This window comes from Passer domesticus, chromosome 3, assembly GCF_036417665.1.
Source record: "Passer domesticus isolate bPasDom1 chromosome 3, bPasDom1.hap1, whole genome shotgun sequence".
In the NCBI taxonomy this organism is placed as follows: Eukaryota; Metazoa; Chordata; class Aves; order Passeriformes; family Passeridae; genus Passer; species Passer domesticus.
Genome location: NC_087476.1, coordinates 74455837 through 74569577, shown reverse-complemented (window position 1 = coordinate 74569577; position 113741 = coordinate 74455837). Strand labels below are relative to the sequence as shown.

Here is a 113741-nt window from a genome sequence, read left to right as displayed (position 1 = left end):
AATAAACGTAGGGATGCTGATGTGTCCTATGGACCTCTAGCTGCAGAAAAGTGCATATATAGATAAAACTGCACAAGCACAAATTTGATCTAGTCTCAGGCGCAGAAAGGATTAAGGACAGTTGAGGATCTTCTGCCGTATATTTGGGGTTGGAACGGGCAGTGGTGAGGCAGTGTGCGACCAGTACTAAAGTCCTGGTGGAGCATGGTGCGGCACTCTCCAGCTCTGTAATGCAGAACATTCCTCACATCCAGATTTGCCTTGTGGTCGTGAAGCCTGTCAAACTGGGAACTGTGCCACTCTAAGCACAGCACAGGTAACCACAAGATGGTTACTTAAAAAATCCTGTGACTGATTGGGGTGTGAGGAGATGGCAACACTGTTGCTTGGAAGGAAACAAAACCTACTCTGGTGTTGATCTGAGCTGTTAGAGCAAGTCAGAGGGGAGAAAGAGACAACAGGCTCTCAATATGAATAAAGAAAATTCAACACAGTTCTGCATGTTGGGAGGGAGCCCCACTAATATATTTGCTGGTCTTCCAGGGACCTGGAAGAAAACTCCTGGATTGCCTTCAAATCAAGAAGATTTGGTGTTCCCCTTAGCAACACTGTATAGCTCCTGAACAGCTCGACAATGGAGGCTGCAATTTTGGTGGTGCATTAAAGCTGCTGTGTAGTGAGAAGAGATTCTGGAACCAGGCAGACTGAGAGGCTGAACTTTCAGGAGGGGCTGTGAGGCAGAATTGGGCATGCCAGAAATGTGCTTAAGTATCTTTGTGCAGGGGCTGTGCTTCAGTCTGATGTTCAGAGAATTGGTGTGGTATAGGGACAGAAGATCTCCTTCTTGGGAAAGCAGGCTGGCAATGGGCCCATGAAAAAGCTGCTGTTGAGAGAGACTTCAAAGTCTCGCTGTGAATTGGATGCTACTGTACTCTAACACAGACTGAAAACCACCTTGGGCCTTGCAGAATTGCAGAAAGAGAGAAGATGAAAGGCTTTTAGAGTAGGATGTTGTCACTTCAGATATAAGCAGATAAAGTTGTAAGCAATCAGAAATCTCTGTATGTATAACTATTAAAATACACAAGTCTAATATTTTCCAATTATTCTGGTATTTTCTAATTATTAGAATAATAAGATTTTAACTTCATTAAAAATTCTCTTAAGCCCTCTGCAAAAAAAAGCACCCTTAGGTCATAGGTTATAGAAAATGGAACTCTAGCAGTTTCTTTCTTCTTTATTCAAACAGCAGCTTTTTAATTAACTTCTTTTCTTTTAAAAAGAAAACCTTGTGCTACCTTCAGTAAGGAGGCATCTACCCCAGCAGAAGCTCAAAATTAACTTTTAACTGTGAAACTTCTGTTGCTTTTAAAAATGTTTCAGTCTAATATTGTCTTGCCTTTAACAGTCTTTGTTGCACTCAGCAGTGATGGAAAAGGAAAATTAATGTAAAGTTATTTCTAAATCATAAAAAAGCTTCAGGGAGAGCTACAAAGCACTGACTCTTTCCACCCACCTCTTGTCTCACACTGGACCAGTGTCACATTCACCCTCCATTCCACTTAACCAGACAAAGTGGCTGCATTTGAGAGCTTCATTTTGTGCTCAAGGCCTTCTCTCCAGCTACTGGCATGGCCTCTCTCTCACCCTCTTGCACTCTTACCAGCCTCTTACATAAGAAATGTCTACCTGAGTACTGAAACTTTGCAACTGGTTCAGATAATCAAGAAATTACAAATTACTGTTGCAATACCATCTCTTAACAAGAATTTGGGGTTTGAGTCATTAATCCTGCTATTGGTTCCACTTCTGTCGGGCTGAGGTAACTTCAGAATTCTGAGGTGTCACTCATGGTTATCAGGCAGTAGCATCTGAACCCCAGAGGACACAAATCTAGTAATTACAGGGTAGCTTCTTTCATAGTTTCTCTTCAGTAGTACAATTCAGTGAGGCATCACAGTGCAAGCATTTTTGTTGCATTTGTTTGTATCAGATTCTTTAAGACACCCCAAAATTATCACTCAAGGATATCCAGAAACCTTCTGACTGAGCTCAACAAGTAGGAATCCATTGTTTTCTCTGACACAGCTGAGGCATAAGGTGCTCATCTCATAAAATCACTGGGAAAAGTGTAGCAAAATTCCCATATTAGTAAAAGCTCCTTGCCTGTTTTAGCCCCACTGAAGTATTAACGGGAAGGATCCTTTGATAAGGACACAAGTCAGCCTAAACCAGAGGTGGTGTGGATCAGGTTGGTCAGACAGGCCTGGAAGCATTTGAAGTAGAAGAAACATCTCTGGTCCTGCTGTCTACATTTGCTGTGGCATGACATCTTTCTCTTTTCCAGCCATGAAGGCTGAAACCCTGATGACAGAGAAGCAGATTTTTTGTCCATCTTCACAAAAGACAGTAAGTAAAATTTGCATCATGTAACACTTGTATAAGCCAAAAAGGAAAAAGGAAAATAACCCCCTGGATGCACCCTGGCTGACAGTAGGCTGCTGTGTTAATTTGGAGGAACACACCCACTGTGGAGCTGGGTGATGAACATATCTTCAGATATGTTTATCATATTATGATGAACATATCATATAGTGAATATAATACTCACTGCTTGGTTTGGCAGTGAATGCCAGTCTTGATGCCAGAGTATTATTTTTCAGTTGGTCTTCCTGAAGGATGGGCTGTTCTGTGTCATCTACAGCAGGGTGACCTAGGCATGACTGGCACACCTGACACATCATATCCTGCCAGGAAGACATAATTTTCTCTCTCACACAATCTGTGTGAGAATTAGGGGACCCTTTCCAGACTTTATATGTCACTGTGGGTTAGTGTGGACAAACTTCACCCACATGGGTGAGACCTTGCCTCTTGGTTGCATACGGGAGTGACAATTCTCACCAGGAACTCTTGTTCCACAAGCACAGGGAGCAAGTTAAGCAAGACCCAACCATATTTAGGATCAAGGTCTGAGGTCCTCTTGTTGGTTTTTGGCTGATCCCAGAAAGAGTTGGTTTGCTAAACAGGGGGGAAATTCCTCACTTTAAAATCCCCAAACAACAAACCAACAAAACACAGTATAAAACAGCAAAGAAAGATAATGATCACTTTTCTTTTTCTGTTGTTTTGCCAAACTAAGACAGAAACCAGGAGTGAAAGGCAGGTGCCAGAGGCCAGGAGAAAGTGTCTGTGGTAGCTGATATGTTGGCCCATCTGCCATTTTAAACCAGACTGAAAAACACCTTTGAGATTAGCCATGCATTTAGAAGTAGGCAGTGATCTAAACACCTCACTAGTGTGAGGCCTTCCCTGGCTCAAGAGGGGCTGAAGAGTCAGTGCTGCAGTGTTAAATGCAGTGCAGTGGTTAGCGGTGGGTGTGTTGACCCTGTGCATTCACACTAATGCTGAGAAATCAAGGAACAGATCACAATCCTCATGTAACCAACACTGCTTTGAGGAGCCGATTACCTTTCTGGATTCCGGTTTTGTATATTTGATACTAAGGTTGTCTGGTAAATGGTTCTTGTGGTGTGTGCTTTGAGAGTCAAGACGCTTAGTCCTGGCACTCTGGATTGAACAGGGAGCAGGTATGCTTGAGACAAATGGACAAAAGGTGCAGAGGAGCAGCACCTTTGCCCCTACAGCTGGTAGCAGGTAGAAGGAAATCACTACCTGAGCCAGGTCTCACTTCAACACTTCAGATCGCAATGGTTAGAGGTGTTTTGGAAGAAACTGAGTTTGGAAATAGCAAAAGGAATATTGTGCTTGTGAAGTAATGAAAGAACAAGAATGATGTCCCAAATATTGCCAGCTGAGTTGTGATCCTCACTCCAAACACAGACTGGTGAGGTCAGTTGAAAATGGACAGAAAGAATATTTTGGGGGCAAGAGAAAGAAAGATATCTGTCAGATGGTTATCTTTGTAGGATGAAGCAGATAGAGCCAAGAGTTTGTGTAGGACCACAGGGAACATCAATGGGGATCCAGCATCAACAGATTCTCGTGAGGGTGTCCCAGTTAGCATTTAGGTGGTGCTTTCTGGAACAGGCACTAAAGCCTCAGAGTAGTGAGAGCCCACTGGGGATGAGTGGTATACCAGTGTAAATTTAGATGCCTGCCAAGCCTTTCTAACAAACTGGAAGATGAAGTGAAGCAGGACGTGGTTAATACCAATTCACTTTTCAAAATCTCAGCAGTAGAGGCAACCAAAACATCCAGGGAATAAAGGACTGTGGGTTGCCAGCTTTCTCCAGTGTGTCCTCACAAATGCATATACCTTTCCCCCTCAGTAAAGAACATGTTTGTGCCACACAGCACAATCACATAATCCTAAAATCATGGAACAATTTGGTTTGGAAGAGGCCTTCAAAGGTCGTCTAGTCCAATCCCCCTGCAACAAGCAGGGACAATGCCATGAAGAGATGAGCAAGGTGCCTGGGCAGTCATCAAAAATAATCTAACTTGGAGAAAGATGAATAGATCCTTTGAGGGCTATACTGCTTCTGCCGCCTGAAATATCTGGCATAGCTCTAGCTCTGCACCAGGTAAAGAAGATACACTGAGAGACCTGTTAAAAAGTTTTGCTGCAGATGAAGAAATTTCCTTGACAAGGCTAAGAGCCATAAATAAGATTCTAGTTTTCCAGGTTATATTGGGTTTGTGTGGAAATGTTTTGGTGGAGGTGGTGGGGGATGCTACAGCTTCCCATGTGCAACAGACCCAATGCCAGACACTCCAAGACAGATGCATTGCTGGTCAAGGTCAAATCTATCAGTGATGGTGGCAGAGCCTCTGGGATAACATATTTAAGAAGTAGAGGGGTGGGGGGAATACTTCACAAGAGCAATGGCAGATAAAGAAGAGAAGAGTAAGAATATAGGAGAGGATATAACAGCTCTAGAGATGCCCAGGTGAAGCAATCAGTGAGTGATCTCTCCCTGCCCTTATCTCATGAGCCTTTTATTACATTTTCACTCCCATGTCCATTTGAGGAGGGGAGTGATAGAAATGCTTTGATGGGCACCTGGCATCCAGCCAGGGTCAAGCCACCAACCAGCATGGAGGTTCAAATCAGTGCCAGAATGCCTACAGAACTGACCTGTCCCTTTGTGCTCCTGGTGTCACAAGGACAGTTCTACCTGAGTAACTGGGCTAACTGTTCTTCACTCTCCAGGCTGTTGCCCAATAGTATAATTTCAGTAGATTTAGCTGTGCTGCTTGATTCTCTAACATACCTGTCCCACAGCATTAGCAAGTTCCTGTCTTTGTGGAAGCTAGATTATATTATATTGTTTTATATATTGTTTTATTGTATATTGTATTTTTAATATAATAATATAGAATAGATTGTATTTATAATACATAATTATATAATACAGTATATAATTATTATATAGTGTATATTATATAATATAGTATAGTAACATAGTAGAATATATAATATAGTGTATTTATAATATATTGTATTTATTTTATATATTGTTATTATATTTATGATTATATTTATTATATTGTTGGGAAACAAACCCATCATCCCTCAGGAATGGATATAAGCACATGCTTGCATTCTCTCTGTGTAACACAAAATTAATCACCTGCAGTTGCCAATTTGTTGTTCCTGGGAAGAAACATTCAGTAATATGCCTCCCATTACTTCTTTGGTTTCTTTTTTTTTACTTTTTCTTTTACCACCTCTAAAATCAAAGTGGAAAAATCAATGTTATCAAAGCCCTAACCACCAGTGATTTCATGCATACTAGAGATCAAATGATAAGAGCAGCTTCCCACTCTTAGAAGGGAAGTGAAAGGTTATCTATCTGCTGCAATATGAATTTAGACAGATGGGTTAGCTGCGCACAACAGAGGATCCTGTGTCAGCAAGTATTTTCCCTGTCATCTGTCTGGCACAATACAGCTCTGTGCATTTCCTTTCCCTCCTAATTCACACAGAAATAAATAGTTATGTTCAATGCTCTAAAGGAATCACAGTGCAACTCTTCTGCTGTGAAAGTTAAGTGCTTGAAACATTTAAAACTTGTTAAAAGCAAAATTATTTAAACGTGTTTGATTGTCTCACTGATTAGTATCTGACCACAGAGAGGATAGTGATTAGGACACAACTTCCTTCCTATACCAGCCTGCACAAATGGCATCTCAGCAGTGACTGTATGGGAGCGGAAATTCCTCCTGTCCAGATGACCTGGAAGGAGATTTTCCTCCTTGCAGAGCAATTTCTTGTGGCAGTTTCTCTCTGGGTAGACTCAGATCATTGGTGTGGTTAGTGGAATAGATGTAAAATGAGGGAGTCATTGTCTCATTGAAGTGGCCAGGCAGTACTTCCAGTTTGTCTTTGCAATCAGCAAAATCACAGCTCACGTGCTGAAAGGCACGTGCTGTAACTTGGTCCACGCAGGAGGAAAGAAATCATCTCTGATCTATATCCAGCCAAGAGAGGGACTGCATATTGTGCAGACACAGATTCAAATTTCATTCTTCCATTTCATCATCTGTGGCTTTAGGTGTGAGCTGGGATCACAGATGCCTTTAAACTTCCATACCACACATGCAGTTGCAGCATTAGGTATATAAACAACTTTTAATCTATTTTTAGCTCTTACTCAGTCCGTGAAGCCCACTGCTGGAGAGATGGGATCGGGGCATTCCATGGTGTGGGTCTCTTGTAAAAAAGAGACATATGAAGAAAGTACAAGTCTAAAATGAAATCAGGTCACTGAATTCAATACATTCACGTTAAAATGTAACTGCTTGGGAGTACAGAGTGATGACAGGCTCTGAGATACTGCTTTGGTAATTATTTCAATGAGACATTAAACAGAGAGTGAATGACTGAGTGAAGCAATAAAAAAATGTTACCACAATGGGTATGATCTGACTAGAGGATCAAAAACACAGGAATTATGTCAGCAACTGCATACTTAGCTCTGCTTTTATCTTTGTGTGCAACATTTCTGACATGGAAATTCACTTGTCCTCTACAGCCTAATGTAAATACTGGCAGAACTTTGTAAACAATACAGCAGATTTTCTTTCAGTAGACCATTGAGTTCAGAAACCAGTTATTTGGAAATATTATGCAATATTCTGTCTTTTTTAAGGTGATATACTTAATTTTTAAAAAAATTACATCCACTTTATCAAGAATATAATCTTAAGCACTTAAATAAGGGACTGTGACTTGCATTGCACATTCTTTGTTGGGATTTCAGGAATAAACATATATTTTCTGGTCTATAAAATAATTTCTTTTGGGTTGAAAAGGTAAAAAAGTGAGATTACAAGTGCCTGGCAGCTTCACTCAATAGGCCCTTGGCAGTACAAGGGTTGTGTTATTGTGTTCATCACTGTTAGGGTTCATTACTTCTGCCATAACCTGGGGAGATTCTTCTACCAAAAATGGTTCTTAAACCTTTTTAAGATATGCAGTCAAAAGGGAATAGCAAAAAAGAGACCAAATACAGCATAATCTGGAAAAAACTTTTTCTTAAAGTAAAAACCTTATTATTTCAATAAACCAGATTTTTCCTTCAGAATGCCTTTAGCTATCCCAGAAATATTCTGATGAAAAACTGAAGTGTGTTAAAGGAAAAGCCTTGGAAAAGCTGGTCTTATCTCTCATGGGTGTTCGTGTTCCTCATGATTTCTATTCCTTTTTCTGTCTAAACTTCTGTGAGATCTTAGATCATGGAATGACATTACTCACTGCCTGCTTTCTCTGTCCAAAGTTGGGAAACCTAGCCTGACTGATAAGCTGAGACTACAAAAGAGGATAAAAACATAAACCAGCATATGATAAGTCAGATGTGCATCTTGGTGCATTTTACAAACTAGCATTTTTAAATTTTAAATTGAAAAGTTTTATTTTACAACTTTGATTTATCAACATTTTCTCCAATAGAATAAAATCTGTTTAACCAGCTTCTCTGAAGTCAGTGATTATCAACAGGAGGATGCATTTATTGCTCTTCATGATTTTCTTTCTGAAACTCAGGCTCGCTATGAGCTCAGCTGGTTCTAAGAAGTGATGCTGCAGTGAAGCAGAGGAGTGCTCTGAGTATGACTGTGCTCCTCCTTCAGAAATTCCATGTTTAGTCTGACAAGAAATCACATCTTACCATGACTAGTAAACTCTTTCCCATCAGATTTTTTTTTCAGCCTGACTTCATTTTCAAGATAAATATCGAGTGCATTGGTGGAAGAAAAGTGATGGATTGTGATACCTGACACATGCAGTCATACCGTGGGCTGGAGGTGAGCCCTAAGCGCTGACTGTGCAAGCTCCTTCCCAAGTGCTCTGTTTACAATGCTACCCATTTAATCCCTGAACCCTAGTTGCTCCAGTGAAAAAAAAAACAAACCCTGTAGAAGGCCGTTAGGATGGCTCTGTCTTCCCTGACTAGCTTGACAGAGGTGACCAAGTGATAAAAATATTGGTGGATGCTGGTCAGTGCAAGATGTATATCAGTCACTGATGCCTCATAGTGTGAGAGGAGGGCTGCATCTGGCAAGGGGGATAATGGGAGCAGATGGGAGTGAGGTAGAAGGGGAACAAAAATGATCAAAGGGGAAGGAAATGAGGGGAATTACAAAATGTAATGCTGAAGAGAAATTATAAAGACAACAAGAGATAGGAGTAAGAGAAATCTAGAAAAGCCGAACAAAGAAAGAGGAAGAAACAGGGAGAACAAAAAACTAAATGCAGAAATACCAAAACCAGCAAAAATGTTTGACAAGAAGTGAAAAACTAGATGAAAACAAAAGAAGGAAATTTGCATAGAATTAATGCTGAAAAAATATATATTGACAATGTAGGATGATCATTATTAAATTAGAAAAATTAAATAGGTAACATAAACAACTTGAATGCAAATACATAATTTACATTTTATAGTCCAAAAGAATAATGAAGAGACTAGAACTTCAGCTGATGGCTAGGTTTTTTAATTAGATTAGACTGATCTAAATTTAACTGAAAGAACATGATATCAGGTTGGAAGAGCATGGGTGTGCATGCTGCCTTTCTTTTAGAATTAAAAAAGATGACATACTGTGTCATTTCAGAAGAAACTTGTGGATTCTGGAACAACTCAGAAAATGGCTTAGCTTTCCCTATCTTTAAATATTTTCTCTCCTTAATTACTGGTGGCAGAAAACTAACATGTGGTGAGATTTGAAAAACCACAATTACCATATTAGCTAAGCAAGAGCAGATTTCCTTTCAGAGCTCTAACATATGAACCAAAAATAGCTAACACACAGATTAACAAATAGTTGTGTTGAAAAGAGCGAACTCTTTCCACTTGACACTGTGTGAAGGTAAAGCAAAAAGCACCTGTAAAGAAGGCTGACTGATTGAAAGAAGCTGTGTTGAAAAGGTAAGTTGGACTAGGTACCTTGTGGTAAATTTGGAATTCATTAAACAGTGAATTCTTCAGCTTCTGAAGTATTGTTATTTATGCTGGATATTGAAAACATTACAGACTAAAAGCACAAGATACATTTAAATTAGAAAACACCTGATAATGGAACAACGTGAGCAACAGTTTTTGTAAAGGATCAGCCTCTGATTTATCTTTAATTAAGCATTAAAAATCTGATGTATATTTTGATGACTCTCATTCCATGAAAATATGTTGGTAATATTCAGTTTCCTCACAGGCTAATCTTGGTATTCCAAAGGTAAGTTGTTGTCTGAGAGAGATGTTGGAAGCTGTTACTAGAAGTGCTTGTCTGAATATGTATTACAATCATGACAGACTTGGTGATTTGAAGTCATAGATGGTTTTCTAACGGAGAGGGATTTTCTACTTCTGTTAGTCATTATCATTATGAGTGCCATGTGTTACAATTGTCTTTGTGCAATGAAGACAATGCACAAAGGTTGTAGAGATCCATCTCTTCACTCCCCAATTTATGAGAAAGAAACACGAGAAATGTTTCAATGAAATATCCCACAATGACATGTCAGCAAATTACGCTACCAACAAAATGTGTTCCTACTCTGAATTTGCTACTTTTAACAGGGTTTGAGCCCTTGTTTCGAACTGTCAGAGACTGTGAACAGGAATCTGGTTTTCTTCACACAGGTCTTACAGAAAGTGAGTTTTCTGTAAACAGGATTGAGGCTGCTATATATAGCTATGTTACTACAAAGAGTATATGCACATCAGTTTAACAGGAGTAAATGTACTGTGCCTTGCAGCACTTGAGGGATAGGAGATTTCAAAATGAAGCTTGTGTTTTCTTTCTAAGAAGGTCCAGAAAGTACCTTCCAAACCTCAAGTTAATTCAAAGATTTCCATTATTACAATTTGACATGCAAATAACAAGTTAGCAAACCAGCACAAAAATGCAGTTAAAAGGAAAGTCAAAGCCCCTTTCAGGAAAAGTTCAAAGGATGGCCTGAAAACCTGGGAAGTTTTAATGATGGAAATTGTTATGAACTATAAAATTATAAGTAAAGAGTGGGGAGTACTTCTATATTGTGATTAAGGATGTCTTGTGAGATTCACAAGGACTGCTGTCTTGACCTCTTTGTCTCTGCACTGAAACTCCCACATCTTCTTTCCTCCATGTTACCAGACTTTATAAAACCATTTTCAAGTGCTTAGCTATGTTACGGATTTAATAACAACCTGCTCCTGATCTGTGATGGCAGGGAGTGGTTTAGTCCAAACAGTGATGAGGAGGCCAAATGAATCTTATAGTGACCCTGATGAAATTATTTGAGTCACAGATAGATTTCACACTTTTTTGCTTTGTATGCAACAAACAGTGAAGATTGCTGCTCAGCAATAACAATCAAAACATGCTTTCACCACATATGCGTGCACATTTTGGTAAAACAATACTCATTTCAGGGCTTTCAGGTATCTCTATGCTGCTCCATGCACATGTATTTGGTAATAGCTGAAGTCTTGGATCCTGTGAAAATGGGCCATTGAGAAAATGACATGTGCCTGCTTAGATATTATGAACCATTATAACATGGTGTTTTAAATGTACCAGCTCTCCTTTTGACAGCAGGCAGTATTTTGTTCCATTCACTGGGTGTGGTCAGGGGAAAGGCGCACCAAAATTAAGCTGGTAGGGAGCCACTGCTACTGTGATATGCTCTGTTTAGGAAAAAAGTGAGTGAGCAGAACATCTGTCATCCTGCATTTCTTTAGGTCCAGTGCTCTATTAATATAATCATATCTTAGAATCTTACAAGGCTGTCTGTATTTATGCCATTTTACCTTTTTATTTTCTTTTTTTTCCCCCTTCCTGCTAATGCAAACATCTAAGTTGTGTTCAAACCCAGGTCTGGAAAAGAAACATTTCTAGGTTTTAAAATTCAGGAACCATGAAATTAAATTAAAATTAGTTCCAACTAACTTAGCAACAGACTTGAACAGCATAAACATGAATGGTAAATGCTTGTGCCAAACAGGCAAATGCAACCACATTTTACTTATCTACCTGCATTTGCACATTTTGTGTTTGCAGATCTGGACAAACATTTGGGTTGTATGCACCTTGACATATAACAGATTTTACTTTTTTTTCTTCTAAAACAGCTGCTAATCAATTTGGTAATTATTACTCATCTCATTTCACAGTTTTAGTCTAAGCAGACTTGTTGATTTAAATGATTGATCTTGAAACTACTCATCTGCACGACATTAAGTGCACCCTTTGCAAAACCATCATAAGGACATTTCTGAGCAAAATGATAATTAACACCCTGCTTATTATGATTCTGATTCTAGCTTGATCATTTTAAGAATAATGTCATTACATAGGTAGACTAATAAGTAAATTAATAACATATTTGCCTCCAGCTTGAATATTTTCAGCACAACAACATTTTTCTTTACATGAAAAACCAGGTTATTGCTGTTGCTTGTGAGAAGGAAGTGGTGGTTATTTCAATCTATCTCTGTACCTTTAACTAATGCTGTTATTTCTTGTTTTCTAAATTAGAGTGTACTCTTGTTGAGGCTGATGGTAAATGTGCTTGAGGAAGCCAAAAGAATCACACATTCTCTTTCATCTGGCCTTCAGACTATTTTCAAATCGGGTAAGTACTAAAATAAAACAGGTAATCTATAATCTGTGTATATGTCTGGCAAATATGTTAAACTGAACATGTAAGTGGGATTCTACTTACAAGGATGGACTACTCTTAAAAGTAATTAATGACTGAATTCTTTTCTTCATAGAATTCTGTCCAGGTCTGTATTTATTCATTGTGTTTTGTTTGTATAATTCAAATAGTATATTTGCTCTTAAGATTGCAGTTTAGTTCTTATGTTTGAATACTTGCACACTGCTTTCATGGTGAAAAGAAATGTGATGATGTGGATGAAGTGGAAAAAATACTAAGCTCAAAAATTCAAGGCTTATATATTTAATATTCAGAACATAGGTGTTTTTGAGTGCACATGCACAGACATGTACTACCCATATGTAGGACATAACCAATGTTAGGACACACCACCTTATATATATATATATCTTAAAATTTATTTTTATATTTACCTAATACATTAATGCTAAATAAAGATGTAAATATTCAGATTATAAATTATAAAGGTGCCTACTGAAACACTGTTAGAAAGATTTAAGTTGAAAAGTACATTGTGTTTACAAGAGTTATGATTCAACTTCCTCAGCAGCCAGTGCATCTTTTTAAAAACTTCTGCGAATGCTGTTTCAGATTCAGAAAAGGAAGTCAGTTCAAGAGATTTAAATCGTTCTAAATCTGATCTCTGCAATTCTGATTTCATTTTGAGTCCTTTGCTACAACTCTCATATTGACCATCCTCAGGAAGCTTCTGCTGGACAGTAGAAGTATTTTTGTGAATAAATGTGTGGCTGGTGGTGCCTTTTTGAATTCCTGTAGGATCAGGGAGAATATGCATCTCTCCTGCGATGAGTAGTTGTTGTTCCCCATATGATCTCTGCTGAGCTCTTCTGCAAACTAGAGAGCCTTTTCTTAGTGATCATCTGAAGAGAGCTCCCTTCTTAGCCATTCTTGCAGGCTGTAGGAAATACCCATGGCTCCCTTTCTTCTAAATGCCCTCACCCAATCACCTTCCTTCTGTATGTTATGCTCATGTTTCAGGGTGACTTTGTCTGAGTGGAATGAAGAACGACTTTTAGATAGAAGATATGCTGTCAGACTCTCTTTGTATATTTTAACCATGTAGGTCTTAAAAAGACATGAATGGCAGACACCCAGAATGGCATTTTTCTCTCAATGATAAAATAACAGTTTCTAAAATAATAACCTAGACAAGTACCCCTTTAATTCTGTCCATCTGAAGAATTGCTGTAGCTGCCAAGTACAAAGGGTAACAGAAACAGCAAGCAAGGTCTCAAGTGTGTGGCTGGATGAGATCAGAAAGTGTAAAGCAGTGGACAGTGACTAAAATAGTGCAAAGATGGGCTAAGGGACCACAGCCCCTGGTTAATTGCATAACTTTCCCGCTTGCCCTATACATCTCTGCACTTCTGAGAGACACCTTTAAGTTGTTTGAGATTTGCTTCAGAAGGTGTTCAAGCACTTTCAGGCTGTCATATTTCTGCAGCTTCTAAAAATCAGCTTTGAAAACCCAGCAGACAAAGCCGGAGATATAGTTAAAGATTTCTTTAAAGGGCAGGAAATCCAGATAAACTGTGATGCCTTTGCTACATTGTATAGTTCAGGTCTTTACCCAGCTGCAGCCCTCTGTCATGAGCCAGCATCCCCACATGAGTCATCCTCATTATGCTTTTGGAGAGGGTTCTGTCCTTTCCCTCCCCCAATTTCCCCATTGTATCTGGACTTCATCTGCTCCATTTTTACAAATTCTCTCTCTCATTTTCAACATTAGGTAATTCCCAAACAAGAAGGTTTTGGTTTTGTAGACTTAAAGCTGACCCATGTGCTCTTCTCAATTTGTAACACAGCAAAAAGCAGAAAAACTCTAGACAAAACTGTCCTTCACAGCCTTGACAAATATGGGACCTCATGTCATCCTGTCCCTGAAATTACTGCCTTGCTGATAGGTGCGGTTCTCAGACAACAGTTAATGGAAAGAAGGGCTGAACTCTTGCAAGGGGAGTCTGAGGAATGAAATCTCCTGCCTATGAGCTCCTGTGTGAGGCTGAACAAATTATTTAAGCCCAGCTTCCTGTGTATGGTCACCAATGGTGTGTTCCCCATTTTATTTTTCTGTGACTTTAGAATCTGTGATCTGTTTTGCAGAAGTATGATCCTGGATGCCATCAGTCAATGAATTTAATCCTTTACCAGCTGAAGTCCTTCATAATTTTAAGTACTCTTAGAAGTGATGTTGAGAGGGATACATGTCTCAAACTGATCATCTTAAGTGGATACTTAGCTCTAATGACTCAGATTCTCCCTTTTAAATAAAGGTGGTAATACTTCTTCACCACAGGGTGTTGTGCAAATTAAGTAAACCCAATCTGTAAAACAGTTAGGTATCACAGTGATAAAGAAAAAAATTTTTTTCATAGGGTGCTGTCGGAACTGCACACTGAACACTGCACAGTAAGTCTGTGCACTGAACAAAGACAAAACATCAGTGCTCGGTCTGTTCATACATTGTGTACTATCCTTTGCACTATAAGAAGTTCTGTTCTGTTGCTCTTCTATTACTTCACTAGTGTAATAAAAAGGACAGATAATGTTACGTTGAAAGCGCTGAGATCCTGATAAAGTGTGAGAGTGGAAAAAAAGGGTAAATTGTTGCATCACTGTTATGAAGTATACTAAGGGAGTGCTGTTTATTTTTTCCATATTTTCCTCAATACACAGATTGCCATTGTCATACAGAAACTCCCAAAGTAAAATTTAATTTATTCTAATTTCTAGTGTGCAAATCAATGTGAAGTAGCGGTCACATATTCTCATATGTAATTTATTAGCCTATGAATAAACATTCAATATATAAGTCTGTGCTCTTAGTAATACTGATAAAAACTATTCATTTTCTACAACTACATTTTCTACTACATTTTGTAGAGATGTGTGATTTCTTAACATGCTCCAGTGATGAGGTTGTGTTTTGAACAGGTTTTATTTCCAGTTTTGTTTTTCTACTTGCTCACCCTTTTTGCACTGGTTTTCTGGTCCAATCTACTTTATTTTCTTTTCAGAAATACTTGGGAAAATATTTTAAGGTCCTTCTGAACATATTTTTCTGAGAAGTGTACTGCCAAAATGAATTTTGTAAGTACCTAATTTATAAACTATGTTAGCATATCAATAAAGCAATGACTCTGTAAGACCCAGTTTCTTGAGACTGTAGATCCAAACACTGTAATTTCAGGAGTGAAAATCTGAAGAGATGCTTCTGACAGCAGACTTTGCTGTCAAAGCACACTGTTTATTGGATTTTCACTACAGGTGTGGTGTTTGTGGTGCAGGTGAATGTGTCTCAGACTAGCTATCATAGATTGCCTCTCTAGTTGAGTAGAGAGAAGCAATCATTTTTGGGCTTGATTTAATCAAGCTACATTAGTATGAAATGCATAGTATCCTAGAAAGGCCTTTTTGCCTTGTGTGATGGTAAAGGAAGACTAGATCCCTAATTCAAATTCAGACTTTTACACTGTAGATTCTTCTGTGACAGCAGACTTGTCCTTTCTGCACAATGCATTTAAATATGGCCTTTGGGACATTCAAAAGGATTATTTCCACATTCACATTTTAAGTATGATTTTATGAAATTTCCTAGATAGTTCTTACAAGTCTTGTCTGTAGAGTTAAATGCATTTGTAATTGGAATGTGTGGTCAGTTATCTATCATGTTTCTACCATACAGGGATTAAAGATTAACATCTGTGTGTTAACTGGTGTTCTCCTTTTTGACAGACAGACCCTCGATCCACGGATTACCCCTATTATGCAGACTATGCTTCTCTGATCATGCCACCTTGTTCTAAGCTGGAAGTCAGGAACTTCACAAAAGCATTTCTGCCAGTTGCATATTCATTGATTTGTATCATCGGCCTCTTTGGTAACATTTTTGTGGTGATCACTTTCGCTTTATATGAAAGAGCTAAGTCCATGACTGATGTGTACCTCTTCAACATGGCCATAGCAGACATACTGTTTGTTCTTACTCTTCCACTGTGGGCAGTGAATTATGCTGCTGATGAATGGACTTTTGGTGATTTAATTTGCAAAATGACTAGAGGCATCTATGCAATCAACTTCAGCTGTGGCATGCTGCTTTTGGTCTTTATCAGTGTGGACCGGTACATTGCTATCGTACAGGCAACAAAGTCTTTTAAACTCAGGGCAAGGACTCTTGCACATAGTAAACTCATTTGTTTGGCTGTGTGGATATCATCAATTTTAATCTCTAGTCCCTCTTTTCTGTACAGTGAAAGTTACAGCTTCTCCATGAATGAAACCAAAGAGATTTGTGATCACAGATCTGCCAGAATGTCTGAAAGCACAATGCTGAAATCGTTGCTGCTATGGCTACAAGTTTCATTTGGATTTTTTATACCTTTCATATTCATGTTTTTTTGCTACACCTTCATTGTCAAATCCTTACAACAAGCTCAGAATTCCAAAAGAAACAAAGCTATTCGTGTGATTGTATTAATTGTAGCTGTTTTCCTAGTTTGCCAGGTACCTTATAACATTGTTCTTCTCATAACAGCTGTCAACATGGGCAAAATTGACAAATCTTGTGACAATGACAAGATAATGGCTTATGCAAAATACACCACTGAAGCCATAGCATTTTTACACTGTTGTGTGAACCCTGTGCTCTATGCGTTTATTGGAGTGAAGTTCAGAAGTTATTTTGTGAAGCTAATGAAGGACCTATGGTGCAAGAGACACAAGAAAGACAATAAACGTAGTTCAAGGACAAACTCTGATACTTATCATTCAAGACAGACTAGTGAAATTCTGACTGACAATGGATCATCTTTTACTATATAATACAATTTGAACGACATCAGTACTGAAGGACTCTTCTCACCAAGAAACCCAAACCAATGTCACTGTGCATGTGACAGCAAATCATCTGAGCTTTTCTGTGCCTCTAAATGAGATCCAATGATCTATACCTCCTTTTAGGAAATTAGTTTAGATAAAGGAATAATACTGTTCTGTGTAAACCTAAAGCCTTATTCACTTAATGCTCTTCTAAACTACATCCTCTTAGAATTATAAAGAAAGTGAAGTGTAAAGAGGAACCCTCATCATTGTGTAAGGAAAAATTGCATCTAATCTGTCCTACAACACTGAGATATCCTCAAAATAAGAAAATTAATAAGGTTATATCTAGGCTCTTTCTTACATTTATGTCGTTTCTGTTGATTACTTCTGCCTGGAAATCCTAGTGAAGTGTAGCTCTCCACTGTGCTTATATTGCAGACAGGTCACATTGTGACAATACTAACCCCAAAGAGATGGCATTTGAGCAAAGCACAACAAAGAATACAAACTGCAAAATGAAAAAACAAGCTCAGGACTGCTGACAGAGCTGGGTGCTTGGTCTTGAACAGCTTGCCCAGTGCTATTCTGAACAGAGAGTGAAGCTCTGCTAGAGTTTCCTCTCATTGTCTGGCACAGGATTCAGATGCTGGAATCCAACAAAGCTGATTACCTGATGAATATCTCTTTGTGAAAAGTTGCCTCTTTCTAGCTGAGATTCACACTCAGTTTTTTAAAAGGCAGCTAACTGGATAAAACTGCAGTTGTTCCAACACAATTTGTTGGCATGTGATTGGTGACATAATATGAAGAATTTCTTTGTATTTAGCTACCGCTAGCAAAGATTCCTTAGGAATGCATTTACTGGCTCAAATATGCATATATATAGTTTCAGAAATTAGTTTGAAGTTATTGTCTAAAAAAAGTGCAGAATCTGACTTAATTCAGCCAAAATTTTAAGCTGAGTCAGTATTTGACTCACTATGAATATAAGAATATTTCTAATAAATGCAATTAATTTTACCCAGCCTTACTCTTCAGCAAATCCTCAGTGGATCTTCCGCTCATTGAGTGAGTTTTACTACTGTTGCAGTCACTGTGGGACAGTGAGGTAGACAGAAGCAGGAGCTGAATATCCCTTGAGGAAATTATTAATAGGGCACATGAAACTAGTACTGCCTTGGCTGGTACAATCCATCCTTGTTTCCACTGCAGGGATTTTTAAACATCAGTATCAGATATGATAAAGATTGCATATATTTATCCTAGCTGAATAGCAATTTTGAAAAAATATGATAGAAAATTATGTAAATACTGGTGCATGCATTTGCTGTACATAGCAATGAAGATTTTCTGGAAGAGAAGTCAGCAAATAAAAGTTGTAACTGAAAAGGAAAAAAATCTCCTTATATCTCAGTTCCTTGCTATGAAATATTCTTTTACCCCCTGCAAAATCTGTCACATCTGAACAGTCTGTCCATCATGGGCTCCCTGAGGGAGTGTGCCCCAGGGTGGGAAGTTCAGAGCTGCAGAAACTCCCAAGGCTCCAAAGTGTATCCCCCCACATCCTGCCACCCCACTACCATGCCTGCACTGGCCTTCAGCCACTGAACAACCCAAACACTGCCCCAATGGGGTTAAGGGGCCAGACAGCAGCCAAGGGATTGTCACTGACCAGGCACTGTCACTGTCCCAGTGGTCACCTGTGGTGACTTACTGATGGACCCTAGAAGAAGGCAGGGAAACTGTGCCATACTCTTCCTGAAGTGGTTAGTGGAAAGAGCACCCTCCCTCTGCGGGGAGGGCAGAGAAAGAGAACAAAGCAGGGTCTTGCTTTGAAGAAGCAGGAAGACTCTTCTGCAGAGAGAGGGGTCAGCCTGGGGCCTCACAGGTCGTCAGCCCCTCATAACTGTGAGGGACCCAGGCAAGCTGGAAGGGATGGTGTGGGACAGCTGCCTCAGGCAGGAGCGGCACAGCTTTTGGATTGTGTGAGGGTAAAATGCTCGCTGAATGCATACGGGAGAGAAGTCCTGCTGAGTGAATAGGAGCATGGTACACATGTGGGACCAGAACAGCACTCGGAGCACGAATTGTGCTGGTGCCAAGGCCTTGCCAAAAGTCCTGCTTGAGGTGCAGCCAAAATCTTGATTGCCATGAATGAATGCTTTATCCCTAGGAAAGATGGGGCTAGAGGACAGGGTGGATTCCTGCGATGGTTTAACATGTTTGGCTGCCAAGCATCCACCAAAGCTTCTCTATCATTCCCCTCTGCAACTGGATAGGGGAGACAAAATGTAATGAAAGGCTCATGAGTTCATATAAGAGCGGGAGAGATCACTCACTGATTGCTATGACGGTACCTGAAGAAGTTAATTGGTCTTATTACCAGTCAAAATCAGAATAAGATAATGAAAAATACAACAGATCTTAAAAACACCTGACCCGTCTTCCTCCCCATATGGAACTTTGTTCCTGATTCATTACTTCCTTCCCCACAACTAGCAGTGACATGGGAATGGGGATTACAGGCAGTTCATCATGTGTTGTTTCTGCCACCACTTCCTCCTCAGGAAGAGGAGTCCTTCCCCTGCCCTAGCCTGGAGTCCCTCACACAGAAGACAGTCTTCCATGAATTCCTTTAGCATGAGTTCTTTCCACAGGCTGCAGTTCTTCACAAACTGCTCCAGTGTGGGTCCTTTTCTATGGCTTACAGTTCTTCAAGAAAAAGCTGCTCCAGCGTGGGTTCTCTGTAAGGTCACAAGTCCTTCCAAGAAACCAGGCAGCACGGACTCCTCTCGCCACAGTGTCACAGGTCCTGCCAGGAGCCTGCTCCAGGGCTTCCCACAGAGTCACAAAGTCGCAACCTTTTTCCAAGCATACACCTGTTTTCATGTGGGGCTCCCCCAGGGTCTAGAGGTGGATCTCTGAGCCCCTGTGGAACTCTGAAGGTTACAGGGAGACAGCCTGCCTCACCATGGTCTTCATCATGAGCTGCAAAAGTATCTCTTCCCTGGTGCCTGGAGAACCTTCTCCCCCTCCTTTGCTGGCCTTGCTGTCTGCAGTGTTGGTTCTCTCACGTATTCTCAATTCTGTCTTCTCTGTCTCTGCAATTACTTCTGTACCAATAACTTTTCTTTCCTTATTTAGCATTACTATCACGGCTGATGGGCTCAGGCTTGGTCAGAAGTGGGTCCATCTTGGAGGAGCTGGCTGACATTGGCTCTGTTGGACATGGGAGAAGCTTCTAGCATTTTCTCAGAGTAGGCATCCTTAAAGCTCCCCCACTACCAAAACCTGACCACACAAACTCAATATATCTCCCAAGGGGCTGCTGTGCAGGGAGAACCACAGTTCCAGCCAGTGGGATGCTGGCCTTTTTACATACATTTTGAGTGTAACTACAGGATGGAAGGGTGGGTAGGTAGAAATTTAATTTAGATATAATATCTTCTTGACATTTTTTGTGAAACATACCATAAGGTAAAAGAGAAAGACCAGTTCAGAGCAAAAGCAGTGGAAGAGAAGGATTCCTCTGCTCAATGTCCAGAAGGAGATGGCCATAGTGGCAGACTGGCCAGTGGATGTGGCTGATGGGCCCTTAGATATTCCATCATTCCTTTGGTGGCCATGTCAGCAGAACCAATTCATGAGCTGGGGCTGATATTGGTAGCTCAAGTCACGAAAAGAGTACAGATTTAGAGGAGCCTTGGAACTCAATGTTTATTTTAATGCTTATAGAGCAACATTTCAAAGTTTACTATGTTTTATTATGATTTTCTCCTTGTTGTCATAGCTGTGTATGACAAACATATGGTAAGGTTTTCTTTTTCATTGCAGATATTCCATCTGGGATTTTTGGAAAAATAAGATTTGTTCTTCCACAGGTTCTTTTTTCCCACCACATTTAAAGAGAGAAGGACATATGCAGGGTTGCATCATGTCTTGCACAGAGAAGATGTGGCTGATAAGATTTGAGAAGCTGATTCATATCTTCCTCCAGCTGGGGACTGGGACTAGGTTGTGGTATTGGCTGGACATACAAGGTGTCTCTTATTGGCAGGTTCCATAGGTTCCATTCTGCTTTAGGTGGCCCTGCTTGGTGCTTCCTGTTCTAGCAATTCAGAAGGACGTAGGTCATCAGTGCACACTGCTAAATATATAAAGTCAGTGCAGACAGTCTAAAGCTAAATCTGTTTTCTGATATCTATGACCATGAAAATGGACATGATTTATTATTCTTCTCCCCACAATAAATGACAACTTTCTTCACAGGGGAAATTTAAATTTCATGTGGTGTCTCTTGTATTTATATATTACATTTCTTAGAAGAGTGATTATTATGAATTGGTGAGCCTGCAAGACACTCAAAGTGGACATGCTTTCAGAGCCATCTGTGCCTTTCTTCTAGCAAGGAAAGGCAAAGGAAAGAAAATTAAAACTATACACCAAGGTAGATAGCATTTGATGATGATTAGTGGAAATTGAAGAGAAACTTGAAAAAAACAGTCTAGAAAACAACATCTTGCTATGGGAGGTTATTAGTGATGGTTAAGTACATAACAGATATAACTCTGCTTTGGATCTTTGTAGGGCAATCTTGTTATTTATAATTGTGGAAATTCTGGGGAAATTTTGTTGCTACAGAATAGCAAGAGATGGTATTTGTAGCTTTAAAAATTTGGACAAAATTGAAAACAAAGTTTCAGATTAAGTGAAAATGATAACAGTTTCAAATTGTCAAAACAGTTTGTCTCACGAAGCATCTAAAATATTTTGACATTTCTGGTTAGTTTTCAGATACTATAACAAATAGCAAGGAAATGATTTCACAAAACCACTGAAAGTGGTTCCTAACCTACTGTTTTTATGCTACTGCCAAGTAATCAGGGTATTCTCTCCAACTACCTCCTATGGCAGGGGGTCCCAATTCTGTTACCCCTTGTGATTAAGGGCTCATAGCTTCTTTGAAAAAAATCCATGCAAAGTACAGCTAAAAAAAAGGTGAAAATTTTGCCATCAAATTCTCCTACATCAGTAGATCTTACTTCTCTTCTTCATGTCCTTCAGGCTGAAGAGGAAATTAAATTACACCTCCTCTAGTCTGTAGGAATGACACAAGACCTGGTGGTAACGATGTAACCACTGAGCAGTGTTGTTCTTTTCACCACTTGGAGCATAGCTCAGTTCCTTTTATGATGAGTTCCTTAAAATAATTCTTCATTTTTGGTTGAATGAACTTCATTGTCTAACATAAGTCAAAAAGTATCTAAGTTTTATTTACTCTAGAAAACATAATCTAGTAATTAAAAAAGCTATTTTGAAGGTAAAAATTCTTATCCACCAAGTCAGGGCCGCTTTCCCCACAAACTGAAAAACCAATTGCCTGTACAAATTTGTATCTGATATTCATAGTCAGTTTTCTTTTAATTGATGATATCATGTAACCCAACTGTAAATACTGATGCACCTTTCATATTTCTAATGAAATCTTCATCTTTCATTTACATGTACTGCCTTTTCGTTAGAAATAGATATTGAATTATTATAAATTATATTATCAATTTGGTCTATATATATTAGGCTCAGCTAAACAAGTGAAATTAATATTCTTCTACCAAATGTCTTTGAAGCTCATATTTCATTTTACTGTAGCTTCATCATTCCCAGATATTTATTAAAATCAATACAAATTGATGTAATAATATTTATAATACGTATTTAGTCTGTAACAACTGGATGAATTTATGAATTTGTGATTCACTCAGGATTAGAAGTAGATGCCATGGTATAAAACAACTGAGTCAATTATATGGTATCACCTAGTTCAGAAACAGAAAAGTGCTCCAATTTAAAAAAATTATCCAAGTCTTTGTTGCTGTCTTCTTGATGCTAGTGTGGATGCTTGAATGTATTTGGAAACCATTTGGGCTTTTTAGCCCCAAACTCAGCATTCATTTTGAGTTTAGTAGGTAGTAGGATATAAAAAATTACCAATGTTCCTTGAGTACAAACTTTTGAAATTTCACATATAATATCATAACTGGTTGTGAGACACTGCTATTTTCTTAAGAATCCCTGAAGATTTGTTCAGAGAGCACACTTTTTTTTTTAGGCCTAAAACTATTTTCATACCTTCATTTTAAAAAATCATCTGTTTGCTTTGATTTTAGTTTATTTGCACACGCAGACTGGTGCAAGATTTCCCTCTGGTGGTTACAACATGCACAAAGTGTTTGGAAGTGTAATGTCATATCTGTACTGTCTTAGAGTTTTGTCATTTTATATCAAAAGGATGTCAGACCTTAAATAGATGTTATTAGTTTGTAGATGTGATGAAAAGTTCTGTACAGCTTGCACGAAGAGAATTATATTGCAGAGCACAATGTAGTCACACGCTTTACTTTTTCCTTGAGTCAGATCTTTTTTCATTGTGGGCTGGAGTTTTCTTTGTGTAACAGAGGATCTGAACTCAGTTGTAACAGCACTTATTGCCAGTTAGTTCAGCTTTCTCCATCGGATGTGAGAGTATTGTCCAGTAAGAAGAAATAACTCTTTTTCCTCACAGCAGATAGTAGTGTCTCCAGAGAATTAAATCTCTGCCCCTTTTTCACTTTACCTGTAGATTTCTGTTCTTCTAAGACACAAAAACATATAACAAAAGGGACAAAACATTTCAGGTCCATTTCAGACTCATTTGTTGACAGCTCTTTGGTGAATTCCTCTTCTGTTTAGGATTAATCTATAGAAATTAACAATAGGAGAGGAAGCTTGAAATCCATTCTCAAGCTGCCTTTAATTACTATTCTGTTTTGAGGTTAAATTATTACAGAGTCATAGGATGGGTAAGGATAGAAGGGGCCACAGTGGTTCAGCTGGTCCAATCTCCCTGCTTATACTCAGTTAACAGTGCCTACTTGTTTTGTCTTAGGGAGTTACAGGTTTTGGGAGCACTGGCCAATAGGTAAGTTGATCCTCGTTCCACCCAGAAAATTCCACACGAACTTTATTGCCAGGTATTAAGCAGAACCATTGAAAAGAATTGCACTCACCTTGTGGCAGTCCACTGCATAGGATAAGGTACCGAGTACTTAGGACAAAGCTGAGTTTGGAAGTCACACCACTGTTACATGCTTGAGCAGGCTGTTTGGGGAAGACAGCTGTCCATGCTGCCAGCACCTGGGTGAAAAGGAGGGATTTAAAAAAATTAGAGAGAAAAATGAGTGTGTGTTCTGCTTTGTGGCTGCTTCTAAAGACTCCAGCTTGCTAAGCAGCTGGCAGCAACCTGCCAGGAGGGGACCTGCCATCCACTTGGAGAAAGAATAAAAATGTTAGAAATGTCAATGTTAAGGTGCTCACACTTTGGATAAAAATGTTGCAGCAGGCCAAGTTTGGCGAAGTTCAGCTAAGCTGTTCTCAGCTGGGAGTGAGGAACAGTGTCAGTCCACCATAGAGGAAGGGCTCCAGTGCTGCTCCTCTTGACTTCGGTGGCATGATGGATATTCTAGTAGTAAATATTTAGACAAATAGCACATGCAGAACTGGCCATAGATTAGAAATAATTTCCCACTCTTTGATGTCAGTAGTCACAGTATCACTGCAATGAATTTTTTCAGTTATCAAATAGTAGTTTTCAAATGCACCAGCCACTGTGGTCACATGGAGCAAATAACAACTTTATACAAATAAATGTCTGTGTTCCTCACCTCAAATAAATTTGTGATTTCCTATTATGTAATAAAAAATGCATATTGTATAAGAAGACTGAATCTCAAAGTATAATGGAAAGCAGGCAAATATAAACTCATTGCAAACCCATTAATAACTTTAAAAAGCATTATCAATCTATGCATTCTCTAAATGTATTTGTCAGTCCATCTCTTATGACAAAAGACTTGAAGATTGTAATTAAATCTTAAATTTAATTAATTCTAGGAACCATCTGTAACTCCCTTTTTTTTAGTTGATACCAGTCTTGCTTTTCACTAAAATCACTATGAGATGTGAAATGCTAGATATTGCTCTGATATTACTGATAGCTCTGTTTTTCTCTATAAAAGCAGTTGGCTAGCTAAGAGTTATTGGGAATTATTCAGTACTATTAAAAGAAAATATTTAATGGGAATTTTGTGTTAATGTATAGTATTTTTCATTGAGTCAGTTTAGACATGCCCTACAGCAGTTTATGTAAATTAATGCCAGACTTCATCTGGTTTATGTTATTGTTGGGTTTTATGTTGTATAAAATCATAGAATGAGTTAGGCTGGAAAGCACCTTAAAGTTCTAAACCTCCTGCCATGGGCTGGGATGCCACCCACCAGACCAGGTTTCTCAAATTTGCATCCAGCTTGGCCCTGAACCCTTCCATGGATGGGGTATCCACAGCTTTTCTGGGCAACCTGTCCCAGTGCCCCACCAAACTTAAATTATTTCTTCCTAATATCTAACCTGAAGCTTTTAAACCCTTTTATTCTAAAGCAAATTCCCCCTGTCCATCACTGTGTGCCCTTGTCCCTCTCCAGCTCTCATGCAGGCTCCTTTAAGGTACTGGAAGGCTTCTGTAAGGTCTCCCCTGGGAGCCTTCTTTAGGCTGAACAGCCCCTCCCTGCCAGTCTGCCCTCACAGCAGAGATGCACCAGCCCTGTAATCATCTTTGTGGACCTTCTCTGGACTTGTTCCAACAGTCCATGTATGTCCATGTTTACAGAAGGGCAATACAACACATGAAGCTGTTGCATACTTATTTGCATAAGTAGATAAAATAAAATAAAGTGTAATTTTGTTTTGGGGTTCTATGATTTTTCAACACAGAAGGATCAAGATCTTTTCCTGGATTGTTAGGTATCAGAGCAGTGAAAATGAAGAATGATAAATCATTCATCAGACTTTGGAGAATGCACTGAGTGCAGGATAAATCCGGCACGTCAATGCTTGGTGGATATTTTATATTCTGTACTATTTACAAAAAAAATTGTCACCACTGATTTATGTCTCTTTTTTCTGTTTATCTATGTACCTTAAGTTTATGGCTGCTGCTTCACTGTTAATAATATTATATTAAAAAGCAAAAGAGCAATTTACAGATCATAACTTGTTGTTATCTCCAGTAGGGAGAAACTCGTGCAATTTATGCCTTTTTTTTTTCCTTTGCTTTTTTTTTTTTCTTTATTCTTTTTCCCCAGGGGAATTTGTGAGGTTTTAGCAGTATTAAAAGATCAGGCATTCATAGACATACTGACTTGGTTAATACTTCCAATTAACATATCAAATATTTTAAAATTACCAGGGTGGAAGGCCTGAAGGCCTTTTCTTATTTACTTTGTCTAATATTTATTAGGCAACTGCCTGAGCTAAAACACGTTACTCTTTGTGACAGTTTTTAAATGAAAAAAAGCCTGTTAAAGCAGAAATTCTCCAGAAATGCTTCACAAGCCAATCATCAGCTCATACCGCTGTTCCTTGCTTGCTCCTGCTGGCTGCCAAGGTAGTGGTGCCAAGCATCACTTCAGTACCATGCAGAACTGGTACTTCGGCCTCACAGGGAGCAGTTTGACCTATTTGGCCATATTTTCTGAGGAAATACTGTGTTTCCAGGAGCAGGAGTGTCTTCATGTAGTTTTGACTGAGAGGTAGAGACCAGGAAGGGCTCAGGGCTTTAGAGAACTTCTGTTTATTCAATAATCCCCTGACAACCAGAAAGAATGGGAAAGCAAACAGAGAAAAGGTTCATCACAGAGCCAGTTTTCGTGGTCAGTTTTTTATACAAACTAAAGTCAGATACCAGCCTAGGTAGTTACCAGCCTAAACAATTTCTTAGTTATGAAATCTCATGTGTTAAGAGTACATCCCCTGCTTTCCTGAACTTAAAATACATTAAATGGATGAAGAAGATAAATTACGATGGACAGTTACTGGAATTTCTTTTATTTTTGCTGGAATAAAAGCTGACAGTGTCACATTTGCCACTCAAACCTCCCTATCAATGTCAAGGTTGAAATACCTTTTCCTTGACGATGATGTCAAGAAAATTGCCTCACAGAATCCAGTTCTTCATAATGCCTTTCTTGAGGTGCCTAAAGAGAAGTACCTGTTGAAAGAGACTCTTGGAAAATGTTCCCTTGCCAGACCCCACCAATCTTAGTCTTGAGATTGTATTCCCTTCATTTATATTTTAGAGAAATCATGACCAGGACATGGAGTCTCCATGTACCTGGTACAAAATGTGATGTCAGTGCGACAAGACACAAACAGGCTTTTTATTTGTACCTTATCACAGACCATAATCTTTGTGCTGGCAGTTGACAACTGCTCACCATTTGAACTTGGAGCCTATGAACAGTTTAGTGTTTTTGGGGGGGGCATGTGCTGTTGTCTATACTAAAAAAAACCCCAAAAAACAAAAAACAAACAAAAAAAAAAATCAAAAAACCAAAAGAAACACCAAAATTCCCCCCAAAATCACAACCAACTTTTATACATTTTCTGGAGTCTGAAGATACTCTGCATTCAGCCTGGGCTAAAACAAAACCTCTCTTGGATAAGGAAAGAAAATAAACCACAGGATTTGCTACATCAGTATGACACTTTTGTTCATGGTGACTTTGACTAGAATGGATTTTGGAAAATGAGGGCATGGAAACAGACACTTTTAAGGAGGAAGACCATTCATCACAGCAGACTGCCAGTGATCTGACAAGCAGGGTACCATTTTCCAGTATGACTGAGAAGATTGTATCTTTATACCCATGTTGGGTTGACAATATGAGTGGGTCCTCCAGCAAGAGCTTTTTAGAATTGAAAATCTACATTTTTTTAAAGTTTGTTTCCCATGTTCTAATCATAAAGGGTGTGACTAAGTCGTCTCAGCCATGTCTTTTGTTGTTCCCCCATACACATGTAAAAATACTTCATAGCACATCTAGTTTGACCAGTTTGGATGGAATAATTTATAATCAAAATTCTATTTTCTGGTGCAAGACAGGTGGAAAGGTTGCAGAAACAGTATGGCTTGTCTGCTATGGGACTGGAGATGTTTGGGGATATTTGGTGTGTAGTGGGGGAAGACTGAGGGATGAACTGTTGTTGTTCAACTGTTTGTATTCCTGTTGTTGAACTGTTTGTATTCCTGTTGTTGAACTGTTTGTATTCCTGTTGTTGGACCAGAAAGTCCTTCCAGTGTGTTGCAAAGGACTTCAATAGCACTGGCTGTAATTGCATTATGAAGTGAGTTATATAGTTCCTGCTACAGCAACAGTATGTGGTATGAGTGAGCAAGTAAAGGCTTTTTGCTCCAGTTGTCAGCCCTAACTTGACCTAAAAGAGCAACTTATCACTAGTTGACACTCAGAAGAATAATTAATTGAAGTATAAGCTGCCTTCTTGTGGTAAACATAGCCAGTAAGCTTCAACAGGAAGATGTACACATTTCCAATTTTTTTAGAGATGGAGTTATTTTAGGATGTTTATTTTTCATTTATTCATTCTGTAAATGCTTTGTATATATTGTCCTTTTTCCTGCTGCTTTGAGAGCAGTCAATTAAAAGAAAGGAGTTTCTCTGAAACTTTTTCTGCTGCTAAAGAAGAATAAAGAGAACAACTAAAGGAGGAAATTTCTTCATCTTACTTTGGCATAGAGGGGAAGATGAAGACTGGAAATACAGAAGCTGGGTGAGAAATTATCTGCTCAGAATGGGCAAGAATGGCTGGGCTGGCACTGGCGATGGAAAAGATGTTCAGAGTTATCTTTCCTCAAGTGATGCAGATAGAAGCAGCAGGTGTTTGGCATGCTGAGCCTTTCATCAAGTATAAAAAAGAATCAGCAAACTTGTAGGAAAGCACAGACTGAGAGCAAATGTCATGAGAATTTTCTTGTGTTAACCATATGGGAGTTGGACAGAGAAGGAAGGCAAGGACCTCAAGAGCAGAAGGCTGGGAAGATGTGGCAGGACCATATGCATGTCTGGGCAAGTGGCCAGGTCCAGGTATAGATTTTTGAATCAGCAGTGAGCTTCTGAAGTCTCACTCCCAGTCACCCCTACTTGTTGTACTTTGGTTGATATTGTGATGTTATCATGAGCTGGATGAAACTAAAGCACAGAAAGTTCTCCAGCTCTTCATGACATTTTCACTATGGCACAAGGCTATATTTAGTTTGAAGCAATCTTCACTGAAATGAGTATTGCCTAATATAGAGTCCTCTTTAGCAAGAGTTTTCCCCACAAATTTAATATTATTAACTCATGGTGTGGTAACAGAGACAGACTGACAAATCAAAAGGTTGTCCATGGTACAGTGGTCCTGGATAGAGATGGAGTGTAGGAAGGACAGTGGTGTGCTGCACAACCAGCACTTCTATTAACCCTAGAATTTTTAAATATTTAGTAGAAATTGTTAATTAGTGACTAAATTAACGGTCTAGCACATTTCCTTGAAATATGTTAATGTATACTGTACAATGCTTCATTTTGAGCCAGCTTTCATTTTGGCCCTCTACAGCATTATAGACATTATTTTTTTCTATACTATCACTCTTTACCATCTAATTCAAGCCACTCTATCAGAAATATTGTGAGTTCTTTGTCATTGTCATCAAATCCAGTCTGAAGAAAATGACTGAAATGTTTTTCATTTTGACTAATTTTTACCTATTTCTAAGGACTGACTGATACCAGCCAAAAAATGTTACTCGCTGAAAGTATAATTAATGCTTGGTCTAGACAGGATGTTTTAAAGTGAGATCTGGATTCACACAATAGGGAGATTTTACTAACAAGCTTCCCATTTAAAAAGAATTGCAAAGACCTTTTACAGTTCTAAACTCCATATCACCTTCACACAAATTATCAAAATAAAACTAACTATAGAATGTTACAAATAAGTATCTTGTTCCTTGCCTAGGCAGATCATACCAGCAAAGTATTGGTATTACACAGAAGGCTTCTGAAAAATTTGTTGAAGAGCAACTTAAAACTTATATCATAACAGCAGAAGGAGCAACAGGTACTGTTGCCATAGGTGCATTCATTTTGTTTTTTAACAAATTCTCACAGACAGGAATATTGTCCGGGCTTTGTTTTGGTTCTTTACATAGTAGCACATTTTTCAGCTGTTCTTTCATGTGATATTGGAAGATTTTCCCCCAAAGTGAAAAAGACAAGGGCTGTATTACTCAGTCACAATCTACTCATGCATGATTTCCCACTGAATTCCTCTGTTTCCACCTATTTTCTGGATTGTAGTTTGTGCCCAGGTCTCAAGACACTTAGTTAAATTAGACATCAAGGTTGACTAAGTTTGCTCCATCATAACTGGTCTCTTACGCGCCACTGTTGTGAGAATGGGGGCATTTCCAAGTACAGGTTTCCTACAAAGGTCAAGTACAGTGAGTGTTCTGCTTTTTGCCGTGGGTACAGTTTGAGATGAGCTTATGCCTGACACCTCTAGGTCTCAGACTCAGCATTTGGTTCAACTTGGTTGCTTAGAAGTTTCATCACTTGCATGTTTCATCACTCAGAATTTTTCTCTATGTCTCCCTGGCAAAATAACATCTCAAAATGATGCATTCTGTAAAAACTATTGTAAAAACTACTGTAAAACTACTGTAGAAATTATTGTAAAAACTACTGGAACTTCCCCTGGAAAAAAAGGACAGAACTTATCTTCTATCATATAGACATTTAGCACCATCTTAACCCTTTGACTCCACTAATGAATGAGTGAATAGAGGCATCACATAGCTACTGCTTCTAAAAAGGTGCTTCTCCTACCTTCCCCTGAATGTCAGAGCTGGTTTTTATGCACTCAGTTATCCATACCCAGGTTCTTTTAGAATTTTGGTGTCTCAGTTTTTTCAGTTATAGTAAATATATTGCTTTCTGAAGAATTATTCTGTCTGTGATTGTCAGGATTTAATTTTTATTTTCTTCCAGAGCAAGTCAAAAATAACACAGCCAAAGGTTTTTCTGAAATGAAGAAAGATTTGTTTACAATCAAATCAAATAAGAATTTTTAATGTGATGAAATCTGTTAGAAATTAGTAGGTGACATCCACTAAAAACACAGGAGAGATTCTTTTCCTCTTTGCATTTCAAAACTAGTTCTTAACTGGTGCAAAATTAGCATAATTTATTGCTTTTTATTTTTTGGTATATTATGCAAAGTAAGAATTTATTTTTCAGATCTACTTGTCCATTCTTCATTGCAAAGATGATGGGAATAGTGCAATAGGCTATTTTGCAATTATTGGTTTGTATCATCTTCTCCTGTACCTGCCTTTCAGCAAATGGTTTTCACTGTCTTAAAAATTAATGGTTTCATTCAAGATCCTTCTTGGATCTCTAGCTGACCATGATAGGTGTGAGTATTTGTGGAACTTGGCAGTTCATGAAACTGCTAATGAAATTAAGTGTTGCTTTTACTTTTACTACTGTAAATTTTGACTGTGGGGTGACGTGATAGTGCAGAATTACTGCAGTGCCAAATTCCTGCTGACTGTGCTGCCTTACCAGTACAATTACTTTGACTTTTTCATAATAATGCATATTTTTAAAAGAGCTTGCATGGATTTATTAATGTCATTAGCCAGAGTGGTCCCTAGCATTTTCACACAGATGTTTATCCAAAAATGCCTGCCCATTATAATGTGTACATCTTTTCATTCACTTTTTCTAATTTATGAGTTAAAACCAATTGCAAAACGCAGCTTTCCTCCCTGGCTGTATTGGCCCTGTGCTTATTTATGCAATCCAAGAAATTGCTTTGCATTTTAAAATCATTAACCCTATTAGGAGCACAAGATGACTGACCATTAATAACAGTTCACTTGTGCTGCATGACAACTTGTGCTCGCTGGAAGCAATGAAAATCATTTTCAGAGCAGCATGACATGCTCAAACCTGCCCAAACCTATCCATTCCTTTGTTTCCAAGAATTTTGTTTTCAGACCTTTTCAGGTAAAAATCATATAAGCAAGAGGGTAAAACCAGTTGGGATGTAATGTGTTGTGTGTATCTGGTGCCTCAGAGACTCTGGAAGTGCTCATAAGCCTGTTGTCACCATGATATTTTATGAAAAATCCTTTGCTAGGATTTTTCCCCTCCTGAGGCGCTGAGGGCCTCAGGAAAGAAATGTAAACAATAACTATCTGCTGCTGTGGTATGCAACAGGTGCATCTTCCATTGGTCCATGTGGATTGTTTGAAACTGGTGATGAAACAGTTGAAACTGATGACCAATCACAGCCACCTGTGTCGAGGCTGTGAGCGGTCACAAGATTTTGTTATGCATTCTATTCTATTCTTCTTCTTTCAAGGCTTCTGATGATCTTTTCTCTCTGTTCTTTTAGTATAGTTTTTATGCAGTATTTTAATATAATATATATCATAAGATAATAAATCAGCCTTCTGAGAAAATGGAGTCAAGCCTCGTGTCTCCACACATGGGGAGATACCAACAGCCTGTGGCTCCACCCCCGCAGCACTGAGGTTGTTCTGCTGGCACTTGGTGTTAGCTAGAGGATTCTCTGATGGTTATTTGCTTGTTCCTCCAACAAGTGCAGCTTGTTTGCCATTTTTAATGCAAAATTTCCTTATAGTATGGAATTTGCACACTTTCTGGACCAATGACAGCAGCCAACATGTTGGTGGTTGGTTTATTTTTTCCTACCTGCATCTCACTGAAAAACCTTGTCTTGGAAAAAAGACTTTTGCTTCATGTATGTTCTTGCCTCACAGGCAGCCCTGCCTCAATTTGCTTCATGCAGAGGTGCACTTGGCACACAAGCAAGAGTTTCAGTTTGTCCAAAGTGCTTAGCCATTTCTAATGTATTTTCCATCTGTGTTATGCACCTAACTTCTATTTGTAATTTAGAGCTGGGTTATGAACTGTTCATCAGCAGCTCCAAAGAAGTGTCACAAGGGCTCCTGCTATCCTTGGTTATTGCATTTCCTCAGGGCAGGACCTGTTTTCTAGCCTTGGCTTAACACAGTACTGTTCAATCTGCAGTGGAAAATGGTATTCATAGATCTTGCATCTTACTTTTGTTGCAGTGCATTATATTTCAGAGTAACTGGTCTGGATAGGGAGGAGTGGTAGGCTGGACATAATCACACAGGGGCTTTATTTGCTCATTCAATTTTATTATTTTGAGGAAAATTAATACTTATATTGATTGTTGCTGAGACTTTCTCCATCATGCTTTTAACCAGAATATTAGTCAAGCTTATTTAGAATAGAAAACACCAACAGCAACTACATTAGGTAATTAATTACAAAGACCAGCAGGATATAGGGAGCTTGTTTTTCTCTTAGTATCTGTGAGAACTTTCACATTTTTCTCCTGAGGTGCTAAACTCTCTTACAGAGAGGGAAACATGAGGTCATGGCTGCCTTGCGGCTGAGATTATATGCCTGTAGTTTGTGTTTCTTTTTGAATAAAAGTGAAGGACAGATGGTGGCTGTACATCATGAAGGGAGCTGGAAGCTCACTTTTTATTTCTTAGCAGGAAGCTCAAAAATAATTCCATATCAGATTAAAAATTAACTAAGAAGCTAGACCACAGTCACATAAATAAGCTCTGCTTAAGGATCTATAAAGATCTGTATTCTTCCCATGTTTCTGAGTGTAAAGTCCATTTCCAGATCAGTCATGTCATGAGCCATTGAGTTCAAAGGCAAAATTTCTTCTGAACAACCCACATTTAACTCTTGGAGCGTATTTACCTGTGGAAAGTAAACATTTTATTCCATTTCATTCAGGCCCATGGCTAATCTGACTTGTAGTAATGACTGGACAGGTGAAAGTACAGTCCAGTCCACAGCTTTGCATGATGGCAGGGCTTCACAGATACACTGGCAGGTAACAAGCTGTGCCATCTACAAGGTCTGCCCTAATTTAGCTATCTTAATACAAAATGAGTCTAAAAGCCTCTAAGTTCACAGTCATTACATTGATATTACATTGTCAAAAATTTCAATTAGAATTCTTTCCAGTTGCTAAATATAACAAATTTTGCAGCTGAATGAACGCATGAGTGCTCCCAGGGAGGAAGTACCTTAATTTTGACAAGTGCTAATAACTGATTGCCACTCCCAACAGTATCAGCTTATGAGGGACATGCCCAAAGAAGGTACATTTGAAGACAGTCCTTCACTACCGTCTTGGTCTTTATGCCAATTTCATACTCTGTTTATTTTGTGAAAAGAACATGAATAGACTAGCTCGAGACTGTCAGGAGCCAGGAGTTGACTCACCCTTTGGAATACAATAGAGATCAAGCTCATTTACTGCAGAAAGAAAAAATTGCCCAGAGCAAGTTCAAAGGAACAGCTAGAGTCACTTGAGAACATGTGAAATCAGAAGAAATGCAAGTAAGCTGTCTTCTGTAGAATAAATACGCAGTTCTTATTAATTAATATCCTTCCATACAAACATCCTGTGTTTGTACCCATATCTTTCAATTTTCTACACAAAGCAAATTATTCATGCCACTTCTTTAGGATGGTTAGATATACACTACAGATTTTAATTTTAATAAGATACTGCTTTGGTTTGTGTTTTAAATGTACATCCCTTTCTTTTGTATAAGAAAAAAAATTAGGTTGTGCTTACCATTTTTTAAGGACATTAAAATGTTCCCATGTTTCTCATACTTCCTTGTACTGATTTGCTCAGCTGAGCTGACTCTTGAAAACTTTCCAACTCCTGCATAGTGAACTTTCTTACTTGTAAATATTAGGGCTCATTGTGCCACGTGCAACACAGTTAATGGCCATCCTTCTCATTCCTGTGCTGAGTATTTGCATTATTTTTTCCTTTAAACTGTCCTGATCTTTGGCTTTGAGGAATTTTTGTGATATATAGCCCTGTGTCTAACAATCTAACCTGCCTAATAACATCCCCAAGTCATTCATTATGGTTTCTTCTAAATTCCTTTAGGGGATTCTATATTTTTAAAAAATTTATTTCAGACTTCTTAGTAATAAAATGATCTCTGATTATGTGTGGCCATTATCCATATTAAAAACAGCTAGACATACTATGACTTAAGGGGCAATTTTCTAAAAGAATCACTGATAAACAGAAAAAAATAGTAAGCTGTGCAAAACCAATAACAGAGATGGGGCAGCTGAAAGATATATTTTAACAAAATAAAAGAATGGACAATGGTAAAGTTCAGAAATGTCTGGAACAATGTTCTGCTGCAAAAGGATGTCTAAACCAAACTGATATATTTGACAGCAAAATGACAATTTAAATTACTTTTATCAGAAAAGATTCAGAACAATTAAAACTGGCAACATAGTACTTTGTTCAAAATTTCTGTATTTTTCATTTGTACATTTTTGAGATAAATATTTTTGGACTATGCATATGGTGAATGTTTTTTCTCGTTACGTTTCATATTTGTCAACAATGTTGTTGTGCTCATTGTGTTTCATTTAGGCCATTTTAGTATTTTGATTAAAAATATTTTGAATGTACTTACTGCACAATATTTTAAAATATCAGTTTTCTTTCCACTTGGGTTTAGAAAACAAAAAAAATTAGAATTTTTGCCAGGGAAAGGTTGAGTTTTTTGACTTTGCATAGCTCTAGAGATGGAATTTGATAGAGTTGTTTTAATTTTTTGTTCCCACCTGAAATACATAATGAGCACAAGTTAAAAAATTTAATTTTCCACAAAACAAAACCAAAATACATTTGGGGTTATTTATCTCTGTAATCTCTGACTTCAGAAGTCTGCTACTTCTAGAAAATGGCTGGATGTGCCAAATTCAGAGCAGGCAGCTCACAGCTAAGAAAGGAATGTGATCAGGAAACAAATGGGCAGACACACAAGTGAAAGCAAAGTGAGAAAGAGTTGCATTTGACAATTGGTTAACCACAGAGCAAACTGTACATTTCTAGCTCAACTCCACCAGCATTCTCTTTGCACTATCCAGCATTAGTGCCCTGAAGAAAAAGGACTCAGTGTTTGCATGAGCATGGTTACCCAAGGAAGAAAGGAGAAGGCAAATATAATGGAGATGGATGCATATGGAAATGTCATCTCCAAATTTCACTAGGTTCATTTTCAATTCAGTTGAAAATTGTGTCTTTGCAATCCCCTGCTGTCTGTAAGAAGGATCTAACAATTCCTGTGCCCTTTTAACCACATGAAGGTCTGATTACCTGATATTCTTGTCATTAAAATCTACCTTATATTCTAGCCTTTTCTTAAAGACATTGACATTTAATGCTGATCATTTGCATGATTGAATTTCATTATTTTGAAATTTCATTATTTTCTTCAGCACAGACTTGTCTCTGCTCATTTTGTGACAATTGATTTGTTTGAAATATAGGAGTTTGCAAAATAATATTTTTTATTGTTTGGAGGTGGGGGGTTTCTATGTTGAAATAATTTCAAATGTGATTTTCTTTTATTGCATACCTTAACACTGTAGACCTTTAAGCAGAACAAAAGACTCCATGCTTGCTTCTGGATATGTAAGGTGGGCATGCCTAGTTCAGAGCAGGCAATGACATGGCACACTTCTATTTTTTCACTGATAGATATGAAACCAGCAGATTGATGGACTGCAGGAGGAGTTCAAGAGAACTAAGTCCTACTGGCATGCTGCCTGCAGCAAACTGAAAGACCAGGCTGAGTTGCTGACCAGGCAGAACAGGGAGCTTTCAGATGAGCTCAGAATTTCAAAACATTAGAGACGGAAAGCAGAAAAAAACCCCAAACTATAACTTTCATGGACAGAAAATCAGAGACCCTGGTATTGGAAGATACTCTCTGCTTCATAGTGTTTGAAAAATTCAGTAGTTTTTCTTTGGAGCTGTGATGTGTGAATACTGTCCCTCCACTCCTGCTTAGCCTGAAGGTGGGGAAAGCAAGCTCTACAGTGAGCCATGTTAAAATATGCTTTCTGTTGCCCTCTTCCACCTAGCCTTTTTATCCACAAGGTGTGCAGCTTTACCAAGTGATGCAGCCAGCCTATTATAGACACTTAGGTCAGATGTCTCCCTCCACTAACTAGGAAGGAAGTCTAGATAACTAATTTACTTTCAGTGACTAAATTAAAGCCTCCTAAAAAGCCTCCTGAAAATAATTCTACATTTTTATATATAGTGCCATTTACCTGTTCAATAAAACATCTGTTCAGCCTGGAAAAAATACAGCTCAACCATCTATTAAATCGTAGTTCTTATTTTAAACTGTACATTTTGAACTGCTGTAAACTTTCTGGAAGGAAACACCATCAGTGGCCTGCCTTACAGAGGCACAAGTTGAATTAGTAAATAGGAGTTAGACTGGGAAGAAGAAGGAGGCATAAACTGGGTGGAAAATACATTTGGCTGATGTCTTTGCTAATCTCTGAAAATCAAAATGATTTAATCATAGGTTTACAGAGTGTCTTGTAATATTTTTTATTCAATATTTCACTTGTTTAATGTACTTGTAGGGTTTTACTTGCTCCATTAGTATATAACTGAGTAACTTCTTTTAAGGGAGTAAAAGGAAATTAAAATTACTTTTTACACAGGAGAATCTGGTGAAAGTAAATGGTTCAGACTAGAATTAAAAAAACCCTGAAATTTGGTTGAGTGCATAATTTCTTTTCCATGTGTGTATTCAAGGGAGAAAAACACATGCTTTGAGGGATTATTTTCATCCTGTGTATGTCAAGGAAACTAGAAAAAATAATCTCCTAGATGGTATAGTCTGATGAGATGAACCCTACACTTCCTCCGTATGAACCTAGAAGAAAATGAAATTGAGCCATTTTCTTTTTGGCATTTCTCTAATTTTCAAATCTAATTTCTAGTAAGGTATCTTTAAAAAATGTTAGAACTACCAACAAATTTGTCCTTTGCTTTATTGGAGTGAAGGAGTTTTGTGTCTCTTTTTTTATTTGATTGTAATGTACTCATTAGTGAAATTTTTCACCTAACACTTAAATTTCATTGAAAAAGTAATTTGAAGTTAAATGTCACTCTATTTTTACTTTTTCCAAACCTACCTGCTCTTATGACTCATCATGTTATAGATTGTGAAGGTCAGAAAAAAAATATTAGTCACAAGTACAAAATCAAAATACATAAAAATTCCAATAAAAGCAATGATAAGAAAAAGCTACGTAATTCCTGCTGTTGGCCAGATTTCTGTTTATTTCTACTGCTTTGCTGATGTAAAACTACTACTCAAGACACTGAATATTTTTGTTGTGTGAAAGTAGTACTAGAATACTCTATAGGAAGATGCTAGGATGGTACCTACAAGGTTTTGTCGCATGCTAGGGACTTTCAGACCCTCGCTGAACAGCATGTGGAATGTCATTTATTGTTTTTAAATATAATAATTTTTATGAAAAGAAAATGACTTTAAATTTGAGTGAGATGGCTTTGAAGGCTGTTTGATTCTACTAGGTGTGACTTGAACTTAAAATTACATATTTATAACAAATCCTCCACTATATTTCAGAAGCTATTCTGTGAGGGACAGCATCATCATCCACACCAGAAGAAAGTCCATGGAGAGATAATCACAAGAGCAGCATCATCTCTCCCGTGGGGCTGAAGATATCTTTGCAAAACCACTTCCTTAGAGATGTGAATAATAAAGTATGCATCCCTATTACCACTTTCCAGAGTTTCAAATACATATTTAAGAGAATGTTCCTTGGAATCAAAATTTCCACAAATGAAAGTGTGTAAAAGCATGATCATATTTTCTTGGTTGTGCATAAAATATGAATTTATGAATTGTATATTTTCTTCTGATTTTGCAGTAGCAGGAGAAAAAACATTTTTTCCCCCTGTTTTTAAGACCTAACTGAATTGTATGTTGTTTTCAAAGTTTTCCAAACTTTTTGCACCTGCTACTCCACAGGCTGATTTTACCAGGAATCCCCTTGCCTTGGCAAACCATAAATTTAGTATTTTGCCATTTGAGGCTTTACTTGCCAATATGAAACAGTGTCCTTCTCCCGGTTCAACTCAGTGGGAAAACCACTCTGATTTTTACAAGTTGTGACAAGTCAGCTCAGTATATCAAGTGAGATGCTTATTTCTGGCTGGTGTGCCCACGACTGCTCCTCCACAGTCAGCTTACCATATTTCTAGCACATCTCAATGTTTAGAATTTAGATATCTAAATATCTCTTTATGATTTTCTTTCTCTTGGCTTTGTATTTCTTGCTTCATATTATGGGCATCTTGGATACTACAAGTCCCTTTTCTCACTTTTGGTCAGGTTTGGTTGAAATCTATGCTTTATTCAAGAGTACAATCTCTCTGAAATTCATCTTTTCTACTGGAAACTTCCTTTGGCTAAAGGAAAATTTAGATTAGCCAACACATTCTGCTCTCTGTCTGTATAGGAACTGAAATAAAATGTAAAAGATATCAGATGAGAAGGGAGGCAACTGTTCCAGTATAGTGAGCATGACAGTGTGTGGCACTCACATTCTCTAAAAAATCCCTTCTCCCAGGGTTTTTCTCCTGGGAAGCTGAAAGGCAGCAAGAAAGGCCTCAGAGAAAAGAAAAACAATTTTTATCTCATTGTTTCTCCTGTTGTGCTCATGTGGAATGTGTTTGGAGACGGTTTACCCAAAGGTGATTGCCTGATTGGACTCCGGTGTGAGTTGTTTTGACTCACTGGCCAATTAGTGCCAAGCTGTGTCAGGACTCTGGAAAGAGTCACGAATTTTCATTATTACCTTTTGAGCATTGACTAAGCATCTTTTCTGTATTCTTTAGTATAGGATAGTATACTATTCTTTAATATAATATAGTATAGTAAAGTAATAAATTAACCTTCTGAAACATGGAGTCAGATGCATCATTCTTGCCTTCGTTGGGGGTGCCTGAGCATTTACAATAACAGTGTGTGTTTGAAAGTTGCTAGACAGTAAATTCAGCAAATTCTCTACGGTTCCAGATATGAAAAGAGACATTGATGATTTCCTCCTATGGGACACAGCCACAGGCAATAAAAATTGTGACTTCAGCAACAGTTTTGAGAAGGGGGAAGTTGAGGAGAGCAGATTTTGGGCTCACTACTATCTGGGCTTTCACCATCTAGCCAGGACTTCATCCAGTCCAACTGGAATACAGCACAAGCATGAGCTAGACTGGTGGGCATAGTGCCCAGATGTCCTGAGTGAACTCCAAAATGTTTGACAGAGACACATGCTCTTTATCTGATCTGATGGCACAGAAAGACTTTACAGTGAATAGAGTGGCTGCCAATTTTTTGACTGTAGAATTGAAGTCTCAGGTAAATGGAACATGAAACAGAAGCCCAAAATCCGTGTCATAGCAATAGATCTGCACATGGTGACTCACTTGCATTTTCTTTGCATTTGAGCTCTTTTGCTAGAAATGGATGCTTTCCCTCACAGATCCTGTGAATATGGATAATTCTGAATTTTGGATATAGATTTAAAAATCTATCATACTACTTCTATCCAAAATTGAGAAACTGAGCATAGGAACACATCTAAGTGAATGGGATAACCTTGAGCACCAGAGGGGTGTCAGGCATTGGAATGGGCTGAACAAAGGAGTGGTGGAATCACCATCCTTGGCACTGTTTAAAAAATGTGTGGATATGGCACTTTGGGACTTGGTTTAGTGGTGGACTTGACAGTTCTGTGTCAATGGTTGGAACTGATGATCTGAGAGTCTTTTGCAACCTAAAATATTTTATGGTTCTAGTGAGCTATGTGGTATGTAAGTTAGAGCTAGCTTGGACTGGTGAGTTTAATCAGCTGTAACCAAGAACAAATTGCCATCTGATTTTTTTTTTGGTCAAATCTAATAGAATTTGAGGATATGCACAAAAACAGTTGGCAAGCAAGTCTGAATAATGATCAGTTTGTATCTTTGTTAAAGATACAAAAGACATGATTTTATGAAGTAAAAGAAAAAACATAACCAAGAGATGGCACACATTTGAAAAATATGCATTTTGCTTACCTATAATACTTTTAAGGATGACCTCAATTTGTGCTGTAATATGACCTAGCTGGTGAGGAACTGTCCAGTTCAAGTTGTGCTTTAGTGAGACAAGAAAAATGTCCATTTTAACTGCATGTCATTAGTGGCTCTTTCAGACTATGAAAGAACAAACACATGGGCCAAAATAGTTATTATTTATTAATTATTAATGCTTACTAACAGAGGTACTCTGAAAACAACTTGATTTCTGAATGCAACTCATTAGCTGGAACAAGTCACCATTTTCCTGCCCAACATCTCTGGATAAATTTTCATTATTTCTATGAAAAAAGATGAATTTATTTGCCTGGCAGTGTTGGAAGTGCAAGGAGGGGAGGGGCATTCCACTGAAAGGTATACTGATAGCATTTCTTAATGCTTCAGACAAGGTCAAATATGCTTACTTCCAATCTTAAATGGATTTTGCTGTCTAATCTTGCAAGGGATTTTGATGACCTTTGAGCGTGTCTATGAACATTCTTCTGACAAATTACTAACCCTCAAGTAGGGAAGGTCTGTGAATACGTGAACAGACTTTCACAGCATTTGAACTTCACTGCTTTATTAATGAGTACTTGTTGCTTTTTCTCAAATTTTTGATTTGTTAGAGTGAATGTGAACCCTACATGACACAAACTGTGATATTTGAAGGTAATAAGAGATCCTTATTTTAGGGTACTGACAAGTGAGAGATTTCTGGGACAATTTGATGAAGAACAGCAGGTATTAACAGCTGGGAGGCAAAAGCTTATTAAAAAATGTAACTGATTATTGTTGAGCATGAAGATCCAGGAGAACATATTAGAATTCCTGTGGTCTAGCTGCAGACTCAGTAACAATACCTCCTCCTGTTCTCCACTGCCTTCCTGATAGCATAGATCTGTAGGACTAGAGGTATTTCAAGAGTACCTGCTTTTGCCAAGAGGAGGATCAGTGTCACTGATGGCAATTTCACTATGTTTCACTAACTTCCATAATGAAGAAGTAGAATGAGCTGCCTATATGTTCTTTTATGAAGTTGATTTTCATTACTAAACTACACCTCTTTTGTTGTCACCAGCTGATAAGGTGGTTGTTTTTTATGTTTTCTGTGAAGATTGGGAAAAAAAACCTATCTACTTTGTGCATGTTGGGACATTGCTTCTTCCTCTAACTCTGTGGCCCCTTTACATCAAGGGTCTGCATTTACTGGTCATCCACATATTACCAATTTTTAAAAATTGAGATAATTTGATGGCTTTGTTTGTGAAAGTGATGGAATTGAAATAATCTTTATCAAGAACACAATCATGTGTGATTAGTCCAAATGCTTATTATTTGAGTTTCTTAAAAAGTGCAGAGCAAAGCTGTAGTGGTTGCCTGGGATACAGTGATGCTGTGTCTGAATTTTGAAATGGTCTCTTAGACTGACATTCCTCTGAATGAAACCAGAGACTGCATGTGATTAATGTAAGCCTGTCTGGATTCCTTTGACATTATAACTTTAAAAATAGGTATGATAGTGTATGCAATGCATAAAAAATAAACCCGGCTTTTACAATGGCATGTGTAACAAGAATTGTTCTGCATGGATGCTCCGCAGCTGAATTGGCTGATACATCTCATAATTTCATGGAAACAGTGCTACTTTCTCTGACTACATCTAGCCATAAAGTATCTTCTATTTATAATTCTTATGTAAGGTTTTTAAAAGCTTGAATTGCAACATTCTTTCTATAATAAACTACAAGGAAAACAAATGGTTCCACATGTTTTTGTCTCTCTGAAGCTGATGAATATTTGAGCTGCTGTGGCCCTATTGGCAGTTTCTGAAGATGGTGAGCTAGCTGGCTCAAAACTAACCAGGCAGCAGCAAAAGAGTTCATCTCTGCCTGATTCTACTCAATGAACCAGGTTAATTCCCCTCTGTAGCTGCTGATGCCTCATAAAGGTGGGACTGGAAACACATGGAAGAAGAAAAGGAGTGAGACCCCAGCAATCTGGCCTGAAATTGGTTTGAGCTGATGTGAAACTGCTCCAATGGCTTTTCAAATTCTTTTAAATTATTTGGCAGTTTCAATCTTGAGATATTTGGCAATGAAATGATGGATTGTGTGCTCTTTCTTTCTATCTCTCTGCAATTTCTGAGCTAATATCTCTTCATCAGAAATGGTCTTAAAGGTCCTCAGTTCTATACCTTTTGTCTCAAGCTGAAGTCTCAGGCATATTTTGACAGTTTGCCCTTCCACTTTTATTTGAAAACCTGATTATGTTTGAAGAACCCAACCATATCCACATAATCTGCTGGCAGAAAATATCACCAAATGTAATATAAAAATTATATTATTTTTAACAATGAATTCTATTCGTTTATGTACTTTCTAGCAACCTTGTCTGAAAGAGGTAATTAGTTGACTTTCTCCTCCTGAAAACTGTTTTATGCTTGGAGGAAAAATTTAGCCTTTTAAAATCCTGCAGTTTTCTGGTGTTGCAATAGGATTGCTTTCTTGGCTTCTTCCTTGTAAGCATACATTAAATTGTAATGTCATTTATTAATATAAATAAGGCATCACCAACCACAGCAGCAGCAGATACCCTAAATTTCACTGATCACATGGAGTAAATTTTACAGCTATCAAACATTGACCATTGTTATCAGAGAAGGAGGAGTGCAGTTTTTCTGTCTGTGTTTTGCTAGTCCCATGTCCCTTGAGCAATAGCTCACGGATGTGAGTAAATTGAGCTGATGGCAAATATATTCTTTCCATTAATAGCTTACACGCATCTTCTCAAACAGCCACCCTTCAGTGTGTGAAACATTTCAAAATCAGAGTTACTGATGCCATTTCCAACTTTTTTTTGGATTGTTTCTTTGTTTCTTACCATCATGTACTTGGGAGCTGCAAGAACTTGAGAGTCATTGTGTAAATCCCAAGTATCTCACAGTGGTCATGCAGGAATATTTTTTGTTTTCTCTGTGCTCTGCTCTAAGGTCTGCATGAAAAATTGGGGAAGTATTTTTGAGTGTCCTTGATCTTTCCAGTCAAAATAACTGCTATATTTTGGTTGAAAAGTTTTGCATCTCATTTCCCTTCTGTGACTCACACATCCCTTAGGGTCCTACAAGTCTTGTGTCAGTCTTTATTGGTGGAGATGTATGAGATCAAAACATAGAAAGGTTGGACATGCACCAAGTAAAAATGAACTGTTTTGCAATATATTTTACTGGACTCAGCTCAGTTGTGATAACCTAGAGAGAGCTGGCAGGGTGGTGGGACTGGGGGATGAGAACCTTTCAGCAGCTGTTGGCCTCGCACTCTGCCCCTTGGATTAGACTTGACTTGCATTTTTGGCCAAGCACAGAGAATGTGGGAAGCAAAACAAGACCCAAATGCAGAGTTATGTATAAAATGCGTGTGTGTGTGCTTGAGTGTGTCTTTGTGGATACATCCACACACATAATTAAACACTTTTCTAAACTTTTAATCACTTAATAATGCATCAGTTGTAGGAAGATTTTTTTAATGCTATTTGAAGATGTTTATATTAACTTAACACAAATGTATTTACACCTTTTAGGACATAAATAGCTCTGTGCAAAAAAGCTGATCCTTTAAGATTAGTGACCAAGAAACATCAAGAAGAGGAAACATCTAACTGTTCCAGAAGCATAACACCAGTTGGCAGGAGGACCCTTAATCAGGGATGACTGACACTTTTTGAACCTAAGTAAGCCAGCAGCAAGGTCTATTTAAACTGCCTTTATTTTCTTTTTATGATATCATTCAGAATCTGTATTGGGATCCTGATCCCCACATGGCTGCTGCTTGGCTCTCTTTCCCTGGAACTGCAGATTTGTTTGTCAGTAATTATCTAAGAGGCTGTTCATACACTGAGCTATTTAGACACCTGCAGGCAGAGTGCGAGTGTATGCTTTGAAACCTGCCCCCATTGTCTCAGAAAAAATTCAGGGGTGATTACAAGTATTGGGGCACTGCATGGGCCAGTAGTTCCCAGTGGCAAGGCCAGGGGCTTGGAGAACCAGGGGCAGCTCATGGAGTCCAGCAGGGCTCTGCCTATCCCACAGCCCCAGCCAGGGAGGAGGTCAGGCTGGGTGTGGAGCGAAGGGCCAGACCAAAATCCCAATTGTCAAAGACCATAGCGATGAGACAAACATGGGGTCATGACAGGAAGTCATCCATGGGTCACCTTTGGGAGGATGGACAAGGTGTTGGCAAACATTATCAGCGTAAGAAGCAATGTATTGCAAGACTCTGAGAGCTAGAATCTTTAAAAAGCTTGAGGTAGGTGTTGTTATTGAGCAATTTTCATGTGCTTTCAATGACACCTTTTTCTTTGATTTTTCTTACAGAGACACCTTTGCCCATTTCATATAGCTCAGAAGACACCTTCCCCTCACAAAACTACAGGAAAGACACTTGCAGCTTTGCAACCTGCAAGAACAACGAAGAAACATAAAATAGAATTACAGTGAATGTGTGGTCTTAGTTTTCATAAACAGCATGCTAACTCCCATTCATTTGGCAACAATACTCTCCTGGTTTTATCTTTTCACCTTTACTCCTCATGTAAGTGCAGTCTTTGAAAAAATATTGCAATGGTTTTCAAATAATAGGCTAGATTCCTTTGTCAATATAGTTCTGCACAACTGTTGAACATTAATAGATCTATGTTGTTATTTAACATTTTCATTTTTTCTCAGGAAGAAGAAGCTATTAAAAAGACAGAAAAATTGCTAAGAGCTCAGAATAAAGTGGCTTTTGTGATCCCACAAGAGAGATGGCATAACTGCATATGACAACAAAGTATCTACAGACCGTTCTGCTTTTCTAGATGCTGAAGTAAAGGTTTGAGCTATTTAAAATTCCAGTTCTTACATGAGCAGCAACTGTGTTCTTTCCATCTGTGAGGAGAAATAAAACAAGAAAAAGAAAGTATTCTGTTCCCACTTCCTATGTCATGCAGTAGACACAGCTTTAGAGATAGATTTGACTACTTTAAGCGTGGTGTTTATAGTTATTTAGTGAAACATATCATTGTCCTGTGGGGAGCAGTTTTCCCTATTCCTTCAGGTCCCATAATTCAAAATTCATCACATCTTTAAATTGTAATTAACATCAGCTTGTAACTGTCCTGGATGCTGTGTGCCAGATGTCACTTGACTTAAGGCTCCTTTACACTGCCAGACTGCAAAGAGCGTTAATGGTAATGGTAAACTGGAATTGTAACATCCAGAATAGCCTTTAGTTACATAGATAGCACCACCTAACATCTAAGAGCCATGTAATTTGTTTTGGAAGAGTGACTCTAGCTAATACAAATACCCTTCTTCGTAAATCAGTAGCCAATACTCAGAGAGATAGTTCTGCTCTGTTCCCGTGTTTATTCTCTCCATTTTGTACAGCATAATTTTGCCAGAATGCATTTTTATCACCTCATTTTTGGACTTCTGTTTTGCTATCTTTTGCTTTACAAATGAAAGAAAACTGGAATTAATCTGCAACATTTCTAGTTACAAATTTTAAAAAAAATCATTGCAAATACATGGCAATACCAGAAAGAAGGGAATCTTTCCTCTGTGTGTGAAATAAATTTTTTGCACAGTTGTTTTCAGTAAGTGAACATATTTTTAAAACATTTCTGTTTATATAACACTGACTTTGAAGTTTTCATAATATAACCTGCAAAATTAATATTATCTAGAAGGTCAAAGTTACATCAATAAAGGAGAAAGCATGGGGAAGAGGTGCAGGAAAAAATAGAGTATAGTGATGGAAAGGTAAGAGAAAATAGCTGCTTTTTTTTGGTTGGGAGATATTCCCTTTTTTGTGAAAATTCTGATTAGACTGGAACAATATGACAAAGTTGTAGTGCATCTTCTGGTTGCTTCTTCTTTGAATGTTATGAAAGAATTATATTATGGTATTTGATATATTCCTGAACAGAAACAACTGCTACAGTAACACCAGGAAAAATTATTAACTATAGGTTATGCTGGGTGACGTCTTCTCTGACTAGTGACTTTTTCATAGAAGAGCATATTAATGACATTATTGCCTGCTGTCAATAAGAAGTCTCAAGCAAATTTTTAGGTCTGTGCATGCAGCCAAAATTAATTCTGTAGTACTGAAGGTCCATACAGGATTACTTGGAAAGAAATGGTTCTTAACCTACCACATCAGCTATCTCCATTAATTCATCCAGTTCAATCATTTTGATTCACACAGTTCAGAACAGGCATCTCTCAAGTGACCTGTGTGGAAGATGTACAAGCATATATTAATTGAGTCTGGTCAGTAATTCACTAAATTTGGTCATGAAGAAACCTGACTGTCTTCCATATTGCTGCAGGACTGTGCACTTTATTTTGCTTAACATTAAAACAAAGTAATGGGATGGGAACTTGGAACATGTGCTACAACTAAGTTAATCTTGTGAAAAGAAAATTTCTTTTGGCCTCTTTTACACAAAAACGAGGCAAAAATAATGCCTGTTCCGCAGAGCTAACCTTTGAAATACAAAGATGTAACATGACTTTCTTCAAGGTCCAATTTAATTGGAAGGCAGTGAGGTGATGCTCATTTCCTTTGACTTCATTGGATGCTCTGTGTGTTTGAAGGTAGAAGAGGTGCTTTCTGACAGACACCAAATCCTCACTTTCCACATTGGTACTAAAAAGGAGATTGGTGCTGATGAAAGGATGACAATGATCAGCTTTTCCAATAGAGATGTAAAGAAGATCATGCCAGATCAGAGAGTAGTGGGTAACTTTCCATTTCCTTTCAGGAAAATAAAATTATTAACTGATTTTCCAGCAAGGTTCTATAATTTAGCTTGTTCTATCAATTCTGAGAGAAACAGATGAGGAAGGGTGTTAGTTTAACAACCCTGAGCAGTGAAACTGCTTCATCTATGAAGATAAAAGTGGAAAGGCATGAAGGTAACAGTCAAAGAAGGAACAAATGTGTAGCTGGCAGAGCAGGAGACTGAACAAAAGGGGCACGGGTTGTCATCTGAAGCAAGGACTGGTTTTTATACATTTGTAGAGTATGTAGCATGGAGGTTTCTTCCATGTTGGCATTATGTAAATAAAAATAGCTAATAACAATGTGGGGTAAAGTGGAAATTAGTGAGACCTTTGCAACAATAGGATTTTTTAAAATTAATAGTGCATGGATGAGACCATAGAGTTGAGAGGATGACTTTCATTTGCACACTGTTCTCCTGCACAATGTAGAAGTGCAAGTAGCATCATCTGGACACAACCATAAGGGTGGATGAGAGGAAGGAACAGCAATGTGAACATAGCTACTTTTATCAATGACAGATGCAGAATATAACCTTGAAATTACTTTTAAAGATAGCTTACTTTTGAGCACATTGTTGTTGAATCTGCTTATGCAAATATTGTGAATATGCTGCTATCATCTCACTCTCCTTCCAGATTTATTATTATGCAGATATACAGAAAACTCACACTGCTTATCCAGATGGCCTGGAGGTGCTGCAGTTCCCTGATAATCAGATAGGTATGCAAGACCTCATAATGTGAACTGTATGTATAGATTTATTTCTATTATGACTGCAGCAGATTGGATGTTTTCTTGCCATTTCACATTGTCTTTGCATTTTACTTTCAATATATTCCATCACTTCTCAGTTTCTTCCTACAAAACAAATGTAATAATGGAATGTAAATGTAGTTCTTCCACTTCTGATTATCTGATTATGTGATTCTTTAATTTCTTTTACCAGTGTTGTAGATATAATTTACATCCTCACTACAATGTCCAAAAAAAAAAAATCCTGACCTAGCTTTGTGTAAGGCAACCTGAAAGAACACTAGACAGACTTTTTACATCTTTTTTTTCTACAGAAAAAACATTATCCTGATGGCACACAAGAAATTGTGTTCCCTAATCAAACAGTGAAATGCTTCTACAGTGATAGACTGAAGGAAACCTTTTTCCAGATGGCACAGTAGTAAAAGTAGAAAAGCAAGTCCTGTGTAACTAACAGGGACCACACTTTGGACACAGGTACAACAACACTGACATTTAGAACTGTGGTTGGATTTTGCATAGCTGGGAAATTTCCAGATGAAGAGAAAAAGGATTTGTAAAATAACAAGGATTTTTCAAGAATGTGGCACTGAAAATTCACTTCTGCCTTGAATGATAGGTGACAGTTCATCACTAGCAAAATGACTGCGAAACATTCCTCATTTAGTTCCATGTAACTTTACACTGGCCAGAGTAGCTGGGAGATCACCAGTTGTCAGTGTTAGCAATGTGGCTACTAAAGGACTCAGGATCAGGGCTTCTGAGAGGTGTTTGGCTCCCTGTCTAATATTGGGCAAGGACTGAGATTATCTCAGTTTGTTACAGCATGGTGCCATTAAAACCAAGGCTGTGGGTTTTGATCCCTGAAAGGGTTATTCACTGAAGTATTGGACTTGAGAGTCTTTATGGGTCTCCTCCTAGTCATATTCTGTGAATCTGTATTGTCTCTCAATTCCTCCATGCAAAATGAGAAGAACAGCTTTGGACTCTTACACGTCTCTTCAGAGGAAGAGGAAGGATACTGCTGTAAAATGGATTTTCTGCCTGCAAAATGCCTTGAGATCCCTGTATGAAGTAATGTAAAATTCAGATCTCACCATCCATTAGCTATTACATTACATACTGAAGTTTTTTTGTGAGACCAGATTTCCAATGCCATTCCATGTAAATCCTGAGGTTTTCCACTTTACATTATTTTCTTATTTCATTTAGTTATATTTGACATCTCTGTGAGACAAGTTAATAAAAGACAGCGTTTTCTCATCACTTCATTAATTTCTACTTCTTTCAGGAACAGAGATAAACTAGTGGCATTCAGTGGTGGCCAAAGGGAGATTCACACTGCACAGTTCAGGAAGAGGGAGTACCTGGATGGCACCGTGAAAACTGTGTTCTGCAATGGCAGACAGGAAACCAAGTACTCCACTGGATGACTCCAAATCAAAGATGAGGAGGGTAATCTCATCCTAGATAAGAGGTGATTCTTACATGCAGAAGGCTGCACTGTACATATGTAGCTCAAGGCATTTTCTTGGCAGGTCACAACTGTTAGGAAGATCTAACTTGTGAAAGTGAATGAATGGATCTGTAGGGCTGAAATTTCTTTGACTCATCAACTGGTGCATAGATTGCAATAACATTACCTGAATGAAATGAAGACTGAAGAACATGCAGTCACGCCCTTTTTGTGTATTCAACATTAAAACAGATACCCACAATATTTCTCACCAAAATGTTTCTTTCATGGTACTCATCACGCTTTCTCTAGTTTTTATGCAATTTGTTGTGAAAGTGACTACAATTAATAACTATGTTATGAAACTCCTAAATATACAGTTCAGTGCTGCCTTATGCTGACTAAAATAAATCTCCATGGGCTATTTATTTCCTAAGTTAATCATCAAAAAATGTGTGGAAGTGATTAATGTTTTCCGTTTGTTTGGATTTTTTGGACCAGAATTTCCCAGCATGTACCAAGCTTTAGCATGAGCTGGACATTAGACCAAAACCTGAGCAGGAGTTGAGAGAACAATCACAGCTCTGGATGTTCCTTCCAACTAAAGTTGTTCAAAAATTATATGATCATAATATATAAACCCTGATTCATGTATTTGAAAATAAAATGTAATATTTATTCCATCCTAGTAATTATTCTGGGTCAAAGATCTGGATCTTCTGAATCTTTCTTCTTCCTCCAGCAGTCTTTCCTCTGTGTTGCTTTGTTTTTGAAATAATCTTTCCCACTACTGATTTTATTGTTCCAGTAGTGTAAAAATATTTCTGGTCAGTGAATCTCTCCATCTGTAAGGTTCTTTGGATGGCACTTGATACTTAGAGGGATTAATAATTTATCAGATGTTGCTTTCAAATTCCTTCCTCACAGACTGCCTGTCAGAAAACCATCGAAGAGTTTGGGTTGGAAAGGACGTCAAAGATCATGCAGTTCCAGCTCCCCTGCCATGGGCAGGGACACTTTCCACTAGACCAGCTGCTCAAAGCCCCATCCAACCTGGCATTCAACACTTCCAGTGAGGTGAATTTTTCCAAATCACTGAAACTCTTCTCTTGTAGAGCTCAGTTCATTACCTGCCCACTGACTGTGATACCCAGTTATCTCCTCATGCCCTTCAAATTCCTGTAGCAACAAATAGGCTTTTATAGCATGCTGGTTTAGCCTTTTCTTACACCTAAGTACAAAATTGCAACATTTTTTAATTCCTTTTTCTGTTTCCAGGGTCTCAGACAATCAACAAATCACCACTCAAGTTGCAGGGCATCTTTCAAAGAAAGAGCAAGAAGCATTGCTGGTATTTATCATACACATACTTCAGTTTATCAATTTAGTTATGAAGATGTAATCAGTTTGACATCAGGTGGCATGAAGATAAAATTGTGTTGTTTTCCCTTAACTGCTTCATAACACTGCTTTCAACTACAGAAATAGTTAATATATTTTCTGTGCGTTTCACTAGGAATTTCAGTTTGTGCTACCTTATGCTGATCAAAATAGATCCATGTTGATTTTTTCTCAATTAAACGTCATAAATAAAATAAATGTTGCTAATGTTTTCAGTTTGGCTGAGAAACTGGATATGATAGCAATGTTTTGCAAAGGACCATTGTTTTTATTCCCAAGAATTCCTTTAACAAAAGATCCCTGTTCTCCAGTCAAAATGCTGACATTATTTTTGTTTCTGTAATAAATCAGAATGCTTTGCTCACAGCTTTTAGCCTTAAATCACTGTTTGCTATTCAATAACCCATCACTGAATCACAGAATCCTGTGGATAAGTAATCCCTCCTAATTGTGAACTAAATAAGGAACAATTTTGTTATCATACTGCTTGCTCCTTGCTTCATTCATTAACCACACTTGACTCTACTTGCAGGAAATATTTTGACTTTGGAATAATTTGGCACATGGTCCTGCACAATGTGTGATACATGAGGAATATATGCAATGCAGTCTCTAGAGCTGTGCACAGGGGTGAGCCTACTGAAGATTTTGCAGCACTTTTTGCGAGCCCATGTCTGACTCTTGTTTTACCAAGATGAGGTTTTTTTTCAGGTGTTATTTTATAGTATAATAATAAATGGATTTTTGACATAAAGGGCACACATTGGGTTTGGAAACAAGAAGGCAGGACATTCACCTGCATGAATGACAATCTCTGCCAGGTATGTTATAACTGAGAGTCCTTCACAGATGAGTTCTGACACATCCCACTTTGTTTTTCACAGGCTGATTCTCATACCCTCTCTCCTCCACCTTCCACTTGCCTCAGTTAACCAGAAGCATGGCTCTACCATTTATAGTTCATAGCTGTAGGAACACAAATAACCCAAAAATAATCCACATTAACTGTGACTGCATATTGTCCTTAAACTGTAGCAACACACATAGCTACTTCTCAATGTTTTTTTGTCCTGGAGGATTTACAATGAAATTTTCATGAATCCTTCAGGGAGATGGAATACATTTGGGAATTACGACTTTTGTCTTTTCACAGGTTTTCCTGGCATTAGCAAAAACATGCTACAGCCACTATTTGGCCTCAGTTTTTTTTCACATATATAATATGTTGTGACTTGTGAACTGAGCTAGTTCCAAACAGACATGGATGTAGGCCTCTGGTCCTTATCGGAGGAAATATCTGTATGGTTAGCTAATAGTTGCAGAAGTCAGGTGTAGGTAACCACCAAGTGAGTTGGGCAGACTTGTGTGGAGAATGCCCAGCCTCCTGGGATTTGTTTATTTTTAGCTTCACCTTTTGCTTGGAAGGGTATTTTCGGCATGCTATTTTTTTCTGCATCTGGGAGGTCAGTGTTTTTCTTGGAGGTGCTCTGGCAGTTTTCTTAGTTAGGACAGCCACCTTAGGAGTTGATCCTCTTGCGCCTACAGGGCAGATTGTGGTGAAGAAGCAGAAGTATATTTTGGCCACTTTTTCATAAGCAATTAAGCCAGCTTTGCTCCAGGGCACACACCTTCTGCCAGCTTTCATCCCAGTGACTTGGTTTGGCCTGGAAGTGTCAATCTGCTTGCAGTTCAGCAATTCAGAAATACTGTGGAAAAGTTTTCTTCTCATGGTGTCATCCATGGAACAGCCTAAAAACAAGCTTGGATTTTGGTTGAGTTCTAAAAGCCAGGGTTTGAATTTGCCCTAAACATTCTCATGGCGATGGAACACCCACAGCTTCAAGATATCTCTTGCATCATAGTCACCTGTGTTCAATTCCATCTTACTTTAAGATGACTTTCTTTGCACTGCTGCAATACTGGCACATTATACTAACTCAGTATATTACCCTGGTCTGGGCAAACTCTCTTGGCTAAGGTCATAGAGCCCAACACAAACCAACAGTAGACAGTAGGAAAATGCCTATTGATTCCAATGTTCTTTTCCTGCTCTGATATGTGCTGATTTAACTCATTGATAATCTTCTGCTATTACACTAATGAGTTCCTCTCCAACTCCTGAGGAGCAGGGCACCTTCTTCTGTCATCACTTCCCTATCAAGAAAATGATGTTCCATAGAGATATACACGGATTCTAAATGAAATACCATTTCCCACTGTCTACAATGGTAGTGAGTGATGGACCCCACCTATTTTTATGAGTAGGAAATGCATTTTGAGTTACATTGCACAGAGCAATTCTTGTATAGACAGTTCATGAAATGTGCTCCTCCCTCCCCAGCTAGTTCAACATACACAAGACTCAAACTAAAGACCTGTCCAACTGGCTGGTGACATAGAGGAAAAACACCTATGGATCTTAGATTTTTTTTCTCTGGGTTTTATTTTTTTGGAACGCTACAGTGGTGAAACCCTACAGTCTAATTGTCCCTGAAGATTAGACTCCATATTTGGGTCAGAGAGTGTGTTGGATGAGAGAAGAGTGTTTGATCTGAGGACCATTCTGACAAAACATTAACACACCGACTCTCACCTTCTCTCAGAAAGCAGCAAGCAAAAAAATACAAAGTGAATAGTCTATACAAGACTCTTTCACATCCTGTTATTGTAGTGGCACCCTTGCTTTTTCTTTTCGGGTTGAGTTTTAGACTGCAGAATAAATAACCTCTGCCTTCCAAACAACTACAGAAAAAAAGTGAAAAAAGTCACACCTGGATATACTGCCTTGAGCAATGTGCAAGTGAGTTGGGAAAGGATACTTTTATGTGGAAAAAAGCCCATTTATTGAAATGGAAATTTTTTTCCCAGAGAACAAATGTAATCTTTTGATAGCTTTAATTTAACTTTAATTTTCTTGTTTGGAAAATGTCAGAATATCCTCTTTTCATTTTTTAAGAGACAATGGTTCAGGAAGACTTTTTTAAAATGCCAATTTAATTTTAAAATTAAAAGCCCAAATGTGAAATGAAATGCTTTGCCATTGTCAAAATGTAAATTAATATAATTCAAAAGTTTCAGAAGTCACAGAATAGTTCAGGATACTCAGCACTTTATTTGAATGTGGAAAAAAAAATTAAAAATCTTTCGGGAAAGAAAATCATGTTTCTCCACGGTCACATTTATGGCTCTCTCCTATGATGTACCTATGTCATAGCTGTCCAATGTATAGAGAAGTGTCCAGGAGGTTTTTCAGGAAGGCTGGGAAGCAGGGTAGTGGGGTTAGAAGCATATGATTACTTTACCACAGGACTTTCTTTCGGTGAATCCTTTGCCCTGTAGGGCATGGGTCAAAAGTAGTCCTGGGCCATCTTACATTCTGTAGTGAGGGAATTGTTGTCTAAAAATACATGGGATTTGAGCAAGCTTTAGTCCAGGGTGTGAGGAATAAGGCTCCTATTGGAAAGAGACTTTAGGCATCATTAATGGCTGAGACTGTGGCCAAAATTTGAACTTCTGTAAACAATTACTTTCCATATTGCAAAATAATATGTAATTCTATATTCCAATATTAATATGTATATGAATATATTTTGTGTTGTTCTACAATTAAACCTGCAGTAACCTTCCATCTCAGGTTTAGACTGGTGTTGGACGGGAGGCAGCACGATCTAAACTGCACTGGGATTATTCCTGAGAATCCCCTTATAGATAAGAGACAGTCTGAAGTTGAATTATCCTTGATGAGAGCTTTCCTTGAGTGAGGGGTTTATAGGCAATATGAGATAAACATGGTTAGCAGTTACTGAAGTATGGTTGTGGTGTAATAGGACTTACATAAAATACCATGAAGGAGTAGTAGCCTTGCTGTGTCTGTCATAGTCAGTCATTCTTTTCAGCACCAGAAATTCAGGGGCTTGCTGCTGAGCTTGCATATAAACCTAATGTGATGATCCCAGAAAATGATGGTTATTTTTGCTTCCACTATCTTTCCTGGGAATTCTTTGCTTTGTCTGCTTATTAAACAGCAATACATCACATGCTAAGAAAAAATTAGTAACATGCAACAAGCAAACAACAACCAAACAACCAACCAGAAAACAAAAAAGACAGACCAAAAAACTCAACCATATCAAACTAAACAACATTTACAGGAGCTGGTTCAAATTCTGGGGCAAGCATTAAATTAATTTTTAAAAAAAATGTAGTTGGACACAGCCATGGTAAGAATTTGGATGAGGCACCTTACAGACTGCAGTTTGCTTTGTCTTTTCTACACTGCTCAACAATGCTGTTAGCAGTTGAGCAGTGTAGAAAAGTGTATTAGTGTTTCTGCTATTGAACATGCAGCCAGTGTGTGATAAACTGTGCCATCACAGTCTCCACTAGGTAATCATAAATAAATCTGTTGATAATGTCTGAACAATGAAGCTTTCTTTGGTGGTTTGTTCATATCAGCTTATATTAATGAACTTCTTTCATACCTCTGGAATTCAGGGAATGAAATTAAACTTCAACATTCATGGAATGCCAGCTTACAGGAAATTGGCTCACCAAACCTAGATATAACAAATGTCTGCTTCAATTTCCCAGATAATTGAATGCCAGGAAAAGAAAACAAACCACTTTAACTAACAAAGAACACTTGTCCACTTTTGAGAAAGTCATATCACATATAAGCAGAAGCTCTTGAAGCTCATTTATGAAACACTAACTCTAGGATTAGGCATTGGTCTAAATGAATGAATATAAATTTCACTCACTTCACTGTGTACAAATGTGTGCCCAGATGAGCCCTCATCTTTTCACCAGCCTTCATTCCCAATGGGTTCTATGTTTAGCCCATTCCTCAATAACTTGTAAACCCACCTGTAAGTTTGCAGACATTCTTCCCCAATGCAGAAACTACCGCAGCTGTCTCTGACTGTGCTCAAGTTTAACACTGATGTACTGCTGCTGCCAACCACCACCCAGAAGCAGAGAGCCAGGAATCATAGAACCAGAATGATTTGGGTTGGGAGAAACCATAAAGACCATCCAGTTCCACCCCCTCTGCCATGGGCAGGGACACCTCCCACTAGCCCAAACTGCTCAATGCCCCATCCAGCCTGGCCCCATGAGGGGAGCAGGATGCTATTCTCTGTGACACCATGGGACACAGAACATTCAGTAGATAAGCATCAACAGGCTTATTGCCCATTGCCTGACTTAGAGCACTGGAAGGTTTCAGGCACATGACTGGGGAGGGATTCATTCACTTCAAAACCCATAGCTAGCATCCTTTGAGGCAGCTACACCTGCTCTTGTTAACCTCACACACTCAGAGTCAGACTGATAAAAGCTATTGTTTCACTGCAAAATGAACACTGTTGTTGGGGGTGAGGTAAGAGCTTGTCTGGTAGTGAAACATGCAGCGAAGCAGGGTGAGTCTGCCTGCACCCTGCTACTGGTTGAGGCCTCAGCACAGACAGACCTATGCTATTTACTACCTGCTAGACTGAAGGAGGACTTGTGGAGTCTCTTTTTTCCATGAGAGAGAAGATGCCTCATGCCACAGCAACCTCAACTACCATTTATTTTGTTTAATTTCAGTGAATACATGTTCCTAGATGAATTTCTGCCTAATTTTTTATATATACTGTGCAGCAAAATCCCTGCAGTCTTTACAATTAACAAAACCATAAGTTCTTATAACTGTGTATAGTCCATGCACGACAATATGTGGCAATTTTCATTTAAGTCGTGTCCAAGACTGAGGGACACCTTTATATTCATCTGTTCCAGGCAAAAGCATGTTCATTGCATTGCCACCTGTAGCTGTGGCTTTCCTTCCCAGGGGAACAGTTTTTCCTCATGGTCCCTGTGCAATGGAAGAGCTGTCATTCAGGAAATGACTACACAAAATCCTGTGAAAATTCAAGAGTGAAAACCAGCTCCTTAAACCACAGGCCACAATGTCCTATCTCCCATGCTGATTCAATGCCAGTAATGCTGAGGTCCTCAGCAAGGTCAGAACATCTTTTTCCTGCTTCTTTGCTGAGCTTTTATTGCTGAGCATAGCATATGTGGCATGGGATACCCCTTTCATCACTCTGTCTCAGCTGTCCTGGTTTTGCCACCTCCCAGTTTCTTGGGCACCTACAACCTACTCACTGAGGGGGAAGAGTGGAGAAAAAGAGAAAACCTGGATGTTCAGCAAACACTACTCAGCAATAGCCAAAATACTGGTCTGTTATCAACACTGTTTTAGTTATAAAAGTGTGAAACACTGCATCATATGGGCTGCTACAAAGAAAATGAACTCCATCCCAGCCAGACTCCGTACAGAAGTAAAAAGAGAAACTACATTAAAAAAAAAACCAAAACAAAAAACCCAAAAAAAACTGTATAGTGTCTAGAGTAATTGTATTTCCAACAGAGATATCAACAGCATGCCTTTGAGCTGCCAGGACAAAAGTGCAAGAGAAAGCTGCACACGTGAGGGAGCCCACCCTTCTCTTCTGCAGGACATAATAAATTTTACTTTATTGTATGAGACCTGAAAAAAGCTCATCATGTGAAAAGCTATGAATCAACACAAGTGAAGTCTGAAGGAGACTCCAGATTTTTGGGAACAAGAAATGTAAGAAAGACAGTAAAGTAGCATGAAGTTTGTTGCTGTTAATAGATGTAACAATTTGGGGATTTTTGTCACACAAATTGTGTTATTGTTGTCACACTCTGTGGTGTTTCATCCTCCTGCTGTGGTGAGTAACTGAGAGGAAGTAGTTTCAAGTGTTGTCTCCATGGCAGGCAACAACTCAGCTAGCTATATGTAGTTTGTTTCCAGAGACAGCACTAGTCTTGGACATAAAGAGCATTTGTCTGCAATTCCTTTGGTGCTGTCTGCCTCACACAGAGAATCTGAATGTGTCATTACCAGTAAATGAACACGAGGTCTGTACATTACTTTCTCATTAATTTGCAGGGACACTGCACAGTAACTGTACTGTAACACCCTTCTCTTTGCAGTAACAACACAAAAATCCATATCTAGAAAAAATATGGACAAAACTAAAGAGAAGTTGAAATGAGATGAGCCACTACAGGATACATGTAGATCTCAAGAACTTATTACAGTGTAAGTCCATCCTCCTTTTCTCCCTATCTGTCTGTGACTTGCACTGTCACCTGCGCTCTTCTCATGGCAAGGTTCTCCACGGCGTGGCTGCTCATCTTGAAAACAGCTCTGTCCCTGGATGGGAAAGTGGAGCAAGGTTATAATCACTGAAGTATTTTGTCTTGTAGTAGGCGTCTCTTTTAGAATGAAGTTGCTGTAAATGGTGACAGAAAAATTAGAGACAGTTAAATCAAGAGTGCTGAGATAGAGGGATGACACAGGCAGACTCAGCTATCTGCTGACCTAAGACAGGTTGGTGGACTCGGTGGTTGGTTGATTCTGTGGTGTGCAGATATGAACTGCAGATATGAAAGCCAGTCTATAGGCTGATGTAATTTACAGCAGGTGTTAAAGAATGCAACATAAATCTTTATAATGAAAGGTTCCATGAAATGATGTGTGTTAATTGCAATTAACTGACCAAATGCAGTTGCTTCTTTCATTCTGCATGTGGCTTGACTGTAAAGTTATACCAGGTCTTATCTGGAGAAACAAAAAGGTGAGGACTTTAGGAATCTTGCTTAGATTTCTTAAGACTTTATTAATTAGTTGATCATATGCATGAAAGGGTTAAGTCAGATAATCTTCCCTTATAAAGGTGAGATGTCAAAGAAGGTTTTTACTCTTGAGACATTTGCATTGTAATGGCCTTGAAATTTGTTCCTTTACCTTCTTTCTGGATACAGTACACACTGGAACACCCTTGGAGGCATGCCTGTAAGGAGCTGGCCAGTTTTCTTTGCCTCCATCACTCTGGCCCTGTTGGATTACATGTGTGTTTCCTGGGAGTGGGCTCCTCCATTTTCCTTCTTTGTAGCAGCAGGTGTCCCAGGGGAGCTCTTAGCCTCGAGGTATTCCACCGCTCCGTAGGTCACCATGGACAGCACAAGCACAGACAGTACAATGTATGTTTTGATGTAGACTTGCAATTTGGTGCTGTAAGCAAAGGCAATGACAAATCCAACTGATTCCCAGAGACGGTAATTTGCAAAGGCAGCCTCCTTGTTCTTCTCAAATAAAATGCCATAAAGTGCTGCAAGGAAGGAAGAAAGGAAGGAAAAACATGTCTTGTGAAGATTAGATCTGTAACCACATATTTTCTGCAAAGGGAATAAATAGAACACAATGGGGAAGACAGACACTCCCTCATAAATGTCAGAGAAAGGAAAATACAAGCCTTGTCTTTAAAAATTTGTTGTGCTTCTGTGAATTGTAACAAGTGAAATAACAAAACAAACATGACAAAATAGAGAACATGGAAGAAAAGGGGAACAAAAATGCGAGGAAAGAAAAAAGGATGTGATCTATTGAAGTAAGATGGCAGGACTTCTTTTTTCAAACTATTAGCTACAAAAATCAAGGGTTTTGCACTGGTGAACGAGCAAGTAAGGAGGAAAAGGAGGCCTTGACTTTGTGGAGTCTCTGTGTATGACTGTTGATAAGCTCATACCAAATCCTTACAAGTTTTCACAACATGGGCCCAGATTAAGTATGCGGGTAAGACGTCTCTCTTAATCAACCAGGTTTTCGAATTTTCAGCTCCTGGATGGGTTAGAAAATAGAATATCCTTGATGTATACAGAACTTCCAGGCAGCAACTGGAAAATTTTCTTGACATAGAGACTCAGTTCAACTGATCATCCTAATGAAGTTGTGTTCACTGGGAAGCCCCCAATGAGCTCAGTCAGTTGCACACCCACCACTGGAATCCAGGGAGGGATTCCAGCTTCCAGGTCTGACTAGTGAAGCACACAGGGAAGAGGAGAGAGCTTGCTTTCCTCTGGGTGCTGAGCTAGCACTAGTGGTGATAAAGAACAGGACATTTATTCTCACTCAGACATGGTGTGCACAGACGGAAGGAGAAGAATATCATGAACTTTGACTCTTTTCACCCATTTGCCTAACAACACATCTGTTGGAAATATGTCCATTCAGCCAAAAGGCAAAGAAGAATGCAAAGTTCTCTGAAAATCTGAGTAGACTCAGCTACCCCTTCAGTTTTGTTAAGCAGGGGGAGACTTCATCTGTACGAAAAGCTTATATGTCCTGATGACTGCAAGAGGACATTTACTGAATAGTTTGGGCATGATGGAAAATCTGGACAAGTGAATCACAAGATGTACTTAGTTCATTAAACTGGCTGAGTGGAGTGTAGATATGATAGTCCTTCATAGTTTTGCCTAATAAATGAAAAAGTACAAATTGTTCATTCTGATTTCCTGATGTGCCCAGTGTTATCTTCTGGAAAGATATTACTAAGGTTTCTGATGCCATGGCAGTTCTATGTCTAAAGGTTCTCTGGTTTTCAGCTGGTACTTGTTTGCTATTTTGAAGCAAATTGCCTGGATGAGCTTCAGCAGGACCTGCTGGGCTGAGTGAGTGAAGAGGCTGCTAGTTCTGAAATTTTACAGTTCACTTCCATGGAAATTATCCTGGTTTTCTGCTGCTGTCTGTTTTCCTAATTGTTGCCCTGGTACTACTAGGCATCTGCTAGAAATTATTTTAGAGTTTAGGTTTATAAACTCTTTAGACTCATATTCTTTCTAAAGACACAAGTCAGCCCAGAAAGAACTTGGTTTTACTGTAGTCATCCTGATAGTTCCGTGCTACACAATGGTTATGCCCAGGTAGAATTTTTGTCAGTGGGTAATATCAGCATCTGTGCTCAAGTTAGGTAAAAAAGAGCACTACACACTCTGAAATGAAGTAGCTTTCATTGGAAATAAGTGAGAATGTCCACACACAAACACAAACATGTCAGGAAAACTTTATAAGATGAAGTCACTCATCCACTGTGAGCCAACATATCCTCTAGGGGGTACTCAAGTATTAAATATCCACAGGAGCACAAAGCAAACCAAAGAATGCTTTAAGTATGGGGCACAATGCCATTTGTGTCTTCACTGATTAATCTACTGGCGCCCAAACAGCACTCATGGGAGCTTAGCAAAGGAAGGACCACAGACATGTTATTTTGGAGGTCATATCTCACCTCATAGTCTTTGATGCTGGGAATTTCTTATGTGATGTATATCTGCATGAAACTTCTGAACAGGAGAAGACATTTAGTCCTATGTGGGTATGACAAACTGAAGATCCTGTTTTGGGATGCAGCATTGTGGGGTAGTGTCACTGCACCTCTCTATTCATCACTTTTACATCATCACTTGATATTTCACTGTGACAATATGACAAAGTGAACTTTGTATCATTTTACAAATGGGAGTTGTGAAGCAGCTGAGTAAGGTACAGACCAACAAAAAAAAAACCAAAAAAAACCCCGCAAACCAAAAAAAAAAAAAAAAAAAAAAAAAACAAAAAAAAAACCCACTATGCAAGGAAAAAGAACATTTGGGTGTTTTCTAAATGTGAAAAATTTCACACAAATGTGAAATTTTGACAAGTATCTTGCACGAATCTGGCAATGGAGATGACATGAAACAGTGCTGCAAACAGAGATTAATCCTGTCACATAGTTGCAGAGCTCACTCACCATCGAGTAAGCATGAAGCACGGTCCACTGTTTTTGCCACATCTGGGGGTTTGGAAACTACAGTCACCTCTCAGCCACCTTCTCCAATACTTAAGCCCTCTCCAATACTTACCCCTTTTTTTCCCTAATGTGGGCCTCAGGTACATTTTTGTCAGTCATGCAGGGACCTTACTGAGGAAAAATGCTCTCAAGGACATCTCAAATTTATGTAAATCCTAGAAGAGAGGGTACAAAGCCCTGCTCTTTTCAGTGGTGTCCAAGAAAAGCGGGCAAGAGGTGATGAGCATAAGTTGAAATATATGTGCTTTCCTCTGAATATCACAATTTTTTTTTATTATAAGGGTGACTGAGCACTGTCACAGGTTGCCCAGAGTGGGTATGGAGTGTCCTCCTCTGAAAAATATCAAAGGGTCTATGGACATGGTCCTGAGTAAGTGGCTGTGCCTGGATGGCCCTGCTTTAGCAAGGGAGTTGAAGTCCAGAGGTCCTTTCCATCCCTAACCCCTACTGTGATTCTGAAAGAAGGACAGTATCCATGGACAAGGCTTTCTGGATAAGACAGAAGCAGGACAAAGGACAGGTCCTTTATTCTAGTGGAAGACTAAGATAAGCTCTCAAAAGTGTTAGGAAGAAACTTGCAGAGCAGTCAGAAAGCCTGTAGCTGAAGAAGCAGGAAATGAATGAACAGCTTTGCTTAAGAGAGAGAAAATCCTCACTGCTCTCCTTCCATGACCCTAAGTATTATTAAGAGCACTGATTTAAAATTTTTACCTAAGGCACAAGCCTCTGGTAAGGATGTGAGATGATGAGAGGGTGTCCCTTGATGTATGAACTAGTTCTCCTCTAGGGGATATGAGCTGGAGCTGCTGGAGGGGCAGAGAAGGATGCTGGTCCTTGTGTGTAGAGGCAGGACGTGCTTGAAAGGAGATCACTATCAGTGACAGACAATGGACTGCCATGTTTTCCATCTGGCTCTCCAAGAGGAACATGACACTTTATCTAATGGGTGAAATCTTCTAAGGCCCTGAAACAGCCAGAGGGATCAGAGGAAGGACACATAACCTGATGTGTGCCCAGAGGAGAACTTTCCCCTGAAGTGATTTTGTAATGATGTGATATAATTCCAGCTTAAATTTTTTGGCAAAGAATTCCATACTTTGACTATGCATTGTGTGAGAAATACTGTTCACTTTGATTTCTATAAAGGCTTCTGCCTGATAACTTTATCTGGTGCCACTAGTCCTCTTATTAGGAGATACATTGAATTTCAAGTCACCTTCTCCAGACAATTAATTACCTTACTGACTGCTTTTCTCTTGTCCAGGGTAAAGCTTTCTAGCTTTTTAGTCTTCCTCCAAGGAGAAGTGCCCCATGACCTTCCTCCTTTTTATTGCCTACTTATGCGCTATCACACTGGATTATGAGTTTTGAAATGGAGTAAATCAGAGCTGTATGAAGTTAATTGGCTGCATAATATTGCTTTCTGTGGTTTTCTCCTACATTTTTTCCAATATCTCCTAACAGACATTTTTCTTCTTTTGTTGCTGAGTTTTGAGTTAATTTTTATCCAGAGTGTTCTCCTTTATTGCAAAAGACAGACTAAAAGTATAATTCTTCTTAGTTTCTAAATTACTTTGAAATACTTATACTTCTCCAGAATATTTATTCTGAAAACCCATTACTGTCTTCTGCAGTATTCTTCTCTTTTCATGTTGGAAAAATTGGTTCAATGAGTATTTTGCATTCTTACTCCCAACTTGCTCTATTTCTTCTGCTTTCCAACGAGTTAACATATTTTAGATGCTGTCTTAAAGCCATTATCATTGTTATGCAGCACTGTTTCATAGATTCAAAGATGCAGACTCTTATATCTCGAGAGAATACATTTCATTGTCACTGGGACTTACCATTAGTTTGTGTTTGCCAAACAGCATCAGATACACCCCAAAGACCAGGGATTACAAAAAACACAGCAAGCTGCTTGGGATCAGGTTTCCAGAGCAGTACTGTTATTATACAGCTTGTGTTCAGAACTGCAGCTGTTGATTTAGAAGGAAATAAAAAAGAGAAATATAGATGCAATTATAATCAGGACAGATTGTGGTAGATTACACTTTTTTATTCTACCCCCAACAAAAACACAAGGTAATCTTAAAATCTCTGGTTCATTGAGCTTTGCGCTGGCTGAGTTGATATCACATGACATACAAGACAATGCAGGCCTTTCAGTGTCTAATTCATAATTCTGAGCAGTGTCCTGAGCTGAGAGATCCTCAGCTCATATAGCTGTAGCCCAAAGGATATGAACCACTGAGTAGGAGAAGTAGCTTTTGAAAGGCTTGCAGTCACAATGCGAGGCATGTGAGAAGGGGCAGCAAACACACTTCTGCTGTCCTTGTCTTAAATTAAGTTTTCATTTATGGCCAGTGGTGACAATTAGGGATTTCTAGAGGGTGACTTTGGGTCTTTCTTTTGAAAAGTGGTTTGTAAATGAGTCACAGATTTTTCCTCCCACAGGCTGAGTAAAATGACTGCTAAACAGAATTGAGAGGTTCAGAGGTCTTCCATTTCTACCACTACAGTTCTGTGGGAGATTTAATTGTTTATTGCTACTAATACGTGTTTTTGGTTGTTTGTTTTTTTGTTGTTGTTGGTTTTGGTTTTGGTTTTGGTTTTTTTTTGTTTTGTTTTCTTTTTTTGTTGGTTTTTTTTTTATATCTGAGTTTTATAGACTGAGACACACACCTAGAACAGACAGAAGAATTTTTGAGCTAGTGACTATAACAGAAAATGCTTTACATTTCTTCTTCCTTGTCCGGGTTTAAAATTTCCTGTGGACAAAATGCCTAGAACGTCTTGATGCATATTGATCTATTCAGTGATATTTCTAATAATACAAATTATTGCATAGTGGAAATAAGATATTAGTCCACTTCAGTATGCATAATGCATAAAGAGGCACAAAATATGTATTTCTTGGTATTTTTTTATGCCTCCATTACTCATTGGAACAATGTTCTCTGGAGATGGAGATGTTCTTAAATATGCAAATCTTTTCTCAAGGCAACATGAAAATTACTGTCCCATACACAAATCCCTAAATTATTCTAGCTTGATACATTACTTTCTTCTACTTTTCTCCCTATAGAACAAGTAGTAAAAAGGACAGCAGGCCAACCTTTAAAAAGCTTCCTGAAATTTCACTCAAATTTCCAAGTTTGTAATTTCCTGAGTCTCAGGTCAACAGTAACTTGCTTTCACTCCATAAGGGTGAGGAGGTTTCAGCCCAGTGGAGAAATCCTACTTATGATAGTGTGAGTCTCAACATCTGCATTGTAAGATCATTTGTCATTGGCTGCATCAGAGCTATAAAGAGCAGTTTCTGCATAGATAGAGCCCTCAAAAGCAGGTTGAATTTACGTCATCAGCAAAGTGATGTAAGGCAAAGACAGCAATACAGTGCTTAACTGTGAGCTGAGCTGCCTCTCTTCTCATTAATTAAGTTTGTGAAGTCTGACTTTAGATTGACTTTGGTTTTAATTGATAGCTGACAGCAAGCTATCATTTTGTACATGCAAAGGAGGGAGTAGTGGATGTGATTACATGTGGTGATTAGTCATGCAAGAAATGTTTACATACCTAATGAAAATAGAAATTTTCTACCCATGAACTGTGAGATCTTTCCGAAGAGCAGAGAGCAGAGGGAATTTATACCTGCAAAGCAGATCATCATATAGCCAACATATTGTATCCCCAGGGCACAGGTCACAAAACTCTGGAAGAAAAGGGGTAGTGGTGTCACATTTTCTTTGATAAAAATAAACAGCTAAAGTTCAGGGATCTTAGCCTAAGTGTTTGGTAAATAGCCAGCATGGATGAAATAAAAAGAGCACAGCTAGAGAGTTTGCTGACAAGTCTCTGGTGCATTGACATAGCTGGCCTTCAGGAGCAACTTTACTACCCCAGTTCCCAATCAGACTGATGCCATGCAAACAGGGGAATAACAAGCAGAACAAATCCAAGCACTGCTTGCTGTACAAATAAAACTCCTGGAAGTAGCATTAAGAATTTTCTGCCCTTCCCATCATTGCCCAAGAGATGAAAATTGACAATTGACACTATGGTCATGACAGAGCAGCTCCAAAAAAAAAGAGGACCTCTTCTATAAGAGCATATAACCAGTGCAGGTTGCCATGGAGTGCCTCTTTCAATCTGTTCCAACACAGCAATAAGTGCACCATTCCATCTGATTTTTATGCAAGCTTTGAAACCTTAAGCATGAAAGAAAAAGCTCAGGAAGGCTGCCCTCTTTCCTTTGAGGCTTTCTCAGCAAAAGCCAGGAGAACACACCTGCTATATGTCTAGGTTTGTTGAGAAACTGGAGGAGCAGAAGTGGTTTTAATCACTTCAATCTGACAGGCTCTGGACCTGTTGTGGTAGTGACTTGTGAGGGCTTTCAGCCAGCCATGTTGAGGACTTGCTCTCTTACCGTAAAGGTTGTCAAAATAAAATATGTGGAATGTGCACTGACTTGCATTTATGCAAGCTCTAGGGAAACCAGAAGAGGAAGGAAGATATGAAAGCTTTGCTGGCTTCTGGCTTTTCTCCCAGTTTGTTATTTACAACAAGGTGAAGAGTTTGAACCTGTAGCTCTCTGCTGTGGCCTCCACTGGTGAGTTAAGCTCTCTACTGCATTTTTTTTGAGGCTGTTCCAAGGGACATATCTACTGCTGTTTGAAGATGTCACTCAAGGGTCATTCATGTAGAAGTAAGCAGTAATTTTGCAATCCACAAATCATCATTAAAAAAAATATCTTCATTTGACAAGTAAATATTGGTCAGATGTAATAGTAAGATGCAACAGCACAAAAAAATCAGGAAGAAATATATTTTCATTTACATCCATACCTTTGAGTAGTCACCAGTAAGAAATGCCTGTTCAAACCCACTGTACATTGTCAGAGGGATTAGAAGACACTGTCTTTTATCTTTAAGATGCCGGAAAGTTGCTAAGAATGTAGACCAAAAGGATGGTTTTTCTTTCTCAGTCTCTGCTTGGTTAGATTTGATCTGGTCCAGAAATATCATAACCAGCAGCACAGCTAGCACACCACTAGCTGCAAAAAAAACCAAAACAAAACAAAAAGTTCATGAAAAACTGAGGAATGCTGAAAGAATGATGGGAAGTCGCTTGCTGCTGTTACTGTTCTGACTGCATGCTTAGCCCTCTGTGGGATATTTTGGCAGCAGCCTCAGATTGCACTGTAGTGTAAAGCCATTTCTGTATAAACAACAAGGCCTGATCTACATGCACATCCTCTGGATACAGCTGTGCACTCGTAAATCTCCTCAGCTTAGCTGTGGCTGGCCTGTTGTGACAGCTGCCGGGCCAGCTGCACAGCCACAAAGGGTGATGGCTCACCCTTCCAGGGCAGTCCAGGGGCACAGGGATGGAAGCTGGCCAGAAACAGCTCCCTCAGGAGCTATCAGAAGGCTTTAAATCAACAAGAGAGAGGAGTATTCACTTCCAGTGCCAAGGTTTTCATGGCTAACGGGGCTCTTCTTTCAAATACATGGAAAGAAAAATAAATGCTGTCTTGAAACCCAGTATATGTTGTGCCCTATTTTTTTTTTTTGGCTCAGAACCATGCTTTGAGTATGCATTATATGCTGTTTTGAAGATGATAGTGAGCAGCTCTAGCTAACTTGAAAAGATGGAAGTTATAGCTTTAAACCCATAATTTCCAAGCAGAAGCAGCATATAAAAGAATATATGGAGTAGTTTATCAGAAAATTATCATTCATTTATAAATCCATATTTGTTGCTTGTGTAGTGAATCAAAACAATTTTTTTCATGTTATCAAGAAGGTAGCCATGCCTCATAATATACATGAGACAACCATAGATTCACAATTGATTGCTTCATTACAGATGCAGGGCATGATAATGTTTCCTTACTTATGCTGACTAGAATTCCATCCATGGAAAGAACTACAGTTCAGAGTAAGAGGAGAACTGGGCACCTCTTTCCATTCACTTTACTTATTTAATGTGCTACTGTGTTATGTTTATGGATATTGTCTCTACTGTGAACTTCTAATATCCAAATACATCAGCAGATTTACAATAAATTGCCTCATTTTTTTATTGCTTATTATTTTTCATCCATGTCTCCTAAAATTTCTCCAGTGTCCTGGTTCTCCACTGTGGCTGAGCTGTAAATCCTTCATGATTCAAGTTATTACTGGTTCTGCCAGAGTGTTTATGAGTACTTTTGGACTAATTGCTGGACATAAATGCATGAGAGCAGGACATCCAGGTCTTCAGAAAAAATATGTGTAACAAATATGTTAAATGAATCAAGGGCAATTATAGGAGATAATGGCATGGCTTAATAGCAGTTGGTATGACCATAAATAGAAACATTCACAGTCCTTGATAAAATGGAATAGCAGAAGAGTTATCCATTATTGTCTCTCCCCAGGCTGGCCAAAACAAGAATTCAGCCACCAAATAGAGGACACATTTAAAAAATGTCTGTGAATGAAATATTCAGCCAGTTACTTTCCCTTGAGGTAAGAAAAGACATCTCCTTTATTAAGAGCTTAAAAGAAAAACAAAACCCCACTGGCGCAGGGTCAGGAGGAAGCAGGGTTGCATTCACTTTGCATGCACAAAGCCTAAGTCCTGTATATGTTAGTCATCAAATTTAAATTTAAATTTTACAGACAAACATGCCTTTAGCAGAAAGTCATCAGCTCCAGTACATTCTGGGAGGAGAGTGGGGGCATATTTTTTACACTTTCCCACCAATTAGGTGGAAGATGGAGACAGAGGGAGAGTTTTCTGCAGTGCCCTTGTGCACTGAGACTTGGCCTTGCCTGGATCGCATATACTCTGCTGGAGTGTATAGCAAATTCTATGCTTCTGTCTCAGCACAGAGACTACATCTATGTTCTGAGACTCTGAAAATATTTTAACAGAGCTAAGGTGAACATTGCCTTACCAGATAACGTTCCTTTATCCAGAGAATAACTTCTTTTGAGTGGGATACTTCTTGGAACTTTTCTCACTCAGTTAATCCTTGCACACCTATTTTTCCTTTTAATGGCATCAGCTTCCCTGTTTTTAATTATTTTCTATCCTTGTGCAAGGAAGGTCTATAGCAGCTGTAGTTACTAAATGGAAGATATGCCAATTTGCCTGGATGAATTTTGGTTACCACACTGGGCTTCAGCTTTATTCCAGGTGAAAAATGTAAAGAATATCTTTCTCCTTTAGATAAAAATGATGAAGCTCTGGCAAAAATCATTAGAATTATTTAGGAAGGAGTTGTTTATAGCTCTCACATATTTAATTTTCCTTTAGCAAATTTGATTGAAGGAGAAAGTCAGAAACTTAATCTGCAAACCATGTTAGATTCCATTAGTACTAGCCTCTCCATCAGTGATACTGATTAAAGATTGTGTGGATTACTCACCAGTATAGACCCCTACCAGTGTGTAGATTAAGGAGTTGGAGGGTCTTTCTGACCCAGTGCTGTTAGTGGTATCAGTCAGGCAGTCATATGCTCCACAGCATTCCAGGTTGTCTTCTGAGATCTCCCCTAATTACGAACCAACAGAAAGGCAGGTCAGTGGAGAGATCAGGTAAGTATACACTATGTGTAAGGAATCCAGTGCTTAGTGATTGGTCCTGGTTTCAAGTCTTTCCTGATTAGAGGTATTTAACTTCAGAATCCCAGTTTAACACACAAAAATTTGGTTTAAGAGAAACAAAAGAGAGACTGAACACTGAATTAATGGTTACATGAGGACAGGGACTAAAATTAGAGGCTGAAAACTGAATCCAAGTTGAATTTGCAGTATTCAAAGTTTGAGCGTATATTTTTACCTCTTAATCATAATACCTCATGAGATAAGTCTCCAAGTTTACACCAGCAAGGGACTGATGGACTTCAGTTCTTACAGCCACCCTGCATTTTCCCTCTTCAGATAATTTCTGTATATGGTAAAGGAACAGAAACCACCTCAAAACATTTTTTTTAATAAATTCAAATTATGATTACTCAGTATTGCAGTCTTCCAAGTAGCTTGCTTTTTCTGACTTTATTATTTTACTACTGCTTTTATAACTTTCTGAGAGCATGCTTGAAACTAACAGTACTGCAGTGTTTGGAGTAAGACCTTTGTTTTGTGCAGTCCTATCATTTTTTTGCAGGTCAAAGCCACAAACACACATGTACTCACACATACTCTCACCAGCACACTGTGCCCATTTCCTCCAGTACCCTCTTCATAAAGAGCAAAGGCTAACCCAAAATGTAACCCTGAATAAACTGTCTACAGGAGGAGGATGATCCAAACCCCACACAATAATTTTAGTGCTTTGACTGCAGAATTTGTCTCTGGTCCAAGGGCAGTACATCTGTACCTTGGCTGATTCCTTAAGGAAGAGCTGATCCATAATTTGTCAATTCAGCTTATTGTGTAACTACTTTTAGTGTGTTTTTCCTCATTGCTTCCCATTAAAGATGTGATGTAGATCAGCTGTCTAACCAGCTTCATAAACAACTTTAGGTTTAACACAAGATAAAATATAATAATGTAAAGAAAATAATTTCCTTATTATAGTCACTACTACTACAGACCCTCAGCAAAATTGCCATTTGCAAAAGTTGAGTCACATGAATGAAGTGTGAAAGTGTGTAAAACAAGTTTTTTATCAGTTTCTGCATCATCTGAAGATGAAGCTGCACATGCAATTAGTCATACGCAAGCTGTAAGCAGGGTTTGCAGTGCTTCTCTTGAATTAAAACTGTAATATTGTTGAGTGAGGAAGGATGACTCTTGTAATTTACACTGATTACTGTCTTCAGTTGTGGTATTACCATACGGTGTAACTTTGCCTTGCTGTGTCTGGATGCAGTGATGCAGGCAATACATCTAGAGTAGGTACATCTCTGAATTTTATGCATTTTGATTCTCCAGATACATGCTGTATCTTTCCTAGTACTCAGCAAAATGATACATTTTAATGATCATGATACATGAAAATATGAATGGATGCCTTTGCACAAGCCTCAGAGGAAAGAAAAAGAATTGCGTGACTGGAGATTCTTACCCCCTCGCCCTAGCAAAGAAGTTCCCTCTAGATTCAAGTTGTGTCTCACAGAGAAGGCACAGTAGAGAAACTTATGTTATAACTGCTCATCATTGTTGTGAAGATGTGCTTTGAGAGTTGTTCACATGAACGCAGCATTTTCTGAAATCCTATGTAATAGATAAAAAAATAAGTATCTTTAAAATGTGGAGGAACATCCTCAAAAGTAAAACTAGGAAGGAATTTAAAAGACCAAAAACACAGTGTTTCATTCCTCTTGTTAAAATTATGTATGCTTTGAGGCAGAGGAGAGTCAAATGGTTGCAGTCTGTACAGTCCCCACAGCAGTACCACTGCCTCTGCCCTGCAAGTGAAATCAGAACAGACAGTCCCTCCTGAGATATCATGTGTCTTTGGGATCAGGTCAGCAGGGCTCCACTGCACTTGAAAAGTCTGCTAGCATTCTGCTCTAATGGTGTTTCACCTACAGTTACTTAGGTTTAAAGGAAGGATGATTCTATGTTAGTATCACACCTTGTGACAACTACTTTGTCATAAATCCAAAGATACAAAGATGACATTTAGCTTTAACCTAGTAGCTATTTGAGAGCTCTTCAGAGGACATACTGCTTATCTGAGACAAGAAAGAGGTAACTTCTTGCTACTCACAGTAGCAGTGTATATGGAAAGTTGTCTCCATGTCTGGAGAACAATCCTGTTTTGATTTTGACAGGATGTGGAATATGCAGGAGACTGCAATGTTAAGACACCACAGCATTTTGAATCTCTAAGGTAACATCCAAATATTAATTTGTCTTCATAACTACCCTTTTAAAACTGACACCAACTACATGCATGGGAAATGAGGGCACCACTGCTCAGTGATTTCTTCAAGCTGCATTGGCATCAGACAGCAGACTGTCTGAGCCTGAAATACAGCAGAGCAGCCCCAGCACACAGGCTCCTGCCAACAGCTATTGCTATTTCTTCTTGACAGCTCTGTAGAACACTCATTTTCAGCAAGCCCAGCAAACAGTCTGACTAATTTTGAATGCATAACAGCAAACTAACCCAATACTACAAGCTTTGCAAAAAGATTTTGTCTATTGTTTTAAACCACTTTTAATAGAAGTCAGATGTGAAGGATTGTCACTGCCTGCAGCAAATCTATGCTTTGCAATACAGGAGTAGAATTCAAACAGAGTTCAATAGAGTTCTAATTTTTAGCTATTTATCTGAACTCTCTTTATGGCTGATTTTTGATAGAAAATAGACACTTTCAAAGAGAAATTTATCTCATCTATTTCAGATATCTATCCTCAGATGGGCTAACTCTCATCTGAAGTGCCTGCTTCCACTGACTATGAAAGCTCAGCTGCAGAAATATACCTCTTATCTATCAATAACTAGTTGATGTTTATAGAAAGAAGTGCCAAAATTTTTAATACATTTTACCTTGGTTGGAAGATTGGCTAAGTATCAAGGATGAGATAAGATTTCCCCAGATGCCGGAAGTCTGAAACACCAGAAAGAAGATCCCAAAGTATTGGCTGATAATGTCTTTAGCATTTTTTCCTGCTTTCTCAGCATACAAAGTGCCAGCAATAGTGAGGTAAGTACATTTGGCAGACCAGAGTGGTGCTCCTCCCAATCCCAGGATCATAGAGGTAGGGATAAGTGTGTACCTGCCAAAGAACACTTTATTTAGTATAGTTGCTACCATTAGCATAATAATAATTTGCCCAAGGATCCAGCAGCAAAAATAGACATCAAAGAAATAGATTTATGCTTTTCATGATACAATAAATCTGTTACATAGAATCAAGAGAAGGCCAGCCTTGTGAAGTTTAGGCTGTGCAAGCATATGAAAGACTGTGGTGGGACTAGGCCTAGGCCAGGCTAGCTAGGTCTGTGCTCATGTGCCATAACTTCTCATAAGTTAAACTATGTTAAACTGAGAACTAAATTTCACATGCACTTCAGAAGATGGATATTGACAACTTTCCTCTACAGAGTTGCAACCCTTGTCACTGGAGAGCAGTAAGTTGTTCATCCACCTTTAGAAAGAGCTAGGCAGGAGTCAGCCTTCTCCTGTGGTCCTCTTCTCCCAGAGCTACTGTCTGGAAGATAGTCTTCCCTTCAACTTTTTCAAAAACAACCCAAGAAGTCTTTTGACTTTTAAATGAAACTCACAATTTTTTTTTTTTCCCCAAAGGAGAATCTCTGCTACAAACATGAGTTAAAGAAGTAACTTCAGGTGAGTAGATGGATGTATTCATTCTGACTCTTTGCACATTTTCACCTCTCTTGTCCACATAAAACTGGATGTATTTATCTTGATTTCTTCCAAGTAGCACCTTTTGCATCCAACTTTCTACTTTGCAACACAGAGTTAGAGTGGAAATGGAGAAGCAAAAGAAGAAAAGACCTTGTCCTTACATATTTTGTTTGAACACGACAGAGAGGGTTAAAGTATTTAAATCCTACCAGCTAGCATAGAAGTTCCCTAAGGAGTAGGCGATGTAGCAGCACATAGAGACTACAATGGTCCACTTGCAGCCCAGCTTCTTGATGATGATTGGAGGCAGGAACATGGAGGATAAGGTGAGCGCAGCATACAGTACACTTAGGGAAGCAACTCCCAGGCCTTCTTCAGCATTGAGACTGCTCTGCAAGGACAAAAACAGCAATTAAATTTTATCACAGGTACATATTATTGTGGTGTACAGAGAGTGGCTTCGGGCAGAAATAAAGAGACACAGCATCTGGGGGTTGGGTATTATTGTCTCATTTCCCCAAAAGAGCCTGGTTATGGACTTGGAAACTTCTTCAAAATGATAGACCATTTATGAAAACATTACACAAAACCAGGTGAGGATTGCCCAGATTTAAAGCTTTGGTAAGTCATTATTTAGATTATTTCATGTTATTTGTTTGAGTTTCTCTTTGAAAGCAGGTTGAATGAAAGATAACCTCTTTTCTTGGCCTTCATTTGTTGTCTCAGGCAGGAGTATTCTCAGATCTGTGTTGCAAGGGCTAGCATAGCAATAGTGGCAGATTCTTTGCTTTAAACTACAGGTCTGATAATTTCTAAGATTTTCAGAGGTCAAGGTCCAAATATCTTAATAGGTTTGCAGCGGCCCTTGCTCGTTGGAAGTAATTGATTCACTCACATTTTCACAAAGAAGGAATAGCATTTTACTGATCTAACCAGGTTTTATAGTTTTATGCTCAAACTAGCTCTCTTGTCTTGATGCTCTGAAAGTTGAAATGAAAAGATCAATTTGGGAGACCTGGGCAAGCTTGAAAAATGGGTCTATGCAAACTTAATGAGGTTCAACAAGTCCAAATTCAAGAGTCAGGACAATCCCAGACATGAGTACAGACTGGGAGAAGAACTCATTGAGAGTAGCCCTGCAGGGGAGGATTTGAGAATTCTGTGCATGAAAACCCGAACAAGAGCAACAGTGTGTGCTCACAGCCCAGAAGGCCAGCTGCATCCTGAGCTGCACCAAAATAAGTGTGACCAGCAGGGCAAGGGAAGTGTTTCTCCCCCTCTACTCTGCTCTGGTGAGTCCCCATCTAAAGCACTGCATCTAGTCCTGGGGTCCCTGGCACAGGAAGGATGTGCACTTATTGGAGAGGAGAGCCATGAAGATGATCAGAGGGAGGGACCTCCTCTCCTAGACAGGTTGTGAGGGTTGGGATTGTTCAGCCAGGAGAAGAGAAGACTCCAGAAAGACCTCATGGCAGTCTTACAGTACTCAAAGGGGACATTAAAAAGTGGAGATGTGACTTTTCACAAGGGGAGATAGTCATAGGCCAAGAAATGGAAATAGTTTCAAACAAAAAGAGAGATTTAGAGTAGATACTAGAAAGAAAATCTTTACTGTGAGGGTGGTGAGACATTGGAACAGGTTGCCCAGAGAATCTGTGGATACTCATCCTAGGAGATGTTCATGCCCAGACTGGATGGAGCTTTGAGCAACCTGGTTTAGTGGAAGGTGCACTTGCCCATGGTGGAGGGTTGGAATACAATGATCTTTAAAGTCCTTTCCAACCAAACCATTCTGCAATTCTATGCTGCTTAGCAATGTTTTCCTGATTGTTTTTATTAAGAGGTGATACTTCAGTATGATTTTGGAAGGGGGACTGGATGCTGAGGGCATGGCACTGGAGAACATTGTAGGGGAATGAAACTGCTGGTGGCTTCATGGAACACTTTCCAAGCCTGCAGTGGCTGTGCAGTCTGGTCATGCAGGACTCTGGTGGCAGTCGTGCAGCACACTTGGAGGAGGACAGTGAGGTGAGGACAGTCTCTGTTAGAGCAATGCCAAGGCGTTTGAGAATTGGAATGGTTGTTGTGTAAACAGGGAAAGAGGCTTCCTGATTTCAGAGGTCTTATTTTTGAAATATCACGTTTGGTTTTGCCAGTTACAACTTCCAAAAATTAAAAGTCAGGCTTCCACAATCATATGATTTTTACTGTCTAGGGTTTTTTTGTTTTGGTTTTGGGTTTTTTTGTTGTTGTTGTTTTTGGTGGGTTTTTGTTTGTTTGTTTGTTTTTGTTTGTTATGTACAGAGGTTTGTTTGTTTGGTTGGTTGGTTGGTTTGGTTTGGTTTGTTGTTGAAGGGGGTGGGGGAATCTGTGTAGTGAACTATTGAAATTAATTAGGAAAAAATTTAATATTCCAGTACTTACAGGTTCACAGGTTCACAGAATATTCTCAGTTGGAAGGGACTCACAGGATCATCAATATTATTCTTAAGTAAATGGTCAATGTATGGGCATTGAACGCACAACCTTGGTGTTATCAGAACCAAGCTCTAACCAACTGTTTCAGATGGTAGGACTGACTTGCAGCTTCTAGGGTTTATTCTTCCCTGCCTCATTAGTCTCCCCAACTAATAATATCTCCATCCAGTTTTGGGACTGTTTTTGCAGAACAGCTCTGAGTTCAGAATCTGACAATGCCAGCAAAGAAAATCTGGTCAAGGAGAGAAGAGAGATGTACAGAACAAGGACGGGCCTCTTCCTGAAATGAGGTCAAACTCATTATTATTGCAAACAAGTTCATCATGTTATGTATCAAGTTCCACCTTTAAGGCATACAGATTCCCACTCCAGTTGGAAAATTCAATACATACATTAATATCCTGCCTAAAGTTGCTTGTCAATGTCTTCTATTCATTTATCAGCAATTAGACCAGCAGAGCCTTTTAGGCTGACAAGTTCCTCCTTGTGTTTATCTACTCAGAAGCATTTGTAGACAGTGACAGAAACACTCAATCTTTTATTTTAGATGAGCAAGGGAGCTCTAATGGTAACCTGAGTATTGAAGTCATTCTAGAAACCCATCTCTGCTACTATGTTTTAGGATGTTAATGCCAGTAAAGCCACAACTGCCTTATTAAAAATACTATTTTTTTACTATTATATCATGAGCCTAGATATTACTGTATAATTTTATACTTAAACTATTTAATAGTTTGGGCATAATTTTTAATTATTTTACAATGCTGTACAATAATAATTATTATAAAACGTTTGGGCATAATTTTTAATTATTTTACAATGCTGTACAATAATAATTATTATAAAATCTTAGCAATTTATGAATATTCAAAACAAACCCTTTCCAGAAACTGAATTGTTTTCCATTTGACAATATCTTCTTTTGAGAAAAGTTATCTCAGGTTAATATTGTTTTCTGTTTCCATTGAAACAAATTTTGTGGATCTAGAGTAGTAGCATGACACAAGTATGTGAGCTATTTGAGAAATACTAGAATAAAATATTTAGTAAATGCTGCAGATCTGGGTGAAGAATATTAACCTGCAGCAAGGAAATGTCCTAACACACCTCATAAAAAATACTGTGCATGCCTTCCTCACAGACACCATGGAAAGATTGTGTTTCACACTACCAGTTAGCCTGATGCCCTTCCATACCAGCTGTTCTGATATCCAATGGGAGATTCCCCTCTTACCTGCAGACTCTGGAGTCCTGAGTAAGCAGTAAAGAGAAATAAAAATCCAAAGGAAATGACCAAAACATTCTTAAGATTCCTTTCCATGTTGACTCACAGAAGACAAAAGGTCTGCCAGTTGCCAAAGCTGATCCAATTATTCCAGGGGATGATTTGAGTTGGAGAAAAACAGCTTATGCCTTGGAAAAGGTCACTTTTTTCTGTGTTTGTAGAGAAAAGAGTTGCTAATTATTTGAAGACTGACCAGTGAACTTTACTTTTAAGTAGTACTGAAAACTTCTTATGGAGTTGTTACTCATTCACTTGTTGTTACTCAGGCAATAGCCAACAGTCCCAAGGGCACCTATCATGTTTTTTACAGAGATATATGGGTCTCTTGCAACACTTGCACCTATTTGAGTACTGAAGTAATATATTATATGGCTCTCTACTATGATCATCACAGAAGAAAAAAATTGCAAGCTGTAAAATCACTTTCTGTCATAAAGATACACAAGTCCATAAGGGGCAAAGATTAGATGTTGTACTCAAATCTATATCAAGGCTCTTGCTTAACTGTGGTTACAAAAGCATTCTAGGAAATGAGATTGTGCTACAGCTCTGTCTGCGTACACCACTCCATAACTGGGCAGCACAGAGTCCCAAAGCTGCTGGCTGTTCGGCAAGTGTGACAGCGTTTATGCATGGGGAACCTGGGGACTTTGGTTCCTCAAGTACACTGAGTCATACTTACGAAAATTATTTTTCCCCATCTTTCTCATCAATGCATAAGCCAAAAAAAAAGAAAGGTGGATTGAGTAGATAACTGAAAAAGCAAGTTCCCCTCCCCTTCTCTGGCCCAAAGACTGGTAGGGTGAAAGGACCCTTTCTGCATCTGTGGCAGAGGAGGGATGTGAACTTGGGAGCAAAGCGGAATCAAAAAACATCCATGCTATTATGTAAACAGGTCTGTAGCGTGTCCACAGTGTCCATTGAGAATGCACAGTTAAGACTTGGTTTAAATCCCACTAGATGGCACAACTTTGTTTCCCACAGGGACAGTCACGGGTAAGGGGAGGGAGCTTTAATGCAGAAATTAATTTAAAACATTTAAGAGGTCACAGCCAGTTTCTGCTTTGGAGAACATTGCAGTATGTGCCTTTTCATTTTCTTCTTTTGCCTTATAATCTTTGTGAATGAAATAATGCAGAAAAGAAAATCTTTTAATTCTCTATTGTTACTGGAACAATGTTGTAAGTCTAGATAATGGCTTTTTATTTTACAGGCTACTATGCTCAGCATGCAAACTCCTTGAATGAGATCACAATGTTGCTCTTGTTTGGCAGTGTTTGTAAGCCTCTACAAGGAGCTTAGACCAAACTGGTGGTGCTTTCCCCATCTTTTCAGGTTTATGGATTTTTGCAATTTTCACATGACAATATTTCAGAAGAAATTTACACCTGGTGATAACATGAATATTTCTGTTTTGGACCCTTTAGAAAAGGTCTGCAAAATTCTAGGAATTTGCAGTCACAGGTCTAAAACAACTGAAAAAAATTATTGAGAATATATAAGAATAATGCTTATCCTAAACAAAAGCACAATTATCACTCATTCCAGCACAGGCAAGAACCTGCAAAGAATAGTGCAAAGAGCACTATTTATTTCAGTTCTCTTTCTTGACATTATCAGTAATAACAAGAAAGCTTAAAAAATCATCATCAACTGGACACTATTTTTAAAATGCAGTGTTGGACAGGTTATCTGATCAGCACTTCTGCTCTGGAGGAATTCCTGACTCCTAATTCATCACATCTTCTTAGCAGCATAATATTAGAGAGCATGTAGGAGATAGTGGTAATTTGTGCTGTAGGGCTTTTTTTCTCTTCTTTCCATTGATCAAAGGCATTCAGCCTGTTTCATATGCCTTGCCCAGAGCTTTGGGTTATCCAACTGACTGGTCCCAAGCCTTAGGAATGTGCAGAGTCTTTACCAAAGGGATCTGATAAGGCCAAGGATCTTTTCCTTTGGTACCAGGTAGCTAAAGCTCTAGCAGGCCTGCTGTGTAACACCCTTGACACTTCTTTCATTCTTTTTGCCAGTCTGAGATTAAGTGAGCCTCAGGACCTGTGTGCTGTATTTGGGGATTAGGTTTCACACAGAAGACTGCAGCCACCAAATGAAAAGTACTTGCAGAGTACAATCCTAAATATGGGAGATGGAGGAGGCTGGTTAAATTCATTACTCCCTCCCACAGGTGATTGCATTTGTTTTCACCTGTTTATTTTCTCAGGGCAAATGAGGGCAGTCTTTGCTCATAAGATTATAGCACCAAAGGCTAATCTTTGGATGCTTTTGTGCTTCATAATTTCCCTATTTACTCTAGTCAAATTTATTGTTTAGGCAGTAATTTTACAATAACAGAAGAAAGCCCCACAACACCCAGGATACTCATCATAGGATTTTCTGTCTTAGGAGGCTTTTAATTGGTTATTTCCTTGGTAGTACACAGTATCCCTTGAATCTATCTGTAGAAAGGATGACTGCCTACACAGCATCTCCTCTCTTGCTGTGAAAGCCTGGCCATGTTCCTTCCTTATTCTCCTCCTCCTTCACCTGTCTTTGTGCCCTGCTTATTTTGGATTTGGAGCAGGAATGACTAAATGTGACATGTCCTGCAAAGCCCAGTCATTTCTGACAAGGGGCATTGGAAAATACTACCTGTTACATGTTGAGAGAAGATCACAATCTGAAAGTGAGGTAACAGTGAGCTGAACAGATCAAGCAAGAAAAGCTGTTTTCTTCTAGGAAGGGGGTTGTAAGGGAGTTGCCAGTCAGTGAATGCATTTTGCCCACAAAGTTGGAGCAAAATAATTTTTGTAGTGTCAAAGGCTCAAGAATTGTAAGTGGCTCCGTTTTGTCTATCAAGGTTTGAACATCTCAACCTTCTTTGGTATTTCATGTCTCATTTCCAAATTTCCTGTATTTCCCACATCCTCTTTCAAATACTTCTCTCACACCAGGCAAAGCATCCACAGATACTCTCCTTTCATGTGTTCTTCCAGGATTCCCTCTGCAAACATAGCTGTATAGACATGAGTATGCCACTTCTGTCTGAACTCTATCTGCTGATGTCCTCTGTCTTTCTCCAGAGGAACCAAACTGTTGACCTCAATCTTCCTTTATATCCTTGGTGTATGCCATCCTTCCTCCATTCCTGCTTTGCTGTTCCCTAGCCATTACCCTGCCTCTGTCTCTGCTTCTCCCTTCTTATCTCATCTCCTGAGTGCCAGCAGACTTCTTGATTCTTAAGGGAGAGGCTTGAAAACTGCAGGTGGTGCTCTTGTTTTACCGGTTATTACACTACTTTTAGCCTCACTGGCTGTAAGGTGTCTCTCTCTCCTTTTTTAACACCACTCTTAATTTCTCACGAGGTCCATTTCCTCCAGTTTCACGCCCTATTACTTAGGGAAGAGAAGAGACACTCTATCTTCTGGGTTGGGAGACAGGTCATGATAGAAAGAGAAAAAGATCCTAGAGGGTACAGGCTTGAATGAAATGGACTTTTTTCCTTAGAGTCATGTAGGAGACTTTCCCTGCAGGACACTTGTCTGCTCTGCTGAATGCAGCTCTCCAAATAACCAATATTGTCTTTATAATAAAGACAGAACTCAGTTTGGGATAGGATAATGTGATGCCAATCCAGATTCACTCATAAATGTTGATGATGTGGAGAAACAGTTCCTTTAATTGCTGGACTTCTTATAGCTGTTGCTCACCTCCTGAGATTTGCATCACTTTTGGCTGGAGTTTCCAATGCATGAACCTGTGTATGAGAGTGTTCACAGGCCTAATTCTAGCCTAGGGAGAAGTTCAAGTGTTTTGAAGGTAAGACGCTGCCCTGTAGAGTATCCAGCCTTTCCACAGAGGACAGCCAAAGAGGTCAGACTCTCTGGGCTGACAGCTGCCTGTGAACAAGCCCCTGCTTCTCCACCAGAGTGGTCTTCCATTCATTTTCTTATAATTAAATGCTTTTATCTGGTTCAAACTCAGCCCAGTGACATTCTACTTCCTCAAAACTGTTGCCTGAGCACTGATGTAGTACTTGGGCCTTGTACTTGTTTAGATGTTTCAGAATAGCTGCAGTAGTCCCATTTCTAAGCCTAAACCAGGGACTGTGACTCAGTTGGTTAGACTTAACACCCTGCTAAAATAAACATGCCACTGTGTGATCTGTGCTTTTATAATGAATGGGTAGGGAGGCAGATCCTGCATATGAACAATGGACTTTTGTAGGGCAGTGGCTCTGAAGTCTTTAGAGCTATTTACTGGAAACCACCTGATTGCATACTGGTTGTTCACATGAACTTGCATGAGAAATTCCTTGAACACACCCATGATGTGGGCTGGGAGGAGGGACTCCATCAGTAACCCAAATGATATACATTTCCACCTTTTCTCTTTTGTTCAGAGGTGGCAGCTCATGTTATTAATGGCCACTATCAAGCTAGCTCAAAAAAAGGTCTGTAGTGATCAGTCAGGATGCCCCTATTGTTGAAAGGCTATCACTAAGATTTGAGATGAATTTATCAGCCAGTGGAAATAAAAAGAAGAGAAAAGAATGGGGCTTGATCCCAGAGAGCGGAGCTGCTTAAAGACATGTTGCTGTATATGTCCTGGAATGTGGAGGTTCTCATCCCTGATGCCTCCCACCTTTCTTTTGTCTATTGGTTACACCCATGACTGAACACTGACATAAGGGGAATATTTACAGACTATTTACCACCCACCTGCCATCACTGTAAATACCTATATAAAGATATCTAAGATAGAAGGGGAAGTAGCCTGACTCTCTTCTTCTGAAAGCCTCGCTTTTGCTTTCTTTCTCTGAATATACTACAGCTACTTGTAAAAACAAGAGCTACCAAGCAGAAGTGCAAGCAGGGGCTCTTAAGAGTGAAATACTAGAAAAAGGAGCTGTACAGGCTGGTATGACAGAAAGGTGTTGTTATGGACAAAATAGAGTATCTATAATTCAGAATAGGCAACCCTGCAGAAAATTTTGATGATAAAATTTCTTCCGTATTCCAATAGATATGATCAGGTGCTAGGGGCCAGTTGTTACCTGGTTTACATGGCCTTTTCTGTGGCACAAAACATGAGGAAACTACATAACCTTCTCCTAGGGTGACAGGGAGTCTCTCCCAGGTCTGAACAACAGGCACTTTCCCTTGCCAGTATTGGTAAATCATCCAGGACATTATTTCTCTACCAGCTGTCCCTGATCTCTTTCCCCCCATCTGCAGCCCTGTCTTCTCCCTCCAACCAGTGACCCATTAGTCCACATATCCTAGCGTTCAAACAAATCAATTTACCTTTTCCAGTGTCTTCCTGTACTTTGAAATTATGAAGCTGTTATAGACCTCCCTGGAAACAGGTACCAGGGCTCAGCTGGAAACATCTTGATGGTTGCTGCTCTGAACAATCTGTGTACTTCTAAACTTACACTGATCTTTACAGAAACTGCCCGAATATTCTCAAGAGAGTTGCAAAACTCCTACCCCATCCTTGTTTTGAAATTATTCACCGGTTTTGTCAGTCCTTATGTGAAACTTGAACCAAGAAGCAAACAGAATGTAATAAGATAGGTCATATACAACTCCACCTCTAGCTTATCATCTGAAAAGAGTGATTGCTATTTTATTCGCACTCTTGCTTGCATAGTAACTCACTGCGAAATGTTTTTTTTCCACCAAACTGCTCCCACTTCCAGAGAAGTACTAAGATTCCTAATCAGTTTCCATTTCACATAAGCTGTACCATAACTTCAGGATGGTGGGGACTATCAGTCACCCACACCACAGTATGATGGGCACACTGTGGAGGCTTGAAGGTGAAAAGTGACAGCCAATTACCACCAGTTCCTTTGTCATTTAGCAGTACCACAGCAATAGTCACTGCATGCAGAGAGTTTCAGCTTTCATTGTATCTGGAAAGTCATTCTTCTTGGGATTTTTCCTATTAAAAGTTACTGATGGAGCATGTTCCAGTATCCACTGCAATCATTGGAAGACTTCCTACTTTGACAACAGTTGCTTCATCTCTTCATAGTCCTGTGGATGCATTTCCTTGCCCTTCCCATGTGAAAGAGTTAAAGTTTGATGAAGTTAGCTTAAGCAGGAGGCTAAAGAGTTCTGAGCATTGTAGGACAGTTCTGAAGAAATGTGGAGGAAAAGCTTTCAGAGCAGTGGGCAGGAAATCTAGAACCAATATTTAGTTCCTAACAGACTGCTGACTTCAATAGGCTATTTGTGGGAAAGCACATTTCTATTCTGCTTGCTGGATTCCCTAAGGCCATCAGACAGATCAGAGTGGACTGAATATGTCTGTAGCTACTTTTTGTAAAAAATCAATATGATTAACTTTCAGAAATTACAAAAAATTATGCTAAACATAGATTCCTCCATGCCAGACCTCGGAGGTACAGTAGTTTTAATTATTCAGCATTAAAGTTGGGCTTAATTAAGTTTTATCTGAAACATTCTCTTCCAGAGATAGCTTTTTAAGTGACTGTAAGAATTTTTCTTAAACAGACAAATAGAAAGAAATCCAGAGTATACTACAGAAAATTTCAGTGTCTTTTTATTGTGAGACCTCTTCTCTGCAAGGGAGGAGGTAATTAGGGTGTAAAACCATACCATATGGAGAAGAAGCACAGGGAGTTTACTGGAGCAGTTAGAGAAAAGCAAATAAACTAATGGCTTGCTCTTCTGAATAGGAAATACTTAACTATCAAAATCTTCATATCCTCTTTAAATCTTGTAAACACTTTCACACCTCTCTGTTAAAAGAGAGGAATGCACAGGAAGACACTTTCAGTAAATGTACAAAATCCATGCTACAAAAACATGCAATGAATGGCAATTAATTTTGACTTTCATAATGAGTTACTTTTGCTTTGTTTGTAAATATGCCCAATTCCCCCTGCTACAGTCACTTTCTTGAAGCTGATCCTTTGTTGAGCCTTGAGGCTATTTTAAGCTATTGCCCCTGGGACAACTGTGGTGCCTTTGATCAGCACAGAATTTAGGCAGTGCAGGGTGCATGGGCCATTTCTACAGTGGAGAGAAATTATAAAAGCAAGTGGGTCTTTAATATTAATATTAATATTAATCCAGCTGTTCATGGTGGCTTCTGCAGGAACTGGAGCTGTAATGAGACATGGCTTGGTAGGTAATGGTGCAGATTCTGTTGTGCAGAATCCCTCTGCAGAGATGAAAACCCAGCCAGAAGCAGTCATGTCTTCCTTGTCCTTGACATTGCTACTGGAGAATCACCAGGATCTTAATCCCTCTGGGCTCAGTTTTGCAACAAGAAGAGCTCAAACCTGTCTTTTGGTTGGAAGCATTCTTTTACCCTTTAGAAGTCAAGGTCCTGATATGGGCTTTTGATTAATTATACTTTTAAATATTTCTCCTTTCTATTTATGTTTTGAGTGTAGGTGCAGAATTTCAATGAAGATTGGCTTCTGCTTAGAGCTGTTTGGCAGCATAAGTCATGCAAACCTCAGAGAAATAGATTCAATATTGCAGCCTAAGGAGTTTGCTGAAATTACAATTCAGAATAAGTAAAAGTCCTTTAATATCAGCTTTTAAACAGAAGTTGGACTGTCCAAAGATGTCATCTATGAGGCATGTCAAAGGTTTTTGACATTTGAAATTATATCTCCAGTACCAAAGAGGGCCGGTCAGTTTGTAGCTTTGTGTTTTTCCTCCCTGCAAATGTGAGTTATTTCTTTTATCCCTCAATACATCACCAGTATATTGTTGTTTGTGGAACTGCTTGAATTTAGTACGTGAGAATCAACAAATGAACCATTTACTGACTCTGAAATTGACTTTTATAATTGAGAGACTGCTGGAAATATATGTATATCTGAGGGAAGCAAAAATCAAACTGCGTTGTATAGTTTGTTCACAGCAGATCCAAAAGCAGTTATGTTGGATAAAAGTTATAGAATTACATGACTCTCAGAGGAATGTACCACTAGACATCAGCTAGTCCTGCCTCGTGCTCCAAGTTGTGCTGCCACCAGCACTTAGTCAGATCAGCCATGTGGCTTGGTATAACACAGTCTGGACTGAAGCTGGCGTTCCTGTACCGAGGACAACCATAACACTTCTCTCCAATGACATAACACGGGACAGTGGGAATTTCCCATGGACAGTTCTGCTGATGAAACTTATTCCTAAGTCAGGAAGCCCTGCTGCGAAAACATTTCCTAGAGACACAAGTGACCATCTTGCTCAGACACTATATACTTACAGAGAGAGCTTGTTGTTTCACAGACTGCGTGGGTACCCTTTGCAGCCTTACACAGTAGGTAGTGCAGAGTGGCCTCTACTTTTTAGACTTGACTGTAGTGCAAAATTAGGCTTATAGCCACATATTGTGCCTTAGTCTTCATTTTGAGTTCCTACCTTCAATCATTTTGCAAGTAATGGGCTAGTGTAAATTACTGTGTTAAAATCTTGTTCTTTGGAGGACTGAGAATTCTGATCTAGATTGAGATTTAGAAAATCTATTGTTAGTTTTTGTGGGATTTACATACTTTTTTAATACCATTGACAACAGACCCTTTCTCTTGAGTGGAGCAGGCTGATGTTCCAAACACTACAGGGTTTTATGACTGCTTTAAGAATTCAGAGGCTTTGTTTGACTTGTTACTCAGGTGTGCTCCTTCTATCTGCTTGAACTCCTTCCATCAGATCAAATCTCAGGTATCAAATGTATTTGACACCTTGTCTCAGTAACTTCCCTGGACTTGCTCAATACTAATTTTCTTCAGGAATTGTTTCCATATTTATTCAGAGGTTGCCAGTCTCACCTCTGTCATGGCTGATCTCTCTTTTACCCTGCTTATTTTATCATCTTTGCCCTTACAGTCTCTGAGCCATGAGTTGATAAAGAGAAAAGCTGAACATAGCAATGCAGTTGACCTGTCAACCAGAACCTGGAAACCTGCTTCTTCAGCATCTGACTCTGTTTAACAAAAATCAGGTATTGTAAATTACCAAAGGGAGCTCTGCCTCTGACTTTCTGCTTTCACGAAGAACTTTCTCTAAAGATTTATTTAGTATCACAAAGTGTAAACAATAAGAGGGAAAAACAAAAAAAGGCTGCCCTCTAAAGGCTCAAAGCCTCCCTTAGAAGTTCATTGGCAGATACTTTATGAAAGAGGAAGCCAGACATTATGTTAAAAACTGCAAAATCAGCATGAATATGCACAAGGGCCAATACAGCTTTTAAAGAATGGGGTGTTGTGGGTGGCTAATATGTAGGTACTGTGTCACAACATTCTGTTTGTATGCATTTACTACTTCTTTGGCACCTAACACAGAAAACCCTTAATAAACTGGTGCCAGAGCAATCAAGTGACCTAATTTTTATCTAATGTGGATTAGCCATTGAGTTTAAAAACTCAGGCAATTATTTGGCAATTTGGTAACATGAAATACTACTTTATTTGTGTATGACTGCTAAAATTGCACTGTATTTAGAAAATAGGTCATCAAACAGCATTTTTGAGCCTGTTTTTCCCCAGGAGAGAGAACGTGGGCACCAAGGAGAAAAGTGGAAAGAGAAAAAGAAATGTGACCTGTGACTTAAAGAGCTCCCCTAGATCTGTCTATCCCATGACAGTAACATTTTTACCAAAGTAATTTTTTAAATATTTGTCTAATCTCTTCCTAAAGATGAGCAAGTAGGAAGCTGCTATGGACCTCCCTTGGCAAGCTATTTCATACCTTTTACTCTTACAACCTTATTTTAATAGATAATTTTTGTCATTCTTCCTTCTGTAGAAGTCAAATACTGGGGCCTCACAAACGCCAGGCAAAACTGAGAGGTAATTTTGTACAACCTGCAGATGACACTCCTATATATAAAGTCTTGAGTGACACTTATAAAATAATCTCAAATTCTAATCCTGTCGTACTTGTGGTTTCTTCCAGGGTCTTCTGAAGATGTAATCACCTTCTTCTGTGTTCAGGCCTCTAGATGTTGTGTGAAACCAGCACACAAGAGGAGGAGGTCCAGGATAGATGCCAACAAAACCTCACTCAATTTGTCTTTCCACTCTAGTTGTGAACCAGGATATGTGGTCAGTGAGAGTAGCTGTGAGCTTGCACACAACCTGCACTTTTTTCATCAACAATCTACCTGGCTTATGAAAGTATCATGTGAACCAGGGACAAGAACATAACAAAATGAAGATAAGTGACTCCTTGAGCTACTAGGCCTGTTAGTTGTTATAGGAAGGAAATTCTACCAGTGGGACATAATGTTTTGTTATTAACAAATCCATTCTGGCTGTTACTCATTTCCATTTTCCCTTCAACAAATATTTGGTAACAAATAGGTCTACTTTTTCTTTCTTTTTTTTTTTTTCCCTGAAAATTGAAGTCTTGGTGGGCAACAACTGTACAAATTTTCATTTCCCCATCAGTTTCTGAAGACAAATGTGATCTTTACTCTTCACCTGTATCCAGGAAAAACTGTAATTTGTATGCAAAATGTAAGGACGCATAACTAAAAGCACAGGTGGAAAGAACTGTTTTAGTGGAACAAATAATGTGAAATAACGGTTATTGGAAAATCACTAAACAGACCTGCATATTGAAGCATGAAAAGAAGTACTAAGAGCATTTCTTGTCTTGAAACATCCATGCTAAATTAGGAATATAGAAGTTACTGTTCTTGATGGTGTATAGAAGTTACTGCTATTGATGTCAGCAAACACAACTTCATCTAGAAAAACAGGTTTTATTTTTTCTTGTTTAAACATAATTTCTCTCTTCTTATCAGGACAGCCAAACTTCAGAATAAAAATGTGCAGAAAATGCAGTTTAGTCTGTCAGTTTTCAGATGAACCTTTGAAAAGCAGTTTAGTCTGCATTTAAAAGATACACAGGATCCTCACAATCCAATAAGATCCATGTGTTTGCTCTATAAGTAAGTCCTCTTTTCCTCCATGGCAGGTTGAAGTTTTCCATTTGTTTCCTACTTTTCTGCACCATGTAGTGTCTCATGTGTTATCATGTATTTGCATCATATGGCCACTCTCCAGGAGAGCTGCAGGGAGCAGGTGCAGAGGAACTCCCAAGACTCAGTGTTGGGGAAAAAGGAGCTACAATGCTGCCATGTTTTGCAATGCTGACCATTTCCAGGTACTGAACTTCCATCTGCAGAGAAGGGCACTTTGGACCAGAGGGAATGTCATGGAGTCTGAACCCTGAAGCTGGGCAGCAATGGCTTGGCACAGCACAATCAGTACTGTCTCAAATACATCTTCACACAAACTTCTCTAGGAACAGGCACTTACCTATGCATCTATCGCATTGGGCAGCCCTGCCTACCTAGACAGCATTGGGCATTTAGTGGTTCACAAGAAAGTCACTGCTCAACAAAGTCAGCAAATTTGTTTGTTTTCTCCAAATGGAGAACTTCAACTATCAAAGGAGTGTTTAACACCCAGTGGTAAGAGTAGAAATTGTTGTATGACTTCTTTTTATCCTTGGCTTCTGACAAAATAGAGGGGAAAGCTCTACAAGTAATTGTGTTCATCAATACTCAAGATCTACTTTACCCAAATTTCCTGCTCTCAGACATCTAAGGTTGCTTTATAAGCAAATAAAATACAAATGATTAGTTCATCTCACATATATTAAATCCTTCTGGGAATTACACACTGTAATCTTTCTCATATGCTTACTCAGATGCTCCCCAATGTCAATTTTTACTGATTTCCCAGAACACTCCTCTGCACAGACCTCCACACACATTTTGGGTGTTTGTGCTGTGCAGCCCAGTAGATCCAGTGAGTTTAAATTAAGTGAGTTGTACACCACCAAGTGCACAGGGTCATACGTGGTGCTTCCTCTCTGTTCCTCTGGAAAGTTAACAGATGGATGGGAAGCTGTATTGCTGACTGATGAGCTGTTACTGTCCGTGGAGAGGTACTGCTTTCAGAGGGAAATCTAGGGTATTCCAGTAAGTTTGTAATAAGAGGAAAGTAATCTAGGATAGTTTCAGTCTCAAAGTTCACATCTCTACCCATGTGAACTCTTGTACTTTCACTAAAGGCAATGAGTCTAGGCTGATTTACCATAGCTGAGCACTGCCTGGATATTATTAATATGTGGGATTTGGGGTTTTTTCTGCCTATTTGGAATCCATTGCAAGCCAAAGCACATTAATGATACTGTATGAATTAGAGTCTGAGACTGAGACATGAATGAGACTGTAAAAGCAGGCATATCTTCTTGCCTTGCTGATGAGTGCATTGGAGTGCTGTATTCTTAGTCTAGCCAAAATACTTCAAAGGATGAACAGTTCTCTCTTTTTATATTTGACAGGAAAACGTGGGACAAGTGTAACAATATATTACAAACCCTTTTTTAAAAATTTTTGGTGACTTGGAAGCAGATCCACAGAACAACAAAAGGGTTTGCAAATCTCTGGAATCAGTCTTACAGTGCTTGGCAGAGAAAACGTAGATGTGGTCCCTGTTCTATGTTTTGCTTTTTCCTATTAACCACCACACATCATAAAAAATGGGATGCAGTATCCAGTCTGCCTCTTTCTTCCTTCCCCAAGGAGTGAATATCTTCATGACTGGTTTACAAAACCATCCACAAGTTTACTGCTCTTCCCCCATGTAATGTGTGGCAAGGGTGGATCACAGGGCCCATGAACTGGCAGGCTGGGCACCCTTCTAGCAGGAGGTGAGTGATACAGGCTTGAGTCTACAGAAAGAAGAGCAACTGGAATCTGTTTCTCACAGAGAGTCCTACAGAGGTCTATTAGGCACATCTCGGCATACCTGGGTAAAGTCCCTCTGAGAAGACAGGCCCTATGGGAAGCATTCCCTAGCCTCTTGCTGCTAATTATAGCTGTAATCTACTAAATGCAGCCATCTGGGAAATGAGGCTATTTAAAGTACTTTAAGACTCTCCAGCTCTGTAAGGTACTGTGTAAAATCAGCTGCTATCCTGGTTGACAAAGACTGTGCTACATTATCCATACATTTCATTGACTGTTGGGTGGGACTCAGGTTTTGAAAATTCCTGGAGTCCTTTTACAGATGGATGATTTAGAATCTGAAATTATTGCTTCTTCTCTTCTACTTTGTTTTACTACACCACTGAACTATCAAATATCTGATTACTTTTTTCCCCCCATCCTAAAACCCCCAGAACTCCAATGTGATGAATTTGAAGAATGCTGATTGTCAACACAGGAAAAAACCCAAACCCCACTTTTGGAGACATCACATGCAATCACAGCCAACCATGCTGAAGAAAAAGGCAAGATGATGGGGTGGGGACGGAAGAGAGGGTTAGATGGGAAGATACACAGAGACAGCATAATAATTTTTTTTTAAAGGCTGAAAAGACATGTGCTTGCTATCTAGAAATAATCACACTGCAAAGAAAATTTTATGAAGGTTAAAAGACAAAGATGGTGCCAGATCAAATAGCTATGCCACAGTTAAAAGAGGCTGCATATAAGCAAGCTGTCAAATAATCTGGGGGAAAAAACCCCAAACATTCTGGGGTCTTTTTCAGAGCAAGTGACTAGGTACAAGCCCAGATAATTTAAAAAATAATGCTGTCAATTTACCAAAGTGACAAATGGCACCTGTCAGACTGAATTCAGTAACCCAAGATGTGCTGCTTAGTCCTGTATCAGCTTTTCAGTAAAAGCCTTGTGAGGTTTATTTTCTCCTAGGGATAAAATATGCATTCTGATTGTTGTTCAAGGTGCAAACTAAAACATTCAGGTTCAATGTATGTTATTCATTCAGGAATGCGCATTCATGCAGGAAGATACTGTCCTAGCAGCTGGTAAGTCAGAGGAGAATCTGTACTGCTTTGAGCCCCAGGATGTCTGAAATTGTTTTTCAGTGTCCTCCATCTCAGTGCTCATGAAAACCTAAAGACAGCTTTACTGATTCTGTATATTCAAAATTATAACCAAAATCCTTGCTATAAGTGCTAATATCATCATTTCGTCTTCAGGACAGTAAGATTTCAAGAATCGGAAGTATAAGATGTCATTTGACACCTAGTTGTGGAGATACAAGCTTCACTTTTTATAGTTATGAGGGTAACAGCTCACTGTGTTTTTCAAAATGAGATCTGAGATACTTGTACATAAGTCTGGAAACTGGGACTTCACAAAAATACCAAATAGCATGACCGAAAAAGAGAGAGAGAGTAGAAAAAGCCTCCATCAGCTTGCCACTTCTTTTTCCAGACAAATTAATAAACCAAGCCAATCTCTCCAGGAAATATTCTGGTGTCATGTGTGTTTTTACAACCCACTCTTGCTAGCAGGATATGGAGGAAAAAGCAGGAATGTGGAGGTGAAAAGCCAAAGGAATGCTGGTTTCTTGTGGGACCAGAGATAAGGAAGGGCACAAAGGGTGAGAGGTTTCCACATGCAACCTCCATTCCTGGAGGCACCCAGGTCTGATTTTGTCCAAAGAAGAGAGGGGAGTATACTTTAAGAAATCAGGAAAACTTGGGTCTGGAGGACTTACAATAAAGAAGGCAAGTTTTTTGCAGCCATGTATTACTTTAAATATTTGCTTTTATTAAACCAGATCCAACCGCCACCAGTGCAGTCTAGAAACAAAGGCATTATTATTTCTAAGTAGCCTGGCCAGGCTGACACTCCTCAGCTACTTGGAGAACCAAAAGCAGCAATTCTGGAAGCTCCCCAGTTCTGGACATCATGTTCCAGTTAACAAAAATCAGCCTCACACTCCTGGCTATGTCCACAGAATTGGGGGCCCTGAACACAAAGTGGTCAGTTAGTGAAACATAACATTGCATGGCTTCTTGACCTTTCAGAGCTGGAATGAATTTGCCAAACAGCAAAGAGTAGGAATGAAACAGAACGAGTAATTCAGAAACCCTCTGGGTATAATCTGCTGATGCCTTGCACCTCCAGACTCATTTCAGGTCTCTTGGCAAAGGAATTCATGAGTGTCAGCACATTTCCAGGGGTGAGAGCAGAATCCTGCAAAACTTGTTCCACCATTTCTGCCTGTGTGAATTAAAAGAATGTGATGTTTTATCCCCAGCCTACACTGACAGAAATGTGTATCCCTATGTACCTCTGACACTTGCCTGTCCTGGATGGGTTAGTAACCAAATTGCCATTGCTTGTGAGTTATGCACTGAAGTAAGGACATCAGAACAGCAGTACAGGTTCAGGTCTTGGTTCCCTCTGCCCCGTGATTTGTTTTCTGACTGTGTCATAGGCAGTGACAGGTGGAGGAATAAGGTTGCAGCAAGAGCATTCAATCCTCCTCTCTTCCAGTATTGAGTGGTTTTCAGATTATTTTTGAGTCTGACACACTGCTTTTTTGTAATCCCCCTCTGGTGATCTCACTGATCTCTTTTAGCCCCCCAAAAGAGGAAAAAAAGGAAAAAAGTCCCCAAAACTGTGTCAACATAATGATATTTGGGTTTTTTTTTCCCTGTTTTATTATCTGTGTTTTCCCCTAATACTAGATTTGCTTTTGTTGCTAACCCAGCACTGCGTTTATAAAATACACCTGGATCACCTGTCCCAGCCATGCAGCAGTGCTCAACAACAATAAAAACATCTGTGTGTTACTAACATTTTTCTCATTCTGAACTAAAATTACAGCACTAGATCAGCTACTAGGAATAAAATTGACACTATCCCAGATGAAACTAGGACAGGATGAAAACTCGTGGCTGGGCAGCACAGATTTTACCTTCACATTCTTTGAATTCACGTGGTCCCCCTTCAAGCTTTTCCGTAGCAAGGAATCCTTGCCCAAATTAAGGGAGAGACACAAGACCTGGGGAAGCCATGGGAAAAAAGGGAGAAGCAGCTGTGCCTTGAGGTGGGAAAGCAGCTCTTGCTGTGCAAGCTGGAGGGCAGCATCCAGTTTTCCTTCCAGCTGTCGGTGCTGTGATTGCATGGTACTTCATTGCCAGCTGGGGTTAAACCATGACACTGCCTTCACTTTCGTCTCAGAAGGTTTTTGAAGAAATGTGGGCAGCAAAATGTAGAGTGAGGTACATGTGTGGTACATGAGGTAATCTGGTGGTTGCTGAGGGCAGGATGGCTTTTCCCAGCACCTGCTGAAAGCTGCTGCCATGACAGCTTACCCCTGGCCTGGGCACACCACCCTGCATAGTACTTGCACAAAGCTGCCAGCAGATCTGTCCCTCCAGAGCAGACACAGTCAGTGAAGCCTATGCCAGTGAGACAGCAACTGTCTGGATCTGTTCTCTTTTTTTTTTTTTTTTTCCTCTCACTGTGTTTTGCATGCTCCTCCTTGATAGTTGTAACCTTCTGCTCTCGAACTTGTGTTGCAGTGTATTTCCCTGTGTGTTATACTTTGGGAGCATTTTCAGGGATGTCTCCAGAGCTGCCCACCCTGGCCCCAGCACCCCATCCCTCCTTTGTACCCCTAGGTCCCACACACCCTTGGCAGCCCTGCTGCCGGGACCTGTGGGCATCCCCAGGTACAGAGAAAAGATTTACAATAAGGAAGAAAGCAGAAGTTGCTCATGGATAAAGAGAGCTGAATCCACCTTAATCTGACAGCCTTACAACTCCTTTCCCTGGCTTCTGAGCAAGATCCAAATTATTTTTGCCAGTCTGCCCCTGGGGCCAGGCTACACAAGGAGTCAGTGAGGGCACCCTGAGCACTGAAGCTAACTCCCCATGCCAGATCAGATCAGTGACTCAGTAGGAAGAGTTTTTCTTGGTGGGTTACCAGCAATGCTGTGAATGACAACATGATCAGGCAGGGGGTTTCCTAGGGAAGATTTCTCCCTGACACTGTCATTGTGTCAAACCTTCATTGAAAGCCCCAAACTTTGGAAGCTTGTCTATATAATATGTGGTAATGAGGGATTACATTTGTGCTTCTTCCATGGAAAAAATAAATTATAAAATAAACTTTAAAAATTGAGCAAAAGCTGGAGATTGATTTATATTTAAAAACAAACAAACAAGCAAACAAACAAACAACCCCCCCCAAACAAAACAAAAAAAAACCCCACAAAACAAACAAACAAAAAAACCCCACAACCAGCACTGATTTCAGAAGATTTGAACTGTATGCTCAGACTGTCCTTTACCTTAAATGAGAACAATAAACATTAAATCAAAACCGAGACAAAATTTGTCTGTTCATGCTCAGTAATATGGTCCCTTCTGTGCAATTATTTACTACATCCTTGCTCATCATGAAAGCTCATCATTGGCACTGCAGCTTTTGGGCTGTGGAGAGGTATGTGCATGTGGAGCATCCAACACTGGGATCAGCAGCATGACTGCAGAACATCCAGCTTTTCCAAACCTGTCACTGTTCACACGCTGCACTTACGTTGTGCAGCTCCATATATTTTCCTCCTCTAGGCAACCACCTGTCATGTTTTTTTGTTGCAAAGCCAGTCTACCATGGAAACACTTCCAGTCCACCAGCAATTGCCATGCATTAGGTCATTGCAGAGATGTTAAATAGTGGCTTGTAGATGTCTGTGTTGGGATCTGAAACATGAAATAAGGTATTGTTTGGGATCAGACTGCCTTCACTCTTGTCACAACAACAGAGTCTGGTGCAAGTTCCTCTACATCACCTGAGCTTCCGTTTATGCTATGGCAGGTAGAAACATGGACCCAAACCTTGACTTATATAATAACTATTGTTATCTTTTATGTAACACAGTACTAAATACTGTACAAACCAGCAGAGCGATCACCCCCAAGCCAACAGCAGCTGTCCAGGAGCCCAGGATGAGTGAGCTTCATGAGCTGCTGTCCTCAGGATGGCCAGGACTGCGGAGCGAAGTGTGTGATGTCATTACAGGGTAGGCACCGACACACCGGCATTGTTTCAAAGGACTGCAAACCTTGCTCATGAGCAGCAGAGGAAGGATGACAAGGATTTGTCCCACTTGTTCTGCACACACACAACTTGTGGCCCTTTAAACCTGTCCTGTCTGAGCTCAGTGACTCGTCAAGAGGACACTGGAGAGGCAGAAAGAAAGAGCACAGCAGCACACGATTGTTTCCAAGAAAGAGGGTTCCTGGTAGAGAGCCAGGTGGTGATGCCCTCACTGCATGGCAGTTGATGGAGCTGTGTGGGGCTGAGTGCTTCTCACTGTGTGGGTGCAAGAAGGGTGCCTGTCCTCAAACAAACTAAAACAGGTTGTGTTTATCTCTAAGTGGAGGTCTGCTATTCCACTTGTGTGCAGGATGCACAATACATCTGGAATAATTAATTTCTTAGCCTATTGTTACTTTCTTGTGTATCAGATGTTTGCTACTTCTGAAGTCTGTTGACTGTATTCAATATCTCTTCCTGTTTAAGTTCGTTATTCCGGTCTTAAAACTTTTTTTTTTTTAGGGCACGTCTTTTTATTTTTTATTTTCCCTTGAACTAGAGAATTTGCCTGAAGTATGGATGAGTCACAGATACCATATTTCCTCTTCTCTGAAGCACATTTACATTTTTGAAGGATTACAAATGACAATGATCAGCCATACTTCCAAAATATCCTTTCAGGGAGGAGAAAGGAGGAACAGTGATGCTGAAATCAGCCCAAAAGGTAAATGACTGAAAAGGGAGGGAGAGAGAGAAAAACACAGAATCTTAGAAGGGCAGCCAGATGCAAGCATTCACTATGCAGCGTTTGATGGTGGTGCCTCAACTGATAACATTCCTGCAATCAGAGACACTGTCATTCCTGCCAGCAGCCATTCAAGCATATCACCAGCAGCACTCGTTACAAATATCAGAAGCAAAGGGAATACATATTGAGAAAGTCAATTAATTTCCTTGGCTCCTAGACCAGCATTTTCTGAAGTGAGGGAAAGTTAGTTTATAATTGGGTGTAAAAGGTGCTGCCAACCCTGCATTACCCCATCAAAGCCATTGTACTGGTTTTAGCTGAAAGAGAGTTCTAATTCTCCTCATCACAGCTGCCATTTTGGATTTGTCACAATGTTGATAACATGAGAATGTTTTAGTTATTGCTAAGCACTGTTCAACATCAAGGTCTTTTCTGCTTCTCACCTGTTCTCCCAGCAAGTGGACTGAGGGAACACAGGAAGCTGGGAGGAGCTGACCCCAGATAACCAAAGGGATGTTCTGTACCATATGGTGCAATGCGCAGCAGTCAAAGTTAGAGAGAAAAGTTTGCCAGAGCTGATGTTGCTCAGGCTGGCTGGGCATCAGTTAGCTGGTGGCAAGCAGTTATGGAGGACTTTTTTTCCTTCACTTATTTTTTCCTGGTCTCCTTTTATTTTACTTGCTAAACTGTTGTTATCTCAGCCCATGAGTTTTCTGGGTTTTGCCCTTCCCATTCCCTGTATAAGAAGGATGTAAATGAGTGGCTGCGTCATGCTTAACTGCCTGACAAGTCTAACTCACAACAGTGTTATAGGTTCAGAGCTGCTCCATGTTGTGGTTCTCATCTGAAGTATTACAGTAATGTATTTTTAAAGCCTTTCATTCTTGTCTCAAAAAAAACCCAGAAAATGGAGGTTCCCAGTTTGTCTTGTGTCTTAAGCTGTTTCCTAAATCAGGTCTTGTGGGTTTATTCCTGACATTCTATGGGATTTTTTTTTGTTGAAGTTTGTTTGATTTGGTTTGGTTTTTTGCATAAAGCTGTAACAAGTACTTGCCTCATAAAGAAATCTGCTACTGAGGTCATTAAGGGCTAAAGTTTAAAGGGCTGCCATTGTCCCTGTCTTTTCATTCTCCAATTGTAAGTCGGTAAGGAGTTCAGTAATGGAAGTCCTTCCTATGAGTATCAGAGTGAAAATCAGGCCTTTCATATGCAGTCATTGACAAGACAGGTTAATTCCAGCTGTCTCTTTCTGTGCATCAGAGTACCTTACATAAAAGCCCATCAGGAACTCACCCTATTAGAGGGCCCTTGTGGTAATTGGTGATGGCACAGTGCAGTTGGCTGGGGCCCCACAAAGGGTCCTCCTGACCTTCACTCAACTGGAAGATCATGTCACAATCTCAATGCACTGAACTAGTTATTCCAACAAATTATTTGTATTGTTCTTCAGGACAAGGCAGGCTCTGTAGCTGCTCTTGTGAAGACTCATAGGTTGGGAGGGGTCTGCTCCTTGCTTCTGTTGCTGTGAGACTTCACGGCACAGCTGAAAGGTGTACATAACTATCCTGCTTCCTGGTTATCTCCTCCTTCCATCTCCTGCCTTGCCTCACCTGAAGTAACCAAAATATTATTAATTGTTGTTATTACCTTTAGGCAGCACACAAGATTGACAGGATAGGAAAGTGTGAGCACTCAGGTGCTGTGTTGTGGCAGGCTGGTTCCCTGGAAGTTTGCTTGGTGGAACATAATCTGGGATGGAAAGGAGAGGACAGCACAACAGAGTGCTGTCTGAGCTCAACAGAGTTAGATATTCACTATCCATTAAAAAAAAGTCTCTGTGTTCTTGTTTACTTGGATGAAGATCTGATAAATTCTGATAAATTTCAGAATACTGAGAAAAGCAGTGATGGAATGGTAAACACTGACTAATTAATTTTCCTTTTTTCAGGAGTTATCAGCGACCATTCATGGGTCCTGGTGCCAGTGGTAGTTTTTTCCCCAGGATTTAGCAACCTAAAGCACAATCCCTAGCCTCTGTTCAAGAGCCAGGAATAGTGGAAATGCAAGTGAGTACCAGCAATCAGCTGTCCAACCACCATAAGCTTGTTCAAAGTGGCACATGGTTGAAAAGTGGCAGGCAGCGTCTTATCTACATTACATTTTCTTCTTGACAATGCTGGAGTTATAATGTGGGAAGTTTGAAGAAGATAAAACCAAAATAGACAAGGGAAATCAGTTTTTCTCCTGGGATTTAAGCCAAGAGGATCTACTACTGCCAATTATGGTTGTCATGCCAGAGTAACTTGATGTAAACCAATGGGGTAACAGACAGTGCAAACAGGGGAAAGGAGAGAGAGAGGAGAGAGGAGAGAGGAAAGGGGAGAGAGGAGAGAGGCCTAGGACTCTCCTGTTCACAAAGCCTTTGCCACAACCACTTGTCCATTGTCTTTGTCATCTCACTTGCATTAGTGCTGTGAAAGCTAGTAAGGTCCTGGAACAGGAAGGATAGGACCCTGGTAGTCTGACATGAGAGGTGGAGTTGGAGCAAAGGATCATGCAATTCAAGGCTGGAGGTAGAGATGGTCAGATCAGCACAAAGGAATGCCAAACTCCCAGGAGTGACAGCTGAGCAGCTTTTTGAACTTCCTGCTCTGCACAAATCCTGTTCTTCCTCTTCAGGTGGAAAAATTAATGCAGTGATTAACAAAGGTGCATCTGAAACTGGGATATCTCCCTACAGAAGGCAAATGTTTCAGGAAGTGTTGTTTCCAGTAATTGAATATAGTGATATAATTTATAGCTACTCAGCCACAACATTGCACAAATCAGACAAAATGCTCCTGGTTACTTAGATTATTTGTTTGTCACAACACAACAATCTTCTGACCAATGATGATATTTCCCCTTTTATTTACAGCCTTCCAGGAGGCAAAAGGGTTCCAAGAACTGGAATTGCTTGGCTTCTTACATCACTGCCAATCAGATGGGCTGCCCTTCACACTGCAGCACTTGCAGCACCAAATATCCTGTTGCTAAATTGTTGTCCTGTGATGCAGGGATACATGCAGTTTTTGCAGGTATATGCACATAAGTATGTACCCACACATACAAGACAATAATTTGATGGTGCTCTCTGTTTGAAAGAGATAATATTTTCTTTTTTGTTTGAGTTTGTGACGTTTTTTTAATCTGAATTGAGAAAGCAACTCCTACACAATAAGATCAGGGTTTTTTGTAAGTGACTCAAAAACTGGTTTGTGGTTAGGTGGTTTGGGTATTGGTTAGTTTCTGGGGTATTTTTTCCCAGCATTTAATGTCCTTGGGTAATATAATCCCCATGCAAAATTATATTGCTTGTTCTAAAACAGGTCTGATTAGCTCCAGTGGAGGAGAACATTGATATGACAGTCTATAACATCTGCTTGCTGTGTTTTAAAGAACTAATATTAATTAACTGAAACACAGGAGATAATGGACAGCCCACTGATTGTCTCTGAGCTCACTACTCAGAGCGAGCTTGGGGTGGAGAAGGCAGTCTGTTCAGTTCCTCACATAACACTGCAGCACCTTTGCTGCTGAGCACTGTAGCTCCTTTCCTGTGTCATAGGTGCAGCTGTCAAGACCATCCCTGCATTTGTCAAGTCCTTCATCATTTGGGTTTTGGGGAAGGGAAAAAATTGAAATGTGACAACTCTGGGATTTTTCCTTTTTCCAACATCATGTGAAGTGCCCTGATATGGCTTTGTAGTCCCAACATACAAAACACTGTTAAAAAACCAAAACAGAAATCCTGATTTTCATACAAAATCATAGAAACATGAAGTCTGTGCAAGCTTCCTTCTCAGGAGCAAGGTTGCCCTCCAGCTTCACAAGAGACAAAGAATTTCACTGCAGGTGAAGCAGGTGGAGTGGTTAGTGTGGAGTGCCAGGAGCACACCTTCCTCACTGTGCAGCTTGGTGGCCTGCTCCTTCCCACTCCATGGCAGTCCCAGAAGTCCCCAAAAGAGGGAAGTGCTCTCTGCTTTCCTTTGTGGGAGCAAGTGGCAATCACAACTAAGCTGCAGCACTGAAAAATAACCAGGTGATATCATCGTTTTTTTCAAAGCTGGGAGGCAAAAAATAAGGAGGGGAAAAAAAAAAAAGGTATCTGCATGTGAAAGTTTACCAGCATGTTAGAAAATACAGAACTCAGTTCCACAAAGGAAGTAAACTAAAATGTACAGCATCCCCTGTAACATTTCACTTTGCCATTCAGACAGGGCCTTTTGAAGTCAGTGGGAGTCCTTCCACTGCTTTCAGGAGCTTTTGGAACCATCCAATTGTTTGGATTGCTGACACATAACTGGCCCTTTCCCTGTTGCTTTAAATGAATACTGCAAGGGAAAAGTATAGGATTCTCCTCTGCTCAGAAGGCACCCATTGTGTTGTAGCTGCACCCAAATATGTTGAAGCAAATGGGTAGGCCCAGGTGCTCAGTGCTTATTTACCTATCCTGGTGCTGAGTTTACATCAGCACAGGAGATTGTGCAGAGGATGCGGCTATGGAAACTAGACAGCAGGAAGGAATGACCTACCTTGCTGAGCAAGGTGTGCTTTGGAGCAACCTATTGCACTGGGAGCAGAGGCATTCCTTAATCCTATCCCTTCCAAAAGAGGCTCCTTTTCAAGACCTGCAGCTTTGGCAGAAGATTCTGATCTGTGACCAGCAGAGGGTTAGAGGGGGTTAGAGGTATTTGCATGGTTTGGGGTGGGGTTGAAGTTGTGCTAATCTGTAACCTAGAAGTCATAACTCTTCAGAAAAAAAATGTTGCTCACCTACAAACTCAGGGAAATGCCATTCTTTTCTCTGTCCATCTACAGAGGTGAGGGGGAGAAGAAGAAAGGAGATGCTCACAGATTAGGTTAGCAGCAAGGTCAAGTCTGCAGATTTCTATCACACTGCCTGTTCACAGTTTTCCAGATAGACTTTTATGATTCTGAGTATCCTGAGGGGGGAAAACAACTCTGTATTGGAATTCTACTAATTATTTTTAAAATAAAACAAATAACTGAGCTTTTGAATGTATAAGTGAGAAGTGAGAAGATCAATGTCTATCTAAATGTAGAATCATTCAGCATGCCCAAAGTTAGAAATGAACATTTGTTTTTCCTTAAGATACAATAAGCCACAGAATGTGGTGTTGGTTGTTGGGTGTTACAGGCCTGCTGCTTTGACTATCCAGTGCTAAAGTACTCTATTGTAGTGCTCTGCTGCACATTGATTGTTCTGTCTTTGCAATGTCCCTAGTTTGGTGTTCTTCTTACTGGTATTTTAGTGTGTCCTTTCTGAAATGCTGTTACCTGAGATTTTACTAGATGTTACTCAGTTCAGACCAGTCCAGCTGCCACTGAAATAAAGACCATCTCTCTTTTGGGTCCACTACTCCAACAAAACACAGGGGACTGCTGTCATGGCTGAAGACAACCATTATGACTTCTTAGGGTTTATGGGTAGTAAGCACGGAACTGTTTTTGATAAAGCGCTTAGCTGTGCAGAGGGTCAAGCAGAACACCCCTTCCTCTTGCTACATAAGTGACGAAAAAAACAAACAGAAGGTTTCAGAACTGATGGCTGTGCTGTGACTGGGACAGGCTAAGAACAACACCAGACTGGCAGGAGAAGATGAGAAGCCCTTGTCTTCAGAGGGAAGTGGCTTGGTTCCCTTAGAAGAGACTCCAGGAAAAGTTGTATGTAGGAGGACTGTATTGCTTAAAGGAAATGAGATGAACCTCAATGAACCAAAGGTGATTGAGAATTGCATACAGTCATACTTACTTTGAATGACTGTGGGGGCCACAAGCAGGCTAAGCACAGGTCTGTTCTCCAGAATGGCTTATACACATCCAGCTGAAGAAGAATGCCAGAAGTGAAGGACAAAACTGTTACAACAGCCTCCACTTGGTCTGATAAGAAATGTGTTGAATGTCCAGCAACGGATTTCTACAGGTGTGGTCACAGCTCTACTGCACCCCTGCATGACGCAGGGTGGTGGTTGTGCATTAGGGCCCAGCACCCTGGTAGCTAATTAAGGAGCAGTGTTTCACTCAAAACTTGTGTGTCACCTAATACAGTGGTTTGTAGCCAGACAGGCTCCTCTTTTAGCTACCATGCTGCTTGGCTTGTGAGCCAAAATGTTGTGGTGCAGAAAGAGAAAAATTGCCTTTTGATGTGATACCTATCTAGGAGTTTTAATATATTCATCTCTCTGTTATCTGAGCACACATTTTCCAATCATGGCCATGTGAATTATTTTGTCTCACAAGGTGTGGTTGTGTTTTACAAGTAGCCTTGTGCTGGCTGGCTGAAATATGAACCCACAGCCTTTAGACCAATAATACCATACAAGTTGTAATGTTTTCCTCAGACTCTGGGGTATTGGTTAGCTGCAGCACTGCCAAAGGACATTCCAAAGTCAGAGGAAATTGAGTGTAGGTGGGCAGCCCAGAGCCCAAGTGCATACTTAATAAACTCTCCATTATTATATTTAAAGGGGTGAGTCACACAATAATCATTCTGCAATCAAATTCACTGTTGAGTGTGTTGGTTTTTTTCCTTTTAAGTCAAAAGTCATGTAACAGTTGCCAATGCCTCTCAGAAGTTTAATTTCTGGAAGTGGAAGCAAATGAAGCAAAGCTAGCTAGTTGACATATCTACATGTGTGCAAATGCTACCTTAGCTGTGCACTGCTTGTTTGTTGGTTTTTTTTATGCGCCACAAATAAAATATTATTTTGTTGTCTGGGGCTGAGTGACTCTGGCAGAAAAAAAAGGAGAGCTTAGATATCTCTCTTGCTTGATGCCAAATCAGAGATCTCCAGTATTAAGCAGGCCTTCAGTGCTGGGGAAACATGCATAATATGCTTATAACTGGCCAGCACCACCCACTGGATAAGTAGGCAGTCACTCACAGGAGGGACAAATAAAATATCTATATATTGTGTGTATACAAAGTATTTTTCCACCAAGGATTAATCCAGTCTGGTGTAAGATAGAAATTGTTGAGGTTTTATTATGCCTAAATCAAGTTTTTTAAGTAGAGAGCTTTTCCAAGAGACCTCCTAGGACAGGAGCGCAACCAGCACTGATTAAGAGAAACTCCAAGTGACTGGCCCGTGGTGGCTGCCTCTGATGTCATGCTGATGATCATCATATCTCTCCGCTGTTTTGGTGGGGTATGATGACACTACAAGTAAATGGACATGGGAAGAGCTCCTCAGAGATTTTGAAGGCTTTGTGTGATTCTTGAGCATCACTTTCTGCCCAATACTCATGCCAGTCCTTTTCCAGATCTTGCTATCCATGTTGCACACAAGAAAACCCAAACCCCTACAATGAACAGTCCCAAGGAGGGTCTTCTGTCCAGGGATGTTCAGGGTTTCTTTTTCCTGGGTTTGTCTCCTGTGGTATTTAAGGCAGGGGAAGGGTGGAGCGGTGCTTTGGTCAGGAATGTCTTCCAGCTCTTTTCTTCTCCTGTGATGGAAGAATTTTAACTTTGTGAAGCCACTGAGATCTTGGCCAGCCCATTGCAGTCCCTGTGAGTCATAGGCCAGCACCAGCTGACATGTCTCCTTCAGCTATCAGGAAACAGCTTGTAGTCACAGAGGCAGAAATAGGAGAATACAAGGAATATTCAGCAATGACAATCCTCCCTTTTTACTTGGTTATTTCTCAGATTAACCAGTTTAAGAAGTCATTAATAGCCTGACAGCATAAATGAAGATAAACTTGTTTTGTTTAGATGATGTTAGGAACTTGTTCTCTACTTTGAAGACACTTTTCCCACTCTCTGCTTTGTCCTTCAAGACATTCTAAAAAAGCCAAACCTCTTCATTCTGTTGCACAGTCTCCATGTTATTCTGCTTCATCTTTTGTCCTAAACTACACCCAAGGGAGCAGTAAGGCTATAAAAATGCTACCTAGCCCTGAGACAAGCCAGAAAACAGGTGCCCTTCTCAGCCAAGTGCCATTCTCCATTCATGCCCATGAGGGGGCACTCAGTAATTTTATCGTTGGAACCAAGTGGTTTGCTAACAACATGAATGCTGAGGTGTGGGGGTTCTTTTGCTGAATATAAAAATAATTTCTGATAAGCATAATGTGCTAATTATTAAAAAGGAGACAATCACTGCCTTTCTATTGTGCACATAAACATCACAGCAGGCCTTGACCACACATTGGGGTCCCTTGAGAAGCACCTGTTCTGGTTTGGCAATCCCAAATGCTATGTCTGGATGCTACTTAGGCCTGTCCCTCCTTCATATCCTCTTAGTGCTTAGGAGGTATATCAGCAGGAAGGAGTTGTTTTCAGAAGAAAATACCTCTCATTTTTTGTGACTCCCAACCCCCCTCCTCCACAGGGAATCTGAGGCCAGTGGTGTATTGTGCAGGTGTGTTCTGGATGCTGGCTTAGGTGAAGGGGGCCTTGCAGTCCTGTGCAGTCACAGCACACTTCCTGACATTGCTCATTGGAACAGATATTTGTTTGATCTTTTCACCAAACCCACTTTTTTCCTCTGCCACTTCAAACAACATTATTCTTGTGGAGGTTGCATTTCAGTGGTTCAGTGACTGCTGTATAAATTATCCTTTGGTATAAATTACCAAAATGTTTAAATGGCTGTTTTTAATTTGAAATGAGTAGTGCCACAAAAGCTCCAAACATTATCAGTTGCTGGTTTTACTTCCTTTGGAACAGGAATGAATGAAACAGTTGGGACAAATAAGACTATATTACTCATGCCTTGTGTTCTTAACTAATCTGAATCTCAGATGAATATTTTTCCCCTGCAGGACAGATACTGCTCTCTCTCTAGCCAGTCTGGAGCTTGAGTATCACATTCTGTTTGTTGCTTCTCCCCACAGATTCAAACTGATCTGCTGTTGTCCTGCCTCTCCACTCCCAGAACAACGCCTTGTCTTACATGCTGTACCCAGTCAGTGTTTAAGGCCATTACCTTTTGGGTTTTCCTGTCTCAGAGTGCCTAGCAAAGCTGGCTCACCTAAGACTGTGTCCATACTACTGAAGATAATAAAAGCTTTTCCATTAACTTTAATGGAAGTTCAGTCTTCCTTTAACATGCTGCTGCATATCCTGAAATCCTAGAAGCTGGTGCATCTTCCAGCCACCTGGGTTGTAGTAGCTAGTAACAACTCACCAGTGCAGTGAAGCTTACAGATGTACAAAATTTTTAATACTCTCACATAACTTTTAAGAACTAAAAATTCTGGTGCCATTTGTTCTTGGTTTTTGTGTCAGTGGCCGATTCTTTTGCCTTGGCAATGTTTGCAGGACCATTAAGTTGTGCCACTCAAATGTGTCCCAGTAAAAAAACACTCGCTGCTGGCACAAAGCAAAAATGTCCTCTGATCTCAAAGTGATCCCCACTGTCACAACCCGACAGACAAAGTGAGGGTTATTAAAAGGTGAGCAGAGAGGTTTTCGGGGAACCATGTTTCAGTTTCAGTCTTCCATGAGGTGACTTGTAAAAACAGTAAACAGACATGGTTATTTTAAGAATTTTGAAAGACCTCTTGTCTGCATCCTTTTAAATTAATGTTGTTTGTTTCCATGTCTCATGTAATAATCATAGGTAACTTCTACTGTGCTTGCTAAGCTTTTTTCCTCTTCACCATGTGATGTTTACCTATTAGTGCAGCTTGTGCTAGAGGTTATTCAGGGCAGCTGAATCCCAGAGTCTGCTTATTTTGTGGCACACAGCTCATTAGTCAAGATGTATGACAATGTCTCTGTTTAGAAGACCAAGACAGTGCTGTCTCATTTTCAGACACTCCGTTTCTGCGGTCACTGAGATTCCCCTTGTTTGTTACCTTTCCTCTTAGTTATCTCTTCTTCTTTCAAGGGTGAGACAGTCACCTTTGCAGGACTAAGGATCTCAATATGTAGATTGCTTTGTTGATGGAAAGCACAGACAGTGTAGCATATAGCAAACAAACTCTGAAGAAGTGCTTTTAAATCAGAGGTGCTTCTACATCAGCACTTAGTGCTGAAGGTATGTGGAGAAGGAAAGATAAAATGTTGTCACTAGCAACAAAAGAACTTATATGAAATAAGGACAGAAGGATACACTTGTAATCATAGAGCTAAAATGCTTAGGGTTTTTTGTAGGTCAGATTGATGAAACACAAGATGAGACCTTGTAGCCCCAATGTTGGATGCAGGTGTGGTAGAAAGCTGTAGTATGACTGTTCCCTCTTTATGTAATGGACATCAGAGCTGTGTTGGGGGGGGGTGGGTGGGGGGGGAGATATTTTCCACAGGATAGTAGGATGAGAAAGGCACTGCAGCTATAGCCTGCTTATAGTCACACAGAGAACAGTTGATGACTAGGATTTGTTATTCCTCCTTCTCACTGTCATATCTTAGTCGCTCTGCCAATGGCCATTTCCTTGCTAATAAATGTCCATGGTTCCTTCTTGAGCCATATCCTACCTGCACTCTGCTCTTTAACCCCTTGAAAATCCCATTTATAGAAGCTGCACTGCCTATCCTGAAGTTGCACATTCTTTCAAGCATGAGGAGCCTCTTTTCTTATATCAAAATTTCTAATTTTCCTTCTGAATTGAGGAAGTCATAGCCAAGTCTACTTCAAGGAGGCAGTTGTGGCAGTAGTGATGCAATTTATCTCCTTATATGTGAGAAGGTCAAAACCACTAATGATGTTGCTTGCCTTTCTAAATCACCCCTTACCATCAGGAGCTGAGAGTTCATGCTTTTCAGGAAAGCAGGTTCCACTAAGGTACAGTAGGTCATTCTCAAAGTGATGTACTCCAAATTGTCAGGTGCACGCTTTGCCCCTCAATAACAAACAGACTTCACTGAGTCCCATCACTCTTTATTTGCTCCCTCACCTTCTTTTGCAGAGTCTTTTTCTCCTTTCCATATGTCTATCCTTCTTCATGCAAACTAGATGTCAGCATATCATCCTCCTTCCTCTGAGCACTATTTTCTCATGACAGCTTGTATATATTTTGACTCTCTTGGCCTGGGTGATTTAGTTCTTATCTCACCACTTTGTCAAAAAATATTTCTCTTTCTCTTCTAGATGTTCCCCTTTTGGTTGTGACTGACTTTGTTTCCTCTCCTCCTCCCACAGAAGTGACAGTTTTTGCAGTTCCTCAAAATTAAAGTTTTAAATACCTGTAGATGATCCAGGGATCAAACTGTTACCATCAGGTCTTATTCAGAGTATTCCCCCTGTAGGAGGAATCACTCTTGAACATAAAAATTTAACTCAAACACAGGCCCAAATCACATGTCATACTGGCACATCTATATAGGTTGAGTGATAGTCAATTTCTGAGCGGATCAGGATATTGTCCATGGGTCCATCCTTGTCATGAGCTGGTCCAGATCTGCTGGTTTAAAAACCTACAACAATTGAGAAGCATCAAAATCAGGATCCAATTCTGCATTTTTGAGGCTAGGTGTGTTCCTTTCCAGCTGCTGAAAGCAAGGAAAATTTCAGATGTTCCCACTTTGCAATGTAGTTTCATTCTTCTCCACTCTTTCTGCAGCATGGAGAAACCAGTTTCCCTTCTGGACTATCCTTCAGGAATAAGGATCAAGTTAAGCAGTAACCCAATAGGCAGGAAGAGATAGTTGACTCTTTATTCTCCAGCTGTCACCTTTCAGGTGGCTTTTGATAACCCACTCTAACTCAGACAGGCTAAACCATCCTTGAATTAGTGCATGGCTGTTCCTGCAGGGACAACAAAAATGTGAAAGCAGAGTTGTTCTACAGAACAGGACCCCCAAGAGTGGACAGACAAGTATTTTCACCAATGTTCAGTGTTGCAACATAGATATCAGTGAACAGTTTAAAGTGCATCTTGTCATGGCTCTGCACGCTCATGCTGTGTTGCTTAGTGCAGAGGAGGAAAACATTACAGTAATGGTACATTCATATTAAAAAACAAATGCAGTGGAGATAAGTAAGGAAATCTGTCCAAAAAGCCTTTCTATCATGTGAGAAGAAAGGAAAGAGGCAAGGGAGCAATGAAAATACATTTTACCAAGCTGACTACAGATAGAAAGAATACAGACATTTAAAAGCCTACATTTGAGATAAATTGAAGAACAGTTCAAATTCATTTTTCAAGGTTAATTGAACACAGTGAGTCCTTTTTTTTGTCTTCTTTTTATTTTTTCCTCTTTTTTTTTCTTATTTTCTTTTCTTTTACAAAAGCTGTTTTATCTCTTATGTTTGAGTCTTCTCAAAATGTGCTGTACAAAGCCAATGCCTTTCCTGCCTTTAAGGAGAAGGGCTATTGGATTCTACACTGGAGATGGGTTTTCCTTAAGTTCATGTTCATTCCATTCTTTTCATTGGACTTCTATGTGTGTATGTGAGTGTGCTGAAGCACATGTGCTGCAAAGAGGGAACACACTCCCACTTCTTTGATTTCTCCTAATCACACTGGAGCTGAGGGCTATGTAAAGTGGCAGCAGATTTTGATTTCCCACTGCCCTTGCCAGTACAGTAAAATAACAGCCAAGCTGTGTATCTATGGTCTCCCACCGTAACTCCCACTGAGATAAAGAAAAGGGGCTACTTCAGCAATTACACTGGAAATCATCTCCAAAATGAGTAACATCTCCATGGCTCCCAGCCCCAGAGACTCCATATGGACTCATCCAGCTGAGCATCTGTGGAGTTTTGGCTCTAGTTCAAGAGGCAGAACTGCTATTCACATGTATGTTTCTGGATCTCCATTTCCCCCCTCCTTCCCCCATGCTCATGAGCCATCCCAGCATCCACATTTATGAAATTTAAACATGGGCTTGCTGCATATGAAAGATGGATATCAGCTCCAGCAGGCCAATATAATCTCCTAAAAAAAATCCACTGATATTGGCAAGAAAGCCCCTAGGGAATATATCTTCTGGAAATACAACAATTAAAAGAGATGGTCGGGGTAATTGCACTTGATTGAAGGGAGAAATACTTTTTGTAGCAGAAAAATGAGCACTTAAAAATGTTTGGCCAGCCAAGAACAATTATCCAGTTGGTGATGTGCAAGTACAGAGGACAGTTAATCCATTTTAAATCATTCTTTTAAATCACTCACTCATGAGAGTGTGGGGAAATGCCACCAGGATGGCTCTTGCTCTGGGTACAGTCAGGGGGATTTCAGTGGTGGTTGGAATCAGGCTTATTGGGCACAAGCCCTCCTTTCCTGACTTCTCACCAAGAATCTTCAGTTGGTAACAAGGTGCTGTCTTCCACTCTTACAAGCTTGCAGAGGCAACCTGGGGCCTAAGGGCGAAGAGGGGAATCACCGCCTTCCTCCCAAAATGCTGTCTGTGATATGCAATCTACTTCCAAGGTTTAGCTGACAGTGCTCTGTTGTTTCAGGAGAGGAGCCCACCCCATACCCAACTGCACACGGTGGCAGCACTGGCCTCTACAGGAGCTGTTCCTCCTGTCAAAGAAATACGCAGGCATGACTGAAATGCAAGCGGAATACACCGGCTGAGGAAAACAAAGCTGTTTCTGTGGCCTTTCCTCCGCTGATATATTTCAAACATTGAGTCACAAATATTTTTTTTTATTTCTTTTTTTTAACCTTAGTTCCATTGGGATGATGAAAGGAGAGTGAGGTTTTGTGAGTGATTTAAAAATTCCTAAGTTTACATAGAATCCTTCAGAACCAATCTGTCCTGGGATTTGTCTACAGCAGGAACCAAAGCACCTGCTCAGATTTTAACTTACATGAGTAAAACACTTCAAACTCACTTATGTGTTACAAAAGACAGAAGGGAAGAAAAGCTTGAGCACTGACACACTTCCCCACTGCCCCCCCTTTCCCTGTAACTGTAAAAATATTAATTCAAATGCTCATTCGCACAAGCAGAACAGACAGGAAAGCCTCCCAGTTTTGTCTCCTTTAAGGAGAATTCCAAACCATCAAAGTGCTGCCTGGAGCATTGAATGCAAGCATTACCTCATCACAACACAGCCTTATTGGCTGGAGATAACGGGACGTGGGGTGTTGGTGCTACCCCCTCGGTAAGAGCTGGGCTTTCTCATTATCTCTTTCTCTTTATTTCAAAACAACTGACCCTTTTTAGTGGATGTCACCTACAGGGACAGCCTGGTCTTTATGGAAGAGCCCTATAAAAGAAGGAAGGACTAGCCCAAGTGTGATCATAACAAGATTGAATGAGATCAATAGAAACAATTTTAAAATAAACACCCTTTAAATGCAATAAGCAATTGTGATTCAATATGGCCGTTTTAACCATCCTTTTATAATTACTATTAAATCCTGCAGAGCAGCTCTAAAAAATAAGCAGTCATTAGAATCCATAGGGCTTCTTGATTTCAATTTTTTTTATCAAGTCTCTGTATTCTTCCTAAGGCTAAATTACGTCATTTTTATTCAGGACCACCCTCTGTCATTGGTTTTCAGAAAAGTCATCATTGATTGCAGGGAGCATGATATGGTGATGATATTACTTACCTCTTGTGAGGACCTGGCTTTCAGTCACTGAGAACATACTACCCTGTTGGGACACACCAGGAAATTAGAATTGCAGTGCTAAGGTAAATCCCAAAATACTTTTTGAGAGACAAAGTTACCATTCATTTTACAAACAAGGAGAGCAAGAGCAGTTAAAGTCACCTGCAAACGTGATAGCTGCATGAAAGTGGCAGAATCAGGACTAGAGGCATTTTGTGATTCCAAGCAATGCTCTTGCCACTGGCCTTGGTTTTCACTTAGACCTCACTGCTGTGAAATTCCTTTTGGCATTACAGCAATTCAATGTAAATTAAGCAAGACTCTCAAGGTTTATCTTTTGATGAATAACATGGCTAGGTGCAAACACAGTTCCAAGAACCTCTTCAACATCTGTGCCACATGAAGCTGTATGCCATGTGTGCTGCAAAAGGCCTTTAATGCTTTATTTCCTTTATGGTGGTTATTAATAGGGGTCTGAGCGCTGTCTTTGTCTCCCTGATGTTCTTTCCTTTGTTTCCTTTTAGGAGCGGCACAAGAGGATAGAGAGCAGACAAACTGCAATATCCTGGTAATTAACTACCTCAGCAAAATAATGGCATCACGGCAGTGCAAATACTGTGTAAAAATTTGCATACAATAGTTTTCATGTTCCAGGAAAGAAATTTCTGTAGCATTTGAGAGAAAAATAAGGGGGGGGAAAGAGAGAGAGGAAAGTTGAGCTGGAGTCAATATAGGACTGCAACTGAGATTGCATTCTGAGAGACAATGAGTGAGGCTCTGAAAGTGCTTGGACCCTTGTTAACTGGGTGCAATTCTACCTATAAATAGGTGTAATTCTACCTGAAGCAGCTAACTGAAAAAGCTGATCCAGTTTGGAGAGATATTTCAGCACCTTTAGGACCCACTGATTTCAACCAGAACTGTAGGTGTAGACTAACTCAGCTATACCCAAAGTCATGGACCTGCTTTTGCAGAACTTGTGATGCTGGACAGGCACTGCAACCTCACTGCACTCGTGCCTGGCTTGTGAGTTCAATTCATGAGCAGAAGAGAAGACCCCCAAAACCTGTCACCTTGTCAGATGATCATGTACTAACAGTGTTTTTATTGGAGAAACAGAAGCTTTGGCAATGAAAATTTATCTGTCTCTGCCAAACTCCTTTGCATTCTGGAGTCCTTTACACTTCAGAATTGTTAGAAGAGGCACCAATAGACTCCTGGAAATTAAGAGATAAAATAACAGAATCATAGACTTATTTGAAGTGGAGGGGGCATTAAAGACCATCTAGTTTCAACCCCTCCATGGGCAGGGATGCCACCCACTGCACCAGGCTGCTCAAAGACCCATCCATTCTGTTCTTGAACACTTCCAGGAATGGAGCATCCACAAATCTTCTAGGCACTCTCGGATCTGGGGTACAGTAAAATAATCCATTGCCAGGGCTGGTTGTAGGTGGGGAGAGAGGCTCTAGCTGCAGGTGGTGTGCTGCTGCAGCCACCGAATCTCTCCTGCTCCTATGGTCCAGCTCATCATGGGAATGAGCCTCACCAGAGAAAAAATATTGAAGATCCTCCATAGGCAAACCCAAAAGTTTTATTTTCTTTTCATCTAAACTGCTGTGTGATGGGAGTGATGCTACCCTATGGTTGTCCCAGCAGTTTGGTTGAAACACTCAGATCAGGAGGAGTGTCTATGGTCTGTCAGGCAGTATGGGATGGGGTACCTCAAGCTAGGTTCAGATCAGTGGCAACCTGTAACCTCGGTGCTATCTATGAAGATCTCTCTCCATATTTATATTTGTTTGACCTGGCAGCATGTGTCCCTTAAATTCTCTTTTTGTTCTTTTTTGTTGATTTACTATGTGAGTTTGGAAAAATTACTTAATATCTGTGCCAGAATTTATGTATCCATAACACAGGTGTATTATTAAACAGCTTTCTCAGAGGGACATTGTGAGGTTTAATGAATTCATGCTTGCAAAGTAATTTATGATTTCAGATGAAAATTGTTAGAGATGAGCAAAGTGCATTAGAGTTAAAACCGAGAGGATACAAAATAATAATAATCAAAAGGCCCTGAAGATGCTGATCACTTTAAAGGAGGAATATTTATGATTAAGTTACTAACAAAACCATCAATCCCTATGTTACAAAGTAAGATTTTTCAGCTATATAACATTAGTTAATATTATGCTATTTATTGTTTTGCCTAGTATTTCCATTCTCGTTGCATGGAAAGAAAATATATTAAACTGATCTATCCTGGATTTATATCAAAAGGACATCAGTGTTTGCCTAAAATACATCAGAAGAGTGCAAAGCCATGGCATGTTTGTTTGTATGGCTACCTTTACTCACAGCAGAAGTCTATAGGATGACTTACTTGAGTGAGTCCAGAAGCTTTTGTGAAATCAGGGCTTTGGAGTGAAGGAAAAAGGGCTTGAAAAATTGTCTCCTTGCCACAAACAATTAAGTCCACAAAGAATGAAGTCCACACAGAGTACCAAATCCTTGGAAAGAAATTGTGTGGCATGTGCCAAAGCCTTTTCAGCAACAAAGATTTCATTCTGTAACACAGAAAACAGGGATTAGTGTGACCTTCCACACCTCTATAAAACAGAGGTTGCCTCTGCACATGTCCAGGCAAAAGCTGAGGAGAGGAAGGCAATAACTATTGTGACGTGTTTCAGAGAAAGCTGTTGGAGAACAGGCAGAGCAAAACCACAGAAGATGAAGAAATAATAGAATTTGCATTTTTTCCATCCAGATACAATCCTTTTGTGTTTGTAAACATTTGGGGTTTGGTCAAGATACAATCCTTTTTTGTTTTGAGCCAAAATCCCAAAAGTTTTGGATCCCAAAAGCAAGACCAAGACTATGTAACATTTGCACCAATTTGTTCAACTGTAAACCCTATAAGACCTAACCTTTGCTGTGCAGCCTGTGTCTCCTTCAGGCAGCTGGCCACTTGGCAGGGAGAGTGCCTGCTGGTAGGTCAGTGCAAGCTGGGTAGGAGGTGTAAACTCACCTGCCTTACAGATGGGGACAAATCCTCAGACAATTGAAGTGGTCATTGGTTTCTGCGCTTCATGTACAGCTAATATCCAATGAAGGGCTGAGCAATCTTTTAAATAAAAATGGTTTTCCTGTTACAGGACAAATAATGAATGATTTGCCTTCAGAAGTCAATGCTGAACTGGAAGAGAAGAGACAAGATAGTATTTTGACTATATGGAAATGTAAGGCCAAAAGTTGGATTTTGAATTTCAATTTCCTAGACATATCTGTGATGGCTCTCATGTTGGAGGAAAAAATGAAGAACCATTTTTCCTGTACTTTAGAAACTAAGCTTATTTTAATGAAGCTGTACTTGATCTCTGCTGAGATGAATCTCAGAAGCTGCCTGTTCTGAGCATGGCAAACCT

The 113741-nt window shown here is 39.5% G+C and overlaps 3 protein-coding genes, 3 long non-coding RNA genes and 1 pseudogene across 10 annotated transcripts; 4 read left to right on the top strand and 3 right to left on the bottom strand.

Annotated features, from left to right (window-relative positions):
• Positions 1-9204: 9204 nt before the first annotated feature.
• Positions 9205-18228, top strand: CCR6 (C-C motif chemokine receptor 6). Its single transcript, XM_064415856.1, has 4 exons — positions 9205-9395; positions 11986-12082; positions 15169-15241; positions 15887-18228. The coding sequence occupies exons 3-4, from the start codon at positions 15233-15235 to the stop codon at positions 16970-16972; spliced, it is 1095 nt and encodes a 364-aa protein (XP_064271926.1). The 5' UTR covers positions 9205-9395; positions 11986-12082; positions 15169-15232; the 3' UTR covers positions 16973-18228.
• A 15497-nt stretch (positions 18229-33725) lies between these two features.
• On the top strand, positions 33726-39613 carry LOC135297828 (uncharacterized; annotated as a pseudogene).
• A 1072-nt stretch (positions 39614-40685) lies between these two features.
• Positions 40686-50004, top strand: LOC135297827 (centromere protein J-like). The gene is given in 7 exon segments (XM_064415781.1): positions 40686-40690; positions 46689-46740; positions 47581-47721; positions 48406-48490; positions 48839-48907; positions 48910-48958; positions 49815-50004. Coding segments are annotated over 7 exon segments (591 nt in total).
• Positions 50005-51397: 1393 nt separating this feature from the next.
• LOC135296971 (uncharacterized) lies at positions 51398-56561 on the bottom strand. The gene is made up of 3 exons (XR_010358969.1): positions 56247-56561; positions 55215-55318; positions 51398-53129 (listed from the first exon to the last, which is right to left on the bottom strand). It is a non-coding gene; the product is annotated as an uncharacterized LOC135296971 (long non-coding RNA).
• A 2492-nt stretch (positions 56562-59053) lies between these two features.
• UNC93A (unc-93 homolog A) lies at positions 59054-77415 on the bottom strand. 5 transcript variants are annotated; one of them, XM_064414018.1, is made up of 9 exons: positions 77123-77413; positions 73620-73801; positions 72588-72817; positions 69511-69636; positions 66938-67146; positions 65669-65804; positions 63937-64068; positions 59987-60078; positions 59054-59569 (listed from the first exon to the last, which is right to left on the bottom strand). In XM_064414018.1, exons 1-9 carry the CDS (start codon positions 77207-77209, stop codon positions 59408-59410), a joined length of 1356 nt encoding a protein of 451 aa, XP_064270088.1. In that variant the 5' UTR covers positions 77210-77413; the 3' UTR covers positions 59054-59407. The 5 variants fall into 5 exon arrangements, with proteins under 5 accessions (XP_064270088.1, XP_064270085.1, XP_064270086.1 ...); XM_064414015.1 differs by having other exon boundaries at positions 59998-60078; XM_064414016.1 differs by lacking the exon at positions 59987-60078 and having other exon boundaries at positions 77123-77411.
• Positions 77416-97190: 19775 nt separating this feature from the next.
• On the top strand, positions 97191-98822 carry LOC135298159 (uncharacterized). The gene is made up of 3 exons (XR_010360155.1): positions 97191-97343; positions 97742-97859; positions 98711-98822. It is a non-coding gene; the product is annotated as an uncharacterized LOC135298159 (long non-coding RNA).
• On the bottom strand, positions 97214-101253 carry LOC135298158 (uncharacterized). Its single transcript, XR_010360154.1, has 4 exons — positions 101134-101253; positions 100609-100778; positions 100368-100489; positions 97214-97403 (listed from the first exon to the last, which is right to left on the bottom strand). It is a non-coding gene; the product is annotated as an uncharacterized LOC135298158 (long non-coding RNA).
• Positions 101254-113741: the final 12488 nt, after the last annotated feature.

Bases quoted from the DNA above. Each gene is read 5' to 3' on its own strand.
- UNC93A (XM_064414015.1), bottom strand. From the start codon at position 77,209: ATGGAAAGGAATCTTAAGAATGTTTTGGTCATTTCCTTTGGATTTTTA. The intron at 69,637-72,587 runs GTAAAATGTATT...GTTCGTAATTAG, and splicing joins TAGCCAATCTTCCAACCAAG to GGGAGATCTCAGAAGACAAC. The intron at 60,079-63,936 runs GTAAGTCCCAGT...TAACCCATCCAG, and splicing joins TTGGCAAACACAAACTAATG to GAGCTGAAAATTCGAAAACC.